The sequence below is a fragment of the Arachis hypogaea genome, chromosome 11 (genome assembly GCF_003086295.3).
Source record: "Arachis hypogaea cultivar Tifrunner chromosome 11, arahy.Tifrunner.gnm2.J5K5, whole genome shotgun sequence".
Lineage (NCBI taxonomy): Eukaryota > Viridiplantae > Streptophyta > Magnoliopsida > Fabales > Fabaceae > Arachis > Arachis hypogaea.
Window position 1 is genome coordinate 14,849,093 of NC_092046.1, and position 144,179 is coordinate 14,993,271.

Here is a 144,179-nt window from a genome sequence, read left to right on the forward strand (position 1 = left end):
TCCCTTTCCCTACTTGGTTACACAGCTAGGCCATCGAGCTGACGTGCCATGGGAGGATGCCGATGAGAGACCACCGGCTGCAGACTGCAGGAAGATCATTCCTCACAGTAGGAACTTCCTCGCTTTGGGCTCCAGACCACCACCCTTCACTGCTGCTGATGAGACAGCCCCGCCATCTGCTGGACCCTCTTCTTCTACAGCTGCCCCTGCTGCCACCACTGCACCTCCACCTGCCTCAGAGCCAGTTTATCGCCTGGTGCACCGCTTGTTCCGACAACTAGATCAGATGGAGCACCGCAACAGGCGCTGGTATGAGCACCTGAAGCTGATGATTCAACAGGGTGGTGACATCCCCTCCGAGCCTGACACACCATCAGAGCCATCAGAGGAGGAGGCGGATGAGCACGAGGAGGAGACCCACCATCCGCAGGCAGGCACAGAGCAGGCTGCACCCCAGGCAGAGGTTCCACATCAGATTGAGGCTGCAGATCCTGAGATCCCGATCCAGTCAGCACCTCCTCTACAGCAGCCAGACCCTCAGCCCACCACCACTGAGACTCCAGCTACCATTCCTACCAGTGATGACACCCCTTTACACCCGGCTTGACTGAGCATCAGGGACGATGCTTCATTTTAAGTGTGGGGAGGTCGCCATCTCTGGCTTTTTATTTTGGTGAACCCCTACATCTCTTTTTCTTTTATTTTGGATATTTTTCTGTATTTTTCTTTTTATTGTTATTTTCTGAGTACTTATACATTGCTACTTTTATGTATTTTTACTCTATTTCCGCATTTTGCATTTTAGTCATATTTTAGTTATTTAGTTTAGTTTGCAATTCTAACTTATTAGTGGATTAATTAGTATAGTTTACCCTTTTTAGCATGAGATAGCTTAGTTATAGCTTAGTTTAAATGGATAAATATAAAAAGGAAGCAAGCTAGGAACTTGAACATAACAGAATCAAATCCATAAACCTTGTATATGTAGCATTACATCATGTAGTTTAGTTAACAACATTTCATCAAGGAGAAACATGAAAACTTTAAAGCCATTCAATATAAGTTTTACATTGAGAATAATGGGAATTTTTAACTAAACCTGCATGACATACATAACTGATAAATGATTTTTGAGCTAGAGAACACACAGCCTGTGAGTTTTGAGCTTAATTGTATGGTTACATTTAAACCATAATTTTTATTCCTATGTGTTCCGCCCTTCTTTTATATTCTGATGTTCTTTACTTTGTTTTAATATATATGTCCGATTATAGAATATAGAATATAGAATATAGAATATAGATACATACCAAAAGAATGATTGAGGCCATTATTTGATTTTAGCTCACTTATCCCAAAATAACCTACCTTTCACATCACCCTTGTTAGCCCCCTTGAGCCTTTAAATCCCCTTTTTATTCTATTAGCCACACTACTAGCCTTAAGCAGAAACACAAAATAAAATCCCAAGTTGAATCCTTGGTTAGCTTAAGATAGACAATTATGAATAGTTTAAAATGTGGGAAACCTATTGGGAACATGGATGATAAAAACAAAAGGTAGAAAAATTGAAAAGAACATAAATAAATCAAAATGAGAATTTTTGGGAAGCATGCTCATCGAAATAATTGAATTACCATGTGTATAAAAAAAAGAGAGAGAGAGTTATTTATTTTTTCAAGCATGTGAATAAAGGGATACAAAAGAATCCCCCAAATGCAAAAATAAAAGCAATGCACATGAGATAAAAATAAAAATTGAAACATGAGCATGTAACATCAAAAGTGGGAAAATATGGGAAAATAGGTAAAAGAAGTTTTGTTTTTACTAAGTATATATGTTAGGTAAGATCTTAGTCTAATTGAGGATTCACTTATTAGCTCACTTAGCCTTATACATATATCCTTACCTTTACCTTGGCCCCATTACAACCTTGATTAAAGACCTCATGATTTTTGGTATGACTGTATTCTATAATTGTTGATTGGTTAGATGAGAAACAAAGTTATAGAAAGGAAGAATAAAAAGAAGAATAGAGTGATTAACTCAATAAACACTGAGCGACTAGAGAGTAAACACAAATCCAGTGAGGGTTCAATAGCTCATTAACATTTATCTCTGTTTAATTTATTAATTGTCTTGCAAGTTTTTTGTAAATGTTTTTTCTCCTATCTCAATTGTAAAGGCACTTTATCACTATCTAAGGTTTGGCTATGTATATATGTGATTCCTTGAGAATGTGAATTAATTTAACTACATGTAAGCTTTATATATGAGTGAATAAATTAGAATTGCATGACTCATTTAGGTAGTTGCATTTAGAATAGGTTGCATTGCATAACATTCCACCACTTTAACCTTACCTTATTCATTGCCTTGGATTTAGCATGAGGACATGCTATTGTTTAAGTGTGGGGAGGTTGATAAACCCATATTTTGTGATGTATTTTGTGCTTAGTTTGAGTGATTTATTCAATCCTTCATCCACTTATTCATATTAATTGCATGGTTTTACTTTCTCTTCCTTATTATGTGATGTATGTGAAAACATGTTTCCTATGCTTTAAAATTAATTATTTTAATTACTTTTATTTCCATTCGATGCCGTGATTAGTGTGTTGAGTAGTTTCAGATCTTCTAAGGTAGGAATGACTTAAAGGATGAAAAAGGAAACATACAAAATGGAAGAAAAGCGTAAAACGGAGTTTTGAAGAAACTGGCATCCACGCGATCGCATGGACGACGCGATCGCGTGCCAAGAGCAAAGAAGCAGTGACGCGGCCGCATGACTGACGCGATCACGCGACTTGAGCGAATCGCATACGACGCGGACGCGTGACAGAGGCCTCGTACCAGAATTTGCAGAATACGCCCCAGCGAATTCTGAAGCCCTTTTGGCCCAGATCCAAGTGCAGAAAACACAGATTAGAGGATATAAAGTGAGGGAATGCATCCATTCAGGGGGAGCTCGCAATTTTTATTACTTTCGATGATTTAGATTTAGTTTAGAGAGAGGTTCTCTCCTCTCTCTCTTAGGATTAGGATTTAGGACTTCTCTTAGTTTTTAAGAGTGACTCTCGATCCAGGTTTAATATTTACTTTAATTTATGTTTTTATGCCACTTTTACTTTAATGCTTTTATTCGTATCTATAAATGTTGCCCAATTGGCTTATGAACCTTTTCCATGTTATGATTTGAATTAATGATTATTTGAGGTATTTCAGTTATTTATTGTTCTCTTTAATTTATGTTACTATTGCTTCCCATCTAAGGACATTTTTATTCCAGCAATTTACTTTTTCACCTTTTGGTCTTGGTTAAGAAATCAGTAACTCAACAGATATCAAACTCAGCATAGTTGATAATCGTTATCTTACTAATTGAACTGAACTTCAATAATCCCAACTTTTTCTTAGGAAATAAATAGGATTCGAATGTCAAACTAATTAGTCCCTTGACTTTCCTTTGCTTTAGTAAAGGTTAACTGAGTGGAATTAAGATGCTACTTTCATTATTGTTGAGAGGGATAACTAAGTTGGACTTCTAATTTCTCTTACCTTGCCAAAAGTTGCTTTACAGTATTTATTTAGTTTACTTGCCATTTATATTACTTGTTCCTCATCTTCAAAACCCCGAATTACAACCTTTATAACCAATAATAAGAACATACTTCCCTGCAGTTCCTTGAGAAGACGACCCGATGTTTGAATACTCAGTTAACAATTTTTAAGGGGTTTGTTACTTGTGACAACCAAAACGTTTGCACGAAGGGATTTCTATTGGTTTAGGATCTATATCTACAACGCAACTATTTTTACAAAATCCTTTACTTACAAAAATCTTAACGTCGGTAACAAATACACATTTAACATGGCAAGTACATTTAGGCACACCCAATTAAAGCACAAGCGAGTAATTCAAGTAATATGCATATGATGCATGCCTGTCCTATGGCTGATGAGGCTCATCTGTCGGTTATCCAGCCAACCCGACAAGTCTGAATTGTCCTTAGACTGTCCCCCGACGTGCATCCCCAAGAGTCTATGCATAGCTTTATCTCAAATAATCAATATTGCTCAATGGGGGTAACATTCTCGGGAATTTATATAGTGCCCGGTCACACTTACGTCGTAGGGTCAACAGAGTATCGAGTTTTCAACCTGGTACACGTGGTGGCAAGCCACGACACTTAATCCAGGGAACCTCGTATCTCAGATCATTCAAATTCATAAGCCATATAAATAATTCAATTATAATTCATCAACATCCACATCATTTTATATCACATCTCATTCATCATCATACATCAATCATATTCAACACTTATCCTTCATTATCACACCTCCCATTCCGTCCATCAATAGTTCCAATTCAAAACATAATTCATTCTTTTCTAAATGAATCAAACTTAAAACATGCTCATTTTCTTAATAACTCAAAATCAAACCTTATAACCTTTAAATCTAAATCTTTTTAAATAATCATATAAACAAACTCTCTAATTTTTATAAAATTTCGGCAGCATCTCCTCTAAAACTCGGACTTTGCCACCCTTTTCGGGTCCAAACCTGCATTCTTTCCAATTCAACATACCCTTCCTCATCATCATAACAATCACCACAATAAATCTACCTCAGATCAACAATTATACTCATACAATATTCAAATCCAACGACCAAAATTCAACTAAAAATCATAGTTCACAAATCCTAGGCTTTTAACACAAAATACCTCATTTTTCATTCAAAATTTCCATTCCAATTATTTTCAAACCTATTACCACCAATCCAAATTGCCAACAATAATCCTCAACAAGCTCCATGTCTTTCCATCAATCATCATTCAACCAAACCAAAATATAGCCATATAATTAACAATTCAATCACATATCCTTTCAAAGATCCAACTAGCAACCAATATTATCTTACAAACAAATCGCCAAACCAAACCAAGCATATTCATCAACCCATTACTAAACATTAAATATACACCTGCATTCCAACTTATCCTATGGTCATCTAGCCTATGTTTACACAGAACATTATATATTAAATGCAAGAAACCTAAACCATACCTTGGCCGATTCCCACGTAACGATTAAGGCACTTTAATTATAATAAACACAGCCCTTCCAAAACAAACACAGCCCTTCCAGAATTCAATAAACACTAGGCTCAGCTTCCTCCAAGTTCCAATATCCACAATTCCAAGCTCCAATTATTCATTCATAACCTAATACATATTCATAACACATATATATCCAATTTAATACTCAAAGCTCAAATTCAATGAAAATAAAATAGAATTATCGTATCCTCACCTTATCCAAGCTTCACATAAGCAAGAGTGAACGTTTTCCTCAAGCTAATTGGATCCTAAAACATCAAAAATCAAAGAAATTCAATACCCCTTCTCAAAACTTGAAAATTGGGGAAAAAGAGTGGCTGAGAATATTTAAGGGCTTACCTATGAAATTGTTCCGGTAGAAATGTAAAGCTCGACGCGGTGGACGCGTGGCCGCAAACGGTGCGGCGATCGGAGCTCGGATTGGAAAGTTACGGCGCCTTGAATTTGGAAAGAGGGTTCGGACCCTTTTCTTCTTCTCCCTGGATGCAAGCTTTCAGCGTCACGTTGCTGAAATGAGGGAGATGCAATGCGTGGGTTCATTTAATAGGTTGGTCCGGTTGGACCGATGGTCCGGTTTGGATCCGATTCAACCGATTCGGCCCATTCGGTCCAATTTTGGACCGATTTTCTCAAAATTAGTGTCAAAATTCTCGTTTCGATGAGCTCTATTCTAATTTGATATAATATTCACATTTCTAATCCTCCTTATTAAAAACTAATTTATTGAATAAATATCTACTAATTTAACCGGGGTTTACATCCTACCCACCTAATAAAGAATTTTGCCCTCAAAATTCAGATGTAGTTAGTAGTTATCTGAAAAGAGATGTAGGTAATCCTTCCGTATATCTGATTCGAGTTCCAAAGTGTGTTCCTTAATACCAACTCGACTCTACATTACTCTTACCAATAATATTCTTTTCTTGTGTAATCGTTTAATGTTGGTGTCACAATTCCTTATCGAAATTACTGGAGGTATTTGATCTTCCCTCACTTGAATCGGTTCTGGTTCCAGAACATGACTTGCGTCAGGAGTATATCTCCGAAGCTGTGACACATGAAACTCGTCGTGCAAATTTGAAAGATACGGTGGTAAGGCAATCCTATAAGCTACTGGCCCAATTCATTTCAGGATCTCAAATGGTTCAATATAACGGGGATTCAGTTTCTTAGTCTTAATAGCCCTTCCTACTCCAGTAGTTGGTGTAACTTTCAGAAAAAAACATGCTCCCCTTCCTCAAATTCCAAAGGCTTTTGCCTCTGATCAGCATAACTCTTCTGGTGGCTCTAGGCTATAAGCATTCGACTACGAATCTTCTTTATTTGTTCAGTGGTTTCAGCTATCATCTCCGGTCCTAACAAACTTTTTTCTCCAGTTTCATACCAACACAATGGAGATTGACATTTCCTACCATACAGAGCCTCATATGGAGCCATTCTGATGCTCGCATGATAGCTATTATTATAAGCAAACTCTACTGATGGCATATACCAATCCCAGCTCACCGGCCAGTCCAAAACACAAGCCCTTAGCATATCCTCCAAGGTCTGAATAGTTCTTTCTGACTGACCATCTGTCTGAGGGTGATACGCAGTACTCAAGCTTAGCTGAGTCCCAAATGCATGCTGGAAAGCTTCCCATAATCTTGATGTAAAGCGAGGATCCCTGTCAGATATAATGGTAGAAGACACGCCATGCAACTTGACAATATATTTAATATACATTCGAGCTAATTCTTCCATTGTACAACTTATTCGGATAGGAAGAAAGTGAGCCGATTTTGTCAGTCAATCCACAACTACCCAAATAGCGTCACAACCAGATCAGGTTCTAGGCAAACCTATCACAAAATCCATTGCGATACTCTCCTATTTCCATTGTGGAATCTCCAAAGGCTGAAGGGTCCCTGATGGTCTCTGATGCTCAATCTTAACCTTCTGACACGTTAAACATTTAGATATGTGTAATGCCACCTCATTCTTCATCCCTAGCCACCAGAATATTGCTTTCAGATCCTGGCACATTTTAGTGCTCCCTGGATGAAGTGAAAACCCGCTCTTATGAGCTTCCTTCAAAATACTCTGTCGCATGTCTCCGATGTCTGGCACAATAATCCGGTTCTTGAACCTCCACAAACCATCCTGTCCTTCTGACACTCTCCACTGTTTCCCCTGTTCGACTGCTGGTAATACCTTACGTAACGCTTCACTGTCTCGATGAGCCTTCAGAAGTTCTGATTTAAAATCACTTGAAATCTGCAACTAGCTCAAACACAGAATTCCAGATTCTTCTGTAACTCCCAAATTCAAACCTTGAAATGCCTTTAGTAACTCTTCTTCCCGTAGCATCATCCAAGCTGCATATAAAGACTTCCGACTCAAGGCGTTTTCCACAACGTTCGCTTTTTCTGGATGATAATTCAATTCAAAATCATAATCTTTCAGAAGCTCGATCCACCTCCTCTGACTCATATTCAACTCTTTCTGCTAAAAAAGATACTTCAAATTCTTATGGTTTGAGGAAACATGAAACTTAACATCATAGAGATAGTGCCTCCAGATCTTTAAAGCAAACACAACAGCAACAAATTCTAAATCATGTGTCAGGTAGTTCAGTTCATGCGGCCTTAACTGCCGTGAGGCGTATGCTACAACATTCTGTTTCTGCATTAGAATGCACCCTAAACCCTTTAGTGATGCATCACAATATACTTCAAACGGTTCACTTGGCTCAGGCAATACCAATACGGGTGCAGTAGTCAATCTGTGCTTCAATTCTCGAAAACTCTTCTCACACTCTGGAGTCCAGATAAAATGCGTATCCTTCCTGGTCAACTTAGTTAAAGGTAAGGGGAGCTGTGAAAATCCTCTAATGAATCTGCGATAATACCCCACCAAACCTAGGAAACTTCTGATCTCTGTTACTGAAGTTGGTCGCTCCCAATTTATCACTGCTTCCACCTTAGCAGGATCTACAGCTATCCCCTGCTTACTCACCACGTGGCCGAGAAACTTTGCTTTACTCTTCCAAAACTCACATTTAGATAATTTAGCATATAACTTCCTGTCTCTCAGAATTTGTAGCACAGTTCGCAAGTGATCAGCATGTTCCTCTTCAGACTTAGAATAAACAAGAATATCATCAATGAAGACAATAACAAACTTGTCTAAATACGGTCGTAAAATCCTGTTTATATAATCCATAAATACTGCTGGGGCATTAGTTAACCCGAAAGACATCACTGTATACTCATAATGACCATAACGGGTTCTGAAAGCAGTTTTTGGAATATCCTCGTCTCTAACCCTTATCTGAAGATACCCAGATCGCAGATTAATCTTAAAAAATGCACCGACACCCTGTAACTGATCCATTAGATCGTCGATTCTAGGTAACAGATATTTGTTCTTCACAGTGATCTTATTCAATTGTCTATAGTCAACACACAAGCACATACTTCCATCCTTCTTCTTTACCAGTAATACTAACGCTCCCTACGGAGAAACACTTGGTCGGATAAAATGCTTACCCAACAGATCCTCTAGCTGAGCTTTCAATTCAGCCATTTCTAAAGGTGACATCCTGTAAGGAGTAATCGAAATCGGACCGGCTCCAGGCACCAACTCAATTGCAAATTCAACTTTCCGGTTTGGTGGAAATTCATTAATATCATCCGAAAACATATCTGGAAATTCACATACAATCATAATCTACTCTAAACTCTGATCATCACCTAATACTCCCGCAGTTAATAACATAATACCCTGACATTCAGTTCCAGAACAGTTTACTATCATAGAGTTCAAATAGTAACTATTCACCACAACTGGTGCTTCTGACCCTTCTGGCATAAACTGTACTAACTTTTTAGAACAATCAAGCAAAACATGATTCTTAGATAACCAACCTCCCGGTTATCCCAGCATCATTTGTCTGCAGGATACGTCGTATTCCCTACCACCAATGCTGAGCCTCGCTTTGCAGCTGATGAGTTCCAAACTCAACCCAATGCTCCTCAGAAACCTGCAACGCCCTTTCCATAGCCTAGATCCAATTATCTGCATCAGTGGGATTTGAGGTTCCACTAAAAGTCGGAGGGCAAACTTTCAAAAACGTAGTAAGTGTCATAGGACCATCCTCATCATTATTATTCCCGTGATTACCCTGATTTATCTGGTTACCCAGCACCTCAGCTATTGCCTGCATAGCTGCAGCCATATTTCCCAGGGCAGCCATAAAGTCTACTGGATCATTCCCTACTGGGCTAGGAGTAACGGTGCCTATCCTACCTCTATCTCACCCGCGATCGCGTCCACGAGTCGACATCTGGTTCTTATACACACTAAACAAGTGATATTAAGTTGATTAGTCTCAATATCGCAGGTTTAATGCTTTAAGTTCCAAATGCATGCTCACAAACGTTTATGCCATATATATCAATCAAATATCCTAATAGCACATAAACACATATATAGAGAATGCACAGAAGTACAATCAGTCCGTCTTTCAGGCTCTATAGGAACGAACTGCTCTGATACCATAATGTAACACCCTACCACACTAAGCTTTACGCTTAAGTCGTAAAACAGAGGTGGTATGGTATTACGATCTCTAAAATAAAATGAGTACATATAATAGCAGAAGAATTATAATATTCTAGGAGCCTTGAAGAATAGAGAAAACAAAAATCGCGAAATAAAAGCGCAACGCTCAAGCAATGAGTTAACTTGCGTGCTAAGGAAACCATAACTATTGAACATATGATAACAGAAGTAGGAATAGAGTGCCAAAGATACAAAATAACAAGCTCCTAACTCAGCCTGCGAAGTCAAGAATGGCCAGAGAATATTTACACATATAGACATACATATCCAAAACCCAAAAGTACATATACACAATCCTGCCTCTCCATGAACCTCTAAGAGGATCAAAAAGAACAAGTTATGCAGAGAGAAATCTAAGTACATATATATATAGAACACAGCATAACAAAATAACCCAGTAACCACTTCGCTTCAAGAGTCCAGACGTCTAACGAGAAGCCTCTCGACCTGCATCTGAAAAACAACAACATAGTATGGAATGAGAACCGGAGGTTCTCAGTATGGTAAAGGTGCCACACACATAATATATAAGGTCCTGGGAATGCCAGAGGCAATCCTAGAATGCGGACACTCAGATTATAGAGCTTAAAGTATTAAACAGAAGCCATAAAAGGTGGTTTACTAAGGATATTTAAACCTAACTTAACTTAACCTTAAATCTAAGTCCCATACTACCATTCCTCCATAGCTCCAGTTCCATCATGTATTTTCACAGACAAATAGACAGATAAAGGCAAACACAAGAAGGTTACAAATACTGCAGGTAACAAATACACATTTAACATGGCAAGTACATTTAGGCATACCCAATTAAAGCAAAAGCGAGAAATTCAAGTAATATGCATATGATGCATGCCTGTCCTATGGCTGATGAGGCTCATTTGTCGGTTATCCAGCCAACCCGACAAGTCTGAATTGTCCTTAGACTGTCCCTCGACGTGCATCCCCAAGAGTCTATGCATAGCTTTATCTCAAATAATCAATATTGCTCAATGGGGGTAACATTCCCGGGAATTTATATAGTGCCCGGTCACACTTACGTCGTAGGGTCAACAGAGTATCGAGTTTTCAACCTGGTACACGTGGTGGCAAGCCACAACACTTAATCCAGGGAAACCTCGTATCTCAGATCATTCAAATTCATAAGCCATATAAATAATTCAATTATAATTCATCAACATCCACATCATTTTCAATCACATCTCATTCATCATCATACATCAATCATATTCAATCCTTATCCTTCATTATCACACCTCCCATTCCGTCCATCAATAGTTCCAATTCAAAACATAATTCATTCTTTTCTAAATAAATCAAACTTAAAACATGCTCATTTTCTTAATAACTCAAAATCAAACCATATAACCTTTAAATCTAAATCTTTTTAAATAATCATATAAACAAAATCTCTAATTTTTATAAAATTTCGGCAGCATCTCCTCTAAAACTCAGACTTTGCCACCCTTTTCGGGTCCAAACCTGCATTCTTTCCAATTCAACATACCCTTCCTCATCATCATAACAATCACCACAATAAATCTACCTCAGATCAACAATTATACTCATACAATATTCAAATCCAACGACCAAAATTCAACTAAAAATCATAGTTCACAAATCCTAGGCTTTTAACACAAAATACCTCATTTTTCATTCAAAATTTCCATTCCAATTATTTTCAAACCTATTACCACCAATCCAAATTGCCAAAAATAATCCTCAACAAGCTCCATGTCTTTCCATCAATCATCATTCAACCAAACCAAAATATAGCCATATAATCAACAATTCCATATCCTTTCAAAGATCCAACTAGCAACCAATATTATCTTACAAACAAATCACCAAACCAGACCAAGCATATTCATCAACCCATTACTAAACATTAAATATACACCTGCATTTCAACTTATCCTATGGTCATCTACCCTAAGTTTTCACAGAACATTATATATTAAATGCAAGAAACTTAAACCATACCATGGCCGATTCCCACGTAACGATTAAGGCACTTTAATTATAATAAACACAGCCCTTCCAAAACAAACACAGCCCTTCCAGAATTCAATAAACACTAGGCTCAGCTTCCTCCAAGTTCCAATATCCACAATTCCAAGCTCCAATTATTTATTCATAACCTAATACATATTCATAACACATATATATCCAATTTAATACTCAAAGCTCAAATTCAATGAAAATAAAATAGAATTATCGTATCCTCACCTTATCCAAGCTTCACATAAGCAAGAGTGAACGTTTTCCTCAAGCTAATTGGATCCTAAAACATCAAAAATCAAAGAAATTCAATACCCCTTCTCAAAACTTGAAAATTGGGGAAAAAGAGTGGCTGAGAATATTTAAGGGCTTACCTATGAAATTGTTCCAGTAGAAATGTAAAGCTCGACGCGGTGGACGCGTGGCCGCAAACGGTGCGGCGATCGGAGCTCGGATTGGAAAGTTACGGCGCCTTGAATTTGGAAAGAGGGTTCGGACCCTTTTCTTCTTCTCCCTGGATGCAAGCTTTCAGCGTCACGTTGCTGAAATGAGGGAGATGCAATGCGTGGGTTCATTTAATAGGTTGGTCCGGTTGGACCGATGGTCCGGTTTGGATCCGATTCAACCGATTCGGCCCATTCGGTCCAATTTTGGACCGATTTTCTCAAAATTAGTGTCAAAATTCTCGTTTCGATGAGCTCTATTCTAATTTGATATAATATTCACATTTCTAATCCTCCTTATTAAAAACTAATTTATTGAATAAATATCTACTAATTTAACCGGGGTTTACATCCTACCCACCTAATAAAGAATTTTGCCCTCAAAATTCAGATGTAGTTAGTAGTTATCTGAAAAGAGATGTAGGTAATCCTTCCGTATATCTGATTCGAGTTCCAAAGTGTGTTCCTTAATACCAACTCGACTCTACATTACTCTTACCAATAATATTCTTTTCTTGTGTAATCGTTTAATGTTGGTGTCACAATTCCTTATCGAAATTACTGGAGGTATTTGATCTTCCCTCACTTGAATCGGTTCTGGTTCCAGAACATGACTTGCGTCAGGAGTATATCTCCGAAGCTGTGACACATGAAACTCGTCGTGCAAATTTGAAAGATACGGTGGTAAGGCAATCCTATAAGCTACTGGCCCAATTCATTTCAGGATCTCAAATGGTTCAATATAACGGGGATTCAGTTTCTTAGTCTTAATAGCCCTTCCTACTCCAGTAGTTGGTGTAACTTTCAGAAAAAAACATGCTCCCCTTCCTCAAATTTCAAAGGCTTTTGCCTCTGATCAGCATAACTCTTCTGGTGGCTCTAGGCTATAAGCATTCGACTACGAATCTTCTTTATTTGTTCAGTGGTTTCAGCTATCATCTCCGGTCCTAACAAACTTTTTTCTCCAGTTTCATACCAACACAATGGAGATTGACATTTCCTACCATACAGAGCCTCATATGGAGCCATTCTGATGCTCGCATGATAGCTATTATTATAAGCAAACTCTACTAATGGCATATACCAATCCCAGCTCACCGGCCAGTCCAAAACACAAGCCCTTAGCATATCCTCCAAGGTCTGAATAGTTCTTTCTGACTGACCATCTGTCTGAGGGTGATACGCAGTACTCAAGCTTAGCTGAGTCCCAAATGCATGCTGGAAAGCTTCCCATAATCTTGATGTAAAGCGAGGATCCCTGTCAGATATAATGGTAGAAGACACGCCATGCAACTTGACAATATATTTAATATACATTCGAGCTAATTCTTCCATTGTACAACTTATTCGGATAGGAAGAAAGTGAGCCGATTTTGTCAGTCAATCCACAACTACCCAAATAGCGTCACAACCAGATCAGGTTCTAGGCAAACCTATCACAAAATCCATTGCGATACTCTCCTATTTCCATTGTGGAATCTCCAAAGGCTGAAGGGTCCCTGATGGTCTCTGATGCTCAATCTTAACCTTCTGACACGTTAAACATTTAGATACGTGTAATGCCACATCATTCTTCATCCCTAGCCACCAGAATATTGCTTTCAGATCCTGGTACATTTTAGTGCTCCCTGGATGAAGTGAAAACCCGCTCTTATGAGCTTCCTTCAAAATACTCTGTCGCATGTCTCCGATGTCTGGCACAATAATCCGGTTCTTGAACCTCCACAAACCATCCTGTCCTTCTGACACTCTCCACTGTTTCCCCTGTTCGACTGCTGGTAATACCTTATGTAACGCTTCACTGTCTCGATGAGCCTTCAGAAGTTCTAATTTAAAATCACTTGAAATCTGCAACTGGCTCAAACACAGAATTCCAGATTCTTCTGTAACTCCCAAATTCAAACCTTGAAATGCCTTTAGTAACTCTTCTTCCCGTAGCATCATCCAAGCTGCATATAAAGACTTCCGACTCAAGGCGTTTTCCACAACGTTCGCTTTTTCTGGATGATAATTCAATTCAAAATCATAATCTTTCAGAAGCTCCATCCACCTCCTCTGACTCATATTCAACTCTTTCTACTAAAAAAGATACTTCAAATTCTTATGGTTTGAGGAAACATGAAACTTAACATCATAGAGATAGTGCCTCTAGATCTTTAAAGCAAACACAACAGCAGCAAATTCTAAATCATGTGTCAGGTAGTTCATTTCAAGCGGCCTTAACTGCCGTGAGGCGTATGCTACAACATTCTGTTGCTGCATTAGAACGCACCCTAAACCCTTTAGTGATGCATCACAATATACTTCAAACGGTTCACTTGGCTCAGGCAATACCAATACGGGTGCAGTAGTCAATCTGTGCTTCAATTCTCGAAAACTCTTCTCACACTCTGGAGTCCAGATAAAATGCGTATCCTTCCTGGTCAACTTAGTTAAAGGTAAGGCAAGCTGTGAAAATCCTTTAATGAATCTGCGATAATACCCCACCAAACCTAGGAAACTTCTGATCTCTGTTACGGAAGTTGGTCGCTCCCAATTTATCACTGCTTCCACCTTAGCAGGATCTACAGCTATCCCCTACTTACTCACCACGTGGCCGAGAAACTTTGCTTTACTCTTCCAAAACTCACATTTAGATAATTTAGCATATAACTTCCTGTCTCTCAGAATTTGCAGCACAGTTTGCAAGTGATCAGCATGTTCCTCTTCAGACTTAGAATAAACAAGAATATCATCAATGAAGACAATAACAAACTTGTCTAGATACGGTCGGAAAATCCTGTTTATATAATCCATAAATACTGCTGGGGCATTAGTTAACCCGAAAGATATCACTGTATACTCATAATGACCATAACGAGTTCTGAAAGCAGTTTTTGGAATATCCTCGTCTCTAACCCTTATCTGAAGATACCCGGATCACAGATCAATCTTAAAAAACGCACCGGCACCCTGTAACTGATCCATTAGATCGTCGATTCTAGGTAACAGATATTTGTTCTTCACAGCATAGTTGTAAAAACCGAACCGGACCGGCCAGTTAGACCAGAAAACCGGTGAACCGGACCCTAAATCGGTTTGGTTTACCTTTTGGACCGTTCAAGAAAAAAAATCGGTGTAAACCGATAAAAATCGAGGAAACCGATTGAAACCGGTACAAACCGGTCTAACCGAACCGATTTGTTGTGAAAATTGTCAAAATTACAAAGCAAAGGTTCGAACCTAGAACCTTGAGAATACAGCCTCTTTCCTTTGCCACTGAGCCACCATGCTCCTTACTATAACATATGTCAAATAATAATTATATAGTATATATTCATCTATATAATATTATAAACATCTAATTTAATTTAATTTTTTATTTTTTATTTTTTGAATTAATTATATTTTAATTATGTGTCATTATTAATATAAATATAAAGTTCACTAAAAATTTATTAATTTGCTTGATCTATTTAAATGCTAGTATTGTGATTAAGATTATTTGTTTTGATGCTAGTGTTAAAATCTACTGATATTATAATTAGATGACAAGCTTTATGAATGAATTGTTACTCTTATTGTGTCAAATTAAGATACTATTGTAGTAGTACTGATAAATTCTACGTTTTTCTATTAGTTATTTTTAGAATTTGAGACTTGATTTTTCATAAAATGTTAGTGTAGATATGTATTTCAAATTTTAATTTTAAGTTTTTGATTATTTTATATTTTTTATTTACATGAGACCGGTTTTATCGATTCAACCAGTAATTTATCGGTTGAACCAATAAACCAGGGAACCAGTAAGTTGACCGGTTTGATCACCGGTTCGGTTTTTACAACTATGCTTCACAGTGATCTTATTCAATTGCCGATAATCAACACACAAGCACATACTTCCATCCTTCTTCTTTACCAGTAATACTAACGCTCCCACGGAGAAACACTTGGTCGGATAAAATGCTTACCCAACAGATCCTCTAGCTGAGCTTTCAATTCAGCCATTTCTAAAGGTGACATCCTGTAAGGAGTAATCGAAATCGGACCGGCTCCAGGCACCAACTCAATTGCAAATTCAACTTTCCGGTTTGGTGGAAATTCATTAATATCATCCGGAAACATATCTGGAAATTCACATACAATCATAATCTGCTCTAAACTCTGATCATCACCTAATACTCCCGCAGTTAATAACATAATACCCTGACATTCAGTTCCAGAACAGTTTACTATCATAGAGTTCAAATAGTAACTATTCACCACAACTGGTGCTTCTGACCCTTCTGGCATAAACTGTACTAACTTTTTAGAACAATCAAGCAAAACATGATTCTTAGATAACCAACCTCCCGGTTATCCCAACATCATCTGTCTGCAGGATACGTCGTATTCCCTACCACCAATGCTGAGCCTCGCTTTGCAGCTGATGAGTTCTAAACTCAACCCAATGCTCCTCAGAAACCTGCAACGCCCTTTCCATAGCCTAGATCCAATTATCTGCATCAGTGGGATTTGAGGTTCCACTAAAAGTCGGAGGGCAAACTTTCAAAAACGTAGTAAGTGTCATAGGACCATCCTCATCATTATTATTCCCGTGATTACCCTGATTTATCTGGTTACCCAGCACCTCAACTATTGCCTGCATAGCTGCAGCCATAAAGTCTAATGGATCATTCCCTACCGGGCTAGGAGTAACGGTGCCTATCCTACCTCTATCTTACCCGCGATCGCGTCCACGAGTCGACATCTGGTTCTTATACACACTAAACAAGTGATATTAAGTTGATTAGTCTCAATATCGCAGGTTTAATGCTTTAAGTTCCAAATGCATGCTCACAAACGTTTATGCCATATATATCAATCAAATATCCTAATAGCACATAAACACATATACAGAGAATGCACAGAAGTACAATCAGTCCATCTTTCAGATTCTATAGGAACGAACTGCTCTGATACCATAATGTAACACCCTACCACACTAAGCGTTACGCTTAAGTCGTAAAACAGAGGTGGTGTGGTATTACGATCTCTAAAATAAAATGAGTACATATAATAGCAGAAGAATTATAATATTCTAGGAGCCTTGAAGAATAGAGAAAACAAAAATCGCGAAATAAAAGCGCAACGCTCAAGCAACGAGTTAACTTGCGTGCTAAGGAAACCATAACTATTGAACATATGATAACAGAAGTAGGAATAGAGTGCCAAAGATACAAAATAACAAGCTCCTAACTCAGCCTGCGAAGTCAAGATTGGCCAGAGAATATTTACACATATAGACATACATATCCAAAACCCAAAAGTACATATACACAATCCTGCCTCTCCATCAACCTCTAAGAGGATAAAAAAGAACAAGTTATGCGGAGAGAAAGCTAAGTACATATATATATACAACACAGCATAACAAAATAACCCAGTAACCACTTCACTTCAAGAGTCCAGACGTCTAACGAGAAGCCTCTCGACCTGCATCTGAAAAACAATAACATAGTATGGAATGAGAACTGGAGGTTCTCAGTATGGTAAATGTGCCACACACATAATATATAAGGTTATGGGAATGCCAGAGGCAAACCTAGAACGCCGACACTCAGATTATAGAGCTTAAAGTATTAAACAGAAGCCATAAAAGGTGGTTTACTAAGGATATTTAAACCTAACTTAACTTAACCTTAAATCTAAGTACCATACTGCCATTCCTCCATAACTCCAGTTCCATCATGTATTTTCACAGACAAATAGACAGATAAAGGCAAACACAAGAAGGTTACAAATACTGCAGGTAACAAATACACATTTAACATGGCAAGTACATTTAGGCACACCCAATTAAAGCACAAGCGAGTAATTCAAATAATATGCATATGATGCATGCCTATCCTATGGCTGATGAGGCTCATCTGTCGGTTATCCAGCCAACCCGACAAGTCTGAATTGTCCTTAGACTGTCCCTCGACGTGCATCCCCAAGAGTCTATGCATAGCTTTATCTCAAATAATCAATATTGCTCAATGGGGGTAACATTCCCGGGAATTTATATAGTGCCCGGTCACACTTACGTCGTAAGGTCAACAGAGTATCGAGTTTTCAACCTGGTACACGTGGTGGCAAGCCACAACACTTAATCCAGGGAAACCTCGTATCTCAGATCATTCAAATTCATAAGCCATATAAATAATTCAATTATAATTCATCAACATCCACATCATTTTCAATCACATCTCATTCATCATCATACATCAATCATATTCAATCCTTATCCTTCATTATCACACCTCCCATTCCGTCCATCAATAGTTCCAATTCAAAACATAATTCATTCTTTTCTAAATAAATCAAACTTAAAACATGCTCATTTTCTTAATAACTCAAAATCAAACCATATAACCTTTAAATCTAAATCTTTTTAAATAATCATATAAACAAAATCTCTAATTTTTATAAAATTTCGGCAGCATCTCCTCTAAAACTCGGACTTTGCCACCCTTTTCGGGTCCAAACCTGCATTCTTTCCAATTCAACATACCCTTCCTCATCATCATAACAATCACCACAATAAATCTACCTCAAATCAACAATTATACTCATACAATATTCAAATCCAATGACCAAAATTCAACTAAAAATCATAGTTCACAAATCCTAGGCTTTTAACACAAAATACCTCATTTTTCATTCAAATTATTTTCAAACCTATTACCACCAATCCAAATTGCCAACAATAATCCTCAACAAGCTCCATGTCTTTCCATCAATCATCATTCAACCAAACCAAAATATAGCCATATAATCAACAATTCAATCACATATCCTTTCAAAGATCCAACTAGCAACCAATATTATCTTACAAACAAATCACCAAACCAAACCAAGCATATTCATCAACCCATTACTAAACATTAAAATACACCTGCATTCTAACTTATCCTATGGTCATCTAGCCTAAGTTTTCACAGAACATTATATATTAAATGCAAGAAACCTAAACCATACCTTGGCCGATTCCCACATAACGATTAAGGCACTTTAATTATAATAAACACAGCCCTTCCAAAACAAACACAGCCCTTCCAGAATTCAATAAACACTAGGCTCAGCTTCCTCCAAGTTCCAATATCCACAATTCCAAGCTCCAATTATTTATTCATAACCTAATACATATTCATAACACATATATATCCAATTTAATACTCAAAGCTCAAATTCAATGAAAATAAAATAGAATTATCATATCCTCACCTTACCCAAGCTTCACATAAGCAAGAGTGAACGTTTTCCTCAAGCTAATTGGATCCTAAAACATCAAAAATCAAAGAAATTCAATACCCCTTCTCAAAACTCGAAAATTGGGGAAAAGAGTGGCTGAGAATATTTAAGGGCTTACTTATAAAATTGTTCCGTTAGAAATGTAAAGCTCGACGCGGTGGACGCGTGGCCGCAAACGGTGCGGCGATCGGAACTCGGATCGAAAAGTTACGGCGCCTTGAATTTGGAACGAGGGTTCGGACCCTTTTCTTCTTCTCCCTGGATGCAAGCTTTCAGTGTCACGTTGCTGAAATGAGGGAGATGCAATGCGTGTGTTCATTTAATAGGTCGGTCCGGTTGGACCGATGGTCCGGTTTGGATCCGGTTCAACCGGTTCGGTCCATTCGGTCCAATTTTAGACCGATTTTCTCAAAATTAGTGTCAAAATTCTCGTTTCGATGAGCTCTATCCTAATTTGATATAATATTCACATTTCTAATCCTTCTTATTAAAAACTAATTTATTGAATAATTATCTACTAATTTAACCGGGGTTTATAACATAATCCATTATACAAATTCAAATTCGAAACACCTCTGTCTACAATTTAGATATTATCAATTCAATTCAATTCAATTCATATTCAGAACACCTCCATCCATTCAATTCAATTCAAATAAAATTAGCAATTGCATTCCATTGTATTCGATTCAAAATTGAATAATCCAAACCTCATCAAATTGATTCATTTCGAAAGAATAATCCAAATTGCTCTCATTCAACTGATTTGAAGTTGATTCATTCATTGCTTCAATTCAGAAGTCCAGATCGAAGAAGAAAATGAAGAAGAAGAAGAATGATTAAGCTTATTACGTTGAAGTCAATCCAGATCCATAACGAAGAACGCGAGTAGAGAAGAAGAAGAACAAGAAAGAAAATGCAAGCAGATGAGAACGACGAAGCCTATACAACACGAGGAAAAGAAGAAGAAGAAGAAAACGTAAGCAGAGAAGAAGGTTTAGGTTGCAGCAGAAGGTTTACATTGAGTAAAGAACAGGGTTTAGGCTGCAGCAGATGGTTTACGTTGAGCAAAGGTCATAGAAGGTTTACGTTATATGTAATGCGTGAATCACAAACGATTTGGAGATTGGAGGAGGCGTCTATAGCAAAAAAGAATTGGATAACATCCATGTATTTTTTACATGGATGTGGAGCATTATTGATTTAATAATTATCTGCATGGATACATGTTCCTTAAGCATTGACATGTATTCATGGCTAGCCCTTGGTCATCAAACTCCATTCCTCTACCTATGTAACAAGTTAGCCAAAAGAGGCCACATAATCACATTATTTGCGCCCAAAACAGCACAATCCAAGTTAGTCCATTTCAATCTTTATCCAAATCTCATCAAATTCGTCGCCGTCGCGGTTCCCCACGTGGACAACCTTCCACCGAACGCAGAAACCACTTCAGACGTTCCTTACCCTCTGCACCCACTCATCATGACAGCAATGGACTTAACCCAAGGTGACATAGAAAGTGTATGTATAATACCCACACTTAATTGGCCCTAGGATCACTCACTCATATAAATGACGTTATCATATTTTTCATCTCTTAAACTCACTAACACTTATAATAATAAGGAGAGAATTTTTCGAAACAAACACTAAGTATTTTGGTTCATAGAGAGATCGATAACAACATACATATGAAGCTTTTATATAAGCAATGCTTCCTACTAATATAATAATTTATGAATTACAACTCAATTTTGTAATGATCACTATTTTATGAGTTGGCTTCATGAATCTTCTTTCAACTTGTATTCATGTAGTTTTCATAATCTTCTAATTTGCTTGACTTCCAATTTCAATTCAATTTGATTTTGAATTTTTTCAATATTGTAGAATGTTGTAGTTGTACTACTCTCTTGAATGTTCTTCAAAAATCTTCAAGCTTCCAACATCTTCTAGTAAATAGATGATTATTGTTTTCAACTCAAACTTTGTTTCTTCAATTCTTTAACCATGTTTCATGAAAGTTCTAATCCATGCAAGTTGATAGATAGCACAAGAAGTTTGTCAAATCTTGGTGATGAACCATGAACTTGTAACCACTTTGAATTCAAATTGAATTTTGCCTTTGACTTTTCTAAACTTTTGTTACTTGCATACCACTTGATTTAATTTTCTAACATTGCCTCCCTTAAATCAAGCTGTAGAGTTTATCATTCCAAGCATCCTCTTCAATTTGTAAAATGACTCGGTCTTCAGCGGTTTTGTAAAGATATCTGCAACTTGGTCTTCAGTGGGACAGTACACAATAAAAACTTCTTTCTCATTTACCAATTCTCTAATTTTATGAACCCGAATATCAATATGCTTTGTTCTTCCATGAAATACTGGATTTTTGCAAAGTGCAATAGCTGACTTGTTATCACAAAATATTGTTGTTGGAGTACTTTGTTTCTCATTCAATTCCTCAAGAATTCTTCTTAGCCAAATTGCTTGCGTTGCACAATTTGCTGCTGCTATATATTCTGCTTCTGCTGTAGAGAGTGCTACTACTGGTCGCTTCTTTGATGACCATGAAATTGCACCAGAATCAAGATAAAATACAAATCCTGAAGTACTTTTTCTTGTTTCTATATCTCCAGCCTAATCACTGTCAGTGTAACTGACAAGATTCACTTCATTAGTATTTTCATAATAAATACCATCATTTAAAGTACCTTTGATATATCGAAGAATCCTTTTTGCCGCTTGCAAATGGTTGGTACAAGGCTCCTCCATGAATCTGCTAAGCAAACTAACCCCAAACACAACATCTGGTCTAGTCGCAGTCAAGTACCTTAGACTTCCAATCAAGCTTTTGTAGTATGTGGGATTTACTGCTCTTCATTTATCTTCTCTTAGTAACTTGAACTTTTCTTTGACTGGAGTAGGAACTGGCTTTGAATGTTCTATTTGAAATTTCTTCAAAATATCATTTGCATATTTCTTCTGAGAAATGAAAATACCATTATCTCTTTGAACCACTTCAATGCCAAGAAAGTAAGACATCAAGCCCATATCTGTCATTTCAAAGTGCTTTATCATAGCCTCCCTGAATTTTGCAATTATCTTCAAATTGTTCCCAATAAAGATCAAATCATCAACATAAAGACACACGATCAAGATATCTCCAAGTTCAACGAACTTGGTATAAAAAGTATGCTCAAACGGACATTTTCTGAAACCATTCTCAATGAAATAAGAATCAATCTTCTTGTACTATGCTCTTGGTGCTTGCTTTAACCCGTACAAAGCTTTCTTCAATTTGTAAGCTTTATCTTCTTTTCCAAGAACTCCATATCCTACAGGTTGCTCAACATATACTTCTTCTTCTAAAGTGCCATTTAGAAATGCAGACTTAACATCCATTTGGTGTATCTTCCACTTATTTTGAGACGAGAGTGAAATAATCATACGAATAGTGTCTAATCTAGCAGCAGGAGAAAATACTTCAAAATAACCGATACCTGGCTTTTGTTTGTATCCCTTAGCAACTAATCTTGCTTTGAAACGATCAACTTCACCACTGGGTTTGTACTTAGTCTTGTAAACCCACTTTACTCCAATCGGCTTCTTATCTGCTGGTAAATCTGTCAAATCCCATGTGTCATTCTTCTCAATGGCATAAATCTCCTCATCCATTGCTTTCTTCCAATTGTTATCTTTAGAGGCTTCTTCAAAGTTCAACGGCTCACAATCTGAAAATAGAGCAAAATTTATGATTTCTTCATCGGACGGATCGTTGTCATTGCCTACTTCATAATCTGCTAATCTAGCAGGTAGTCTCTGCTCTCTTTGAGATCTTCTAGATGATTCTGGTTGTTCGGTTGTGTCAGGTTGCCTTTCTTCTACTTTATCACATGTATTTGGAATTATAGTCAGCTGCTTTTCTGTCTTTGTGTTCTAGTCCCACTTGTCTTTCTCGTCAAACGTCACATCTCTGCTGATGATCACTTTCTTTGATTCTGGATTATACAACTTGTATGCTTTTGAGTCTATGCAATAGCCGATAAAGATACACTTTTTGCCTTTGTCATCTAACTTCTTCCTTAATTGATCTGGTATGTGGGCATAAGCTATACACCCAAAGACTCTGAAATGATGGATGAAAGGCCACTTTTCACTCCAAGCTTCCTCTGGAGTTTTATCACGAACACTCTTTCTTAGACACCTATTTAAAATATGAACTGCTGTTGCGACTGCTTCTACCCAAAATTCTTTAGGCATTTGTTTTGATTTGAGTATGCATCTAACAATATCCATTATGGTTCTATTCTTTCTTTCAGCAACTCTATTTTGTTGAGGAGTATATCTAGTTGTTAGTTGGTGTTGAATTCCGTGTTGTTTAAAGTAGTCTGAACATGCAAGATATTTTGTTCCTCTGTCTGTTCTAAGAATTTTGATTTTATAGCCACTTTGTTTTTTGACAAACACCTTGAATGTCTTAAAGACATCACATGCTTCTGATTTTTGCTTTAGAAAGTATACCCATGTATATCTACTAAGAGCATCAATAAAAGTGATAAAGTACCTACTACCACCGTTGCTTGAAATTTCTACAGAATAGAGATCTGAATGTACAATTTCAAGTAATCTTTTAGCTCTCTATGACTTTTCTGTAGGGAATGGGTCTCTGTGCTTCTTTCCCAGTTGACAAATCTCACAAACACAATTGGGAATATGAATCCGTGGTAGACCAGAAATAAGTCCTTTTCTTGACAGGTAGTTTAGGCCAGAAAAATGAAAATGCCCAAACCGCATATGCCACAACCAGTTATCATCAAGTATCATAGAACTCATGCAAGAGGGATTAACATGTTGAATTTTTAATGGAAATATTCTGTTTGAAGTCATCTTTGCTTTATCTATGAATCTTCCATTGTTTTCAAACACAGTGCAACATCTACGATAAGTTATCATCTTATATCCCTTTTCAGATAATTGCCCCATACTCAGTAAATTGTATTCAAGCTCAGGAGCATAGAAAACATCAGAAATATAACTCAGAGAACCATCCTTCAATCTAATTGGTATGTGCCCTTTTCCTTCAATAGGGATCTTTGTACTATTACTGAACTTTAATAATAGTTTAACTGAATCATCTAATGAAGAAAATAACTCCTTTCTACCAGAAGCATTATCCAAGTACTATATATTTTCATCTCCAGCACATGAATTACTTGTAAAAAATAAAGTTTGAGTACCCGGATTATCATCAGTATTTTGATGCTGATTTTCTGCAACGTGTGCTTGATTGTTATTCACCATTTTAAATCTGCAATCTGCTGCTTTGTGTCCAAACTTTCCACAAATGAAAGCAATTGAAATTGGTTCTTTTTTGATAAAAATTGCCTTAACCTCTTCCTCGGTTGACAGGCCTGAAATTCGTTCCACCTCTTCCTTAATTAGGTGGTGTAAAATTATTGTAACTTCCTTGGTTGTAATTGCCACGACCTCTACCTCTGAAACTTCCTCTACTTCTACTTTGAAAATTAAAACCACGACCTCGTCCTTCTTGTGTATGACTTGATGCTGCAACATTGTTTAAATTCACTCAGCTTTTCAGGGCTTCCTCGGTTGATTTTTCTGATTTCTCCAGTATTCTACTGATGTGGCTTTTCATGGTTCCTTGCAACTCTGCAATCGTCATGGTATCCATATCGTGGGACTCTAGTATCGTAGTCACATGGTCATACTTTATCGGCATGGTGCGAAGAATTTTCTCCACCACTTTGCTATCGGGCATATCTTCTCCATAGACTCTCATTTTATTGACAAGATCTGTAACACGAATAAAATATTGCTCAACAGTTTCTGAGCTAGACATCTCGTACCTTCCATATTCTCTTCTCAAAGACTGTAACTTTGCTTTCTGAGCTTTATCTACGCCTTTGTATGACAGCTTCAACGTGTTCCATGCTTTCTTTGCACTTTTGGCATTTGCTATTTTGCCAAACATCGTATAATGTACTCCTTGATGAATTTGAGATAGCGCTAATTGATCTCTCCTTTGTTGGGCAGCATCTGCTCCTTCTTCCAAACCCGGTTCAATAAAATTTCGCAGGTTCTGGGCCTTCAAATGGGTAGACATCAAAGTCTCCCAATAACTATAATCAAGTTTCCCATCTAACTTGGGACCGGACCACACAATATTAAAAGTGTTTGCCATATCGACTCTTTGAATAAACAACTATATGAGAACTCTCTCACAACTCACAAACTCCCAAACACCAAGCGTTGGATTAACCAGCTCTGATACCAAAATGTAAGTATAATACCCACACTTAATTGGCCCTAGGATCACTCACTCATATAAATGACGCTATCATATTTTTCATCTCTCAAACTCACTAACACTCATAATAATAAGGAGAGAATTTTTTGAAACAAACACTAAGTATTTTGGTTCATCGAGAGATCGATAACAACATACATATGAAACTTTTATATAGACAATGCTTCCTACTAAAATAATAATTTACGAATCACAACTCAATTTTGTAATGACCACTATTTTATGAGTTGGCTTCATGAATCTTCTTTCAACTTGTATTCATGTAGTTTCCATAATCTTCTAATTTGCTTGACTTCCAATTTCAATTCAATTTGATTTTGAATTTCTTCAATGTTGTAGAATGTTGTAGCTGTACTACTCTCTTGAATGTTCTTCAAAAATCTTCAAGCTTCCAACATCTTTTAGTAAATAGATGATTATTGTTTTCAACTCAAACTTTATTTCTTCAATTCTTTAACCGTGTTTCATGAAAATTCTAATCCATGCAAGTTGATAAATAGCACAAGAAGTTTGTAGAATCTTGGTGATGAACCATAAACTTGTAACCACTTTGAATTCAAATTGAATTTTGTCTTTGACTTTTTTAAACTTTTGTTACTTGCATACCACTTGATTTAATTTTCTAACAGAAACTTATCTTTGCCAGCTTAAAGCTGATCTTGTTTTCTATGATTTCACTCATTGGATGCCATCATTGGCAACGCGTTTAGGACTCAAGGCCATTGACTTTTGTATTGTCAATTCTGCCATGATAGGGTACAGTGTTGTACCTTCAAGATTCTAAAAAGGGGACGACCAAACAATGAATGATCTCATGAAACCTCCTCTAAGGTACCCTAATTTATCTATCACATTTCACGTCCATGAGGCACGAGCGTACGCTAATAAGCGGAAACATGTGTTTGGGAGCAATGTTCTTTTCTATGATCGTATGTTCATTTAATTTCCATGAGTGAAGCCGATGCAATAGCATTCAGAACTTGCAGGGGAATTGAAGGGCCTCACCTTGATTTCGTAGAGGAACAGTTCAAGATGCTTGTGCTTCCTACAGGACCAGTGATACTAGAGAAACCAAACTCTGCATTGGATGAGAAATAGGCTTCTTGGCTTGGAGAATTCAAACAAGGCTCAGTGGTTTATTGTTGTCTTGGAAGTGAGTGCAGGTTGAGGCCAAACCTGTTTCAAGAATTGTTGTTGGGTCTTGAACTAGTTGGCATGCCTTTTCTTGTAGCTTTGAAACCCCCAATTGGGTTTGATTCAGTTGGAGACGCGCTACCAGAAGGGTTCGAAGAGAGGGTTAAAGGAAGAGGGATTGTGTATGGAGGGTGGATCCAGCATCAATTGATATTGGAACACCCTTCTGTTGGATGCTTCATTACACATTGCGGGTCAGGTTCTTTTCAGAGGCATTGCTCAATGAGTGCCAGTTGGTGTTGCTTCCAAATGTTGGTGACCAGTTTCTGAATGCAAGACTAATGAGTAAGAATTTGCAAGTTGGTGTGGAAGTGGAGAAAGGGGAAGACGATGGATTGTACACTAAGGAAAGTGTGTGCAAAGCAGTTAGTATTGTAATGGATGATGAGAATGAGACAAGCAGAATAGTCAAAAGTAACCATGATAAGATTAAGGAGGTGTTGCTTAATAAAGATTAAGTCTACTTATATTGATGCTTTCTGTAAGAAGCTTCAAGAGATACTTTGAAGGTTTTTTCATCTTTCTTATTTTAATATGTATTTTGAGGTTCTAATGTGTTGTATTGTGAATGTGTGCTATAATGTAGGTGTAATATTGAGAATTTGATGTACACCAGATTAGTATCTGATTATCGTTTTATCTTAAATTTCTTCTAGCTTCTATTACTTTCTCTAATGATAATTACTTGAGTTAAATTACACACTTTTCTTCTTAACTTTTTATCATTACTGATACTCATTTAAGGAAAAATCATAATTAACAGTGAAGCTACTACAAAAGTTGATTCCGGTAGTATGTGCTCATTTTTTTCTTTAGCAAGTCTTGGGTTCAAAATTATACTCTTGAACAAAATTGACTTTTGTAAATGATATCCATATTTTGCAGTGAATCCAATATTTATCCAATATTTTATAGTAAAGTTGAAGCTAGTAAAATATACACCAATTAATTTACAGCTAATACTTAAATCAATATAAAGAACAACGAGAATGGAGGAAATCACAAACAGACTAAGAAGGTGAATGAATTTAATTTTCAACTTGTTGTATGATCCAAGTAATGTTAGAAGCAAGTGAACTCATAGTTTTTATCTTGATTCAGAAAGCTGGTACAGAATCGTAGTTTGTAAAATTCTGAGATAGAACATAAACAATACTCATAAATTATAAAGAAATATAAAAAACAATTATAGCTTCATTTGATGCCATTCCACAATCACTCAAACTTATTAAACCACTCTTCTACCTTAGCCCATGACAACAATAAAGACGTCTCACGGCCCACAAATTCAGCCCAACAAAATACATAAATTCAATTGTAATTTTAGTCTTTATCTTTATCTTATCTTTATTGTTGTCATGGGTTAAGGTGGAAGAGTGGTTTAATAAAAAATTTGAAGAATTCAAGGAGATTAGAACAGAGCATAACATAGTAAATTAGAAAAATAACATAGTTGAATGCCTGAATCATATGTTAATATTATGTGCTATAGCAGAGTAGATTCAAAACTTAACAAAGCAGATTAAAAGATAAGAAAGCAAATTCAAAGCAGATTTAAGCATGACAAACAAAGCAGTGAAAGCACAAGCACAAGAGAACAGATAGTAGAGGGAGAAGAGAGGAGACTTAATTATCTTTGTTTAAATGCATGGGGTTAATATGTTTTGTTTTTAACCCTTCATCACTTTGTTTAAATCATCTGAGGATGGAACAGCAGCACTTAATTATCTTTCCAATCTTGTGTTTGTGAATCCGTGAGACTCATTAGTCATAGTCACTTGTGCAAATTAATTAGATTTCAAAGCAAGGAAATAACAAAGATCAATTAGTGAGTGAGTGACGATAAGAATGAAACCATCAATTAATTTGCCCATGCATTATAATATAACATGATCAGTACAATTTTTTTCCTCAACTATACATAACAATATATTAAGAAGAACAATATCACTATAACAATGAGGCATATCTGTATTCTAACTTCATATTAATTTATAAATTTCGCTAAAGATAATACAGTATGCTTTGTCTTTATAGTACTTGTTTAGATGGTCATTAAGTTGATAAATTTTTTTTTTTAGCGTATTTGGTAAATTTTCTAGTAATAAAAATAAAAACACTAAAAAAATAAAAAACATCTTTTTAAAAAGCTATAATTTATATTTTTTTAAAAGATCTTTTTTTCTTAAAAAAGATATTTTTCACATAATAAATAAGCAAAAAGTACTTTTATATTGTTATGCCCAAACATACTGTTATGCAGATTTTTAGTAAATCATGGTTGGTTCGATATCTAATATCTGGGTACGAAATCTACTCTTTTTTTTGTGAGTACCGGTTTTTAAACATGCACCAAAGATTTTGTTCTTGGATGAAAAGATAAAGAAAAACTTGAAAAGTAAAAAGAATTTAAACAACTTGAAATAAAAAACACAAGAAGTAAAGTAAATGACCTTTAAAATTAAAGAAAAGCAATAAAATATCTTCAACAGGGTCGAAGGACTTTGAATTCAAATACAATGCAGAAATGTTAAAAGAAGAAAAGAAAAGGTTTGCCAAAGGAAAGTAAATTGCAGAAAAGGTAATAAATTGCAAGAAACTTAAAAGAAATGTAAAGACATAGAAGGAATCTTACAGAAAATAAAACTCTTTGCAAACTCAGAAAGTCTCTAGGAATGTGAGTGTGCGAGAGTGTTTTCTGAAACCGAATTCTAACATTTGTTCCTTCCAAACTTTATCTATTTGTAGATTTTTTTTCAACCAATCAAATTTCATTATATGCTCCATATGTGAGAAATCTGAGCGTAACCATTCCCGCCACTTAATGATGGATAATCGTCTTCAACTAACTTGATTATTAACCCTATTATTACTTCAATTGCTTAATCTGTTTCGACAAGCTTCATCGATCAAACCTATTTTCCTTATCGATAACCCTCCTTCGATGAACCCTAAACCCACTGACAGGATCCAAACAAGTAACAAGTAACACCTTCGATTTTGACTAACTAAATTAATGACTTTATCTTTTCGACTAACTCAAGTACATCACGTCCTTTGAGGTCGATTCTCTTTCTTTCGATCTATACACTTTACCGATCTACCAAATTATTCAACCAACAATTTGCCCCCTTAAATCGACAACTTCTAACTAATCAAAAATAAAAAGTTAGTCGATTCGAAAAAGTTTAAATCTAAAAAATGTTTGAAGCCCATAACTGACACCAACTTGGGAAATCGCTACACTCATCATATCCATTACATGCACGTCCCATGATGCACACTTCCCATTGATTCCGGACGTTCAACTTCCTACTAGCTTTATCTTTTCAGCCTCCCTCTATAAATATCTCATTTCATTAATCTTTTAAACTTTTTCTAGAAACTTTTTCATAACGCTTTCCTTTCTGTCACAACACCATTATACCCCCCTTTATAAACCTCATAGATTTCCTATATTGCTCTTGCAAGCAAAAAACCTCTGTCTTTTCTCAAAATTTTTGCACTGCTCTGAGGATTCAACTTCGTTAACTCTTCTTCTCCAAGGTATTTTCATTCATTATATATGTTTATGTATATATATTTTTTATCAGAAAGTACTCTTCTCTTTTGCTTCACTCATATTATTACTGTGATTTTCTAGAATCGCCATGGCCACAAGTAGCAACTCTTCTCCTTTCAATAAAAGAAAAGAAACACTGGAAGAAACTCCGTATGCGAACCTTCAAATTTTAGCTCAAGACCACGATGTTATCATTGAAGACCTAGTTGATGCTGCTAATGCACAAAAAATTCTCTTTCCGTTTGCCGTTAACAACCAAATGTATTGTTTCTTGAGCCCTCTACTTTCTCCATCTAAAATTAATAAAGTTCTTTTTTCCCTTTTTCTTCTTGATCAAGAACTATTGATAAAAAGAGACATGTATATGGCTCCCTTTGATGACCATACCAAGGGATTTCAAAATAACCCAAAAACTTCATCCAAAAGTATTAACTACCTGGCCTGGTTCAAAAGAATCGAACAAAAGAAAAAGGATTTCTGGGCTTGGCGTGGTATATATGATCGGCTTCAATTGTCTCAATACCAACTCACCACCCACCATTGAATGATTGGAGCCATTCTGTACTTTTAGAGTCAATCGACTAACAATCTGTATTTACCATGTGGGATGGTTGGTCCGATTCTATTCGATGTGGCAACTATCACAAGACTACCTCCTTCAGGGATCAATATTTCCCCCGACATGTAACTCATCTTATAAAGAATTCATAAAAAAAACAACATGGGACAAGGTGACAATCCCATTTCTGATGATAAACATGTAGCTTTTTATGCTTTTGCCTGAATGTCGTTGTCTTTTGCTCATGTAGTGTCACTATGCAAAGACTTTATCAACCTCTTACTACTTTGATCCATGAAAGTTCATTAGTTTTGTGCCTTTTCAAATTACTCTTAGGCAATTTATACGATGAGCTCGGCTACATGGTCACAAAGTCTCCGCAATCGAACTCCTCTTAGTGTAGGAGGACCACTTTGGCTCCTCCAATTGTGGTTGAATTCAATTTTTGAAAAATTTATGGAAGTTGATGGCATCTGACTCTTAGCTTTGAAACCAACCTTTCCTGGTCCCAAAGTTGGAGATCTTTTCTGGGCAGTTTTCACCAAATTCTACCACGCAACTTCTTTTCAGAATGAAGATCTCAACTTTGCACCTTTTGTTGATTGCAAATGTGGTCCAACATGGTTTCGAGCATCGAGGATCTCCAAGACTAATGAAAAAGTATGACGCATAGCTGGAAAAAACTGGAGTAATTACACAACCATCCAAGTCTTTACTACTGGCATCCCCATGTACAAAGAAGATCAATATCAAGTTCCTCTACTTGCTCCTCATTTTGTGGCTCGACAAATGGGATTCTCTTAAGCTTTACCAGCTTCTTTTGGTTCAAAATTGTAAAGCCAACTTGGCCAGAAAATTTACAATTTCATGTCACTTATAACTCAAGAACTAAAGCATAACAAGGGTCCTCGATCTAAATATGAAGCAGTTGATTTTATTCCTAGTCATTATGTGACAAAATCCTTCCTTGCTTCGTGGCAAAAAATACTATTCACAGTACAACCGCAGTCTTGAAGAAACCCTCCAAGGTATGCTAAGAGTTTGCCTGACCATGGGTGAAAAACCTACCAGTATAGCCATCTCAAAACGAAAAGTAGAGTCTTCGAAAGCTCCAAGAAAGAAATTGAAAGCTTCAAATGCTTCTTCTACAGCCTCAAGTTTAGCAGAGGTATCACAACAAATCTAAATACTTCCACACACTTTATACATATTAAATACTAATGTTATTTAAATAAATACTTCTCTTTTTAGGCCAAACAACAACACACAAAAAATTCTGTCAATTCTCCATCGAAAGATTCAGGTACCAGGAATTCTCCACCATACACTAAAGATTTCGAAACTGATCCTGAAGGCATCTCCTCTAGCTTTTACAATATAGCAGATTCTGAAGCTACCAAGGTATTTACGCTTCCTTTTTGTGTTTTAAAAGTAATTACTAAAATAGTTTCACCCTTATTAAAAGAATTTATAGGTAGGAGGCAATACCTTCTCCAAAAAAAAAAAAAAAAACTGAAACTGGACCTACCATCCATCAACTATCCTTTACATCTTCGAGTACCAATTCAACTTCAACACCAATGCTGAAAAAGAAAGGACAACAAATGATGATCTCAATTTTCTGTAAACTGAGAACATCGTTAATCCACCACCAACTAAATATGACATCATTATGATTACTTCAGCCAACAAAGCCGAGCTCACACTCTTTGCACAAGATCCAATTTCTCATTTGCTTCAAACTGGGATTGCAGAAATCAATAACCAAAGAGAAGAACCAATCGATCTCAATCAAGATGATGATATCCTAAGTGAACTTCTTAGGGCCATCTTGAAAATCTTCAAAAGCAAAGAGGCTGGGTTATCAAGTTTTGAAAAGAAATCGATTCATCTGGATCAAAGCCCACAAATTTCTAATCCCCTTGAAAACACAAAGAATCAAGGTTTGACAAAAACTTCCGTCAATCCTGATATATTTGGGCTTCTTCAAAAACTAAAAATACTGCTTTCTAATCCCGTCGAAGCATGGTTCTCGGAAGATGGTCTAGATGCTGCACTTAACCAAATTTTAAGCTCTAATATTTTTACCCAGAATCCCTTTGATCATGCAAACCACTTGTGTCTTTCATCGATCATACCAAAAAGCTTTTTTCATGTCAGGATAAACTTGAATTCCATAAAAAAAAAAAAGAATAAAAGAAATCAAAGATCAAAGCATCAAAGTTGAAGTCCCCTTAGTTGACAAGAAAAGGTATCAACTTATGAAGCCACTTGACTATGGCTTCTGTTGAATTGGATCAGCTAATTAAGAGAGAAGACGAACTCAAAAAAGAACTTACTAAAATTAGACACAACAAATCTCTTCTTCAAAATCCTCTTGAAAAGCTCCGAAGTAGGAAAATATTGCTCGACAAAGAAGTCCTTTCTTTATCAAAAGAAAAGAGCGATATGGACAATCAAACTTCGCAACATCATGCTATAGAAAATGAGCAACTTTAAGAGCTTCAATTACTTGCACAAGATCGTACAAAGATAACAGAGCAACCGGACCAACTCTTACAACTCTATGAAGATTGAAGGCTTGGCATGCCAATTTTTTTGTAACTAAACAATTTCTTTTGAATTCATAATACTTTGAATTTGCCTTTAGACTTTTAGCTTCGATCTTAATTACTATCTTCAAAACATCGATACTATTTAATTTTCCATTTATCAATTTGATTTCAATTCCAGTATCAATATGCCTAATTCAATATGCATTTCTTGAATACAAGTTGATTACTTGAAAAGGCCCTACCAATTAGGGGACCACTTTCCATAAACTCTTGATTTCTTATCAATTAGCAAAATAATTTTTAACACTAATTCACCGATGCCAAAAACTTTTTCTTGTACTCGTCGATTCTAGATACGAGCTATATTCTCTTTTTGATGAATAAGATTATCGAGTGCTAAAATGTTCTCATTATCTAAGTTATTTAATTCATCAAACATTGCATTCTAGTAATCTTTAACTAGCAATTCATCTTGTCTCATAACTTTTATGGTATTAAGATTGATTTCTAAAGGTAAAATTACAACATGGCCATAAACTAATTTATAAGGAAATGTATTTATTGAATCTCTTGGTGAATTTCGATAAGCCTATAACACTTGACTTAATGTTTCATGCCAAGTACGAGGTCTTTGACCAATTTGCTTCTTAATCAAATTAATTAAAATTTTATTTGCAGTCTCAACTTGACCATTTACTTGCACATAATATGGGTCGAAGTTACCATAATTATACTCCTCGATGCTGCAAAATTCTTAATACATTGTCCAGTAAACATAATACCTTGATCAGTACTTAAAGTATGAGAAAATCCAAATCGATGGATTATATGTTCCTCTATGAAATCGATAATTTCATTTTGGCCAACATCTATTAAAGAAAAAGCCTCAACCCATTTTATAAAATAATCAATCACCACTAAGATAAACTTGTGATTTTTAGACGATGGAGGATGAATCAATCCAATTAAATCCAAAGTCCAACCTCTAAATGACCAAGGTTTTATAATTGAATGTAATTCAGAAGCAAGAATTTGTTGTATTATACCATGCTTCTGACATCCTTGACATGCTTTAGCATACTTAATGCAATCTTTGACCATCGACGGCCAATACACTCGATCACGTCGAAGTACCCATTTCATTCTCTCATCAGCTTGATGAGCACCGTATACACTTATGGACTAGAGCAATTATTTTTTCAGACTAACTCAAACACCTCATAAGACTTCCTTCAATGAGTTTTTTATACAATTCATCACCTATCACCACAAAATTCATTGATTTTAATTTGATCTTTCAATAAACTTGAATATTAGGACCCTTTGAATATTCTGCAATTGGTTTTCTCCAATCATCATCATCCCACTCGTCGATGACCAAGATTTTCCTTTCTTCGATAGGCACAAGAATTTGTTGGATTTCTACCAACTTTCCTAAAGTTTCAGGAAGGACCTTATACTTCAACGCAATTTAAGCCAGCTCATTAGCAATTCATTTCAAATTCTTGGAATATGAACCAATGATACTTTTTGAAAAGATACTAATAACTCCCATGCTGTCGACAAATATTTTTGTAATTTTTCATTATTACACTTGAATTCTTTCGACAACTGTTTTAAAACCAATTGAGAGTCTCCTAAAATTTGGACATCCGATGTCCCCTTGTCGATTAAAATTTCCAATCCTAATATCAAAGCCTCATATTTAGCTATATTATTCAAACATGGATACTTTAATTCAAACAAAAATTCCGATGGAATCCCCTTTGGGGATATGATTAAAATGCCGACACCAGCACCATCTTTGTGTTTTGACCCATCAAAATATAACTTCCAGGGTTTGACTACGATATGAACGATATTTGCCCCCTGGTCATTGAGATTATTCGGTCGATCAACCAGAAAATCTGCAATGACTTGACCTTTAACAGCCTTGGCTGGGACATATTGTAAATCAAACTCCGTCAAGGCAAGCATCCATTTTTCTAATCGACCTCTTAATATTGGATAAGATAATATATATTTTACCAAATCAGTTTGTGCAATTACTTTTATGATTTTCGCAACCATGTAACACTTTAACTTTGTACACGCATAATAAAGAGAAAGGCATAACTTCTCAATAGGAGATTATCTTGTCTTAATATCAGACAACACTCGACTTAGATAATAAATTGCTCTTTCTCATCCCTCTTTATCATCTTGAGCCAACATACACCCAATTGTATTTGTCAAAGCTGCAACGTACAATTTCAAAGGCTTGAAAGGACGGACTATTGCCATTACTGGTACTTTCGACAAGTAATTCTTGACCAAATGAAATGGTTTTTGATGTTCATTCATCCACACATATTAGGACTCATCTTTAAGATTGACTAAAGGTGAGAAAACATGGGTTCGACCAGACAATTTAGAAATAAATCATTGTAAACAAGGATGGCAAAACTCCCTAGAGCATGGGGATCCCTGTGGGACTTCCCCTAAATGGGGACCCGAAGACGGGGAATTTTCTCCGCATGGATGGGAATGGGGCCAACATTTCTCCGAGGCAGATGTGGGGACCCAAGCGGGGATTCCCGTCCCGTCTCCGCTAATCCTTCGAATTATTAAATTTACTTAAATACCCTTAATAATTTATTTCTAATATAAATTTTTTAGTCATTTTACATACCATATATATATTGAAAAATCTAACCCTAATTTCAAAAGTGTCTTCCCTTCTCTCCATAACACTAACACTGCGTCGTCCCACTCCCCAATCACCCCAGAAGGCCAAAACTCGCAAATCCCAATCTCCCATAGCGTCAGAACCTTATACCTAGCCACTCCTACTCAGTGCTCATCGTGTCGTCACCCCCTCGTCGCCTTATTGTCTCTGATCGCGGCGTTGTTTCCCCTTTTCAACACTGCATGACTGTGTCTTTGTATGTTGTAATAATATTTTTTTATTTTTCATTAGAACTTTCATATAAATGATCAATACAGGAAGATTGGGAATAGGACCCCACAGAAAATGGGGATGGGGGACAATATTTCCCTACAGTGGGGATTGGGGCAAGGACAAAGAGCAAATCTAGGGGGCGAGAACGGGGAGCGAGAAGGTTTCCCCCACCCCCGCCCTGCCCCATTGCCATCCCTAGTCATAAGAAGTTAGCTTTTCCTAGAAACGATTGAACTTCTTTTTTCGACATAGGGCATGGCAACTCTAAAATTACTTTAGCTTTATTCTAATCAATAGCAATTCTTTTCTTTTGTACCACGAATCCTAAAATATTTTCTGCCGAAACCCCAAATGCACATTTCAAAGGATTCATCTTTAAACCTTTCTGTCGCATCGTTTTAATTGCTTGGCTTAAATAATCGAGATGTTGGTCCATCAAATTCGACTTTACCATCACATCGTCGATATATGTTTCCAAAATTTTATATGCTTTTTGACATCATTTTTATATAGTTTTTAGTATGTTTTATTTAGTTTTTATTAAGTTTTTATAGGTTTTAGTGTTAAATTCACATTTTTAGATCCTACTATGAGTTTTTGTATTTTGTACAATTTCAGGTTTTTTTCTGGCTGAAATTGAGGAGTTGAAGCAGAAGTCTGATTCAGAGACAGAGAAAGCACTGCAGATGCTGTCCGGATCTGACCTCCTTGTATTCGGAAGAGCTTTTCTGGAGCAACAGAAGTCCAAATGGAGCGCTCTTAACGGCTATGGAAATTTGACTTCCAAAGCTTTCCAGCAATATATAATAGTCTGTATTTTGCTTCGGATTAGAAGGCCCAAAACTGGCGTCCAACGCTAGCTACGCCCAAAGAGCAGAGCCCAGCGTCCAAACACCCAGAGACCTTATAGCACGTGGATCTTTTAATCTCTTTAATTTTGAGATTGATTTCAAGAGCAAAACGTCGAGGTGCTTGTTTTACTAGTCACGAGAATGGCTTCAATGCCAATCGATGTTCCACTAAAGAACAAAAGAGACCAGGCATTTCATCATAATCCTAAGCAAAACAATCTTTGTACTCAATCAAGAGACTAATCAAATTTGCTCGAAATTGATCGTTAATGTGTTTGCAAATATAAGTAGGTCTGAAATCTCAATCAGATCCTAAATTAATTTCTTCAAGTGGATCTTGAGATTCAAAACCCTTTTTGATATGATCATCATTAACTGTAGTTTTTTCAAAACCCAAAGATTTCAGATCATAAATACAATCGAAAGAAAGATTAACTGAATCATATGAAGAAAAACAAACTTTATTATCAACTGAATCAGGAATCGAGTTACTTACAAAGCAAGCTTGGGATACATCGACGCAAGATTGGTCAACAACATTAGTCCTAGGAATGGAAATACATGAAGAATCTGAACTACAACCAAATTTGATTTTAGAAATCGAAACTATACTAGGAATTGAAAATGTTGAATTGAAATCAATATCTCATTCAACTTCATTATCTTATCTTTCGAAATTTTTAATTAAAAATTCAGATTTCAATTTTAAATTTTTATCTTATCATATCTTAGTTTCAAAATTCAAAAATCAAATCTTTTCAAAATTAAAAATCTCATCTTTTTCAAAAATCTTATCTTTTTCTTATCTTTTTCAAAATTTAAAAATCTTATCTTATCTTTTTCAAATTTCAAATTTTAAAAATCAAATCTTTTTCAAAATCAAATTTCAAAATCTTATCTTTTTAAAATCTTTTTCAAATCTTTATAATTTCTTATCTTATCTTTTCTAACTACAAATTTTAAAATTCAATCTTTTTCAAATCTTTTTAGTTTCTTATCTTATCTTTTTTCTAATTTCAAATTTTAATTTCAAATCTTTTCTGATCTTATTTCTTTTTTATTTTAAATTCAAATCTTTTCTTAATTAATATCTTATCTTCTCTCTCTTCTTTTTCAAAACTTCCTAACTAACTCTATTCTCTCTTAATTTTTGAAAACTTCTTCTTCTTCTCTCTCTTTTATTTTTGAAAATATAACATTTAAATTTTAAATCTTTTTAAATTAATTAACTTAATTTTAAAAAATAATTAATAAATAAAATAAAAACAAAAATATAGCAGAACCAAATGCAACAAACACAATTATTACAAACAGAAAAATCATAAATAGGATTCAAATATAGCAGATAATCAAGTAGCATTTAGTTATGCAATCACTTAGGCAATCCAAACAAGACATATAGATGCATATGATACATGCCTGTCCTAGTGGCTGATGAGTCTCATCTGTCAGTTATAAAGCCAACCCGACAAGTCCTGGTAGCTAACCATTGGGCCGTCCCTCTGTCGTGCATCCCTAACTCAAGTAATTCTCAATCATAAACATAATCATAATCATACAACACTCACACTGGTGTTTATCCACGGGGGCGAGCTCATCTAGAACTTTCACAGTATTCGGCCATACTTACTACATAGGGTCAATAGAGTATCGAGTCTCAACCTGGAGCACGTGGTGGCTAGCCACTGCTTTCACACAGGAAAACTCGTATCTCAGATAGTCATTTAATATTCATTCATAACATTCCATAATCATTCATTATGACCATATCATCACCTATACATCACATAATTGCACATTTTATACATCACTCATCATAACTCAGGACAAGTGGGGCGAAACCACAACCCTTGCGTCCACCCGGGGAGCCTCATTGAAAACTCTGAGATTTATTGTATCCTTCTCTTTTTTTTATTGCCTGGGGACAAGCAATATTTTAAGTTTGGTGTTATGATGAGCGAATATTTTATATGCTTTTTGGCATCATTTTCATATAGTTTTCATTATGTTTTGTTTAAGTTTTATTATATTTTCATAGGTTTTAGTGCAAAATTCACATTTTTGGATTCTACTTTGAGCTTGTGCATTTTATGATGATTTCAAGTAAATGTTGGCTGAAATTGGAGAGGTTTGGAAAAGTCAGAGTCAGAGACAGAGAAAGGACTGCAGATGCTGTCAAGATCTGACCTCCGTGCACTCGAAGAAAAATTTTGGAGCTACAGATATCCAAATAGCGCGCTCTCAACGGCATTAGAAAGCTAACATCCAAGGCTTTCCTGCAATATATAATAGTCCATACTTTGCTCTGGAAATGAAGGCTCAAAGCTGGTATTCAACGCCAGCTCTTCACCCCATTCCTGGCATTGGATGCCCAAAAGGAAGCAGCTGGCGTCCAACGCCCAAAAGGGAGTCCAAACCTGGCGTTCAACGCCCAAGAAGGACCCTAGGACGTGGAGACACCCTTAGCTTAGCCCAAACACTCACCAAGTGGGCCCCAGAAGTGAATTTTTGCACTACAAAACCATTCCATCATATTTTTGTACTTCCTAGTTATTAGATTAGTATATATAGGAGAAGATCAACCATGTTTAGGATCTTCTACCTTATGCCATATTTTCATTTACATTACTTTTTGTAAGCTATGAGTCACTAACCTCCTAAGTTAAGGTTAGGAGCTCTGCTAACTTTTATGGATTAATAATATCATTGTTCTATTTCAATCATGTCTTGATTCTATTCTAATATGTATCTTCGTTCTTCAACCTTATGAATGGGATGACTGGTGACAATCATCCTTATTCTACATGGGTTCTTGCAAGTCCATGACGGGATAGTATTGAACCACAAGCTTGATTATACATCTCTTAGACGAATAAACCACGGCTTTGTTGGGTACTTGGAGACATCTATGCAGCCGAGGTGCGGGGCGATTAGGACCTGTGTGGTATAGGCTAGAACCAAGAAGCAGCATTCCCTGATCCAGAAAATTCGACCTTGTCTGTGGTGTTTTGAGTAGGATCACCAAGGAAATGGACTGCAGGAGCTTCACCCCCGTTCAGATTGGATGACCGCTGACGCGGCATTTGATCTGAAGCAGAGGAGGCTAATGACCACTGACCTGGCGTTAGTCATCTACAGCCTGCCATAGAATGAATCATCAAAAGTTGGAGTAGACAGTGAGAAAAGTTGATCCAGAAGGAAGAAGCATCTTCGAAGCCTCAACCATTCTCTCATCACTGCTTTCGCATCTATCTAGTAACGTTTTATTTATTTAATTCTATTTTATGTGTTTTCTACAACAACAATCATCTTTTCTATCCGTCTGACTAAGATCTACAAGCTAGCCACAGCTTGTTCAAACCAACAATCTCCGTGGGATCAACCATCACTCACCTGAGGTATTACTTGGACGACGCGGTGCACTTGCCGGTCTATCTGTGCGAATATTGCGGAGTCAATTTCGTGTACCACCTAATCACCGTCTTCTAAACTTATAACAGAAATTCATCAATTTAATTTACTAACTCACCTCTAATAGTCTTAGGATCTAATTACTAGATAGAAATCTTAAACATTAATTAAATAAATTTAGAAAGCTAGAGAATCCTTGAAAAAGTGAAGAAAACCATTTTTCAGCAAAACAAGGGTTTCAGGTTTGAAAAATTTCTGCACCAAGAAAGCACGCTATCCTGTTCTTAGAAAATTCACCAAAAATCATATTTTCACTTGATGAATCTGAAATTTTCCAGAAATAAATTGGACTTATAGAGTTTTAAATCACATCAAGTCCCATAAAAAAATCATTTTTCTGGAAAGAGTTATACTAATTACAAGTTTGCTTTCAAAAACTAATTTTGCTGTCAACACAACTAAGAGCTCTATTTTTAAAACAAGCACAACTTCTACAAAATTTATTAAAATCTGAAATTTTTATATAAACAAGAAAATAGGTTCAGTTTCAATTTCATTTTGGTTCCACTCAAAAATGTACTCAGGATTGGGAGATATAAGCTTGGAAAGTTGCTGGTTTGATTATGCAGTAGCAGAAAATCAGCATTGAAGAAACAAACTTCAAAAACTCATATCTCCTAATCTAACCGTTAAAAGTTAACCAAATTTTGTAAGATTGATTACACATCACAAAGAGTCAATAAAAACGAATCCCATTGAATTGTGATGGTTAGATCATTCTCAAAAAGCTTTCAAAGTTGCTGCAAGAAAATCTGTTTATGTAGAATTTTGCAAAACTCAATTTTTTTTTGGACTAAACCAAACCTCAATATAACAATTCTCACTTTTAAACAATTCCACTCACATACCAAAACTATCTTATGCATTTAATTTCATAATTCCCATCATAAAGTCCCATTCACCACATCAATTCACATACACATAACAACAACTAACATTTTACAACTACAACTCTCACTCACCACATCAATTCACATGCACAAAACAACATTCAACATTTCACAACCACATGAGCCATGCTCAATCAATCCTTTACCTCAATCATCAATTTATCATCATAAATTCTCTAATTTCTCATCATCTATCAATAGCAACATCATCAATCATCAACATATCAATAATTACCCATTATTAACATCATAATTTGTCCAATTATCACAATCATCATAATAATCAATATTCATACTCCACCGTATACAACTTCTTTAACCTTCATCAAAATCATCATCAACCATAACATTTACATGCAATTAATCATACAACCACATCATTCAATCTTATCTTAAAGCCACTATCCTAAGTGTCACGAAATATTACATATTACATAAAGAAAACTGAAACTATACTTTGGCCCATTCCCAATATGTACAAAAATTACCAATTGATTACAACCAAGCTCAATCAGGCCACCAACTAAATTCCACTTGCTCCCAATATCACAATTATCAAGCTATACACAATTAATTCATAAAGATCAATACCTAGAATTTCCAAATACACAAATGACAAAGGTATAAAGCTTTCTTACCTTACCCATTGTGAATTGGGATAAAATTCAACAATAACCCGCAACTAGATCACACATAAACAACCAAAATCATAAAATTTTCTCAAAATCAAAACCCAAAATCACAGAATTACATAGGGCAAAAAATTGGAGTGTGAGATTTGAGTTCTTATCAACTTTGTTTAGCTAGAAATGAAGAGTCTAATGAGAAATTCGTGTGGTCGCAAATGGCTCATCAATCGGAGTTCCGGATCAAAAGTTATGGAGTTTTGAAGGAGAAAATGAATAGTGACATGGAGCTCTCTCCTCCCCCCCCCCTTCCTTCTAATTTCAGTGTGCCCTCACCCTCTTTGGTGAGTGAATGAGCTGAAATGCTCATTTAATGTGTGTTTATAAGTTGGGTTTGGCCCAACTTAGGCCCGATTCAACTCGTTAGTGTTTTTTGTCCGTTTGGCCTAACTTTAGACAGAACTTTTAGAATTAGTGCCCGATTTGCAACTCTAATCTATTTTTATCTTTCAAATTAATAATTGAATTTCCTAAATTTATTTACTCATAATTAAATTTGTTTTCTTACTCACAGTGCCAGTCCAATTAAATCGATACGCGTTTTTACGTATCTTTCAGCTGAAAAGTATTTTCTCCCGCTCGAAAAATTCACTGAATCCAAATTTTATCTTTATATTTTCTAATTAATATCTCTAAATTTCGAACCTAATCCAGGCACCTAAATCATATTTTTATTTTATTTTAATTAAATGATTAATTAATTCTTGGTTCTTACAGGGGGCTTCTAATTCATAGTTCCTCTCATCCTCCTTATTCTCATATATGCTATGATGCCTATAAAATTTCTCACAATACTCCCTATCAGTCACAGGAACACAAGAAAGAACAGTGATGTCTACTTAAACTCGAAGACTAAGGGAGACTTTGGTTGACATACTCGTAAGAATAGTACAAGTCTACGAGACATAAAGGCTACACCTACAAATGGAAAAGAAAAGAAAATCGTTACTATAAGAGGTCGAACCTCGTACACAGCAGGTCGAGTAAATCAACCAAACCAAAAGAAAGCTGCTCTTTCCAAAATTTTTTTCTACAGTGCAGCCAAATAGTGCCTCTCTTATGCACCATCACTGCATTAAAGCAACATCATTAGGGGCAGTACAATACATAAACAAAAAGGTAACAGCCACAATAATAAAGAGAAGTCTTGTAGGATCTTTCATCATTAAACTTTCTTAAACGTTTCAAGCATCAAACTCGCAAGAAAGTCAAAAAGAAAACCTTTTTCAACAAAACGGAAAAAGGACAATGATAGTGGAGGTAAAACCTCAATAAAGACAACCAGCAGTCCCAGGTAAACAGAAACGAGAGTTCACGAAAAAGAGAAAACGAAAACCAACCTCGAAGAAAATTGTGAAAAAAGGGAGAGCACGTCTAAACAGCAAAAACGCGGACGATCCTTTTCACGCTGGCAAAAGCAAAATTCTTCGAAAGACCAAGATAAAAAAATCTTAGAAGAAACAACCAGCAGTCCCAGGCAAACAAAAATGAGAAATCACAAAAAAGAGAAAACGAAAACCAACCTCTAAGAAGATAAAGAAAATTCGTAACATTAAGAAAATACTATCACCGAATTATAATCATCGACCAAGAGTCCAAAATTTGTTATGTTATTTTATGAGTTAATAGTCAAAATCGTCCCTGAAAGATACCCCGATCTCCATATTCATCCCTGAAAGATAAAGTTAATCAAAATCGTCCTCGAAAGATGACGGACATGACCACGTTTGTCCTTCCGTCATCTCCTTCACTGATGTGGCTAACATTGGGTGACGTGTTTCGTTAACTACCCACGTGGACGACGCCTACGTGTACGCTATTGTTGCTGACAAGGTAAGTATGTGAAAACAATTCAAATTAATCCCTTGGATGATGAACCCTAATCCTAAAATTGATGATAAATAAGTCACGGTCAACAATCATATGGCCATATAGTTGGGTAGAACTTGGAATTGTTGTGTCGCCGGGAGGATGGAGACGGGAAATGGAGGTCGTAGTGGTGGTGTGTTGTTTCCGTCGCACGACAGCAATGGTTCCAGCGCTTCAATGCGAATGAGGAGGAAGACTCATGAGGAATCATGTTTCTGCGGGTTGAAGGCTGTGATAAAAAAATCTGGGATAGCAGAGAACCCAGATAGATTATTCCATGCATGTCCAAGGTACCGGGTGAGTGGTGTTGAAAAAGTTCAAAGTTTTCCATCTTGTTATGTGTTATTGGGTGTTTTTTCATTGTTTTCTTCTCTGATTTATCAATTTGCAAAAGGACAGTCACTGTAATTACTTTAAGTGGATTGATGATGATGACTATCAAGCAGTGGTTGAAGGTGATGCAAAGAAAGATTCTAGAACTGATTTGCAAGTTGAAAGTGACTATGATGAATGGAGGGTGAAGGTGGCATGGAGATTGGGTAGTTTAAAAGATGAAGTTAGATCTTTGAAACTGTTAATAATTTTCATGTTTGTGATAGTTATAATTAATGTGATCCTTTGTTGTTTGATATGTATTTCCAAGTAAACACAATTCTGTTGAAATGTAATGGTGTATTGAGTGTGATGGATTGAATGAGAATAGATGTTTGATTAGTGTTGTTTAAGATTAACTCCAAACTCTCAATTACTGGCATTGTGGAATATTGCAAATTAATTACTATCACTGTTGCTATAAGATTAAACCATAAACAGAGTAAGTAATCAAAGTAAGTAGTTATAACATTGTGCTGCCATTGAAGGCTAATTGTCACATTGTCTTAAAGATAAGTACCATGGTGCATGCTTTTTGCCAATGATATTGTCCTTATGGGAGAGTCAAGAGAAGACCTAAATAAGAAGTTGGAGTTGTGGAGAGAAGCTCTAGAAGTGTATGGTCTGCATATAAGCCGTAGCAAGACGGAATATATGAAATGTAAGTTCAATCCGAGAAGGGAAAACCCTAATATAGAGGTGAAGATTGGAGAAAACATCCTACCAAAAGTTAAAAGTTTTAAGTATCTTGGGTGCATCATACAGGATAATAGAGAGATTAAACAGGATGTAAATCATAGGATCCAAGCAGGTTGGTCAAAATGACGGAGTACATCTGGTTTTATATGCGACAAAAAAGTGTCTTTAAAACTTAAAGATAAATTTTATCGCACCGCTATAAGATCGGCTATGCTTTATGGTGCGGAGTGTTAGGCGGCTAAAGGGGAGCACGAACATAAGTTGAGTGTGGCAGAGATGAAGATGTTGAGATGGATGAATGGTCATACGCGATTGGATAAAATAAAGAACGAAGATATAAGGGAGAGAGTTGGAGTAGCACTCATTGTGGAAAAGATGGTTGAATCGCGTCTCAGGTGGTTTGGACATGTGAGAAAAAGACCGATAGAACATCCAGTCAGGAGGGTGGATGAGATGGAAGATGAACAAGGGGCGAAAGGCAGAGGAAGACCTAAGAAGACCATCCATGAGGTGGTCAAATGAGATCTACATGTAAACGGTCTTTCTGTAGACATGATACATGACAGAACACAATGGCGTCGTTTGATTCATGTAGCCGACCCCACTTAGTGGGACAAGACTTTGTTGTTGTTGTTGTTGTTTGTCTTAAAGATAAGTACCACAGCAAATTTATAAAGTATCCAATCTTAAAAATGAAGGCTACACCAAAAAAGAATGGTATATACAACTTTCAAATTACACATAACCACAATAACCACAATATTTAATATGGTACTTCATTTGTCCTGTACAAAAAAAAAAAAAAAAAAAAAAAACAAAGCAGCCCCATACATTACTTTCTAATCAAAGTAGTTTATCATTCTTTCTTGGGTTCTTAAAGCTTGGAATAGGCACAAAAATCATAAAGTTGGCCAACTTCTTAGCAGTTATAGAACTTGTCTCTTTGATGGTCTCAGCTGAGATAGCCACTGGTGTAGCTGCAGTAAGTTTAGGGGAGAATCTAGCTCTTACTTTCGCTTTAATCACCTGTAATTTAGGTGGCGTAGCTACAACTTCATCCTGCAAAATTAACCATTAGCCAAATTATATATCAACTTGATAGCTTGCCATAATGCCATAAACACTAACTTTTTTCCTATTCCCAAACCATACCGCATAATGATCATCAGACAGACAATGCAGAAATTATAATCTTTAGTTAAATGCTAAATGATCCTCAAGCAACATGTCTAGTTGTTTATCCCGTTTCATAGTTGTTTGATTCCATTATAAATATTATATTACACAAGTAAAAAAAATTAAATAAATCATGACTAAATTTGCACTGAACTTAAGGATACATATCATGGCCTAATAAAAATATATATAGACACTGTTTTGGCAGGTAATGTTGCTTACCACAATTTTTTTATAGAAAACTGTACAAGACTGAATCCAAGAGATTATCTAAAAGATATTAGAATTTATTATATTGAATAAGCTGTCCATCGTAGATCATGACTCATCTAAATTGACCATTTCATTTCTCTCACCAATTTCATTAGTACTAAGGTCAAATAGAATCTTTCAGTTCTTATAACCGAAATATTCCATAATCTTTGTAAAAGTTCCTGGTAATCTTCAATTCAAGAGTTAAATGTCCTATAGTCCATAGATTTTACAGGGACTCTAAACTACAAATAAATAGTAAATATAAACACACAAAAGAGACCATGATTCAGTTTGAATCTAATACAAACTTCCACAGCAGGATTTAAGACAACAAACTGAAGGAATTGTAATTGTTATTGACGTTATAAAATAAAATTCACAATCACAATAGGGTAACAGAGCACCTGTATCTTGCGACGCCAATCTTCGATACCCTCTTTGACCATGGTCACCCCAACGATGACCCAGAGAGGAACGATTGCGCTGACAGCAGTGTATGGAGCAAGCTTTGTCATTGCCAAGACACCAATGACCAAGAAATAGAAATTAGCAACCCTCCTAAACTGCTCAGAGTGACTTTGTCATGTTCATATATCATGTTTTCATCAACAGAGTTTTTAAACATTCCACCATGATGAAACACAAAAATCATGGGAGGACCCTCCATCTACAATAACATTGACGAAAATTTCATTAACAAACATAGGAAAACATACCAAAACATACCCTAAACCCAAAACAAACACGCAACAAACGAATAAAACTATCACTAAAATGAAACACCCCTACCTAAAAAATCATCACAAAGCCAATAAAAGCAAAACATTCTGACCCACTCATATTATATAAGAACAGTCATACAAACCGTTAGTCACCCCAAACCCTACCCATACTCAGAGGAACACATGAGTCACGCCACTAGGAAGACATCAAGCCACATAATAACTCAAAAAACAAGAAAAAGGTTTCATCTTTACCTCTAATCGTCGCGATGGCTTCCTCCACTATCGATGTTGCTCCAGGAGATGATCAGCTCTGTATTCAGTATCGATACCTCTTCTGTTTTAATTGTCTTCCAACACTGACGAAGGTTGATGGCATGGTTTAAATGTTGGGTCAAAGGCTTAGGGCATAACTTGAGGGAGACGATATGTTTTGGAGCGAAACAGAGAGAGATGGTTGTTAACAGAGGGGGTAATGCTTTGCAACGTTTTGAATCAGTCCTAAATGGCGTCATTTTGATAGCGTGTCATGCAGACAGTTAACGAAATATGTCCCAACATTAGCCACCTCGGCAAAGGAAAAGACGAAATATTATGACCGGATTAACCGGTTGAACCTGTGACCCATCGGTTGAACCAGTGACCCAGTGACCTGGCCGGGTCGATTGCCGGGTCGGTTCTGATAACTGTTTTTCCCCCACTTGACCCGCCCTTCTTTAAGAAGTATAAAACCCCACCCTGATAACTATTCGAATCTAACAAACAAGATTAATTTTTAAAATTTATACAACTATGATCACGTCTGAACATAAACTAAAAACACAAGAAACATACAATGTCAAACAAGATAAAAAAGAAAGAAATAAAAACCAATGTCTAGTCACTAAACAAATTTAACACAATTAATCTTGGTCGCTTTCTAACTCCCCATCATCATTGATAGTTTGGAGGTCAAGATTGAAACCTGAAAATCAAGAGTACAATAGCAATTAACAAATTAATTTGCATTCCTTCCTTCTTCAGAGGCATGAGTGCCACCAACAAGAAGCACCCTCAAACATAATGGAATATTGGAACCAAGTGCAAAAATATACAGATCAGTAAAACCAATAAGCGAAGATGAGCAGACCTATCATTAAATTTAAGCACATTTTCAATAAAATTGGATAGCATTAATTTTGTTGAATATACATTTATTTGTTGCTAGATTCTGACAATTTTATGGTGAGTATATTCATTAGTTAAAATATTAAAAAATAATGGCCATTCAAGGTGTAATTTTTCTTTCAGGATTTGGGAGTTTTCAATTTTAGGATACTGTGCAAATATTCTTCTTTAATTTCAACGTCTTAAACAAAGAATTTCTTACAATTATTGGTCTTCATCTCCAACAGCAAACCTGTCCAGTGTCCACAGAGATAAAGAAGTAATATCAAAGCTCAATGAACACGGTCAAGAAGTTTAAAGAGAGAAAGAGGGGCATACTCACATATAAAGATTTACATAATCACCAAGGTTAAGATTACCCTTGGATTCAATCTTGGCAGAAAAAGTTTTGAGTTGGAGCTTGACTCTGGCATAAGAAACAACCCCAGAACCAGAGTTAGTAGATGGCTCTCCCTCGAAAACATTTCCAGGTTCCATGAACATATAAATTAAACTTTCATCGCTAGTGTTGTGGCAACAAAAAATATACGTTACTTCTGCGGTCTTGTCCAAACCATCCACCCCCACCGTTGCCACAACATTCATCTTAGATAAATCATAAATACGCCACATTGGAGCGAAGTCAACAATCAGAAGATAATGACTGCATCCCAAACGAACAAGTTTCCTTGGACAAGATTCAGGAACTGGCGGAAAATTCCAATCAAGGTATTCCCAATTGTTAGCCTTGACGTCATATGACATGAGCCCTTGATGTTTATCACCACAAGAATACAATACAATGTGGGTCTTCTTGTGAGGCTTGGTGCTGTCCTCCCACAGAAAGTAAGAGTCAGGGTCCATGCAATATGACAAGAGAGCACTTTCGGGCACTTCCCTTGTTTCCCATAGACCTGATTTTAGGCTGTAAATATCAACCCAGCAATTTGCACTTCCAGTACCCCCAAAGATGTACAATTTGCCATCATAGGGGACTACTAAGGGTCTATATCGGCAGCAGAACATGCTTCCACAAAACTTCCAACTCCAATTAGAACCCTCATACTTGAGGCACCACATCCTTGAGGGGTAATGATCATCCCAATTCAAACACAATTCTGGGTCAATAATATTCAGGTCACCACCACCACCAGCAAAGAAGAAGCTGTGACCGACAGAACAAACTCCTTGCATATATGGTAATGGACAATCGACCAATAGACCATCTCTAAGAGGCCATTTGGCAGTTACATGACCTCCATCTTCAAGATCAACAGTGCCATTCTTAATAAAGTTGGCCTCAGTTATAGTTAACATCCTGCGCGTGATGGCTGATTTCCCAACATGATCTCTTTCAAGATTTATATTTTCCACAAACAGGTATAAGCGCTGCGTCATGGATAGCTTTGGATCAGAAGAACCAACATCCTGGAATTAGGGAAACAATCATATTATCTACGACAGAATCAAATCACCATAAGTTTACAGCAATTAACTATTAAATAGAAAGCTTTGCAGTGTGTTGATGATAAATTGAAACGTCATACTTATCCAGTTAAGTTTATAAGGATAAGAGGACCTCAGGATCATATTCCCCGCACATGGCATCAGCAGCACCTCCCGAAACAGCACCTTGCAAAACCCCAACAACACTTCCCCACCAGCTGGCAAAATCCGCGTTCAATTCAGCAGTGTCCCCCAAATCCCTAATATGATTGGCAGCCTTAGCCATCAAATTCGTGTCATCTCCAGAAGCCCCTTTGCCGGCGACAAACGCACTGAAACCGTAAGCATTCACAACTAACGATCCAAACTTATAGCCCTCCGCGTAATTGACGATCCGACCGGCGAACATCTGTGCTCCGAGAGAACGGTTGTCAGTGGGGATGAAATCTTGTCCGAGAAATTGGTTCCAAACTTCCGAAGTTGAAGCAACGAGGACGACAAGGTTCTCCTTGGGTAGGGCTTCGGGCACGTAATCCCTGGCATCTACGAGCTCCGTAACGACGCCGAACGACTCGAACAAATGGCAGAGGCACGAAGCTAGGGCTTTTGAGGTTCCGATTTGGGAAACAAATAGAATCTTGCCAGTTGGATTGCTTTTAGGTTTTTCATGATGGAGTCTTATGAGGTTCTTTTTGTGGGAGTAGAGGCGCATGAGGCGAGGCTTGCAGATTAATAACAAGGTTGTGGCAGTGGCCGAGACCACGGTCACGGTGGACAAGAGCAAGGGTACAGAAATATCTGCTTCTGACGACGACAACAACGAAAGTATTGCCATATTTCTTTTCTGTTTCAGAGGGTTTCCACCACCCCTCTTCTTTTTTTCCAGCTGCTGAAGAGAGTCGGTGTGTGAAGCATGACACCAGTAATACGCCTTATATCTATATCCAAGGCGGTGTTCGTTAATATGCCTTTATATATATATATATCCGAAGCCGATTATCTAAATCTAAACATTATAAAAAAATATTTATTTTGTAATATATAAATGGTTGAGAATTGATCTTAATATTATTGAGAATAAATTAAAAATATGTTTTATCATTATGCATATTCTTGGAATAAGTTCTTAATTTTTAAAATAATATTTGCTCATTGTTATAGTGTTTAAAAGTTATTATTTAATTATTAAAAAAAAATTACTTTTAAATTTAAAGATTACTATAAAAAATAAATTAAACACCAAATGAAAGATATTATAAAATTGACTTTTCAAAATATTTTTAATATTAATAAAGAAAAGAATTTTTTGATAATCAATATAATAATTAAATGATAATTTAAAAATTTTGGATAATTTTGTGAACGAAAATCTATTATTTATGACTATAAAGTTAGTTTTCCTTAATAAATTTATCAATATTTTAAATATTTTTAATAAAAATGGTAATTTAATCTAAAAATGTTATAATGAAGATTTAAATTTGTATCTTTTATGATATTTAAATATTTTTTTGACTAAACTACTTTTTTTAATTACATATATCTTTTTTATTTTTTAACATCTTTAATTTTATTTGTTTATTTTTTTAAAATATCAGACCATTTAACAATTTATGTTCGATCAAATGAGTTAATAGTTAAATTCGTCTTTGAAAAATCACACATTCTTCAAATTAGTCCTCAAAACGTAAGTCAAATTGGTCTTTTCATTAGTTAGATGATAACGGCTGATGACATGTTATATTAAGTGCCACGTGGCATGATGACGTGGTAGGTTAATATCACGTGTCACAATATCATTGGTTGATGTGTCAGGTCAGTGACACCTAACATGCCACGTGTCACTTGACGTGTAAAAAAATTATTTATAATCAAAATAGTTTTTGAAAATTTAAACGTAAGTCATTTTCATTTTTAAAATTTTAAAAATTAATCAAATTAGTCCTCATATAATTTTTTTTATTTTTTCATAATATTAAATTTAAAGTATTTTTAATAGTACTAACTTTAATATTATTCCTTAATAAATAAACTTTTATTTACATAAAATAATAAAAATAATTTAAATTATTATAAAGTTATTTTGTCATTTTTATTTTAAATTTTATATTTTTAAATTATAATTTTTATAGCAAATTTTTTTATTTAAACAAATTTATCAAATTATTGTTGATTCTATATTTAAAAATTTAATATTTTAAATCTTATTATATAATATAATATTTATTTTAAAATTATAATTTTTATTATTATTTAACATATATGATAGAACTCAATAATTAAAAAACCGAATTGTGGGATCATTTGTTGAATCTTAATATTTTAATATATTTTTTTAAAATAACTACTATATTTATAGAGTGAGATATAAAAGATTAAAATATTTAAAATAACTACTATATTTATTTAGTGAAATCTAAAATATAGTTTTAATATTTTGAATTTCACTAAATAAATATAGTTGTTATTTTAAATGTTCTAATCTTTTATATTTCACTAAATAAATATAGTAGTTATTTTAAAATATTAAAAAACTAGAATTTTAATATTTTAAATTTCAGTAAATAAATATAATAGTTATTTTAAATATTTTAATCTTTTATATGTCACTAAATAAATATAGTAGTTATTTAAAAAAATTGTAAACTTAAAATATTAAATTTTTAAATATATAATCAATAATAATTTGATAAACTCGTTTAAATAAAAAAAAGTCACTATAAAAAATTACAATTTAAAAATATAAAATTTAAAATACAAATGACAAAATAACTTTATAATAATTTAATTATTTTTATTATTTTATATAAAAAAATTTATTTATTAAGGTCTAAAAAATAATATTAAAATTATTACTATAAAATAATACTTCAAATTTAATATTATGAAGAAAAAATAAAAAAAAATTATATAAAGACTAATTTGATTAATTTTTAAAATTTTAAGAATAAAAATAATTTACGTCTAAACTTTTAGTGATTATTTTGATTATAAATAAATTTTTTATACGTCAAGTGACACATGCCATACTAGGTGTATTGACTTCCCAATTACCACAATTTGGTCTTCCAAATTTAAGAAAGTGCACCTTTAAAACCGGAGGAGAACCATCGAACCGGCCGGTTTCCGGTCAGTTGAATCGGACAGAGAACCGACCGGTTTAAAAGAAACGGCGTCGTTTTTGCTAAATTTGCTTACTTTCCCTGTTGGTTCGGAAGCTCCTCCGTTTCTTTCTCCCTTTCTCCCTCCGTTTCTTTCATTCACATTTCACAGAAACTCAGCCAAAAAACCCTAGCACTATAAGCCTACACCACCGCCGCCGCAAGGAGTGGCATACTGCCGCCGTCCGTCCGTCTATCTAGCTTCCCTCGTGCTCCGAGTCTTCAACCCCCGTTCGTTGTCACCGATCGCAGCTGCTTCCTCGAGCTCGGCGTCCGTCGTCTTTGTATGCTCAGCCGCGCTCAAGTTTGCGCTCAAGTTTGAGCTCGGCATACTTCCTTCGTTCGCGTTCTTCGCCGTTCAAGTTTGCTCGGCGTTCACCGTTCGCGTTCACTCGCTGTTCACCGTTCGGGTTCGCGTTCGTCTGGAAGCCACGTTGCCCTGCTTCAAACTCTGCGACCAACCCGCGCGCTCCACCTAGCCGTCGAACTGCTCTCTTTTGTCGCCGCAGTGAGTTCCCTAAACCCACCACCAGACAATACACTCACACAACACCAATACTCTGCTTGAAACTCTGCAACTTCTTATTTCTATTACAATAAGTAACTATTTGATTTGGCAGTGGTTTGGATTTTTTTCATAGACTGAATTAAAGTATACAATAGTTATGTTCTCTTCTCTATCAGATTGATACTAAGCTTTGAATTCTCTTATTTCGTTTCAAGTTTACCGCACTCAACATGTTTGATGAAATGCCTTAACCATGTTTCGGGTTGGTTTTATCATTTCTAGCTTTTAGAAACTTAGTTGATTGCATGTGAAATTAGAATAATTGGATCTTAGTAATTAGGAAATTTTAGCTGCACAAATAGCATCTTTGTATAAAACATATTAGCATGATGATTCCACTTGTATTAGTGTTCTTCTGGTAAATGTTAACGGTTAGTGTGAACTTGTTAATTTGCTAATTGTTCTTGTGTTGTTGTTCTGTTGTTCTTCTGTTATTTTTATTTTATTTTTTGTTGTTGTGATTTTCTGTTCTTGAACCTGTTAAGTTGATAATTTGCTAAATTGTTGGGCTGCTGTTGCTTTAATTTGCTAAATTGTTAGGTTTCTGTGATTTAATTTGTTGGATTTTCTATTTAGGTCTTGTTCTTGTTTATTTGCTAAATTGTTGTTGTGTATTTATTCTTGTCTTTGAGATTCTTGCTGGATATTGGTGATTATTGATTTATTATATTCTTCATGTTTTCATTGTTTTCTTCTTCTGAAGGAAAAAAAATTCTGTTTTCATTGTTTTGTTGATTGTTTGTTTTGTTTCAGAAATTAATTTTTTGTGATCAATGCTCAAACTCTAAATGCTGTTCTGTTGGTTTTGCAGTGTTTGTTTTGTTTCAGAAATCAATTTTTTGTTATCAATGCTCAAACTCTGAATGTTGTTCTTCTGTTTTTGTTTTGTTTCATAAATCAATATTTTGTGATCAATGCTCAAACTCTGAATGTTGTTCTGCTGTTTTTGTTGTTTCAGAAATCAATTTTTTGTGATTAATGCTCATACTCTGAATGTTGTTCTGTTTTGTTTTAAGGCTGAGTTTAGAAGAGGTGATTGATTTCTTAGTGTTGTTTTGTTTTTGTTTTAAAGTTGTGTTGTGTTCAATTTTCATTTTGTAGGAAATTCTTTGAGGTATATAAGAATTAAGAAGGAATACTATTTTAACGGTATTATTATGTTGATTCTGGTATGCTACAAGTTTGAACATAGAATTGAAGAGAGAAACCCTTTATTATTTTATCATTGGCCTATTTTTGGCATTGAATATCATTGTAGTTTGTTTATTCATAGAACTAGTTGTTTATGATCCCCTTTTGAAGTAAAAAAATGCAGTAGAAGAGTGTTTAGAACCCGTTGCTTTATTCATTGAATTTTTATAGAATCAGGTGTTTATTATAAAACAGTTTTTCTGGTTGAATCACGGTTGAACCAATGAATTAATGAACCACTAACTAGAGTGGTTTGATGACCGGTCCGGTTTTCTGAACCTTGATTATAACACTCTTTCACTATGGCGGTTGACGCAAACCCTATTTAATTGTTTCAAATTTTAATTGATGATGGTTACTTGGTTAGGGATAGAAGCGTATTTTACCGTTTAATCTTTAGTTCTTTACAATGGCCCTTTGTGAACCCTAAACTCAGTAAACTCGGTGAACTCAACTACACTACGTACGCTCTCCTTCAGTCAGTCTCGCTCGCTTCGCCGCACTCTCGCCGGACGGAGCAGGCGAGTACCCCCTCGCCGGAAAGGTCCAAACCTTTTGAGTTCAATGCGGCACCAAACTTACTTCTCCGTTTATTATTCTCCCGTTTAACCGTTTTTCGCATGTATATCAATTAAGAACACTAAAACCCTAAGCTCCTTCTATCTTTCAGTGCAAACTCTAATTATCCAAGTCCAATAGAATAAGAAGCGATGTCTACGGTAGAAATTGAAGCTCGAGAGTAAGTTCCCTTATTTCTCGTTTATTCCTTAAATTTAAAAAAAAAATTAAAGTTTAAATTTTTTAATCTGTACATATGTACTGTCTAGTTGTAATATACTTTATCCTTTGATGATTGATTTTTGTTGTCATTTTCAGTGTCATCAAAATTGTGCTTCAGTTTTGCAAAGAAAATTCCTTGCATCAGACATTTCAGACACTTCAGAACGAGTGCCAGGTTTCGTTGAACACTGTGGATAGCATTGAAACCTTTGTTGCTGATATTAATAGTGGAAGATGGGATGCAATATTGCCTCAAGTTTCTCAATTGAAGCTTCCAAGGAATAAATTGGAGGATCTGTATGAGCAGGTATTTCTCTTTAATCACTTCCATTCATGGTATGCATTCTATATAGAAATATTTTTTTTAATATTAAAATTTTGCCTTCTACTCTACATTTTTGTGATGCTCAAAACATCAACACTCTAAAAATGTTATTTATGTTAGTCATGTTACTAGTATGTTGAATTCATTTGAAGCTTCATTCAAATGGTTGCAGATTGTATTAGAAATGATTGAACTTCGAGAATTGGATACTGCCCGTGCAATTTTAAGGCAAACACAGGTGATGGGTGTCATGAAACAGGAGCAACCTGAAAGATATTTGCGTCTTGAACATCTCTTGGTCAGAACTTATTTTGACCCGAATGAGGTACTGATCGCTATTTACATTTTTGCAATTGCCTGCTCTCCAAATCAATCAATGTTTTGCTAATTTCTTTTTCTACTTTTTTTAATTTTCTGCTTAGACTGTGTCATGGTCAATTGTGAGTTTGTGACTTTTTATGCATGATAAGTTCCTAGATTTTTTTGTTTGTTTTAGGTTGGTAGTATATAGTGTTCCTATGTCGGGGAAAGTGGATTGCTCTTAAATGAGGCATGTGTGCATTCGAAGTTTGGATAGACAAACCTGAAAAATAATTGACACTTAGTGATGTTTGATGATGTTAAGGTATAGAACTATTCACATGTTTCTACGCAACTCTAGCATTTGGAGGTACTAGTTTTTTTTTGGTTTCCCACGGTATCCCCCAACCCGACAGGTCAAGGACTAATTCGTCGCGGTACTGAGCTCCATTTAAGGGTTTGCCGCTGGCCAATGGGTTGCTGCATGCACAAGGTGGGATTCGAATCCCCGACACTTGCTTAAGCGGACTAGTGAGCTAACCACTAGACCAACCCAACTTGGTTACTATGATCAAGATTGGATCCCTATTTGACCCCATTCGTCTAACTAGAAGCTAAAATTTAGCCCAACGTAGGGTGGTTTTTTGTAGTCTAACCGTCAAATCTATAGAGACTCTTATGTGCGGGGGAGTGTGTTCAATGTCATTGGGATTTGGCAAACATTTATGTTGGTTATTGAGGGCCTAACATAAACCACTTCTTTTGTCTACACTTGAGATTGGCTATGTAAAAAGTTTTCAACAAGCTTCACATAATTAAGCTATAGTTAAGCTTATTTATGACTATTACATTATGTAGAGATAAGAGAGGAAGAGGTTTTGAATATTTTGATAATAATTTGCTAGAGGAGTGCAGCTTTTTTTATTTTTTATTTTTTAAGAAAAAAATAGAATATATTTCTCATAGACATTATTATGTCTTCTTTATTGTAATTACTATGTAAATAAAAAAGCTATTAAAAAATATTATTAAAATTATAATAAATATATTGTTCGATTCGATATATTATAAATTCTATGAAAAATATTAATAATTAAAAAAAAACGAGGCTCAGTAGTGACTATTAAGCAACTAGTGAAGTGCTAATATGGCTAGCATACTAAATACAACGATTTGATTTCTTTCTCATGTTTTATTGTAAAATAAATACCACAATCTTCATGTATTATTGTCATGTTTTCTTGAAAAATGAATAGGTCTGAATTGTGATCTATCTGACAGGCTTATCAAGACTCAACAAAAGAGAAGCGGCGTGCGCTAATTGCCCAAGGTTTTTTCCTTCTACTTTACTGGTAGTTGCTGTATCTGATTGTAATGAATATTTCTGTCTTGGTTGGAATTTTAAAATGAACCCTCCTCTGATTGATAGAGAACCAGTTTGTTGCTAGAGTTTTGTTTTCTGTTTTCGTTTTGTTTTGTTAAAAGTGATGATGTGAAAAATTTGTGGTCTGTTAGGTTTGAGGAAACCAATTCCATTTTTATACCCTGTTATCAATTTTGTTTAGTTGGAATTCTTTCATTTGTAAGATCCCTTATAGGATAATTCTAGGATTGTTTCTTTTAAGGATGTAATGGTTTGGAGAATTCCTTATCATTTGAACTGGTGGACTCCTTTCCTTTTTCTCTTTTGGTGACGGGCTGTCCAGCTTCCCTTTTCATTTTTTCTTGTTGAATGAATTGTGTTTTTTCTAGCATTTTGATATGGGTTCCTGTGAGGATTGAGAAACTTTGCAAAAGATAATAGAAGAGATAAAATACCGTTTGTTGTATAATATGTTTACACTCAAATATGTGCCCCGGAGATAATTTTCTTATGGTATTGTGTATACAAACGTTGCTTATACTCCTACCTTTTCCACAGCTATATAATACTGTAGTAGAATACTAGCATTCTAATTATGCTATACACTATAATAATCATTAATTAAATAAAATTCAATATTCTTGCTATAAGTGTGTTGTAAGATTGTGGGCATGGCAGCATTCAGTGAACGTTCAACTGTTCAAGTTCCTAACTCAAACTCGAGTCTCAAATTTAGTTTACTAATTCTGTAAAAAAATGTAGAAGGTATTGAGATTTTAGTCTAAACATGACTGAAATCAGGATTGTTTTAATTACTCTAATATTAATCTGCCCCAGGTAAATTGTATACAAGCATCGAACCATACACAAAAGAAAAGTTCATTCTAATATAATTCAATGGCTCAAGTTCATAACCACCAAGGTGGTTCTTATTATTGTGGGTTTATTTTTTCCATTTATGATTGTATAAGTACATTGTGCCATTTTATATTGCTTGAAAACTGGAACTAACTTGCATTTTGCATTTTCAGCTCTTGCTGCTGAAGTTACTGTAGTCCCTCCGTCTCGACTAATGGCTCTAATTGGTCAGGCTTTGAAGTGGCAGCAGCATCAAGGTAATCACCCAGTAATATGTTGATGTCACTTTGAAGTGTGCATTTGTATCCGATTCACTATTTGCAATTTTGTTTTTGTTTCAGTTCAGTGCAGGACATCAACTATTCTACTTTTCTTCAACTCATTGATGCGGTGTTTTCCTTTGGGATCTTTCAGGGTTACTACCTCCTGGAACACAATTTGATTTGTTCCGTGGAACAGCTGCTATGAAACAAGATGTAGATGACATGTACCCGACAAATCTCTCACACACAATAAAGGCATGATTAATATATGTTTTAATCAATTGTTTTAGTTATATTCTTAAATGGATGTGAACATCATTAGAGATATAAAGAAACAAATCTGCAAGGCTACATGATTTCCTGCAAATTTGTGCCAAGGAAGTTTTCATGTAATGCTGCAAAGATAGGACTGATGGCACAAACAAGGGTTATGTTTTTTTTTTTTTTTGGGTTTGTTTAAAGTATTATCTATATAACATTTTTTCTTCCTTTTAGTTTCAAGAATGAATATTCTGTTATAAACATGAGTAACACACTAACCCTGTTTGAGGTTAGGTATTTTTATTTATTATACAGGAACTGTAGAAACATACATTAACCTCTATTGAGCTATAGGTTATATGACACTTGGTAGGAGATTAGTTTTAGGAAGGTGAGGTGATGGGGAAGAAGGAGGAGCTGTTTTGTTTTCTGGTGTTCAAGCTTTAACCATCACTTGTTTATGCACTTGTTGCTGTGGTCGCTAAGGGGTATTGTCCAAAGATGTACATGGGTCCTGATAATCTGGCACTGATTATCTAATTTGGCAGGTTTCTAGTAGATGTTGGTTTTGTAGTTATTAGGGTAGTTATGCCATCCTTAAAGCCTTTGAACTACAATCTGTTTTAGTATTGCTAATTGGTATACGATGGTCATTCCTACTTCATCATTATTTATCTCTTGAAAAGTCACGGTTGTTTGACCTTGTATTTATGTCGCATTTTAGAGGTTGCCTTGTGCTTCTAGTTTGTTTCTCTATTTGTCATCCATACTTCCATAGTAAAAGTCGTTATTCCTTACTAGCTCCTTTTTGTATAATGATGGTGGACGGTGCAGAATCTGACCCTTATAGCTTGTGTTTTTCCTGTATGCTTGTTTAGTTTGGGACAAAAAGTCATGCAGAATGCGCTTGCTTTTCACCAGATGGGCAGTTTCTTGTATCTTGCTCGGTTGATGGGTTTATCGAGGTATGCAAGATTAGAATATTTAATGTTTTTGGGATAGGAAAACAAATATTGAAATATTTTAATTTCTTTAGAATTTTTATGAGCTTCTTTCTTAATTTGCGGACAAATTTCCAGGTCTGGGATTACTTAAGTGGAAAACTAAAGAAAGATCTTCAGTACCAGGCAGATGTAAGTGAGTTTGTATTTGAAATTTTTTGAGACTAAGTATAATGTATTTTGATGAATTTTGAAATAGCAATTTGGCTAATACGTTTCCTTAGGTTGTGTTTGGATGAAGTATTCTAAAATTTCAGGGAATACATGGAAATTCAAAGGGTTCGATTAAATTCCCTTCAATTGCACAATTTCTTATTTGGATGAAATAAATATATTACTTGCATTTAATATGACTGACTTTCCTCTTTGTTACTTTTAGGTACTTCAATTTCCTTCTTAAAATCCCTTGAAATTTGTATATCCCTTCATATATATCTGCAAGTACAATATTTTACCATGAGATTTCAAATTCTCTCTAAAATTACTTAGCCCTCTTTAATTACTCCATCCAAAAGAAAAAGTGGAATTTTCTGAGCCTCAAATATCTCTCAAACCTTTAGTGTCCCTTGCACCTTTGCATTTATTGATTCACTGGAAGCTGTGGAAAAAATAATGATTAGTCTTGGTTGCCAATTTGGAACTACTGCCATAAATGCAGAAATGATTTATTTATTTATTTTTGCCATTTCCTTGTAACTTTAGTATGCATGGGGGTTGTTTTGTGATGTAGTACACGGATTAGACCTTCATCAGAGCTTTCCTGTTGAGTTGTTTTGCATGAAAACATCGTGATTCACGTAGCCGAGTTTTAAAACTATCAATACTAACAAGACATGCTTACCTTCTGGAACAAAGTAGTTGCACATTGAAATAATATGTTTGTGCTTTATGGAAGGGAATTTCGTATAGTATTGTGTACAGTAAGTCTAGTCATTTTTTGCATTGCACCTTGTCTGATTCTATGAACTTACAGGAAGTGTTCATGATGCATGAGGATGCCGTGCTTTGTGTAGACTTTAGCAGAGATTCAGAGATGCTTGCATCTGGATCACAAGATGGAAAGATCAAAGTGAGTGTAAATTGTCTGCCTTTTATGGTTGTTTGAACTATCCCTTTGATGAAATTCTAAAATGAAAATAAGAGGAATTAAATAGCAACTGATCATAATACTATTGCAAATTTTTACTATCTTTGTCTTTATGCTTTGTTTCTAAATGAAGCTTTTTGTTCATTACCATATCTAGTCCTCCTAGTTAATTGTATGCCACTCTATATGGTTTATGGTTATTCCAATATGTTTCATCATCTTTTATCTGTGCCGCAATTGCTGTAAATTCATAGTGTGATAACATTGTTCACCTGATCTGTTAATAAGTGGAACTTTAATCTGTATAATTGGTCGTTCATTTCAGGTCTGGCGTATAAGGACTGGTCAATGCTTGCGGCGTCTTGAACGTGCACATTCCCAAGGTGTGACAAGCCTTTCCTTCTCTCGTGATGGAAGCCAATTATTGAGTACATCATTTGACAGCACAGCAAGGTTTTTTCTCGATTAACTTGTTTGATGTCCATATTTCAATAACCATTTATGAGCCTAGAGCCTTCATGGAATATGTTAGGGACTTGGTAAGGAAGGGAAATGCTTATTAGGGAGTAAGAGCTTTAGATGGTACTATTATTTACACTGCAGGGATTGCTAGTAAAATTTGCTAAATTGGGTGCAACTATTTATATTTTACACAACTTATTATAATCTTTGACTCTAGAGCTATTTGATATTTTATTATAATTTCTTTAATAAAATGTTAGTAATTGCTAATGCAATTGTTTCTCGTGATGTAATATAGAATCCATGGTCTCAAATCTGGAAAGATGTTGAAAGAATTCCGTGGGCATACATCTTATGTGAACGATGCAATTTTCACAACTGATGGTAGTCGTATCATTACTGCATCTAGTGATTGTACAGTGAAGGTCAGTTATTCAGCAACATATATGTGTCGCATAATAATTCTTGGATATTCATAATAATTCTTTTCCCTCTACTAATTGTAGGTCTGGGATGTGAAGACAACAGACTGCATACAAACTTTTAAGCCGCCACCTCCTTTAAGAGTGTGTATTTAATAACTTTCCATTATTACTGCATAGAAACTTCAATCTACTATCGCATCTCTCTAAATTTGTTGTTCTGCCTAATTTTTGCTTCTTTTGAATTTTTAGGGAGGTGATGCTTCTGTCAACTCTGTTCATATTTTCCCCAAGACTACTGACCACATTATTGTTTGTAATAAAACATCATCAATATACATCATGACACTACAAGGACAGGTAAATATTATATAGTGGATGACTTGTCATTTTTTATACTTGATTTAGGGGGATATTGCTATGAAGATTAATGTGGCTGCAAAAGTATTTTCCTTAATGTTCATGGTTTCTGTTGAAAATATCTATTTCTGCATATACATGGGGTGAAATTGGGGAATTTACTGAGATACACAAATTCTCTATAGTCTTGTTGTATTTGTTTCTCTGCCTTTTAATTATTTTGAAATTTTTCATATTTAAGAATTAATAGTCATTACATTACTATATTGGAGTCAGAAGGTACTTGCTTCATATGATGTCTTACCTCTCCACTTTTTATTAGTTCTAATAACAACTAAGCATTGTCATATCATATGGGGTCATGGATAGTGCTCTATAATATCCATGTTTAAGCTATTAATATTTGACAATGTACTGAGTGTTCCAATACATTTCTTGGCAATAACCTAAAATCACCATCCTGTCCATGATCCATGTCATAAAGATTTGACAAATTTTTAATGTTAGCTGTTGATGACCAACCACAATCCTCTTTATCGGGGCTTGGGATTGACCAACCAGCTTTAGTTTAGGATTGGTTCTAAATGTCATAGTATGAAACTCATAGGTTTGGAGTGATAAAGGTTTCTTATACTTTCTAGTATAAATATATCAATCTACTACATTTATGTAGTTTTCCTTGTAACAGTTTGATGGTGCAATTGTGCAACCATTTTATTCATCATCTTGTTGATAGATTATCACCATATTTCTTTTCTCCCTCTCCTTTTCTATACTAATGAAATTCAGTTTTCATGTAATTTAAATATAATAATGCTGCAAGTTTTGGAAATTGTAACTTAATTTTTTTTACCAAGGTAATTGAATTTTGAAGCTTTGTTTTGTTTTATTTTCTAAATGATATGTATTTTTAAGATTCAGTTATTATTGTATGTTGTTGAAGATAACACTATATTACATGTTTACAATATTTAAAGATTGAGACTAAAATGCATGTAATGGATGTTGCAGGCATTGTGATTGTGGTTTTATTCAATTCTCAATGGGATATAAAAGCATATAGTCATAAATTGTGATGTTGTGATGGGATCAGAAAATCTAACTGTACAATTGAATGGTTGAAGTGGATTTTGATTTTTGTTGAAAATCAACAATAATACATATGTACTTGTAGTAGGTGCTATTAAGATAAAAAATGAGATTCCCATACTGCATGAGTTATGAAATTGAATCATTATTCTTCAAACTATGATAAGAGAGAGCGTGTTAACTACTGGATTTTAGGCAAGTTGGTGCCCAAGTATGTTAGAACATTTCTGTGAATGCTATCTGATATAAGTGGTCCTATTCTGTGAACATTTCTGGTCCTATATTCTAAGCGTGTTTTTCTGTGTCAAACATGTTAGGTTGTTAAGAGCTTCTCATCTGGTAAAAGAGAGGGTGGCGACTTCATTGCTGCTTGTGTTTCACCTAAAGGAGAATGGATTTATTGCGTCGGTGAAGACAGGTATATAGATTTATACTTCTTATTTTGTTCTATAATATTGTCTCTTCATGCAAGATGGAAGACAAAGATGTTATACCATGCCTTAGCCTTATTACTCAGACTTTTGTGCTTGCTATATTTTCGGTTTTTGAAAATAAAGAGCTTAGCTTAATCCTTAATAAACTTCAGAAAATGATTTTCACGAGATTTTCCAATTTGTAATTAAATTTTTATTTGAATTAATCCTCCTTAGTTTTACTTCCAAATTGTTATGTTAATTCTTTGGGAGATTTGAAAATTAAATGCAGGAATATGTACTGCTTCAGTCACCAATCTGGCAAATTAGAGCATCTGATGAAGGTATGTTGCTTGAGATAGCCTGACATTAGATTTATAAATTTCTCTCAAATTAATTTCATTTTCCAGAAACAATATAACATTGTGATATTGTTTATATAAGGTACCATTGTGTTAGTTGATCTATAAGCTAGCATATTTTTTATACTTGTATCTTCCAGCTGTATCTTGGAGTCGAGCCAATCCAAGCACTCGATAAAATAAAAACTTTTTTTTTTTAAATTGTATACAAATATCTTTATTCTTTAGAATTTTATAGAATACTTTTTTTTTTTTTTAATAATAATATGGTACTTTTTCCATTAAAATAACCAATCCAAATGATATTCAAGCTACTTATTCTATATGTTGTGTTTTCTCCACCACTAACACAACTTATGTTTATCTCTTGATATACAACATATTCACGGTTAATGATATTCTCTCTGGTTAATGATAGGTCCATGAGAAGGAAGTTATAGGCGTCACCCATCATCCCCATAGGAATCTTGTTGCAACTTATAGTGAAGACTGCACAATGAAGTTATGGAAGCCTTGATCTTCGTCTTCCCTCTATTGTGACCTCCATAAGCACAAACGAAAATCATATGAATACATGTTTCTCGTTTGTAGCTGTACAATGTTTTTTCTTTCTCTTATTTCCATTTTGTAGCTTCTTAATTCGTACGCTGCCAGTGGGAATTGTAGGTGAGATTGTACTTTTATTTATGATTTATGGTTTATCGTCTTGTTAAAATTAAAGGAAAAAAAAATTGAAATTAAAATCCCTGGAACTTTTTATTTAGAGATTACACATCAAACAAAAAACTCAACTCATTACAAATATATGTTTCCAATTATCCAAAACATTGGCCATGATAGAGTGGCGAAAAGGACGGGGCAGGAGGTTATTGACAAGGTTCAAGGGAGGTTTGTTAGCTGAAAAGGTAGGATGCTTAACAATGCAAGGTTATGTTTGGTTAAGTCGGTGTTGACTTCCATTTCATTGTATAATATGCAAGTAGCCTTCTTCCTGTCCTATGTTTGTGAAAAAATTGATTTGATGACGTGGGAACTAACCCTTGTGAATTGGACTAAGTTGTGGCTCCGAGAAAACACGGAGGCCTAAGGGTGAGAGACTCTAGGTGTGTTAACATTGTTTTTTGGGAGAAGTTTGTTTGGCAATTTCTTCACTGCAAAGAGAAATTATAAGTATAATTCTTAACTAAAGTATTTGTTCGTTGGGAAAGGTTTTGTTGATGTTGGTAAAGGTTTTGTAGATGTTGGGCTTTTTATGTTTGGAAAAATGTGATCAAAGTGTTCAATAGCTTGAAAGAGGGTTTTTTTTGTGTGTGTGGTGCTGTGGTACTTTGGATTAATCCTTGTGTTTATGATCAATGGTCTCTTTTAGATAAGTTTGTGGACTTAATTGTTTCTGATTTGAAGAAACGCTAACGGTGTTGCTGATTGGTTGACTAAATCTGGAGCAAGAAGTGATTCAGCTCATATTTTTTGGATCAAGCTTGGTGTACACTTGGAGTAAATCCTAGTGTAGGATGCTATCGGTTCTAGCTAGTTTAGCTTGACTTGTGTTTTATTTTTTTGTCTTTTGATCTTTTCCGTCACCAAAAAAAAAAAAGTGGTGAAACTTATAATGTAAGATCAACTCGAGTGGGTAATTTATTCCAATTTCTATTTATGATTTATTTGTCATAAAAAATAATTTTACATTAGTTTTTATTACAAATAATAAATAAAAATTTAAAGTATTTATCTCTTTTCCATTAGAAAGAATTAAGTTTAATTTTTATTGTGGTCTCAATTAAATAAAATTACTAAAATTAATATAGTTATAATTTTTTTATAATAATATTATTAAAATTTGTAAATTAAAAAAATCACTATTATAAAAAATTAATATTCAAAAAAATTTTATAATTTCATAAATAATAATAATACATAATATATAATTCGAGTTTAAACTAATTTACAACATTATTTAATAAAAAACGGTTTATAGTTAATGACACGTATCGTGAAGTTACCATATATATATTCAAAAAAAAAATTCATTTCTCCATTTTATCTTTGCCTTTTTGTTTTTGTAAAATTGGTATATGTGTTTAATAAAAAAAAAAAAAAATCATTTCTCCACTTAATCTTTGTCCTTTTTTTTTCTTTACCTTTTGAATGCATTAACCAAAAATGTCCAATATGGTGCAAGATAAGGGGATACATGGTCAATAAACCTTAACTCACATAGTATATCTTTCTCTCCCCATTTCAAAGGTCACGAGTTTAAATTCTAAAAATTGCAATCAAGAAAAATATCTAATAAGTTCTTTTATCTTTCTTTTTATCCTTTGAATTACTCATCTATATGTTACATATGATTTTCATTTTTCAATTCGCATCGGAAACTATTTAGAAGTTCGAATCCGGGTCTCAACGTTAGGTTTCAACTTATTCTGGAGTTTTTTTTTTTTTTAATTCAACTTATTCTGGAGTTATTAATGCCTGAAAGGGAAGACTCTTCCAGCTTGTTAATTCTAAATACTTTCAAATTTTCTTGTCCAAAAAAAAAATGCCTTAGTATGGTGCGAAATTTAGGATGTTTTAGTGTATGTTTTTATTTTTTATTTTTTTATTAGATTATTTATTTTTTAAATTTTATAAAAAAATAAAAACAAGAAGTAAAAATAAAAAATAAAAAATAAATTTTATCATTTTTATTTAAAAAAATATATATTAAAAATAAAAACGTAAATCAAACACACTTATATCTCTGTTTTATTATGTCTTTTTTGTAGATGTAGAATATCTGTTTGTATTTAAACTATATGTATTTATATTTTAAGTGATTTATTATGTCTTTCTCTAGCTAGATGTAGAATATTTGTTTGTTTTTAAAATATAGTATTTGTATTTTAAGTGAAAATATCTAGTAGAATAAAAAATGTGACTATAAAAAAGTATTGAATAAATTTTTGAAATAAATTACGAGATGTTAGGGGAATAGATTCTTTAATTGTTTTTCTTTCAATTATGTTGTCAAATTTTTATCATATATTTTTTTAAATAAACTAAAAATAAATATATAAAAATATTAAATGACAAAAATAAATAAAATAATTAAAAAATTTTTGAAAAATTTTAAAAATTCAAATGCAATCAATTTCATATAAAATTGATAATTAAAAATTATTAATTAAAAATTTAGTCAAATTATTTAAATTATTTAACTACTTTTAACTATCAACTATCATCTATCAAATGCATGTAAAGTTGATTGTAGTTGAGTTTTCACCCTAATTTTGACTAGCTTGAGGCTTCTTGTAATTTATGATTTGTCTTTATTCTTTTTTCTTCTCCGTCGAAACAGTACCTTAAACACACAAAATGAGAAGGGGAAATGATGCTAGTCTTTGGAGTCTCTGGCTCGGAGTCCGCCACAACACTCAAACAGATACCCACCACAAACATGCAAACGTCGTCGTTCATTTTATTCTATCTATTTTCTTCAAACTCCTTAAAGCTCTCGATTTTTCTCGAACCTCTGTGTACTGCTCCGTTTAAATGGCTTCTTCTATATCCCTTCTTTCCCCTTCTCTCCGATTACACCTCACTAACACTACTCTCCTTGCTCCGTTCCCTTACTATCACCGTGAGTCTCAATCTCTTTAATGCCTGCGTTCTTATTATTTTGTAGCAAAATTAGTTGCTGATTTTGTGGGATGCATGTTTTCTTTTTTTATATTTGAAGGAAGCAAATGTGAAATGAGCAGGAGGAGTTTTGCGCTGAAAGGGATTGTGGCTTCCGGTGTTTCATCCATGGCTTCCACTTTGACTGCAGAAGCACAGCCATCTCAAGGTTAGTACTTAGTAGCCAGTACTTCCAGAAAACAATTTGAGGATTAGGGATAGAAAAGAGAAAATCAAAGAGAAATAAATGTCTTAAGACATTTCACAATTTTCATATTCACTCTCCTATTACAATTTCTGATACACTTGTTTATATTACTTCTAGTTGTATTTAATATTCAAACCTATTTCTATTGGCCCAATTGTACTCAACATAGCCTGATTGTATTCATTACATAATTCAGCAAAGAAAGGGCAAGTAGTTCCTTGACCATTCGCAAAGAGAGACATGTTTTCAATTGTGAAAGAGCTATATGCAATTTTGGGTCCTTGCCAGAAAAATGATCGGTGGCCTATTTGTCCTTTATTTGTACTTGGGCTAAGATAGTTAATTCTTGGTTGTGCTAGTTTCTCTTGAATGTATTTTTGAGACACGAATTTTGAGTCAGGTGTTGGAAGATTGCCGTACAAACCTGAAGGCTACAATTATTGGACTTGGAGGGGTCATAAGATACACTACGTAGTGCAAGGGGAAGGCTCTCCTATTGTCCTAATCCATGGTTTTGGGGCTTCTGCATTTCATTGGAGGTTTTTATTTTATTTATATCCCTTTATTTACAGGGTTTTCTTAAAATAATAATAATAAAAGCTAATCAAGTAGGCCCTTGCAAATGGCTTAATGCATTGTGTGAGAGCTGTTATCTAGTGAAGATAAGAAGTCCTTAAAACCATAGCAGAAATTGAGGCGGGAGTAGTCTATGAAGCATGTATACATTAGCTAAGTGAGGTGTTTGTGTATCTAAAAAGACACTCGTACAACACAAGCTAAATGCAAACGTCTTGTTAATATTGATAGTAGTAAATACTGATAGTTTGATAATGATCTTCTATGGTATGGAAATTGAAAGTACACACAAGTATATTCTGTCATGTCTTGTCATTTTAAAAATTTGATGTGTCCATGTCGTATCAAGTGACACGTTGGTATCATGTTTTCCCTTCCCTCGGGTGTTTGGTATTTTTTCTGAAATAAAAAACAAAACAGTGATAGTACCAAGCTTTTCGAGAGGGTTGATTCTCTCCCAAGTCCCAAGTCTAATTCCCAACAAGTCTGAAGTAGTCCCCTCGCAGCGTCTCCCACCTCCCTAAATACCCTTTCTCCTCTCCATGTAACACATTCCTCTTCATTCCAGTACTCTGCTTTGTCGGCAGAGTTAGTTACAAACCTCCTAACCTAGTGGTGCAGTAACTTTCATTTCAGTCCCTAGTTTCTAATTGGTTGGGATGTTTCTTTCTTTGGTGGTTCACCCATCAATTTTACTACTTTCTTGCTTCCTTGTTCTTTGCTTAAATTGTACTTGCCAAAAGTCAGTCTCCTTGTGTTGGTAAAGTATTCACATATATGATTTCTGATACTGCCAACTTATTGATGCTGTCACTTCAATGCTTTGTTTTTAGGTTTAATTACTTTGTTAGTCTCTATAGTTTTACCAAATTTTTAATTAGGTCCTTATACTTTTTTTATTCTCAATTGGATCCCTACAATACTTTTAATTTTATAAGTAAGTTCTTTTCATATAAAAAACATTAAAATTACTAGAATATTTTTCCCAAAATACATGCAGTCAAAGATCTAGTTAGGTTTTTAATTATAAATACCTTCAATTTGCAAAGAAATATTTAGTTAATTCTAACATTTTTTACACTAAGAAGGACCTAATTATAAAAATTAAAAACAGTGTAGGGATCCAACTGAAAGGAAAAAAAAGTATAGGGATCTAATTGAAAATTTGGTAAAATTATAGGGACTAACAGAATAATTAAACCTTATTTTTATATAGAAGCCTCAGTGATCTTTTTTGTCCTTGTGAGTATGCATTGTAGGTTAGGTTACAGTTTTTGTTGCAATGGCTCCAAGTCAAATGAAAACAAAATTCTCCTTATTTGCACATCGGTTATTTAGGCACCAACTTTTTCATCGATAGATTAAATTGTGAACTTTACTCATATTATTTGTGCACTTTCTCAACCATTGGATTTAAGAAGTGTCTAAAATATACATTTGATTGCGTGTGTAAATAATAATTTTGTTTCTTATGTAGATAATCATATATTTGCTTTCAACATTTCTTTAGGTACAACATACCAGAATTGGCGAAAAGACACAAGGTTTATGCCTTAGACTTGCTTGGATTTGGCTGGAGTGACAAAGCACTTATCGAGTATGATGCTATGGTATGGAGGGATCAAGTGGTAGACTTCGTGAAGGAAATAGTTAAAGAACCATCCGTTTTAGTTGGAAATAGGTAAATGACTATAATACCTATATCTATTTTCTTTTGGTGGATTACGTCTAAATTTTAAGAAGACATTTTGTTAATCATGTACTAGGTACCTCACTTTCGAGAGATGCCCTCGAAAATTGAGTTTTTTCCCCCTCTTCAACACGGATAGTGCATGTCATTAATGAAAAACAAATTTGCATGATTATCATTAAAAACTTAGTTGTCAAGTACTATGTTATCAAATTAAGCTGCTCCTACATTTAACATTCTTTTCCTTCTGAATTGTCAAATTATTTGATGAGCTGTCCAGCATCTTAATTTACATGTTAATATGTTATGTTGTAGCTCATTATAAATTTTGTTTTTCGAGGCAATGTAATTTTTCTTCGTACTTACTAAAAATAGAATGTACTGTAATTCTTATTTCAACTTTGATAAAATTTTCAGCCTTGGAGGATTCACTGCTTTGGTTTCAGCAGCTGCGTTACAGGAGCTTGTCAGTGGAGTTGTTCTACTAAACTCTGCCGGACAATTCGGGGACGGAAATAAGCAAAGTGAAAGTTCTAAAGAAACACCTCTAGCAAAGTTCGTCTTAAAACCCTTGAAGGAGGCTTTCCAGCGAGTAGTTCTTGGATTTCTTTTCTGGCAGGCAAAGCAACCTGCTCGAATTGTGTCAGTCTTGAAAAGTGTACGTTTATGAACTGGAGTTCTCTAACCCAATAAATAACCACTAACTGAAAACATTGAAACAATTGATGAAACTATTAAAAGAGATTAAGATTTTAATAGTCTGAATGCAGACATAATTCATATTAGGAGGTTACTATGTCGATTGATCCATGCAAATGACATCATCTAGTCTGAACGGCTTAGGTGTTGTAAATATTGTTTTTGAGAGAATGGTTTGTCAATGCAGGTTTATGTAAATTCTTCGAATGTTGACGACTATCTAGTGGAATCTATTACAAGACCAGCTGCAGATCCCAATGCAGGAGAAGTTTATTATAGGTACATGATATTTGCAATTTATTCAAGCTTTCTTTGTTATGAAATTTTAAATTTAATTTACATCTTGGTATATATGGTAACTAACAAGCTCTCTCTGAGGTGTAACATGTATATTAGTATTGGTTTAACATCTTAATAGTGCTTATTAAGTAGTTATTTATATCTTAATTATTAATATATAAAATAAATATACTTTTGTAATGTTTTTCTTATTGGTGAATGCTGTCGTACTTAAAGTTATAGTGGCTATGGTAGCTATACAACTTTAGCAACGCTTAAAAAATGTTATTAAAATTAAAACAACACTTCTAAGCAATGCTAAAGTTGTATAGCCATGATAGCCACTATAACCATAGACACCAGGCTCTACCTTTTTGGTTTGCATAATGGTTATAGAATAGAAAAATACTGAGATAACTGAAAACAGTTTTTTTTTTAAGGGTAAAGCTGAAGAGAAAAAAAAGTCCGCATAGATAGTTTGTTAGTGGGAAAGTTAAGAGGGTAAAATTGAAGAGAAAAAAAAAATTAGACATCAAGTACCTTCAATGTAGATTTTGTACAAAAGCTATACAACATTGCAGAAGAAAGGAATTTTTGGTGACTAAACCAAATAAATCAGCCTCTATAAACCAAATAAATCAGTCTCTAGATGGAGTTATGATAGTTTATTTTCCTAGTTATTCCTCTTTATTTGTCTCTTCCCATAATGTGTTGATCAAAAGAGATCTAAGCATGAATGTGCCAAGGTAAAGCATGATTAACAACAAGGCGCAATGGTGTTGTTTAATCCATTTAGCTGATCTCACTTAGTGGGACGATACTTTGTTATTGTATTCGTATTTACTGCACCATCCGATTCGGTCATCCACGTACTAATTCAAATCAATTGTTATCTACAGGTTAATGACACGCTTCATGACGAATCAGAGCAAGTATACGCTAGATGCTGTCTTGAGCGAACTCTCTTGCCCCTTACTTCTGATCTGGGGTGACCTTGATCCATGGGTTGGTCCTGCCAAAGCTAACCGAATCAAAGAGTTCTATCCAAAAACAACTCTCGTAAACTTGCAGGCTGGGCACTGCCCACATGACGAGATTCCGGAGCTCGTGAACAAGGCCTTACTAGATTGGTTGTCGACTCTCTATCCTGAAGAAGCATCCCTCCAAACAGTTTGAACATGTGAAAAGAAATTCACGAAGTTAATCAATCTTGACCAAGCTGAGGTTCAAGGTTCTCAGTTTCATTACATTTGTTGTATATAGTAAAAGCTGGTCAGGGGATAGGAGGGATAAAAATGAGAGAAAGAATTGAAATTTTTATCACCGGTTTTGCATATAGTTAGTAATAGTCACACATTTTTAAACATGTATGCAGTCATTTCTCTCAACTGCATTTTTCATTTCTTAATCAATATTGTTATACGTTTGTATTATGTTGCCCCCTTCAATCACTAGCCAACAGATTTTTATGCTGGTTATTATTTCCTTCAATCCCCTTCTCATTGGATAATACAACTCATTTCTCCTTCAATTAGTTTGTTTTGTTTTGTATTTTGTTTTTTTGAAAGTAATTTTAAATCACTTATTTTGTTGAATGTCTTAGAAATATAGGAGCATTTGAGAGGATGAGTAGAACACTCTTAAAATTGGCATATTACACAAAATTAAAAAATAAAAATATAATTGGCATATACTTAAAGTTGATATATTTTAAAGAATAAAAATCAAAATTGGTCTCCACTAAATTATATATCAAACGTTTGATCTCTAATAAATTTTTACCGTTTTATAAGTCTTTAAACAATACTCACATTGAACACATTAGTTTTTACGTCATTTTAAAAAGGGGTTAATTTGTCTTAAATTATTATTTTTTAGAATTTAATTGTCTTATAATAAACTTGTTAGGAATTTGTTTTTCCAACATGCATGTTAAAAACTTGTTTGAAAGCTACAAAGGATTCAAGGTGTCTAACCAAAATAATTCTCAAAAATTTTTAGTGAATAAAATTTTGTTTGAAACTAAAGTATCTTGTATGAAATTTTTTGAGACCTCTTTAAGGTTTATTGTATTTTAAGAAAAAGGATACAGTAAAAGAAATTAAGAATTTATCTTGAATATTTCTAGTATCTTTACCTAAAATAAGAATGTAATTTTTTTGATAAATTATAATCTGGCTCCTTAGTTTGTAAAAACTAATTTTGATATTCACATATGTTTATTTTTACGGTACTTAAGATTAATTATAATTAATTACTTATTACTTGTGTGTTTATTATAAGAAATTTTTAAGTTATTCCCATGAAGAATTTATTCCTACAAATTAAATATGAAATTTATATTCCCGCCATCTCAAAGAATGGATATTTAATGTTCCTATGTCAAGGAAATAAAAATTAAAATATAAAACTATTACATATAATATATCTCTCAATCATTATATTTCTGAACTTAAAGCTTTTTCTTTTATTGATATTGGAAATATTTTTAAAATTGAGAATTCCCACAAATATGAATACAAACTACATAATTCAAAATAGTAAATAAACAAATTTTTTTACTTGAGAATTTACCTTTTATCTTTGAAATAAATGCTCCTTTGTTCTATCATATTACTTTCCTTTTTTATTCGAAAAGATCACTAATATGGCAGATAATTTTGAGCAAAAACAAAAAAAGAATTTCAAATACATACATGTCATCATTCTCTAGCTAGCTCTAAATTTCACTGTAACTTTGCAAAAGCGTGAGAATTTCTCTCCACAAATACTAAAGGGTCTTGCATGCATCACCATATTTGCGTAGGATGGCTAGCTATCCCATACATGAATCAACATTGGTCTTCAACTCTTCATGCACGTGATTCGCTATATTTCATGTCTATCCAAACACATGGCCAAACCTTGAAGCCTTATCTTCCTTAAAACACTCTATATTCACAAAACACCATCCATTTATAGTCACCATGTTTTCTCCCGGAACTAATTAATGTGTGCATATATATATATATATACCTCTAAGACGAATTATTTTCATTTCAAACAAAACAGCAAGGAATATATATAAATAGTAAAGAGAAGTTAAAGATGGCGGCCGCAACCACAAAGCTTTTCGTGTTGGTGTTGTTCCTAGCAATGTGTGTGGGCATGTGTAGACCATGGGGTGAGAAAGTGGCTGAAGGTACCAAAGAAACGGCCGTGGAAGCCAAGGATAGTGCTGCCGCCGCCGCCGAAAAGGCCAAGGAAAAGACTGAATCGGCTGCTACTTGGGCTTATGACAAAATCAAAAGGTACAACTACATTTGTTTCAAGAGCACTTCCAAGCATACATTTTTATTTATAAGAGTTAAAAACTATATTGAAAAATAAGATTTAGTGGATATTATTTTTCTAAAAACATGCATACAAGTCTTTCTATTAGATTTTTTTCATTGAAAACGTTATAAGCTAGCACATGCCAAAGAAATAATCTCAGTTCACAATGCCAATGGATGATTTTAATTTTGATGTACTGGTAGTAGTGTAAAACTTTTGTTTTGTTCTTTTAAATGACTATTAGCACCATTAATATAAAAGTTAATTATTTTTACTAATAGATTTTACGTAATTAAATAATATACGTGTAAAATTATTATTATATTAAAATTAAATTCTTTTAAAAATATTAATATTCTAATGATTTTAGTCATTGATCTCAATTATAATCAACTACTAAAATCACTATTTCTGGAATACCTGGAAATTTTCTAATGTTTTATACGTTGTATCATATTGTTCAATTATTTAAAACTTTTGGGGCAGTGGTTTGAGAATGAACAGTAATGAGGCGCAAAAACAGCAGAACATACATGATGACCAAGTGCAGAAAAGGTTAAGCAGTGAAAAAGCCAAAATAGCACAGAACGTAAAGATTGAAGCTAAAGAAGCAGCCTCCAATGCCACGGAAAAAGTTAAATCTGCAGCATCGGGTGAGTGTCTTTAAGATCAAACAAGAAATTATGCCAAGAATTGATTATTATATATAAAACATTAAAGCCCTAATTAGAAGTTTGAGTATTATTTTTCGAAAAATTGATGATTGTGTGTTGTGTAGATGCATCCCAGTACGCTTCAGAAACGGCTTCAAGTGCGTCAAAGAAAGTAAAAGGCGCAGCGGCATATGGAAAAGATAAAGCCGCAGGCGCAGTGGCATATGGAAAAGACAAAACCGCAGGCGCAGTGGAATACGGAAAAGATAAAGCCTCTGGTGCGTACGAAGGAACTAAGAAGCAAGCAAACAAAGCCTCCAATGCTATCGGAGAAACCGTTATGACCGCTAAAGATAAAACATCAGCCACTTATGACCAAGCTAAACACAAAGTCGCTGAAGCATATGCTTCTGCTAAGAAACCATGACTTCATACCTAAGCTTTGCAATGCATAACAAATTTTGGAACTAAAATTAGGGAAACAAACAAAATAAAGATAGCCTTAGTAATTAGGGCATCGCTGTAGTGTTGGATATTTTAGGACCCTATTATGTATTAAGTGTACCGTGAAAATTCATGTACAATTAATTTAAATAATTTGAATAATTTAATTAACTTTTATTTAATGGCTCTCAACTATTAATTTTACATTAAGTTGGCTGCACCTGAATTTTTACCAAAATTATATGCGAAAAAATAAAAATCAATAACATTAAAAAAATTATGGCAATTAGCACTGGTTGTAGTTTCAAAACAAGTACTTTAAATTTATAAATTTTTTACATAATTGACTGGTATGGTCAATATTATTTGTACTTTTTTTTGTAAGAGTAATGATGAATTATAAAATACTCAACCAATTGAAATTATAAATATGATTGTTTTTTATGAACTTGAGACAAGTAAAAGAGCAAATTAAATGGACATTTTGTAAAGAGTTGCATATATTAGATGGAGCTATTATTTTAATAACTCTAATTGCAGCTTGATAAAAATGTTTTTTTGTTGTAAGTACTATTCTTAAAATATTATTGAAGATGGAGAAACTTATTTCTAAAAAAGACAATGTTTATGGTGTTAGTAAGGTATTATTCTGATTTGAATATGTTTTGATGTTACACCTGAACAAAATTAATTTGTTAATGTTGTAAGTGTGAGGAGTATATGAAGTTAGTCCTATATCAAAAAAAGTAAAAAAGAGTGAGGAGTTTATAAAATGAGAGACCCAATAACTTACTATCTTAATATTTTGAGTTGAATGTGGTGTCTTCTCATCTTATATTATCTTGTTTGATTTTTTCTTAAAGACTCTCCGATAGTTGAGAGCTTTCTACGATTGGCCTAACATGCTAATATTCTTTCTTAAGCATCACATACAACCATTTTAAGATGTTTACCTTTTTGGCAGTTAAAAGATAATTGATGGTATAATTTGATTTGTTATGTTAAACAATTTCAATAAAATGTTATCACTTTTAGCCTCTTAATTATGCGCTTAAAGACACTAACGCACGTCCACATGTTACCTTTTCATTCGTTGGTCAACGTAACAATAGTTACAGCTAGCCATTAAAATTGTAGCCACCAAAGATACAACCAACTTAGTTATTAATATTAAGAAGAAAAACAATTGCTGCTATTTTTAGTAAGATTTTATAATAAATTATCTTAAATCATCAAAGAAGTGCCGATCACAATTTTAGGATCTTGAATCATTAAAGAAGTGCCGATCACAATTTCAGCAAAATTAATTGTAAGTTATAATTTTTAAAAATCATTTAAATTTTGTCTTGAATCCTTATAATTTTTTCTTTTCTTGAACATGAATTACTTCTTTTGAAGTTCTAACTACAAGATTATGAGATTGATGTGCCAAATTTTGTCAAAGATGTTGTAACATTTTTGAGTTATAGATGATATTAAAAGAAACATGAAAATAAAAATCTTATCACTTAGTTGACCGATAGATATACATTATTTTGATAATAAATTTTATGGTGTTTATAATTTGATGTCTAATTTTTATTTAACTTATTTTTTATGATAAATTTTGAATATTTAATAATTATTTATTTTTATACTTTAAAAATTAAATATTAATTTTTAATTTTTTTTATAAATTAGACAAACACTTTTAACCATCGTAACAATTACCTATTTTAATTCTTTTAGTATCAACATCAACAAAAACAAGAAGAGCTTTCTCATAATAAAAATGATCAAAACAAAACAATAAAATAAAGTGAGTTCCTTGCAGATAACTTAGTTATTTATACTGAGAAAGAGTTTGCTGCTATTTTTAGTCAGATTCTATAATTAATGACCTTGAGTTACTAAAAACGTGTGGATCACATTTTCGACAAAACCAATTGTAAGTTATAGTCTTTAAAAATCATTCAAGTTTTGCCATGAGTCCTTATAATTTTTTCTCTTTTACTTTCATAGGTTATGATATGTCTTAATGCAAATTATTTATTTTGCCAAAAAAAAAAATTTAATGCTATATTACAAACTACAATGTTAATATTTGAAGCTAGTTGTCATAAAATTTTTACAAAATTAAATACATTTATTGCTTAGTTAGATGTTTTGATAGGGAATAAAGACGTTTAAAACGTCTTTTTATAAAGATGTTTTTAAATAATTAAAATTCAATACATATAATTAATTAAACTATGTTATTTTTATTAAAATTAGATCAGATAAATTGATTTAGCCAAAAAATCGATAAACTATACCTTGATCCGGTCTAAATTAATATTTTTTTATAAAAAATAATTACAATATTTTTATTATAAAAAATGATTAAAATATTCTTTTATATATATTTTAAAAATCCTAAATTCTAACACTTTTTTTTCTTTGTGTGGTTATAGAGTTAGAATTTAAGATTTTTAAAATTAAAAAAAATATAATAAAAATATTTTACTCATTTTTTATAATAAGGTTATTATAGTTATTTTCTATAAAAAAAATAATATTAATTTAAATAGGTTCAAGGTTTGGTTTACCGATTTTTTGACTAAATTAATTTGTCTTATTTAATTTTAACAAAAATAATATAATCTAATTAATTATATGTATTAAATTTTAGTTAATAACAAACATCTTTAAAAAAAGACGTTTTAAGCATCTTTATCGGAGTGTCTCTCATTTTGATAACTAAATATTTATTTTATTTTTATGAACTTAATTTTAATATATTTACAGCATAAAATATTTTATACCGTCATTCACTTATATTCGTTTTTTTAGATGATTATATAAATAATAAATATAAAAAATAACTATTTTATTGATATAATACCATTTAATTGAATATATGTGTAAAATTATTTTATACTGATATTATATTAAAATTAAATCTATTTTTATATATTGTTAATTTTGTTTTAGTAACCGTACATTATTGTTTATATTATATTAATAGTAATTATTATCCCTACGGAGTCTAGCTCCGCCCCCTGATTACTAGTTCTTAATACCGAAATATGTTAATCCTATATTTACGTGTGAGAATATAAAATTCATGACCGAAACTCAAGAGTGTTATAATAATTAAAAATAATTGAGAAATAAGTGAAAATAATGGAAATGTAAGTTGGAAGGAATATAACTGGCGGACAATGGTCCATAATTGGACATGACATCCACCAGTTAATTAATCACGTAACCTAATCTATTAATGCATTATTATTACATTATTTCCCTTGATGCGTGCGAATAGCAGAACAGGTGCCATATCCCTCGTGAGGCTTTCAGGTTTGATTACCAAATGTAGCATCAAACACGCGACAATTATTGAAGCTTCAGAATTGAGATTCAGACCCCCACACATAATAACTAACAACAATAATAATAATCCACCACTTGAGAGTGAGATAAGCATGATTGAATGAGTAGTGCACGCACTTCACTCCCTCACCACACCAACAACGCAAAATCTAAACCAATCCGAATATTTTATATTTTCCCAACAAATTCCTAGCTTCGATTCCCAAAGCAGACAAAATTCACTTGAAACATCTTGTCCTCTTGTTCAAATCTGACGAACAACAACAACAATTTCTAACGTGTCAATTAATCACAGCTCAGCAGTGAGCTGCTACCAGTCAAGACTGAAATCTCTTTTTCTGTGTGACATTTTCACGAACACGTAGAACGCAAGAGGGAGGGGAGGGGGTTCTGTTCTGAATCATCAGCGAAAAGATGAGTTTCAGGGACGAGGAAGCGGTAGGGAGGGACCTTCAGAAACCGTTCCTCCACACAGGGAGCTGGTACAAGATGGGTTCAAGGACGTCCAGCACCATGGGCTCATCTGCACAGGTCATGCGCGACGGTGCCGTTTCGGTCCTTTTCTGCGTTCTCGTCGCCGCCTTGGGTCCCATCCAATTCGGTTTCACGGTTTGCCTCCGTTCTCCTTGTTTCGATCTTTACCCAACGCTCGTTTATTATCTTGATTATCGTTATTTTGATGAATTGGGTCTGTTTCTTTATTGGGCATAGTGTGGGTATTCTTCGCCAACGCAGGAAGCCATAATCAAAGATCTAAAGCTCTCACTTTCCGAGGTTTAGTTTTTTATTTTTTATTTATTTATGGTTGGATTTGGTTGAGTTACTCTTTTTCTTGGAGTTTACGTTGAATCTTTTGGGTGCAGTTCTCAGTGTTTGGATCTCTGTCCAACGTGGGTGCCATGGTTGGAGCTATTGCAAGTGGTCAGATAGCAGAGTATATTGGTCGCAAAGGGGTAATTACTTTTAGAATTAAATTTTGATTCTCTCTCAATTTAAAAATAATTTTATACATGCATACGTAACGCCACTTGAACAAAAATCACTATTTTTTACATAGATTCTGAAAATGATCATTCAAAAAAACAAATGTGGCTATACGATTGGGTAAAATTTAAACCACCATTTTGATGCCCACAAGATTTTAGTTTCAACAAAATATCCTCAGAATGAAATGAAGGTACCCATGACCCCTTAAAAGTCATAAAACTTTGATAAGCTTTACCAATGGGGCCACAGGCAGGATTACCTTTGCCTCATTTATCTAGCTATTTTGTGGGAATTAGAATCTTTTGGATGCCAAATATTAGTTTGCCCTTTTTTGCCCTTTCCTTGTCGGTCTAATCTGAGCTGCTTTGAAGGAATAACTATGAATGTGATCGGAGTGGTGATGGTTTTTGCATGTTTTGAATGATGTTTCAGTCATTGATGATTGCTGCAATACCGAATATAATAGGGTGGCTCGCCATATCTTTTGCCAAAGTAGGTGCTATCAAGTACTAGTATGTTGCCTTTTGAGTACTAATATTCACACTATCCTCATCTGTTATTTGTAACCCTTTTGTCGCCTGACGCATTGTATTTCTATTTTGTTGCTTCCAATAGGATTCCTCGTTTTTATTTATGGGGAGATTATTGGAAGGTTTTGGCGTTGGGATTATATCTTATGTGGTAAAATTAGTTTCTCCCTTATGTCTCTCATTTGTTGGGTTGGACTTACAGAGTTAACCTAGTCTATCTGATACTATTTAGGTGCCTGTTTATATAGCTGAGATAGCACCTCAAAACATGCGAGGCAGCCTTGGATCAGTTAACCAGGTAGTAAGCCTACACTCACTTTTGGTTTCTGCTTTAATTTCCTAATTTTAGTTTTAATTATAATAGTGCCACAATTTTTTCTAATCTCCAATTTCTTCTCAAGAATTGGTAAAAAGTAGTAGTGATTAGGAAATCAAAACAAAGCTACATACATACTTTGTTTCCTTTTCATTGTATTTGAAATTAAGATTTGTCATTCATGTAATATATTTTTTGGCTTAGCTATCTGTTACGATTGGAATAATGCTGGCATATCTGCTTGGCCTTTTTGTCAACTGGAGAGTGCTTGCAATTTTAGGTAAAATCCTAATTATTTATTGATTCAATGTTTGTCAATGGACATATCACATATGGAACTCTTAATATCCTTAGTTAACTACGTATTACATTTAAGTTTTACTGAAAGGAACACAAGGAACATGTTTGGTGTTTGTGCGTACATAGGTCAAATTTGTATGACAATAGAATATTATGTCTATCTGTACACAAAAAATGTGTGTATTTTACCTATAGCTGCTCTTAAAAAGTGGAAAGTTATTTCATATTAAAGTTAAGCAAGAGGTTCTGAACATTTGAAAGAGCATCCATGCGATGGCCTAATCATACACATCAAACTTAAGGCTCATAAAACAGAATGCTCTAATGACAATATTATAATCATGATTTTGAGTAACTTTCCTGCTTAACATCAAACAATTGACAGAACAATACATACTTAGGACTTGGTTTGAAATATTAGTCTGCAGATCAAACCATTACAGAATTTCTGCAACTGATATAATAACAATATACCTTGTTCTATCCTATTTCAGGAATTTTGCCTTGTACAGTACTAATTCCCGGATTATTTTTCATACCAGAATCTCCCCGATGGTTGGTATGATCATATGTTTACAAGATATCTTGAACCTTCAACTTTGTTAATATGCTCATATCTTAAGTAAAATGTTTGTAAGACATTCTGCTATTTGCTGATTTTCTCTCTTCGTTTTCTCCCTTTCTTTCAATTTTCCTTCCTTTGTTGGTTGGACTTGGGGAAGTATAGGCCAAGATGGGGATGACAGATGAGTTTGAAACTTCTTTGCAAGTACTTCGAGGATTTGATACTGATATATCTCTTGAAGTACAAGAAATTAAGGTATTTCACTCATGTTGTTTTGTGACTTTTGCTAACCAAGTCACTTGCATGAGAATAAGCATCAAAGTTCTGTTACAGAATAGTTTAATAACATGTGTTAACAACCATAAACTGATTATCAATCTGCTTTCTATAGAGATCTGTGGCATCATCAGGAAAAAGAGTAACAATACGGTTTGCAGATCTCAAGAGGAAAAGATATTGGTTCCCTTTAACGGTACACTGTTATCTTTTTCTAGTTTCAAGCTTATACACTGTAACATAACTAGCATTTCCTTTGTTATTTATATGAAAACTCACCTGCAAACTTTTGCTAATTCGGCAACTCCAGATTGGAATTGGATTACTTGCACTTCAGCAATTGAGCGGTATCAATGGAGTTTTGTTCTATGCAACGATCATCTTTCAGAATGCAGGTAACTTATCAATTGTTAAGTTAAATTTCATCATCATCATTATTATTATTATTTGGGGGCAGGGTGATGCTGGTCGGAGTTTAGGAAAGAGAGAATAACGAAGATTTGAATAAGTTTTATCACGAATATTTCAAATAAGTTTTAATCTTCATCCATGTGGAGATGTTAACGTGACAATACTAGGATCAAAATTGAAATATATTTGAAATGTTATGAATGAAATTGAGACAAATAAAACATAAAAAACATACTTATCACTACAAATTATTTTATTATAAATCAGAGTTTTCCTAAGGATATACTACAAATAAAATTTTTTGATGGAATAAAAATGTAAATTTTTCTCTTTCGTACTCTTGATCAATGTCTTTAGCACACTCTTTAGCTAAATCCTATAAATAGATATTTGTAAAATGATTTTTTAAGAAAGAATATTTAATTATTAATAATTATAGTGTTGCATTTAATTACTAAAGTAGACATTATTGTTAAGTTCAAACACCAAGTACGATAAGGCGAGAGACATAAGTGTTGGAATTGGTAATTCTTATGTTGTCTTTAAGAATTGAGGAAACTCATCGTTTGCATAAAATTGGTATGTGGACTATGGAATCATAATTACAACCCTATACGAAACTGGAAACATGAAAGTTGGAATTGAAGAGCCCAATGCCAATTGTAAACTCTAATCCAATGCTTAATTTGAGATGAAAACAAGAAGTTATTGTGGGGGTCACCAATTGCGATTCCAATTCTAAACTTTAATCCCATTCTAAACTCTGAGCTATGATTTGAATGGATTGAGATTTGAGATAGTAGATATGGGATGGAAATGGCACCCCTACGAGGCAGTAATCTCCAGTTATTTGTATTATATTTCATAATCATGTGAGCTTTTTGATTGTGATAATAGTCATTAAATGAAAAGGAATATGAAGGTAGTTGTGCTGTTCTATAATTTACAGTAATTATATATTTTTCATTAGTTTGCATTTCCGCACATGGTAATAGTAATTATTTTGAGGTCCTAAACAAGCTTTGGATTTATCAAGGTAGCACTTGTGTTGGTATTTGACCTCAGTATTGTAACAGGAATTCAATCCAGCAGTGCTGCTACAGTTGGACTTGGAGCTATTCAGGTTTGGACAATAAAGCATCGAGTACATATCGGATTTCATGCTAATATAATATAGAATTCCGTTCTCATAATCATCCTTTCTTTTCCAGGTCATAGCAACTGGAATCACTACATGGCTGGTGGACAAAAGTGGAAGAAGACTACTTCTAATTGTGAGTATTAAGCAAAATTGATTTTCTGCACGACTTATCTTACTAAATAATGTATATGGAGTTCTATAATATTGAGATTGGTTTTCTCTTCTGCAGATATCGTCATCTCTAATGACAGTTAGTCTTCTCGTTGTTTCTGTAGCGTTCTATCTGGAGGTAGGTAATGGTAATTAACAGCTTGATTCAATTTCCATGCCTTAGCTATGCTTCTAACTGGTATATTTCAATGATACCAGGGAGTTGTATCTGCAGATTCTCATCTGCAAAACATTTTGGCAACTGTTTCTGTTGTTGGACTTGTGGTACGATATTGGATCTAGTTGGCTGAACAAGTTATTTATTTATTTATTTCTGTGATCTATGAATTTTAGCATTCAACACTTTGAGCAACTGCTTCTTTGTAGGTTATGGTAATTGGGTTCTCCCTGGGGCTGGGACCAATCCCATGGCTTATAATGTCAGAGGTATTTACTTTAATTACTCAAAACAAAAAGTACTCTACAAGGTCACGGGTTTGATACCACATAAATCCCTCACACTCTATCCTGGGGTGCATGTGTGTGATATAGACCAAAAAATTAAGGCCAATACATAGGATACTGAGAGTAGGCATATTTGGTGGTGAGACCATACTTTATTTAAACAAAAAGTGGTGGGACTTGCATAACTTGTCATTCATTCTTATCCTCTCTGTATTCTCTACACATTTTTTTTTTCTGGATGAGTAGGCACCAAAAATGAAAAATACTTGAAAGTATTCCTACTTCTTGACATGGAATTAATGATCGCTGACCTGCAGCATAATCTGTTTCTTGTTTTTCAGATACTTCCAGTGAATATAAAGAGCCTTGCTGGTAGTGTAGCCACCATGACAAACTGGTTGACTGCATGGGGGATCACAATGACGGCGAACTTGCTTTTGAGTTGGAGTAGCGGAGGTGTGTTACGCTCACACGTGTTCATGTTTCCATGTTTAATGTCTACTCTCCCATGTCTTGCTTGCTGACTGTTGACTTTTTACAGGGACATTCACAATTTACATGGTGGTAACTGCCTTCACCGTTTTCTTTACGGCATTGTGGGTACCCGAAACCAAGGGAAGAACATTAGAAGAAATTCAGTCTTCCTTTAGATAGATGTGTGCTGTGGAGAGAACATGGGGCGGTAGTGTGTATTCTTTGAAAATTATATTTTGTTGAGCATAATGTATTTCTGTAGCCCTGTGGAATCATCATCATGTATTATGTAAGTTGTTTCAAAGGGAAAGATTTGCTCATCCATTTGTCTCTTTTGTGAAATAAGTGTACTAGCTGCTTTTACACAGATACACTATAACTTGAAGTCCTTCCACATAACGATGGTCGTCAAGGTGCTTGTCCGAAAGCAAACAATCATATCTAATGAAGGTGCCACGAGTGAGTAGGTTCTTATTGGCCTTCCTAAGGGATGTCATGTTTGTAATGAGAGGCCAGTTTGGGTGCCAAGTGTTGGGGACTTAGGGTTATGTAGGGTAGTTAGGTCCACATGATATGTTGTGTTTTTTTTTTTTTTTAGTTCGGATAGATTTGACAGCTCTCAATCCCAGGCATTATATGCTCACTCACACCACACTCACCCATACAATATTAATAATTCTATCCTTTACTTAATATCAGCCAAATTTTGAATTCGGATGCATTCATTGTAATGCACAGAAGATGACTACTAGAATAAGACCTTGCGAGCGATATGTAGTGTTCTTTCTCTTGTGATCCCATTATGTTACTAGTTTTGATGGATTTTAGTATTGGTAGGGGAAAAAAAGTGCTGATGGTACGGATTAGAGAAAAGAAAACGAGCAAAGAGAAAAAAAAAAGTTGAAATGCAATGAAATTTATGAGGTTTTTCCTTTTAGTAAATTTATGAGTTTGTTTGGATGCAAGAGCTAAATAAAATAATAGTAGCAGTATAATTTATCAAATATATTATATATAACTGTTTTACAAATTTGTTATACAATCAGTTTCAACTTGCCATCATAACTGAATGCATTTTCATCTTTATCATTCTCCTTCAAGTTGGAAGCACTTAAAACTTGTCCATATTTTCATCTCCATCATCCTACCTCAAGTTGGAAGCACTTGAAATCTATCCTCTGTTCAGATCTTCCCTCAAGTGGGGTATGCAAATCCAACATGCCTAGCTTAGAAGTGAGTGCTTGAAAAGGTTCGGGTGCCAAAGCTTTGGTGAGAAGATCAACTGTTTGATTAGCTGAGTTAATGGGCAGCAACTTCAATATGCCAACTTGCATCTTTTCTCTTACAAGGTGACAATCCACTTCAATATGTTTGGTGCGCTCATAAAACACTAGATTGGCAACAATGTACATGGTTGATTGATTATCACAATAGAAATTAATAGACTACGGATGAGGAAGTTGGTAATCATGCAGCAAATACAATAACTATTGACCCTCTTTTGTTGCTTGAGTCATGGCTAGATACTTTGCTTCCGAAGAAGAACAAGCCACAGTCGTCTACTTCTTACTCTTCCAAGAAATGAGAAGATTCCAAGAAAAACCAATAATCTGACACTGATTTCCTAGAATCAGCACAAGTTGTCCAATTTGAATCAACAAAACCAAAGAGGCGAATAACATTTTGGCATGAGAAAAACAACCCTTTCGCAAGAGCTTGTTTGATGTAACGAAGGATATGTACAGCAGCCTTGTAGTGTTCATCGGTAGCACAATAAAAAAGTTGACTAAGCTTTCCCACAGCAAATACAATATCTCGTCGTGTATTAGTCAAATATAATAACCTTTCAAGTAACCTTTGAAAACATGTCAGGTCCTCAAGTCTCGTGCCATTATCTTTAGAAATTTTATCATTATAAAGCATAGGAACGCTACACTGGCTGGTTTTGCCTCTAACATCCCACACTCCTCAAGTAAGTCAAGTGTGTACTTACGTTGATATAAGGCAATACCTTGAAAACTACGTGCCACTTCTATACAAAGAAAAAATTTTAGCTTTTCCAAATCTTTGACGCTAAATTCAGCATCCAATGCTTTCTTGATAGTCTCAATTTCAACCAAATTGTCTCCAGATAAGACTAAATCATCCACATATACAAGAATTACAGCTAAGCCATTATTTGTTTGGTGAAGAAAGAATGATCATGGCTTGATTTGATGAAGCCATGCTGCTGAAGAAAACCAGTGAGACGTAAATTCCATTGCCGACTAGCCTGTTTGAGACCATACAAGGACTTATCAAGCCGATAAACTGCACTATTGGGGACAACAAGGCCTTGTGGAGGAAGCATGTATACTTCTTGTAACTTGCAAAAAAACGGTATTCACATCCTGCTGGTATAATTTCCACCCTTTTGCTGCTGCCAAAGTGAGTAAAAGTCTCAATGTAGTAAGTTTTAAACTGGACTAAATGTATCAAAATAATTATAGTTAGCTTGCTGACTAAAACCTCGAGCCACAAGCCAAGCTTTATGCCTTTCAACACTCTCATCGGAATTGAATTTAATCTTAAAGACCCACTTGCAACTAATGGCACGCTTTCTTGGAAGCAAAGAAGTAATTGTCCAAGTTTTGTTCTTTTCAAGAGCGAGTAACTCCGCACTAATTGCTTTTCTCCAACACTCATGCACAACAGCTTGTTCATAAGTCATCGACTCAACTGTAGTAGTTATAACAAGGGAAAAAGCTCTATGGATGGGGATAGCGACCCATAATTCACCATTTGAAGTAGTCTATATTTTCTTGAACATGATTGAATATTAGAGCAACCTGTGTTAACCAACATGCAATGATAGTCTTGTAGGTAATTAGGTGGCTTTCTAATGCAGTGAATTTTCTAGGACCCTGAACATGATGGGATGAACTAGGTTGAGATGCATGAAGATGAGAAGTTAGTGTACGTGAAACTGATGTACTATGAGATGTATTTGTGGGCTCATGATGTGTATGTTAAGATATTAAGTCATGTAATTGTGGCGGATGTGATGTATAGGAAGGTAATCGGGACGAATGATATTGCAAATTCAATGAATTATCAACAAAAGGATCAATGTCATCAAAATGATAAGTAACGCTATGCATGGGAGCAAACTTAGATTGACTTTCTTTAAGAAATGTCTGAGTGGATTTATATGAAAAACAATGATCCTAAAATTCTACATTTATGGACAAATATGTTTTTCTAGTGTGAATCTCAAATAGAACATACCCTTTAGTGCCAATTTGATAATCAAGAAATACACTTTTTAGTGTCCTTAAGTCAAATTTTTTTCTTCTTTATGAAACCAAAAATTTTAAGATGATTTATGTCAGTATTCTTATTAAATAAAACTGCAAAGAGAGTTTGGTTTTTTAAAATTAGACTTGGTAATCTATTTATTAAACGTACAGTTTGATCAATGGCATAATTTTAAAAACACTTTGGTAAACCAAATTGAAAAAATAATCCCTTGCAATATTTAATATGTGTTGATATTTTCTCTCAATAATACCATTTTTTTGGGACATTTTAAGACAAGAAGTTTGATTAATGATGTCATGTGAATTGTAAAAAGTGATTTTAAACTCAGGATCATTATCCGAGTGAATGGTCTTAACTTGAGTTTGAAATTGAGTTTTAAGCTAGGTTATAAAATTCTATTCCTCCTTTCCACAACACCATTTTGTTGTGGTGTTCTAGAACATGAGAAGTTGTGTATATGTCATATTTATTACAAAAAGATTCAAAATGTTACTTTTCAAATTCTTTATGATGATCAGTTCGAATTGAGACAATTTTTAAATTCTTTTCATTTTGAATCTTCTTGTTGAATTTTTCAGAAACAGAAAATGCTTCATGCTTATGAGCTAATAAGAACACTCAACCAATCTAGTGTAGTCATCCACAATAATCATTCCATAACTTTTTTCTCCAAGACTTTGAGTTCTAGTTGGTCCAAACAGGTCAAGATACAACAATTCCAATAGTTTTTTAATAGAAACATCTTCCATGGGTTTGAAAGGAATTTTTTTTATTACTCATTTGACAAGCATCACAAGTGATGTCTTTATCAAACTTAATGTTAGAAAGACCTCTTACTAAGCCTCTTTTAACAAGCTTAGAGATTTGGAACATGCTAACATATCCTAATCTCTTATGCCACATCTATTTTTCAGATTTCATTGAAAAAAAAGTTATATTTTGAACCTTAAGATCATCTAGAATGAGATAATAGATATTATCACATCTTTTTGCAATAAACAAAATAGCTCCTATTTTTTCATTTATGACTCTACAATCTAATTTTCTAAAGATTACTGCATATCCAATGTCACATAATTGACTTATGCTCAATAGATCATACTTTAACCTATCTACTAGAAAGCAAGGTTCTAAAAACCGGATTAACCGGAAACCAGTCCTCTAGCCGGTCCGGTCATCCTCAAAAACCGACCTGCAAAAAATCGGTAGATCAAAAACCGGTCAAACCGATAGGTAACCGGTGAACCGGATAAACCGGACTGTTTTTTCAAGACCCAGTTCACTGTTTAACATAAAACGTCAGCATTTTACGAAGAAGAAAAAAAAAACGGAAAGCCCAAAACGACGCAACACCCTCCTCACCACTTTCTTTATAAACGAATTTTTTTGGTGACTGAATTGAAACAAACTCTAGCAGCCACCTTCTCCAGTCACCATTCACCTCACCTCACTACCAGAATCGACGCCGAATCAGAGCTTCTGTCAGCGGATCGAAGTAGCTTCCACCGTCGTGGATCGAAGCAGCTGCCAGCGGCGTCGTCGTCTTGAACTCTGAACTCTGAAGCTTCTGGCATCACAAACGTCTACTCAGCCCTGTTCTTCTCGCCGTCGTTCTAGTGCCTCCAGAAGCTTCCTTCCTCCAACAACAAGTTCACCTACAACTGCAACAACCACACCTTCAACTTCCTCATCCATAATGGCTTCATTCGGTTCCTCTTTTTTTCTCTCTAGATTTGTTTTCTCTGATTCAATTTTGTGTATATTTGTATGCATTTTTGCTCAGATGGTTTTTAGGTGAAATTCTTATTGTGTTTGAGTGATTTGAAATGCTGCATTGTCGTTTCCTCTTCTGAGTTCATTGTCACCGTCGTTCCTCCCTCGCCATGTCTCTAGTAAGCCGCTGCTTCTTTAGTTTCGATTTCTAAGATTCTGGCTTCTGAGTTGATTTTTTGTATTAGATTCTGAATTGGGATTGTGTTCTGAGTTGGGTTGTTGCTTAATGTGATTCTGAATTTAATTTATATTGTTTCACTTAGTTTTTTTGTTTCTGGATTTGGAGGTTGAGTTGTCTGTATTCTGAGTTTTTGTTGTTGAAAAGCATTGAATTTGTTGAACCTAGTTAGGGTTTGGTTAGTTATAAGAGGCTTGTTGCACAATAAGAGATTTCATCAATGTGTTATTCAATTGAATTGTATAAGAGAATTGACGTTGAATAATTAGCCTTGGCTTGATAATGTAGCCTGCAAGATCTTTAATTTTTTGCAATTTGAGTGAAAATTCTGCTTCGGTTAGTTGTTTTAAAGTCATCAATAAATTTAACTCTGACTATTATCAATGAACTTTTCATCTTCAATTTTTATTATATCTTAAATTTTATTAAAATTTTTTTATTTAAAAATTAATGAATTTAAATATTTAAAATTATATATTAATTTTTTAATAATTTTATTTAATATTTAATTAAACCGGTTGAACTCCGGTTGAACTCCGGTCGAACTATTGAACCAGTGAACCAGTCGCCTTACCGGTTCATTGACCGGTCCGGTTCTCGCAACCTTACTAGAAAGACACTACCTATATAAGTAGAAAAGTCTTTGCCAACTTTACCAATGACAATTATTTTACCATCACCATCATCTTTGAAAGTGACAAACCTCCATCATACTTGTTGAATTTGATGAAGAAGGTAGCATTTCCAGTCAATGACTTGAACATTCACTTTTAAGATATCACATGTCCTTTTTCTTCTTGGATGTAAGACAAACCTACATGTTCTTCAACTAATCTTAGGTATCAAAATCCATTTGGATCCTCTTATGTGAAATCCTTTTGGTTGTCCCATAGCATTATAATTATGAATAATTTTATACAATTTATTATCATCACCAAAAGATTTTAGAAAAATGAATCATTATTGAGGAACATGACCATTTCTATTGCATTTATAGTAATGGTTCTTATTTGTTGAATTTTGAGGCTTGCAGAAAATTTTGGTTTAGCATTCTTGAAAGAGGAAGCCTCAAATTTTTTAAAAGTTTGTTTGTAAACATAATTACTTTCTTCTTTGAATTTAAGTCCAGATTTTTTAAAACAGGATCTTTGACAAACAAATAATTTGTCAAGATTTTGTGAATCTCGAAGAAATTTTGCTAAGTTTCCAATAAGATTCTTAATTTTCTCATTTAGCCTTTCATTTTTAGCAATTAAATTAGTAAAGGCTGAGATCTAATGCTTAAGTTTGAATTTGTTTAATTTAGCTCTTAAAGCATTATTTTCTTCTTTCAAAGATTTCTCATCACAAATTTCGGTTACCTTTACCTTTTCTAATAAAAATTTATTTCCAACTTTCGATACCTCATTTTCTTTGCGCTTAACATATTTATCAGAAAGATTTTTTGAGTTCATAGTGAAATTTTTTATAATAATATAATGCAATTCATCAATGAAAAAATCAGAAAGATCTATCTTATTCATGTCCGTGTGATCAGCCATCAAGCACATTTGAGTCTCTTGATCAAAATCTTTTTCATCTTCAGAATCAATGTCATTTTTCAAGTCTTTTCATATTGCCATCAGCACCTTCTTTTTGTCCTTCTTTAATTTTTCGTCTTTCTTCAATTGAGGACAGTTGGACTTAAAGTGATCTATTTCCTTGCAGTGGTGACAAGTAAACTTGGATTGATCTTTCTTGAAATTTTTGGATGAAGTAGTTCCTTTGCCTTTAATTTTGAATTTCATTAATCTTCTCATTTTTTTGCAAAGAGCACCATTTCTTCATCTGAGATACTGTCATCAGATTCCTCTTCTTTGGCTATCATTCTTGATTTTAATGCTGCATTTTCTTTTTGTCATCTCTGTCTTGAGACATGTGAGTAGTTTCATAGGTCAACAACTTGTCTCTTAACTCATCATAGGTGATTTTTATCAACATTATTTCTTTCAAAGATGGCTATGCTTTTTACTTTCCACTTCTTAGTAAGACCCCTCAAGATTTTCCTCTATCCACTCATTGTCTTTCTTTGACACCACATCTCCATCAGCATTTTGCTTTGTTGGAATGTCAGGTCCATTGAAAATACTCTTTCAGATATTGTAGTCGATTGACTGCACGAAAATTCTCATTCTCTCTTTCCAGTATGAGTAGTTGATGTCGTTGAAGTAGGGAGGTCGATTGTTAGACTCGGTGAGTGTGTAAGCCATGATGTTAGCACCCATATTATTGGTGGTGGATCTTTATTCCTAGTTGTAAAGCTTGATTTCTTGAGACCTTGCTCTTGATACTAATTGATGGAACTGCTAGAACTTGAGAAGGGAGTTGAATCAAGTTAAATTCAGAAGTAAACTTCTTTTGCTTTATTTTTTGTGGAAGCTGATTATGCATGAGATTTTTTCTTTTTGTCTCTAAAACCAGAAACAAACAAAGAAGGGAAGAAGAGAATGATGCCAACATGTATCCTGGTTCGGTTTTCTAGTGCCATGAAACTTACATCCAGTCTCCACCACAACCATAGTAAAATTTTCACTATAATCAACCAAATTACATACACCAATACTAATGGATTACAATCCTAATTCATCTAGTATCAAATTCTAAGCTTATACTCTAGCTACCACCAAGTGCTATCCCAACTTGACAAAAGAAAATTTATTGGTTCAATCAGCCACCAAGTGTTATCCCAACTTGGCAAGGGGAACTAAACCTTAGTTCAACAAAACCAAAATTACACAGAAACTATATTGGCTTTTTCATGCATCTCTCTTACCTCTTCTCTCATGGTTTTTTCATATTTTTTTACTCACAATAACAAGCATTTTTTTCAATTACAGAAAGATAACATTAGATAGGCATATCACTAAAATTTCGAATGAAGCTCAAGGTTGAAGGAAGATGATTTTTGCTCATGTGGGAGAAATGATTCTCAAATGCCACACCCTATTCCTTACTTCAAATGATGTTGTGAGCCCAGCATTATAGAATGCAGCTTACTTTTCAAATTTTTTTCACTGCCTCTTTCAATTCCTGGTACATTCTTTCCGTTGTAGTTGTCTTCTTTGACATGCAATACTTTTTCACTCTACTCCACTATCTCTATTGTTTCAGGAGCTGCTCCACCACTTTTTCTCTCTTGCATGTTGTGTTTTACTTTTTTACTTTTTTGAATATTATTTTACTAATGTCCTTCGAGTAATATTACTTCTTTGTGTTCTTGTGCTCCTGCTATCCCATAATACTACCAAATATTTCACTTTTTTTTTTCTTCATAAATTTTTTAAACCTTTTTTTTTGTTTCAAGTTTCTCATTGTTTTTTCTGAAGTGTAATGGGCTGAAGCATTGAAGTTGTGACATTTGAAGTTGTTGAAGCAGCTTGAGTGTTGGGCTGAAATATAAAGTAATGGACCTGCATCACTGATACACATAATAAATTAAATTAGATTTTAACCAACTTGGGTTGGTTGAATGGTCAGCTCACTCGTCTACTTAAGCAAGTGTTGGGAGTTTGAACCCCGTCTACTGCATGCAGCAACTTATTAGCTGGTGTCAGACGCTTCCGTGATGGATTAATTCTTAACCTATCGAGTTGGAAATACCGTTTGGGTAAACAAAAAAAATTAAATTAAATTTTTAATCTCATCCACAAGAATATGCATCCAGGTTCATTTGTACCGTAATAAACAATTATAGTGTGAAGATATAAATTTATGCAGAAAAAATATTCATTTTAAGTCAAAAAAATTATTATCTAACAGTACTAACGATTCTGTTGACACTACACATGTATCTATTTTGAATCACAAAAACAAATACATGTATCACATTTTTCGCATACCCAATTGAACCGGACAAGCTAAGAAGCAATACGGATCTTGTATGTTGTTAGCTTCTCATATTCTTAACCTTCTTGACATGCATTTCTCAAACTAACAAAACAGATTAGAGTAACCTTCAACATAATGGCTCATGCGGAGGATTCCGAGGATGCTAGAAACCTTAGGCAGCCACTCGTCAACGCCAATCATGGCTCCTCCATGTTTGTTATATTGTGTGTCTTGGTCGTTTGTTTGGGTCCTATTCAATTTGGTTTCACGGTGATACTTTCACTCTCTACAATTATATCACACAACCACTATTTTAAATTGCCCTTCTAGTAGTCACAATATCAGATCAACTCTTCTAAATCCAAACAAATTGGTAAAGTAAAAAAATAAGAGTATAATCATTCTTAAATTAAAATTGTGATACTTACCCATGATAGAAGTTATAATTTTAATGGTAATTTTATTTACTTTATTACTTTACAAATCTTTACTCTTTCTAGGGATTTTTTCCCCCAATATGCATCGTGCTCCTTGTCGTGTAATTTTTTTTAAGAGTATATATTTAAATAGATTCTTCAAAAATTTTGTATTGGACGTTTTTGTTCAAAAAAAAAATTATTACGTTGAGATTCTTGAACTTTATAAAAAAAGGATATATAAGTTTTTTTGTCACACTTTTGATGATTTATTTGTTCAAGTAAAAATAACAGTTTTGATTAAAGTAGAAATTTATATATCTTACTTTTATAAAATTTAAAAACTTTAATGTATTAATAAAATTTTTAGAAACGAAAACATTTGACCTAAAATTTTTTAAGTACATATTTGAATATATACTATTTTTTAAAATATTAAAGTTTAGTTCAAATTAAGTGATTTAGAAAAGTACCAAATTAATGTTGTGGCCAAATCATGTGAAGCGTGACCTGGCCCGCCCGAAATTTGAATCCTTGCACAGACCATTTTTTTTCACGTTCCTTTTCATCTTGCACATGAATTTTTCTTTTTATTTATTTTATAATGATTAAAATTGTACTTCTTTTCTATTACATTGTTCACAGATAGGGTATTCCTCTCCTACACAATCTGATATGATTCGAGATCTTGACCTCTCAATTTCAAAGGTACTTTGGGCGAGTGAGTTCTAATATTGTTTTCAATAATTATTTGAAATACTTAAATCCAAAATGGGTAAGCAAGTACACATGCCATTTATTTTCTGATTTGTTGGAACAGTTTTCACTTTTTGGATCTTTATGCAACATTGGTGCAATGATAGGAGCAACGGCTAGTGGTCACATAGCAGAATACCTTGGCCGTAAAGGGGTATTATTTTTCATTATACTCCAACTTAATTTATTTTTCATTTTCTCTTTAGTTTATTATAAATATAAAGCATTCATTTTAATCTTCTATTTTATTAACTTACCTATTTTCTAACAATGAAATATTTGAATGCAAATGTTGAAAACTCTTTCTTCTTTCACTATCACTAGGTTCCTCAAAGTGGATTGAAAGTCAAATACTTTTGGTTGATAGAATCTTTTTTTCCTCTAACCATTTTAATAACTTGTTGAACATACTTATTAATATTATAGCCAAAATATTACCAATTTGATTCTTAAAGGATTATTATGTTGATAATTACTACATAAAAATTATTTTGAACAAAAAATAGTCTCAAAAAACTATTGTGATACCAAAAAGGTCACTAAAACTAAGTAGTAAAAACAGATTCTATCATTTAAGAACAATTAACTTTTAAGAACTACTCATTTGTCAATACTAATATTGGAGGTTTTAAATTAGTAGTTTCACCCAATTATATATTTTTAACTTTTACATCTTTTCTTTACTACATATTTTGTAAATGTTTCAAAAAAAAAACTGGAATAAAGTTCTATTCGAAACAACAAACACAATATCTTTAAGATTACTAACATCCAATATTACTTTTTAATTAGAAGAATGCTTGAAAATTATTAAAATTTATTATTTTTGACCATCAGTTAATGATCTGTTTAAAAGTATAAGCTAAAGTGCTTGTTTGGACATCATTAAATTGATAAAAAAAATTTAATTTTTTAGTATATTTGACAAATTTCTAATAATAAAAATAAAAGCACTAGAAAAATAAAAAAATTTTTTGAGAAGCTACAATTTACGTCTTTTTTTTAAAAGATTTATTTTTCTTAAAAAAAATATTTTTCACATAATAAATAAATAAAAAATACTTTTATCTTATTTTATCCAAATAATTAATAGATAAAAAGATCTTTTTATATGAAATATGCAAACATAAAATCACTTTTACTTTTGTAAAAGATCTTTTAAAAAAATATTATTTAAAAAAATATCTTTTTCGAAAATAGTATCCAAACAAACCCAAAATATATTATTGAATTATTAAACTAAATAAATTGAGTTGATGACTAAAAGTAATAATAAAAAATAATAAATTTTGATGGTCTTTTAGTATTTCTCTTTAAATTAATTAATTTCAACGTTTTTTTGGTGACTAATTAATTTCAACGTTTAAAATGAGATTAACTACTTGTTTTGAAACTTTAATTGCAATTTATTGTTGGTGAATTTTAAAATTGCAGGCTCTAATAGTGGCAGCGGTCCCAAATATAATTGGATGGCTCACCATTTCAGTAGCCAATGTATGTAGTAATTACTTATAATTATGTCTGGTTTGTTGTCATGAATACTACTACAAAATCTTACATCTAACATTAACGTTTATGTTATTACTCCATATATTATATGTAGGACTCATCTCTTCTATTTATAGGAAGATTGTTGACAGGGTTTGGTGTCGGAATAATATCTTATGTGGTAATTTCACTTTCTAGTACTTCATTTATACATATCAACAATATCTAACTAGTTTAAGTGACGGAAAAACTTATTTTTCTTAAAGTTATTCCACACAATTTTAAAAAATAGTTGGAATGGCAAAATAACCTATTTCTTAGCTAACAAGTTTTAGGTTCAAGTGTTGAAAATAACACAAAAGTATTTCTTATGCCTTATATACAATGAAGAATATTTTAGGGGGGGAAAAAATAAACACCAGTCCTTTTTATTATATTTCCGTTATATATATTATAGAAGTATAGAAGTATAGATTATGTTTAAAGATCATTATAGAAAAACGACCTTACTCTATTTAATTTTCGCCTTCTAGTTTTTCTTTTCTTTGCGCTTTAAACCCTTTCAATATATATAGAAAAAACAATAACGTTAAATATACCTTCCAAATTTATAATGAGAGTTATTTGAATTTTGAACTCATTCTCATTGCTTATAACTGTTATTAAGAATTGAATAAAGTATTGTTTTTGTTCCTAATGTTTGGAGTAAGTTCTATTTGTGTTCTTAACGTTTAAATCGTTCTATTTGTATTTTTAACGTTTATAAAAGTGATTCAATGTTATCCTGCCGTCAATTAACTTCATGAGCTTTAGTTGAAGTTCTGAAAATCTCTTCTTGAAATTAGAATAATACAAATGTCTGAGACAGAACTGATGATCCACTCCGGATAATAGTTCGTCAAAAATTAAAATTAATCCCTACAATATTTACATAATTCACCTTTTTAGCGACATAATTGAACCTGAACACAAATAGTAGATACAATATTAAAATAGAACACATCCAACTGAAACTTAATTGAGAATGAATACATTCAAGTGAGAATAATTGAAAAATACAATCTCATCTATTAATATAATTGACGGCAGAATAACATTAAATTACTTTTATAAACGTTAAAGATACAAATAAAACGATTTAAATGTTAAGGACACAAATAAAACTTACCCAAATAATTAGAAACAAAAATAATATTTTACACTTAAGAATTTTTTTATAAACACTCCAAACTATAATCAACCTCGCTCAAACTACCAACTGAATGAATGAAAATTGTATTATATATAGCTATGAAATATTGTAATTATCTATTATTCCTAAAATGACACCAATGTAAGCTTAAAATAATTTGGGAAATAGTATATGAAAATTCAATATAGTTGTGATTTTTCTAGAACTTTGAAGTCAGGGAAATAAAAATTCATGTTCAATATTATTGTGAAGTAAGTTCTATATGCATGAATAATAATTTGATTTATTCAATTAGCTTAGGTGGCAAATTAATTAGCTTTCCTTTCAAGTGTCTTTTTTTGTGGCCATACAATAATACGATAAGATATACCTTTTGCTATTCTCTCATAATGCTCTTTAATTCATTTTTTCATCATAATAATTTTCTTAATATACATATAGGTGCCCGTTTACATAGCAGAAGTATCACCTCGAGATATGAGAGGTAGTCTTGGATCAGTGAACCAAGTTAGTGTTGTTATTACTTAACATCTTTAATTTACATGTGTTATTTGTTTTTTCAATTTTCTATATATACACATCAACTAACATGTAAAGTTATTTCACTATTTTTTTTAGCTCACAATCACCATTGGAATCATGTTGGCTTATTTGGCTGCACTTTTTGTTAAATGGAGAATGCTAGCAATTTTAGGTAAAGTCTTAACTACATCTATCTCATAGTTTTTCTCTTAACAATTCAAAACTTTTGCCTCAATATATACATACATAACTGCCATTTAAAAGATAATTATAGTTTAGAAGCCTGATGAATTAAAATAAATTTATAATTAGATACTAAAATATGTTTTGGTTTCTTTATAGGAGTTATTCCTTGTGCAATGTTAATACCAGGACTATTTTTCATTCCAGAATCCCCAAGATGGTTGGTATGTATCATAATATCAATAACGTGCTTTTTAAATGTGCTATTTTATATGATTCATTTTATTTTTTATTTTGTTTAGGCTGAAATGGGGATGATAGCAAAATTCGAAACTTCCTTACAAGCTTTACGAGGACCCAACACCGATATAACATTGGAAGCCCAAGAAATACAAGTATTTCATTTTATCGATATATATATGTTATATAATCATAACAAGTTCTAGCTAGGTTTGGATTTCCACCTTTGCATAACAAAAAAAAAAAAAAAAAAGAAGAAGAAGAAGAAGAAGAAGAAACATTGATCAACATGTAGATTATTATGTAGCTAATAGTAGTTTATGTTCTCTATTTTAAATTTAAAGATATCAAACATTGATTTACATGCTGAAATTTTAAATTTAGTAAATAAGAATTTTTCACTTACCTAATTCTATTTGAATAATGGTACACGACTGAATTTTTTGTTAACCAAATCTAATCAAGTTGGTTTAACATAATAAAAATTAGTTATAATTAATATTATTTGAAGTCCTATTATTTAATTTGATTGGAGTTGCTTCATAAAAAAATTTAGATGTATAGCATTACTCAATATATTTATCATTGCATTTGGTAGTTCATGAAATTTTACCATCTACATAAACTTTTAATTAGGGGTGAGCACGGGTAGCGGGTACTCGATTACCCGTCCGAATCCGAACCGAACCAATTAAATTGGTTCTGAAACCAACGGGTAATCGGGTCCAACCCAAACCAAACCGATGACTTTTGTTAGTAATTGGTTCGGGTATCAGTTTTGGGGGTGCGTAACCTGAACCAACCCGCAAACCCGATCATATATTAATTAAATAAAAAATAAAAAATATATGACTTTTCCACTAGACAATGATTATTCATTATTAATATGTTTGGATTTTAATGAGTTTAGTTTTTAATGTATTTGGTGTTTAACATATTTGAATTATTTCTATTGATGTTACATGTTTATTGTACTTGTTGAATTTTTAAGATAAAAATTTGGTTTTTTTTTATGAATTTCAAAGTCATCGGGTACCCAATTACCCGAACCGAACCAATCCATTCTTAATCGGTTTGGTTTGGTTCGGATACATGTACAAAAAAATACAAATTCGAACCAAACCGAACCAATTACATTTTGATCGGTTCGATTCTAATTTTACCATAAACCCAAACCAAACCGACCCGTGCTCACTCCTACTTTTAATGTCCAAAAGCATTCAATTTCTCTATCTCTTTGTTATAGATATAAACATTCTCTATAGCTAGCTACTATTTGATTATATGGTTTAACAAATGTGATATATTCATAATGTAGGGTTCTTTGATGTCAAACAACAAATCAGATACTATACAATTTGCAGATTTGAAGAGGAGAAGATATTGGTTCCCTTTAGGGGTATGTTTCTCCTTTAATTAATACAATAAATTCATCTAATCATTATTTTCTCTTCTTTTTCATTATTTATTCAACTTTCATTTATTTAATTGGACACTAGTTTGAGTTAAATTCTAATTATTTCTATTAAATAATCTTGTGTATGCATCATGAAGATAGGAATTGGATTACTCGTCCTTCAACAACTTTCTGGTATCAATGGAGTTCTTTTCTATTCTAGTGAGATCTTTAATAAGGCAGGTAGGTGATCAAATAATTTTACATTAGTTTTCTTTCCGTAAGTAATAACAAATAAACCTTCAAACTAGAGAAATAAAATCTGCGAAGTTACGGACTCTTTGATGAGTTATCGTATTTGTATATTGGATACATTTTAGACATGACACTCATCGACATTCGTCTGACACGTGTGTCTTCTCTAACTGTGTTTTAATAAAAAAAAATTCTTCTCCGAATATGTTTAAATATACTTAAATACTACATGCCAGTGTGTCCAATGTTATTATTCTTAATATGTATTTTTAAAATAAATTTAGAAATAATATATAATATTATTTGTTAAAATACAATATATTTTAAATTATATAATAAAAAAGGCATTAAAAATAGTTTAAAAATTAATTTATATTTTTAATATTAATAAATTATCAAAATATCATTATAATTTATCTAAAAAATACATTTTATATATATATATATATATATATATAAATTTAAATTTATGTGTCTGAATGTTTAATATCGTATCGTGTTCTTTATTTATGCCAGTATTAGAATAAAATTATATCAAAGATCCAAATCCAATCTTAAACTATACTAAAGATTGAGACCTTTTTTAGATAATCTTCTCAGCTTTTCAAACTAAAGAAAAAACAGGAAAAAATAATAGAAACCATGCAAACTTGCTATACCTCTAGATTTTAAAGCTCAAAAATCTTCATTATTTTGCATTAATTAACTATTAATTTTTGAGTCGCTATGTTCATATAAACTATTTGTTACTTATTATCATCAACCTTGTTTAAGTTACAAAGTTATATAATTTTGTATCTAAATTTAATAGGAATATCTTCCAGTAATGCAGCTACATTTGGTCTTGGAGCTATCCAGGTTAGAAAACTATCTTGTTCTAAAGTGTTATATATAAATAAAGAAATTCTTTTACATTAAGTATAAATTATTATAAACTAGTTATTTCAAAAGTTTAAGTTATAACAAATTACATAAATAATTATATATTTAATTAGAGTAAATAATTAAATTCGTTCATAAAAAATTACTCACTCTCCAATTATTTTTTTTAAAAAAATTAATTAAATGTGTCTTTAAAAAAATTTAAGTTAATTTTAATTTATTAGTCTTTTCGCTATTTCTCTTGCTAACAATATTAAAATTTGTTAGCATGACATGTTAAATTTGCTAATATTAAATTATTGATATTAAAATTTACTAACGTGACATATTAAATAATCTTATTGCTAATCTTATTTGCAAATTATTGTAATCTTATTGATGTTTAGCTTTTACAAAATTTGGTATAAATAATCTTTACGATAGATCATTATAATTTGCCATGTAGAGATATGAGTATTTGGTATATATATGTACACTCTTTTGTCGGACCCAAATGCGGTGTACATTTTTTACAAATTATTGTGGTAACTTATAAAATTGAGAAGGATATTGTGATAAAAAAAAAAAAAAAAGTGGGTTGGTGGGGGAGAGAGAAGAAAGTGGGAAGAAAAATTGAAAAGAGAGAAAATATAAATGGATGTAAAGTGTACTTGTAAAATTAGCTGTGTACAAATAATAGTTCTGAATATATTCATTTTTTGTAAACATAAAAAATATTAAATTTCATCTCACTGATAACTGTGTTACTTTAAAGGTTTCAATGACTGGAATCACAGTGTGGTTGTTGGATAGAAGTGGCCGCAAATTACTTTTGATAGTAAGCACCAATTGAATATGATTTTTTTCCAATATCCCTAATGTAATCCTTTTAGAAATATATAACATTTGAGGTTGAATTTTCCTTGATTTTATTTCTCTAGGTCTCAACCTCTATAATGACAATTAGCCTACTCCTTGTTGCAACAACATTTTATTTAGAGGTTAGTCAGATAACTTTATTTATTATAACAACTAAGTTTGTTATTAGTACCCAATTTTTGCTTTATTTTTGAGTAAAAGAAAGAAAACTCCAATTAATTTAAGAGTATATATTCAAATAGATTCTTAAAAAATTTTGCGTCAAATATTTTTGTCCCTAAATTAAAAAAAATTATTACGTTAATTGAGGTTCCTAAATTTTATAAAAATAAGACATATATGTCATTTTGTCACACTTTTAAATACCTATTTGTTAGAGTGAAAACAAGAGAGATCTCTGACTAAAATAGAGACTTATATGTCTTACTTTTGTAAAATTTAAGAACCTTAATATAATAAAATTTTTTGAGGACAAAAATACTCAACGTGAATTTCTTAAAAGACATATTCACTTAATTCAAAGTAGTAACATTACCAGAATATTATTCTTTACTTATTTAATTTATTAATTCTTTATTTATAAAGTAATTACTCAAATTAATTCCTGAAATTTTTAAAATTAGACATTTTAATCTCAATATTTTATTTATATCATTATATGCATAACTAATATATATGGAAATTTTTTGTTGGTTTGAATCCACGTAGGAAGTAGTATCATTTGATTCAAATCTTCATACAACCTTGGAACTGCTATCAGTTGCTAGTATTGTGGTATCATTTTATTTACTTTTCATTTTTCTTCATGCTTGTTTATGCCTTAATTTATTTATTTAGTTGGTACATATATTAGCTTAGTTATCAACTTTTTTGTTTAGGCTATGATCATCGGTTTCTCACTAGGCACTGGACCAATTCCTTGGATCATAATGTCTGAGGTATGCAGAAAAAATGATTGAGTACATTTCATCTTAAGTCATAGCGCGTATTTTTGAAGTAAATATAGTTTACTCTTAACAAAAAAGCCAAAAACTTAAAACCCCGAAAAATGCACAAATAAGCCCAATAAAAATAATAAAAAGATGCAAAAATATAGTATTAATTTGGGAAAAACAACCAAAAAAACCATCAGTTTTTTTCACAAATGAAAACCACTTATGCATATGATCTAACATTTTGTGAAACAACCATTCAAAATAATTAATAATGCGAGGTAACTATGAAGTTAATCAAGTCAATAATTCTGTTAGTCACATAAGCATTTTTTGTTAACAGGGATCGGACGTGATCAATTAGTGTTTGAATGTTTTTGTCAAATTTTTAAATTTTTTAGGAGCTAATTTATTTTTTTACGTCTTTCGGGAGTATGTTTATCAGTTTCATAAAATTTCGTATACAAATTTGATGATTTACTCTTTTGAAAAGAAATATTAATAAAATTTCAGTTTTTGTTTTCAAAAATTTTAATTTTTGTGTCCCCACTTTCTAAAAATATTAAAGAGATTAAAATTTTGTGTTCTAATATTGAAATTTCAGTTTCAACATTTGGTCACTAGATACATTTCTGAGTTTTAATTTTTTAGTCCCAATACCTCAAAACATATACAGCCTAATTGTTTTAAATAATGATATTTCAGATAATGTTCATTTTGACAAATATGTATCGTATGATAATTTGAGAGTTTTTAGACACTAAACATTTGTTCATGTTTCAAAAGATATATGATAGAATAGGTAGTATATTTTTATGGAGTATACCTACCCATGTTAAGTTTGACTATAGGTTTTTTTATCTAACTATAAAGAAGCTTGTAAGAAGTTATGATGTGAAATTATTTAAAAACTTGACCGTTCAAAACATGATAAATCAAACTTGAGAAGAGTCAATTACAAGAGCATAAAATCAAGTTTAGGGTTATATGTAACAAAATAAGCATTTAGTTCTTGACGACCACACGATGGAGAACAGTTTGATGCTCCATTTGATGATGACATTGATGCTCTTGAATTACTTAAAGATCTATTGGGTTTTCATTCTGGGAGATTTATTAAAGACGGATGACTTTCAACTAAGTATCCTCGATCTTAATGAGTATGTGACTATAACTGATGAGGGATAATTAGAGTGTTATGTAGATTTAGAAAATAATTAAAACAAAAAAAAATAATTTGATGCAATACAAGATAAAATGCAATCCTTGTATAATGATAACCAAACAATTAAGCTTGGGATGTTACCAAAAGAGAACAATATAATAATACTTTGTAGAATAAGTGGGTATAGAGGTTAAAACCTGAAATATTTTTATCTCCAAGATAAAAGACTAGGTTGGTGATCAAGGGCTATATATGCAAGAAAAGGGATATTAACTATAATGAAATTTTTTCACCAATAATAAAAAAATAGGACTATTTTGAATCTAATCACAAGTTTTATTTTAGAGATAAAGCATATGAAAATAAAAATTACATTTTTTAATAATAATCTTAAAGATAAAATTTATATGAAAAAACCTAAAAGTTTCATGAAAAATGCAAAAAGATCATACGTGCTAATTGAAGAAGAGTATATAGGGCTTGACGCAAGCTCTGAGAGAAAGATACAAGAAGTTTGAGTTTGCTACGGAGTAATATTAAATTTTTTAGAGACAATCTATAAAATATATCAAATGGCTTAAAAATGCTTGAGAAACGAAGTTGAAAGGTAAATAGGTATGTTTTATGAAATTACAAACTTTTCCAAATATAAGATTCTTGTTCCAAGCTGTATATAGGTATATAGCACTACTTAAATTGTGTTTGCTAATCTAATATATAAAACAAAGATTTAACTTAGTTTACAGATAAATTATAATAACTCTTCTTATTAGGAGTTTTCATTGGGTAGCGACAGACTCTTAAATTGAGCTTAAATTCGCGACAGATTAGACTTTAACCTATTTGGTTGGAAGATGCCGTAGATAAAAAAAAAAATTGGCCTCAAAATCGTCATATTTCATCGAGCTAAATACAAATCTATAAAATAAATTGATCAAAATCTAGGGTCAAATCTGGGCTAAAACAAACTCAGTCCTAGTCACCAACATGCATCATTAGTTTCTATTGTAAAAAAGAAGTAATATAAGAAATAAAGTACTTTTCAGATACTACCAAGTAATATTAAAGGGCTTGCTGGAAGTGTAGCTACGTTTATGAATTGGTTCACTGCCTCACTAGTAACCTTGACTGCTAACATGCTTCTAGAATGGAGTAATCCAGGTATTTTCTCTCTTTCCTCCCTTCCCCACTTTAACATTTCTTCTTTCTTTATTTGCAACTCACTTTTTAATCATGTACGTTTTAATAATCGATGGCCATTTCTTTTTAAGTTGCCTTCGTATAATAAAGAAGGAAAGTTTAATTTCTTTTTTTATGAAGAGGCTACAACTTTTTAATAGAATCTTGTTTGAACCAGGAACATTCACAATTTATGCAACCTTTTCTGCCATCACCCTTGCTTTTGCAATACTATGGGTTCCTGAGACCAAGGGCAAAACATTGGAAGAAATTCAGGCATCATTTAATATATAATTATGTTGATGACTACAAAATACATATACATGGTATTTTAATTGTTTATTGTATAGTAAGCTTCAATTTTATATGCACCGGAGATTCTAGACAGAATAGTAAAATTTCTATGCTTTATGACATAAAAAAAAAAACGTTATACTTGCTAGTGGTAAGCCTTTCTATTTTGTTTCCAAAAAAACACATGAGGTTTTAACTTTTAACATAACATGTGGATTTTATTTGAGATGCTAGTTTAATTTAACTTAGCTTTATCACAATATGGTAACAATGCAAAAATAAATACTTAACATATTAAGCAAAAGGAAAATGCTACTTGTACTTGTTTGGTTAGTCTTTAATATTATTTAATTAATTTTTAATTAAAACATATTTCTATTTTTTAGATACACATTTATAATTAAGATTAATTTAAATTTTAAAAACTAAAATTTCTCTAACTTTTTACCCATTTCATAGTTAGTTATTCTTTTTTTTACGTTTATTTTCTCTCTGTAACACGATTTTCTTCTTTCTTCTATTTTTCTATTTTTTTTCCGCTTCTTTCTTATAGTGGCCGTAATTTTTTTTTCAATTGTAACACATAAAATTATTAACTTATACAGAAAATATTTTTGAAACATATCCAAAATCATAAATTTAAAATTTAAATTTAAACATTAAAAAATAATTGTAACACATCTAACATTAAAAAACAATTGTAATACATATAATCAATTAAAAATTATGAAGTGATACACAAAATATTTCTAAAACACATTCAAAATCAAAAATAAAAAATTTAAACTCTTGCAATGGTGTAGTTTGGAAAAGCATGGAACTGCCAACACAGGTACTGAAACCATTGCTTGTTTAAGCTGTTGAAATGCACCTTCCGCCTCATCAGTCAAGTGGAAACAATCTTTCTTTAGTAGCTGGGTCAGTGGCCACGCAATGCCACCATATCCTTTGACGAATCTTCAATAATATCCCGTCAGGCCAAGAAAACCACGTAAGCCTTTAAAGTCCTTAGGTCGCGGCCAATCTAACATAACCTGGAGTTTTTTGGGATCGGCTGCCACACCTTTTGATGATATGATGTGGCCCAAATATTCAATGCAAGATCTTTCAAAGCAACATTTCTTTTTGTTGACCAACAATTGATTTTGTCGTAACAGTTCCAACACTTGTAGCAGATGTCTGCGATGGCTGTCCACATCCTAGCTGTAAATTAGGATGTCATAAAAAAAAACCAATGTAAACTTGCGCAGAAAGGGTTTGAGGATATTGTTCATTAGCACCTGAAAAGTAGATGGTGCGTTGGAAAGCCCAAATGGCATTACTAGGAATTCGTAATGCCCCTCGTGCGTGCGGAAAGTGGTCTTGTGGATATCTTCCTCTTTCATTCGGATCTGATGGTATCCTGATTTCAAATCGAGTTTGGAGAAAACCGCAACCCCCTCCAATTCGTCCAACAACTCTTCGATTATAGGAATCGAAAATTTGTCCGAAACGATGATTTTATTGAGCGCCCGATAATCAACACAAAATCGCCATCCGCCATCCTTTTTCTTCACAAGAATTACTGGACTAGAGAATGGACTAGTACTAGGTCTGATAATTCCTATTTGAAGCATTTCCTCAATTATCTTCTCAATTTCCTCCTTCTGATAGTGAGGATACTGATAAGGGCGTATGTTGGGAATATCTGAATTCTCTTTTAATACTATGGCATGGTCATGTGATCTCTGAGGAGGAAGACCAGATGGGGACTGGAATAGATAATCGAATTGGCTCAAGAGTTTAGTGGTCTCGAAAGAGATGGTGACAGAATCTTCATCGGCATCAGGGCGAAATAACAAAGTAACCAAAAATCCCTCTTTAGCATTTCGCAGGGCTTGTAGAGTCACCTTACTACTGGCATGAGTCCTTTCCAAGATTGGATCACCCTGTAATGTAACCTTCGAACCATCTTGTACCCAGCTAAGCGATAAAGTGTTGTAGTCGCCTTCAAATTTTTCAAGACTGGCAACCCAATCAGCACCCAAAACTACTTCGGATCATCCTAAGTCCATAACCAAGAAGTTTGCAATGATGGAAATTCCTTGAACCAGAATTTTGACGTTCTCGCATCCACCTAACCCCTGCTCAATCGCGCCATTTCCCACCTCGATGTGGAACGGAGGTAGCCGTATCAGTGGTAAACCCAAAGTGGAGACTAGAGTAGAGGAAATGAAATTAGCCTCAGCACCTGGGTCGACCAAAATAACCACCTTTCTACCATTGATGACCCCACGAACTTTCAGAGTTTGATGGGATGTGAGACCCTAGTAGCTAAGGGACGAGAGGTGTAGAGACAGTGTGCGAAGAACTATATCAGGTTCTGCCATGGTAGGAGCTGCCTCAAGGTCTTGTGGTTCGTTGTCATCCTCACCCAAAAGGATCAGCTGTTGGTGGCGGAATTTGCATGTGTGACTAGGATTCCACTTGTCACCACATCGAAAACATAGTCCTCGCCGTTGTTGCTCACTCCATTCTTCATGAAAAATCCAACGGGAAGTAGGCTTGGATCCACTAGAATTTGAAGCAATAGAGGGGCCAGTGTCATTCTTTGAGTCTGATTTGGAAGTAGTAACAATGGTGGGTTTACTCTGGTCTACCGGAGGAGAGTGAGTATTAGGCCTGACCCAATTAGAGTGTTTAGAAACCCCCCACCCTGAACGTAATGTTGTATCTTGCTTTCTACCCCCTGGTTGCATTCCTTCTGCTTCCCATGCTAAATTCCTGGCTTCAATAACCATTGCTCGATCTATTAACTCCTGGAGGTTCTCAAAATCCTCCACTTTCAACTCCGATTTGATGGTCGATTTGAGACCTTCATGAAACATGCACAATAAGGTGTCACCTCCTACGGTGAGAGCGCGCCGCTAGTTCGAAATCGCGGCGGTATGCCATTGCTGAACCTGTTTGCTTCACCCGCAGTAATGGAGCGAGTGGGTTGGCCGCCGCGCCAGGTTCAAAGCGCTTAAGCAAGTCTTGTTTGAAGCGGATCCACGTGTGAAAAGTGGATTGAGATTCCCACCATTCGAACCACGTCAAAGTTTCTCCATGAAGTGCTAGCACCGCGTATTCAAGCTTGTCCCCCACCGGAATTTCCGAGATGCGAAAATAGCGATCCATTTGCACTAGCCATCCGCTCGGGTCCAACCCATCAAAGGAAGGGATGTCCACAGAGCAATTGCCGTCGCCCCTGTTCGGAATGGGATGTCGTCGACGTCTGCCTCCAGGATCGTCGTTGCGTGATTGTCCACCTTCGGCTTCGGGTGTTGGTTGCTGTGAACGTAGCACCAGTTCTTCCATTCGTTTTATCATTGTTTCCAATAATTGGGTTTGTTCAGCGACCTATTTTTCCAAACCATCCACGCATTCTTCCATGGCAGCGGTGGTGCGAGTAGAGACCATCTACGGGTACTAATCCCAGATTGGTGATTGACAATTTGAGGATTGTGATTCTTTAAGTTGTTCTTCTACTTAAACCATTCTCCAATGCAAATTAGGATGTTGTACATAGCATGCAAAATCAATGTGATTGAATAACTAAACAGATACATACGGTTAACTATGAATCACTTTCTCTTAAACACATCCAAAATACCTAAGGTCCATTTCCGACAAAGAAAGATTAGCGATGCTGATTAAGACTAACGCGACGAAGAGAAGGACGAAGTGAAGCTGCGAACTGAGCGGCGAGGAAGAAGGCGATGCCAAGGACGAGCATGGCGGACGACGGCGTTGCAGAGGAATGGCAAAGCGGAAGAACGGTGCTGGGGATGACGCGGCGGCACCGAAGAGGACGGCGGTGCGGACGAAAAATTACACGAACGAATTAAAATATTTAATTTTACTGAATTTATATTTTTGAAAGTATATTTAAATGATAATCTGTTAATAATTAAAAATAATAAAACTGGAACATACATTTTAAATTTCAAATTTTTTGAATTTTAAATTTTAGTTTTATTTAGTTTATATTTTAGATATGTATTCAATTTAAAAAAGACACTAAATTTATTTAAATGTGTTTGTTTACTTTTTTTTTGTTATTGTAATAAAAAGTTGAATAATATATAATTTTTAAAAGATACCTAATTAAATTGTAAGCAAAAATGATACACCCGTTATTAAATGTGTAATGTGAGGAGATTCCTACTATCTAATCATATGATTCATCAATCTTTTACTAGTATTCAAAAAAGGACTTCGTTAAAATTTATAAATTTTTAGCTTGATCAATTTTTATTTTTTGGTATACTTGAAAAAAATATAATAACATATTTTTCAATATGTTTTAGTAATTTATAATTTTTTAATCAAAAATTATTTTTTTATATTAATTTTGATGCAAAATATAATTTTAGTAGAGTGATTGTTATGTTTTAGAAATTTATAATTTTTTTTTAATAAAAAGAAATTATATTGATTTTGGTGCAAAATGTAATTTTAGTCTAGTAAAGGGCCGGCATTAGAATTTTTTTAGATTTTTGCTTTACTAAACAAATATTTTTATATGAATTTTTGTTGGAAAAATTAATTTCAAGAAAGTTATGGATATATTTTAAAAATTTATAATATTTTGTTTTTATCAAATGGTAGAGAGATTCGAACTTGTGATCTTTTAGGTGAGTATAGAGAGACTATGTCATTTGAGTTATAACTCATTAGGGATATTCTTTACAAATATTTAAATTTTTTTTTAATAAAAAATATTTTTTATATTAATTTTGTTGTAAAATATAATTTTTAGAAGAGTGATGGGTATACTTTATAAATTTTTACTTGACCAATTATTTTTTTATATATTTGTATCAAATTATAATTTTCATAGATTCATTGGTATGTTTTAGAAATTTTTAAATTTTTCTTAATAAAAACTTATTTTTATATTAATTTTGGAGCAAAATATAATTTCAGGAGTGTGACGTATATGTTTTAAAATTTTTTTAACTTTTTCATTTAATAAAAAATTATTTATTATATTGATTTTAAAACAAAATGAAATTTTAATTTAGTGAGAGGTGTGTATTAGAAATATTTAAATTTTTTTAATAAAAAATATTTTTAATAAAAAATATTTTTAATAAGAACTTTGGTGCAGAATATAATTTGAAGAGAGTGATCGGGTATATTTTATAAAACTTTAGCTTGATCAATTTTGTTTTGGATATATATATATTTGTAGTAAAATGTAATATCGATAGATTGAATTGATGGATATATTTTAGTAATTTAAAAAATTTTTCTTTCATAAAAAGCTCTTTTATATAAGGCGGCCACTCCCATACACACGACATAAACGTCTTTTTTTACGGACGATGAGGTGGATAGACTAGTTAATTGGCATGTGTCTATTGTTCATTAATTAATTAATACAGCAGCTAAGTTATTTTAGGAAAATCGGTTAATAAAAAATATACGGTTTTAAGTGAACCAAAGATTTTTTTTCTATTTAACCAAAAAATGAACCGCAATTTAATAAACCGGTTAATTTTTGTAGACTTCTTTATTTTTTTATTTACTTTTAAATTTTGGACTTTATAATATCCAAACAATAAATTTAAATTGAAAATGGACTGGACCAATACATTACACTCTTATAATTTGAGTTCTTATATGTTACTTTAGTATTTTTAATTTATTTTTAAATGTAATTAGAAGTTTTAAAATAGTAAATTAACTAATTAAATATCACAGATTAATAGATAAAATGAAAGTAACAAATAAATTAATTCAACCAAAAGAAAAAAATATGCTAAATTTATTATGTTCTAGTCTATTATCCATTCAACTTCTAATAAAATAAATAAATTTATTGTTATTTGGGGAAAAAAATTTAAAATACAATGTAATTTATTTAAAAAAATAGAAAGATAAAAATCTTAATCAAAATCAAGTCTAAATTTAAAATATATAATTGTGGACGAAGTTAGTTTGATAGTGTTTATATTTATAAAATATTGGACTGTTTTTGTAATTAATTATTGTTTTATATATATATATATATATGCATACCTTTATAATATTCTTTTTTTATAAAAACATGTAATTTTTTTTAATTTGGTATGCATGAGATGAGATGTAAATTTGGATGACCTTAAATAAGAAATAAAATAAGAATTAAGCTGAATTTTTAATCTTTAATATGTTAACAATATTTATGTTTTAGTCTATTCTATCTTATATTTAGATACAATTATATATTTATTTATTTTTTTAGGAAATAGTGGTGTAGGAGGTGGTGGTGGCGAGATCACAGTAATAATGGGTGAGAAGAAAGGGGATGAGAATGGGTTATTACAGTGAAAATTGGATGGCCTTGTATTTTTTATGGTGTTGATATTATTATATGAATTAAAAATTAGGGATAAATTTTTTATAAAGAATTATAATTTTTTACTATATGTTGACGGTCATGATATTAATTGTTGGGATAAAATTAAAATTATCTTAAATTTTAAGGATAAAATTAAATTAAATAAAATATTAAGAGTAATTTAAAAAAATTTTAAAAACGTTAAGAATAATAAATATATTTTATCTTAAATTATAACATTATTAAATTATAATATTTTAAATTTAAAAATTTAGAGGAGATATATTTTAGTTTAATAATTTAAAACAAACAAAAAAAATTGAACAAAAGAATTTATTCTTTTTTAATGTAGGAATAATTTTTTAAAGTAATATTCCTTGTCAAAGCATCAATCTTAAAACAGCAGTAGAAGAAAATACACATAATTAAAGCAATCAAGTAGAAGAAAAATTGAAACAGACACAAGTAAGAATAGGTCTGAGAAGAGGTGAACGACAACAGTAATGGTCATTGGGTAAGAAAAAGAGGAGAAGATTGCGTGTGGCGTAATCACGATAGACGCTCTCTCGTGCACCGTTAATCGTGGAGGATGCGTTACTTCTGCTGGCGGACGACTAGTGTGTCGTCGCTCTTATTTTGTATATAGGGGTGTGTTGTAGTGATTCCTCCCTAATCCGTCAATCATTGCTAATTGTTTTACACATGAAGGGAGCTTGCTTATTTTGGATTAGGAGTGTGGAATGAAGTCAATAACTTAAAAAAAATGGTTCTAGGCTGTCCATAAAGGTCTGGAAACTAATATTAGAGAAAAGACAAATTTGACTCTTAATTAAGTTCTATAAACTATTGTGCATAAATTAGATGTTCAATTCAATCTGATGCTTCAAAAAACTAATTCTATAATTGATTTGCTTAATAGTATTTGATTCTTAATATATTTTCTAGACAAAAAATACACTTGTGTGATTATCTTTTTAATCAACTAAAAAATTAAATAAATATATAATTGTATCTAAATATAAAATAAAATAGACTAAAACATAAATATTGTTAACATATTAAAGATTAAAAATTCAGCTTAATTCTTATTTCATTTCTTATTCAAGATCATCCAAATTTACATCTCATCATGCATACCAAATTAAAAAAAAAATATTTCTATAAAAAAAAGAATATTATAAAGGTATATATATATATATATATATATATATATATATATATATATAACAATAATTAATTACAAAAACAATCAAATATTTTATAAATATGAACACTATCGAACCTAACTTCGTCCACATTTATATGCTTTTAATTTAGACTTGGTTCTGATTAAGATTTTTATCTCTCTAATTTTTTTAAATAAATTGCATTATATTTAAAATTTTTTTCCCAAATAACAATAACCTTATTTATTTTATTAGAAGTTAAATGGATAATAGACTAGAACATAATAAATTTAGCATATTTTTTTTGTTGAATTAATTTATTTTTTACTTTCATTTTATCTATTAATCTATGATACTTAATTAGTTAATTTACTATTTTAAAACTTTTAATTACATTTAAAAATAAATTAAAAATACTAAAGCAATAGAAGAACTCAAATTATAAGAGTCTAACTCTAATATATTGGTCCAGTCCATTTTCAATTTAAATTTATTGTTTGGATATTATAAAGTCCAAAATTCAAAAGTAAATAAAAAAACAAAGAAGCCCACAAAAATTAACTGGTTTACTAAATTGCTGTTCATTTTTTGGTTAAACAGAAAAAAATATTTGGTTCATTTAAAATCGTATATTTTTTATTAACCGATTTTCCAAAAATAACTTAGCTGCTGTATTAATTAATTAATGAACAATGGACACATGTCGGTCAACTAGTTTATCCACCTCATCGTCCGTAAAAAAAGACGTTTATAGCGTAGGTATGTGAGTGGCCGCCTTTATATAAATTTTGGTGAAAAATATAATTTTAAGAGAATGATGAACATTAGAACATTTAGAGAATTATAATACAATAATTTAATATCAGTTACAAATTTCTTTATGTTATCATGCATCTCCTCAATCTTAGGCTAAATCAAACCAAGAATCTGAATTTAGAAGAGTAGACATAAGTGGAGTATTTAATTTCTGGGTTGACTTGGTGAAAAGATGGAATCAATGAACTTCTTGAGGCATCTATTGTAGACACATGGGCGCTCTAGATGAACTAAGTGACCAGCTTTCTTTATTCCTTCTAATGTGCTTCTCTCTCCCAATTGCCTGTATGTCATTAACAATTAATCTTTTTATATCATTCTGTACAAATTCAGTTGTAATCTTAGTAATTAATAAGGGATATACAAAAAAGTTATGTTAATGTATCACTCTTTAGTAAGTGCCAAAGTTTTATTGGGACAATGTGAGATCATGATCTCCTGAATATTTTATAAAAAAAATTATTACGACTTATAATATACGTATTAAAGAAGTTGAATTTGTGTTCATTTCTCTTGTAGATTTTTTACAATGCTATGATTTTTTATTCAAATCTTCTTGCAACCACATTTTTCTTTTGTTTTCCATTATATCTCTCTCTCTTTCTTTTTCTTTCAATATCAAATCTCTCCATTTTTTATTTTTATTTATATCTTAATTTCATAAATTATAATTATAAATAATATTTCTTAAGTTCATAATTAAAATAATAAAGTAATTATTTAAAATTATAATGATTTTATTAAATGAAATCCAACTATAAAATAATAAATTGTATAAACAAATAATTTCATCCTATTTTAGTAATTTTAATATTTTATGTATTTATTAACTAAATTATAAAATAGATAAAATAATTTCACATATTTATTAGGCCACATAGTATATTTAAGACAAATATAATCTGTTTTTAAAAATTGTATTTGCATAAATTTAAATTTTAAATAATTTCTTTATATAACTTATTCTATTTATTAGATAAGCAAAGTAATATTATATATATATATATATATATATATATATATATATATATATATATATATATATATATATATTAAAATGAGTAGTGGTTTATTAAAATAAGTCCAATCTTTTAACTTTTTATGTCATGTCAAAATGTATTATTGTACAATAGAATAAGTAGGATTATAAGATTATATAAAAAACTTTGTTAGATTTTAAGTTTATCATTTCATATTTTCCTTATTGATCTTCAATATTTTTTTTAAAAAAATAATTTCGACAAACAAAAATTATGTTTATTATAATTTCTTTATATTTTTCGGATTTATTATAACTCTATAATTATGAATTTATAATGATTGAAAAATGAAAAATTAATACATTTAATTCAAATATAAATATTTTAATATATAAGTTATATACTTAATTACATATTTAGCTCCCCTGAATTTTTTTTTTTTTAAATCTGCCGCTGTCTTATTAGTAGACTATTACATTAAGGCAACTACTCCTATGAAGATGCCAAAAACATCTTTTTATGATGATCTTTGTTTAAAAAGTGTAACTTATTTGTTTAGCAACACTTTAAATAAAGATAACACTTTTACTTTAAATAAAATCAAACCCTACAATCTATCATCTAATGGTCAAAATGAAATATCTTCATATGATGACAATCATAAAATCTTCATTGGAGTAGCCACCTTACATTAAACCTTTATTTATAACGAAAAACAAATTTTATATTATTTTTTATCCGTTACTTCTAATACTAAAAATAAAAAATATACATAGAAAATATTTAAAAAATAATGTATATAACCTCTCAGTAAATTAAAAATTATTTTATTATAAAATTTAATTTGTGCATTAATATAAAGAAGTTATGTATTAAATATTTAATTATGAATTAATTAACATATTATTAAATTAAAATGTTGATTTCATTACTAATGATATATATTTTTAAAGAGAAATACTAGGGGAATCAGAATTTATTATTTTTTGCCATCATTTAGTCATTAACTCAATTTTTTTAGTTTAGTTTTTATCCCATACTTTTAAATATTGATAGCTAACTGATTACCAAAGACAATAAAATCTAATAGCCTTCTAGCATTCTTCATTTTAAAATTTAGAAATCATAAATATTTAATCAAATGACACTACCTTCGTCTAATTATTGAAATACAATAACACATAGTAAAAATCTATGGTTTATGCAGTACTATTTAAAAAAAAAAAGAAAAAAAGAAATTGAGACATGAATAAATACATAATTGAGCATACAACTCTCATTTATGAATATTTGAACAAAGAGAGAAGTAGTCTTACTCTTTCATATTCTGCGCGAGTTCTAATTTGAAAATTTGATCATTTTCGCCCCATAGAAGATGTATTCTCTGAACAATTATTATTATAAGTTAGTAACAGGAATTGAATGATGAGTTGCAGTTATGAGGATGGTGAAAATTAAAGTACCTGTGGAAAGTTTGGGATGGTGATGTCTCTGTTGCTAATTACTAAGCCCTCTAGTAACTCACCTCGCTCCTTCCTATTCGAGAACATCACCTGTACTCATTCATTCATCAAACTCATCTTCACAAATTAAACACTTAAACTTACTCTACATCATATAATCACTCAAATTCATCTCCTCATATAGTCATATAACATTTCAATTCAATCAAATCAATTTATTAAATTAACTAATGTGCATTAGTATATATATTTTTTTTTTGTCTCTAACGTTTGTGTTTTTTTTTTTAAATATTTTTAACATTTAATTTCATTTAATTTTATTTCTAATGTGTTCAATTCATTTAATTTTATTCCTAACATTTTTAATTTATGTCAAAACTAACTCTAAAGTTTTCAATTTTGTCCTTCAAATTTTACATAAAATTAACATTTGGAGATAATTTTGACTTAAAGATAAAATTGAATGAAACTAAACTTGAAGATAGAAAATATACTTTACCCAATAATTTAAGAGACCAATTTAGCTCATGCATAAAATTTGATGGATTAAATTGAGCATTTGTATTAAAAGATAAAAAAAAAACAAAGAAAAGAGTATTTCGGTAAATGCTGATTCCGCATTTTAGATAAAATTTAAACGTTTTATATATGATGTGAGAGTCAAAATTCAATTAGGTTAACAAATTGTTGACTTTAACAAAAAAAAAAAAATCGTCTAGGGAACAAAATTTTGTTTTGAGGTTAGAAAAGAATAAGAACTCGTAATATATATATTAAAATAAAAAATATGTTTTAAAACTAAACTAAACAACATGTATAAATACATAAAAGCTTATTTTTAATTTGTTGTATAAATGTTGAATAGTATAATCTACGATAAATAATAAATTTTCTTCGGCTAGTATATATATATTATTTGAGAGTTGGAAATAAGGAATATTGCTATTTGGGGAACCAAATATGAAAATAGATTAGTTTATCAACCACCAAATTAAAATCCCTATATACATATACAACCACTTTCCTATGCTGTCAGGTAATGTTAGTTGAACTATAAGTAACACTCCTGCCATTTTTAATTTCTAGCCGGCATTATGGTCCACTAGCTAGTTGTAGCGTATTTTCTTAAAATATCATTTATTTACCTATATCTTATTCAATTCTTGTGTTGCACCTTTCAATAACATTAACTATATATATAAAATATATAGAATATTAAAAATATTATTGATATATTAAAATCAACTATTATATATTTATATATAAATATATATTATTTAATTTATTTTTAATATATATTTAAAATAGTTGATATATATAATATAAACAATTTGAGTTGCCGTGCTATTTAGGCACCGCTAAAAAGGCCAAAACTATGTAAATCTTAAATTTGTTACTATTAAATTAAATTGAGAACCCCACCTTTTTTTTTATGTATAAATTTTCTTTTACTCTTAAAATTTAAAATGCATGTGTCTAAAATGGGTACTAGTTTACGTCTGTTTCAACTTTGTTTTCATCATATTTTCCATATTCAATTCCTTCACACAATCATCTATTCATCTTTTACCAATCCCAGATGGAATTACATGATACTGCGCCAGGTGCAAGACCTACCTAATCGCTAATATCAATAAGCATGATATATATATATATATATATATATATATATATATATATTCAATGTTTCACTCATTTAAGTCGAAGACACGTACCCAGAAAATTAAAGATATATATTTATTAGAAGAACGTAGTAACAAGATTAGTAATTCTAAATATTTATTAATAAATTTTGAAACTGGATCAGAAACGATAATCATTCATCGTGTAAAGAAGCTAATAAGTTATTATAGGTCAGGCTTGAAAGTGCACTTTTAAAGTATTTTTGAAGGACAAAAAAAAATAAGAGTTGAACAATAATGAGTAACCAATATGCGCTCACATGATAAATGATCACAAACTGCAAATTAATTTTGTTTTCAGGAGTCTTATGATCTTTGAAACAATAAATTAAACAATGTCCGAATTCGCATTTACTCTTTTATTTTATGAACAATATATATGTTATTATTTTTTTAGTATTAGTTTTAATAATTCAACCAATTAAAAAATGAAAAATATTATACACTAATATTTTTATTAATATTGTTAATATTAATTCAACACTACATTTTTTATATTATTAGGATTTAGAATTTAATGTGTTAGTCAAATATTAATAAAAATAATAAATTTTATTGATTATGTAATGTTTTGTTTTTAAAAAATATTTAATTTATATAGGTATATTTTCAGTGTAAAAGACAATTAAATATATACTAAAGATAAAATCAAAAATTACCATCACATATTTAATGTCTTCAATTCAATTATATTATTCGTCATCAACTCCTAAGAGGATCTGATCATAAAAAACTAAATAAAGTCTATATTAACAAGAAGTTGTACATGTGTCAAACATATTATTCAAAAAATTATTCTAATTAAACGGTTTTGTTTACTTTTTAGCTGATTACGTTTTGGTTCCATATACTTTTCCTTTCAGAAATTGTGATCACCAAAAAAATATTTTATTAAAGAGAAAAAAAAATAAAAGCAAAGTTGCAAAGGCATACATACCTCAAGAAAATCTCTGTGCAAACGATCCGGGAACCACAGCTTCTTGTGGGCAGCAACAGAGAGAAGGGCCTTAAGGCCCTTCACAGATGTAGGCAGCAAGAGCTCGGACGACGAAGAAAATCCAAGCTCTTGCAGCGTGGTAACACTGATGGAATCCGTCATGGCCAAGATGGACCCTGAGATGATCAGTCCTTGGACCATCTCAGGATACATCTCGGCCATCTTAAAAGCCACCATTCCACCATAACTAAACCCAACCACAACACACTTCTCCACCCCAAGCTTCCTCAGCGCCGCCGCCAGACACTGCGCTTGGAACGTCGGTGACCTCTCCGTCTTGTTGGTTTTGGAGCCTCCGAAGAAAAGAAGGTCAGGAACGTAGACAGAGTATTTCTTTGTTAGAGCTCCAATCTGGAACTGCCACGTCACTATCCCTTCGGCGGCGAACCCGTGCACCAGCACCACAGTTGGCTTCTTGGGTTGGGATATGATTTGGGGTTTTTGGTCTTTTTTCTTTGGTTTCTTTACGGTCTCTGAAGGGACCCAGAAACTCATCACTGTCCCTGGCTCTATCTCAACTGTATAGGGAGTTATCCCTGCCATCTTCATTAGAGCATGCATTAAGGGCTTCTGTGCTGCCACAAGATTCACCATGATGATGATGGTGTTCTTCAACTTGTTTCACAATGATATATTTGAAGGGCGCGAATATAAAGAAAAGAGGGTAATCTTTGAAAAGTGGGGTTTGGTGGTGGGTTGTTATCGCTTGTCTTATACTGGAAACTAGAAAGCTATATTTATGTTTTAGAATTTGAAAGAGCATCTCGTGCTAATGGGTGTGTGGCAGCTCATAGTCGCTCACTCATTTTCCTATTTAATTTTTGTAATAAATTGAAGCGTCTTTTATTGTTTTACTAACTTGGGGTCAGGAGTTTGACTTAGTGGAATAAGTTATTTTTCCTTATACAAGTTATTGAATATTTAGATATCTTGGTCGACGTTGAATGTTTGATGACTATAATGATCATCATGGATTGACCATCAAATCAAAATTTGACAAGTGTCTTAATATTTGTTGTTAATTATAAGAATTTTTTTTTTTGTATTGAAAGAGGTTTACTTGTTTGCTTTTAATACTTTTCATTTTTTAGTTTGGTAATGTTTTGGAATTATTATATAAATTCTAATTTAAGTTTGTTTTAATAGGAAATTAGATAAAAATATATACCATAACTAAAATTTGGATGATTTGTAGTTATCCGATCCTGTACGAAGAAATTAAATAAGAAGAACAATTTTGATAGTAAAATGCTTCTTTTTTCTTAATTAATAAAGAATGTAGTCAATTTCAATCAACTCCTATTTAAACGGTATTTTAAGGTTAATGAAAAAAATATCCATAATATACTAAAAATATATCGAAAAAAATTTAAATTATATTAAATTTATTCTCAAATACTTGTGGATATATTTTTTTTATAATAATTAAATTTTTTTTTGTAAAAAAAACCATTTGCATCCTAAACTCTAAATCTAATATATTTTGTATTAAGAAATGAAAAAACATCCACAGTATATCAAAATAACATTCATTTATATTGAAAAAAACATCCAAATTACATCGAAAAAATCTAAATCACATTGAAAGGAGAATAAGAAGAAAAGAAGAAGACCAAGTCGGTGGCAAAGGGCGGGCCGCGATGGAGACTACGACGACGCGAGGTAGGATGCGCCACTATAGTGCGATGGAGGAGTGCGACGTGAGGGGACGAGATCGCGTCACTCACGCAAAACTCCATGCAAAGACGACGTAAAGGAACGCAGGCGCAACTCATGCGAGAACTCTCTCCAGCAACGATGGGCATGACGCACTGCAAAGACGGAGATGCGGCAACGACAAAGGATCTACGCGATGGGAGGTTGACGCAATGAGAAAGAAGATTCACACGATGAGAGAAATCCTATATTTAAAGGATGTTATAGTATCTAATCTTAATGATTTAAAATCTGATTTTTAAGATATTTTAAAATTAATTTTTAAAAAAATTATTTAAATTAATTGATAGGTGTGTTGACCCCTATAATTTTTCTTATTTTTATTTCTATTCTGTTCTTAATTTATTCTTTTTTTATTTTTTAATTTTAGAAGAACTTTCTATTCTTTAATTTATAACCTATTTTTGTTCACTCATTTTATTAATGAAACTCTTTAGTTACACTTAATAACCGAATATAAGTATTTTAAGTCGATTTTAATATATATTGCATGTACACTTTTCCTTTGACTTTTCACCTCCTTTATTCTCTACTCATTTACTATTCATTTATTTGTCTTGAGTTCAGTAACAAAAATTTATTTTAACAAATTTAAATATATTAATTAAAAATAATTTTAAAATAAATTTATTTATCTTGTCTTCTAAAGACTCATATTAAATTTACAAACTAAAAAAAATTTATTAAAAATATAAAAAATTTAAATTTTTAATGTATTTATTTTATATTTATTAAATAAAAATATTTAAAATTTTTTATCATTAATAAATTTATTATATACTCTTAAGACACATGTTAATTAGCTAAACTCTTTTAAAATTTATCCGAAGTCTACTAAAAATTCAAAAGACATCTTCATACTTTCTATCTTAAAATAGGCTTTAAAGAACTTAAAACTAGCTTGTTGTCTAAACACACTAACTATTATTTCTGCTGCGCATAGGTCAACGAGTTGATAAGCATTCTAATTTACTTTCAATTTAAAAGAAATCAAGCACGATTCAATTCTTTTCTCATGCAATAATCTTTACAACTTCAGGTTCTAAACTTCTAATGCTAGTTCAGGGATATATTATGTAAGAAATTCAGCTTAGCATTCACTCGTTGTCTTTGGTGTTTAGTTGGAATTGGAGTTGAACTAGGTATTACAAAGTCCTCAGTATTCATCATTAGCAGATTGCGAAACTTGGTGATGGGTTGTTATCTCTTGTCTTAGATTGGAAAGCTATATTTATGTTTTAGAATTTCAAAGAGCATTGGTGTTGCGTGCTAATGGGTCTGTGGCAGCTCATATACAGTCGCTCACTCATTTTCCTATTTAATTTTTGTAGTAAAGAGTATCAACACTATCAAGTATTCAAGCGTGTTTTATTTTTTACCAACTTTGGCGATTAAGTGGAATAGGTTATTTTTTCTTTTACACACTCCTCTTTTTACTTACCACTCTTTATATATCGCTTTTCTCTCTCCTTAATTGATGGATTTTTTTTTCCCAAAAGAATCTGAATGCTTTCTTATTGTTGTTGTAGTTGAAATTGGAAGAATTTGATGTCGTCTAATTTAAAAAAAAAAGAAAAGAAAATTATTTATGAGGTGGTGGTCCAAACTAATTATAGAGAGCAAAACAGTATACTAGTTAATAGGTGTATTTTTATAATTTAAAAAATTAACTTATTTAAAAAAATAATTTTAATATTAAATTGAACGGTGGAGATTATTCCAAACAAAAAAAATGTTAAAAATTATTTTAATTTTCAGATTAAATCATAAAGATCAAAATCGTACTTAATTCAAAAAATAATGAAGAAGTAAAATAATCTCTAACAACTACATTGCACTGGACATAAATAAACCTCTGTCTCAAGAAGAAATGATATTTTTATGAGATTATTTGTTCTAATTGAAAATTCTGTTGACGGAGTTATATATTTTTCCCAATCTAATGATTTAAACAACACATCAACATCTAACATATCACATAAATTTTGCTATTAAGAGATAATGATAAATTTAACAGAAAAACATAATTGCCTAACAGAAATAATAGTTAAACGTCAAATTATTGTTTTCTAGTCATAAAAAAACAGGTCGTCTTTTTGTAAAATTAACAGAATCTTGAATAAGATTTTAGTTTTTTTTATTCTACTAAAAGAATATAATAAAAACTCATACTTTACAATATCAATTAAAAAAATTTGCAAAAATCAGTTCTCGTTACTATTTATTAGCTATAAGTTGACAATTATATACATATAGTATAATATAACACTAACAAAAAACAACATGATAATGTAAGATTAAGAACATAACCCTATAATTGTCTAAGTAAATAAAATCTAACAAAAAGATCTCTCAGTTTTCTTCCACGCAATCTTGATTGAATATATTATAATAACAGGTCTCTCAAATAAGAGTGGTTGCGTTTTCGGTTATAATTGTAAGCACATGTTAGCTCAAATAGCCATCGCTCAAATTAAAAATGACATATAAATATAATAGCAGTAATAAATATTGTCTTGTTGTTGAGTTTTGATCAACCACATCATCTAATATCCTTCTGTTTCTTCATGCAGTGGACCCGTTGTCCATTTAGAGAGAAAATTTAAATAATTAAAATGGTGTTCTATTTCAAATTGACGTTGACACTTTGGCCGTATTTGTTTTTGAAAATAGGATAGGATATGATACTAAGATAGAAATAATAAAATAGAATAGAGACATTAAAAATTATTTTTTGTGTATTGTGTTTGAATAAGATACTAATATAATGTCCTGTATTATATTTGGATAGATATAGATAAAATTAAGATATTATGCGAAATGACTAAAATAGTTGTTTAATTCTAAATTTTTTATATCATGTACAAATTAATTTAATAAAAAATAAGAGTATGTAGGAGTACAGAAAATTACAAGAAAAATTGGTCTATGAACCAATAAGATAAAAATAGTATTAAAATAACAAAATTAAAAATAAATAAAGTAACATAAAGTAAAAAAGTGAATTAAGTCTCCATTAATACAGTATGCCATAGAGAAGAGAACGAACGATAAAAAAAAATTAATTATCAGTCAAGTAAAAAATTCTACAAAAAAAAAAAGAAAATATCTGAAAAAAGAACGCAGAGAAAGAAGAACTACAATGTAAAAAAGAAGCTAAAATTAGAGAAAATAAAAAAAATAATAGTAGAATAATAAAAAACATCTATAGATAGAAAAGAAAAAAATTTTGATAAAAAAATCTGTGTCCACCTTTTTTAATTTTGTGTTCATTATTATCCTTCGTAAGAGAATAAACACAAAAATATAAAATAGTGTTTTAGAGACAATGTATTTCGTTATTCATATTTCTATGTTCTTTCTTCGAAAACAAACCTACTTTGGTTATTGGAATACAATAATATACAGTTGGGAGTAAGCATGCTTACAAGCGTGTCTTATAAATGCACATGGGCATGATAGTTCCTTAATTATTATTTTTATTTCCTTTTCATAATTGAAACAAATGGTTAAGAAACTCTTTCCTTTGCCCTATGGAGAAGAAATGTAAACCTCAATACAATTTATTAAACTAGTGAATGACCTGCGCTATGGATGGGTGAGTCAAATTGATGCGTTCCTAGATCGAGCAATTCACAGAATATATGTTTGAATGGAATTTTTCCCTTTTTCATCATAATTTACTATGGATCTATTAATATGTATGTACATCACATGTAAATCATGAATACTGTAACATAATATTTCAAGAACTTTTGGTTAGACATTTTATTGCCGTGAATATTTTAGTTACTATATTATTCAATTTTGTTAAAATTTTGTAAAATTTCATGTCTTTTAACAAATAAGAATGCGGATGAATTTGTCTAAAGTAATAGATACATTATTGTAGTAAAATGCTACTAATTTAGAAAATGATTGAAGGTTTTCAAATGATATGAGAAGAGAAGGTGAATCAAATAATCACTTTTTTGATAGTTTATAAAACTGATGGTGCAGACCTTGCAAAGGAAAATATTGTTTTGATTTTTGTCTCATTTCGATAGGGCAGACAAAGAAAAGGAAAAAAAAAAAAAAAAAGTGACACAGCAATATATTTTAGTTCTATTTCTATTACTAAAGTCTAAAAGTATGAGACCTACGTCCAATTTTTACTATAAACTATAGCATAATTTTTATTATAATCAAAGTTTGATTACAAAAACAAATTCAAAGAATTTTACCACTCTTTTACTTATCTAAATTATAGTAAAAAAAGACGGTCGTCACACTTTTTTCTTACTATGCATGCAACGGCCGGATGGCAATTGATTAATAATTTGCCTATACTTTTTCTTACTACGCTTCAAAAGTATAACTATATTAAACAACAGGCACGCTTTTAAAATATGACAAAATATTTTTATTATCGTCACGTTTTTGAAATGTGTCCGTTTCTCCTAACTTTTTTGGCACCTCAAAAAAACATGGCCAAAAGATTCCGAAAAAAAAAAAAGGCTTCCCACCTCCTCTTTCTTCAAAATATTACTGAGAGATCGCACAACAATACCTAACATGTTAAGATAAGCATGATGATGTGGATGCCCATTTAATGGACGGTTCACTCTTTCCACATATGAGAATTCACTTTCTCAATATTGAATGAAATTAATTGACATTACTCTTGTACGTCTATAAATAGGCATGAACTGATGCAAATATATACATAGCAATAACAATAATTACTCTCTCTCATATACTGTTCTCTTCTTTCTCTCTTACAATAAGTTGCTATATATATATATATTAGTAGATATATATAAATTAGTTTTATTGAATTAATTATATTGGCTAATATTAATATTAGAGTCTTCTATTTACACATCTTTATTTTATATTTAGTACACCTTTTATTTGTTTTACAACACGTTATCAGCACGAGACTCTGATCAAATTTTTAGGAAGACTTAGGTAACAAATTTTATTATGTCGAAGCTCTCTCATCTTGAATTCAATGCTTTTGATATATCTGGAAATAATTATTTATTATGGATATTAGATGTTGAAATCCATCTTGATTCAATGGATCTTGGAGATACCATTAAGGCTGAAAATAATGCATCTCAAAAGGATAAAGCCAAAGCCATGATTTTTCTTCGTCGTCATCTTGACAAAGGATTGAAAAATGAATATCTCACATTAAAAGATCCTACAGATCTTTGAAAAGACCTTGAAGAAAGGTACAATCATAAAAAAACGGTGATACTTCCTCAAGCACGATATGAATGGACGCACTTGCGTTTAATGGATTTTAAATCCATAAATGAATATAATTCGGCAATGTTTTGAATCACCTCACGAATAAAATTATGTGGGGAAAAGATATCTGATAATGATATGTTAGAGAAAACTTTCTCGACCTTCCATGCCTCAAATGTGTTCCTACAGCAGCAGTATCGAGAAAAAGGGTTTAAAAAATATTTTGAGTTAATTTCTTGCCTTCTTGTTGCTGAACGCAATAATGAGTTACTTTTAAAGAATCATGAAGTGCGCCCAGCTGGCGCCGCCCCATTTCCTGAAGTAAATGCGGCAAATTACCCCAGAAGAGGTAAATGGCAAGCTTTTAATAACAAGAAAAATTATGGAAGGAAAATGAATTATGTTCAAAAGAGAGGATCTCACCAGAAGTGGGATAAAGAAAGAAATATTGGGCAAAATAAATCAACAGAGGATAAGTGTTTTCGTTGTGGTGGAAAGGGCCATTGGTCGCGTACCTGTCGTACCCCAAGGCACCTAGTCGATCTTTATCATGCATCTTTGAAAAAGGACGACAAGAGAAAAGAGTCGAATTTTGTTTCAAATGATGTTGAAAATTCCACCACTCATTATGATGTATCTGATTTCTTTGAAGATCCTAAAGGAAATATTGGTCATTTGATCAATGATGGAATAGTTTAATATGTGAGATTGTTAAGTATTCATGTAAATAAATAATGTAAAGAACTTATTGTTAAGTTTTATTTTCTATGTATTTAAGTTTCAAATATGATGGATATAAATAATGAAATATTAATGTTTATGAATTTTGAAATCATTAAATGTGTCAAGTTTTAAAATAAAATTTTAGTATATGATATTATTTTTATGTACAGTATTTCTTAGAAAAATAATTTTGATCAAGTATTCAATTTAACTGTGCATAATACTCATTTTATTATTATTTGTCTTTGAAGAAAATGGCAAGGATATATAATGAAGAAGATGTATGCCTTGCGGATAGTGCAAGTTCGCACACCATTCTCAAAAGTGATATATATTTTACCCATCTTGTGCCAAAAGAAGAATATGTTAATACTATTATTGGCTCAGGTAATATGATTGAAGACTTCGGAAGAGCTATAATTTTGTTTACCGGAGGAACAAAATTCATAATAAATAATGCACTATTGTCTACTAAGTCTCTGAGGAACTTATTGAGTTTCAAAGAGATTCACCTAAATGGATATCATGTTGAGACAATGAATGAGGAAAATCATGAGTATTTATGTATCACAACTCATGATCCAAATAAGAAAGTTATATTAAAAATTGCCCTCATTTTCATCTGGGTTATATTATACGAAGATTAGCGCAATTGAATCACATGCCATTGTAAACCAGAAGTTTACTAGCCCAAATGAATTCATAACTTGGCACAACCGATTGGGTCATCCGTGAACAACCATGATGCGAAGAATTATTGAAAACTCCCATGGACATTCACTAAAGAACCAGAAGATTCTTAAATCTAGTGAATTTTGTTGTGCTGCATGTTCTTAAGGGAAGTTAATTTTAAAGTCATCACCAGTAAAGACTGGATTTGAGTCCCCTGAATTCCTATAAAGGATTCAAGGTGATATATGTGGACCTATTCATCTACCATGTGGATCTTTTAGATATTTTATGGTCCTAATAGACGCATCTTCGAGATGGCCACATGTGTGCTTATTGTCTTCTCGCAACCTAGCGTTTGCGAGATTACTAAGTCAAATTATTCGATTAAAAGCACAATTTCCAGAAAATCCAATCAAAGCAATTCGTCTTGATAATGCTGGTGAATTTACTTCCCATGCCTTTGATGCTTATTGTATGGCTAATGGAATAAGTGTTGAACATCCAGTAGCTCATGTTCACACACAAAATGGGTTAGCAGAATCACTTATTAAGCGCCTCTAATTAATTGCTAGACCCTTACTTATGAGAACTAATCTCCCAACTTCGGTTTGGGGGCATGCTATTTTACATGCCGCAACACTTATTCATTTGAGGCCAACGAATTACCATCAGTTCTCTCCTATGCAATTAGCTTTTGGCCAGCAGCCAAATATTTCCCATTTAAGAATATTCGGATGTGCGATATATGTTCCCATTGCACCACCTAATTGCACCAAAATGGGACTCCAAAGAAAATTAGGGATATATGTTGGATATGATTCTCCCTCTATAGTGAAGTATCTTGAGATACAAACTGGAGATGTATTTAAAGCCCGGTTTGCGGATTGTCATTTTGATGAATCAAAATTTCCAACATTAGGGGAGAGAATAAGCTTCCTAAAAAAGAACTTAATTGGAATGCATTATCGTTGATGCATTTAGATCCTCGATCAGGGCAATGTGAACTAGAAGTTCAAAAGATTATACATTTGCAAAGAATAGCAAATGAATTGCCTGATGCATTTTTCGATACAAAGAGGATAACTAAGTCTTATATACCAGCGGAAAATGCCCCACTTCGAATTGATGTCCCAGTTGGACAAATTGCCACCGAAGCAAATACACGCCAGAAGCGTGGCAGGCCTGTCGGTTCCAAAGACAAAAATTTTCGGAAAAGAAAAGAGGTAAATACTATTCTTGTTGAAAAAGACATAGTGAAGACACTTGCAGTTGTCCAAAATTCTGATATAGTTTTAACGCCAGAAGACGTTCAGGTACCTGAAAATTGTGAAAATGACAAGATATCGATAAATTATGTCTTTACAGAAGAGAAATGGGACCAAAATAAGACAATTGTCAATGAAATATTTGCATATAATGTGGCATTAAATATCATGCATGAAAGTAAGGATCTTGAGCCAAGATTAGTCGAAGAATATCGACAGAGGAATGATTGGCCAAAATGGGAAGAAGCCATGAAGGCTGAATTAGAATCACTAAATTTTATCTCGGCCTGCAGATCGAGCATACAAAAAATGGGATCTTTATTCATCAAACGACATACACAGAAAAGATCTTGAAGAGATTTTATATGGATAAGTCACACCCATTGAGTACCCCAATGATCGTAAGGTCTTTGGATGTGGAGAAAGATCAATTCCGTCCTAAAGAAGAAAATGAAGATATCCTTGGTCTTGAAGTACCATATCTTAATGCCATTGGAGCATTAATGTATCTTGCTAATAATACACGACCTGATATATCATTTGCTGTGAATTTACTAGCAAGATATAGTTCCTCTCCAACCAAAAGACATTGGAGTGGAATCAAACAAATCTTTCGATATCTTCATGGAACAGTTGATATGGGATTGTTTTATCCATATGGATCCAAGTCACAATTAGTTGGCTATGCAGATGCTGGATACTTGTCTGATCCACACAAAGGGAGATCTCAAACAGGATACCTGTTCACATATGGTGGTACAGCTATATCATGGAGGTCCATGAAACAGACGATAGCAGCAACATCCTCTAATCATGCTGAAATACTAGCGATACATGAAGCAAGTCGCGAGTGTTTTTGGTTCAGGAGTTTGATCCAATATATTCTGTCATCATGTGGACTGATTGATCATAAGATAGCTCCAACTATCCTGTTTGAAGATAATACAGCATGCATTGCTCAACTTAAAGGCGGATACATCAAAGGTGATAGAACAAAGCATATTTCTCCCAAATTCTTCTTCACTCATGATCTTCAAAATCAAGGGACAATTGATATCCAACAGATCCGCTCAAGTGACAATATGACAGATTTATTCACAAAGTCACTCCCAAAATTCTCCTTTGAAAAATTGGTACATCAGATTGGGATGCGTCGATTTTGAGATATTAAATGATGTCGACAAGAGGAGGAGACTGTACTCTTTTTTCCTTGGTCAGGTTTTTTTCTGTTGGATTTTTCTTGACAAGGTTTTTAATGAGGCAGTCCCCATCACAAAGGATATTGTACTCTTTTTCCTTCACTAAAGTTTTTCCCATTGAGTTTTCTTTAGTAAGATTTTAATGAGGTATATTCCTAAATGGTCATTCAAGGGGAAGTGTTAAGATAAGCATGATGATGTGGATGCCTATTTAATGGGCGGTTCACTCTTTCCACAGATGAGAATCACTTTCTCAATACTGAATGAAATTAATTGACATTACTCTTGTACGCCTATAAATAGGCATAAACTAATGCAAATATATACATAACAATAACAATAATTACTCTCTCTCTCATATATTGTTCTCTTCTTTCTCTCTTACAATAAGTTGCTATATATATTAGTAGATATATATAAATTAGCTTTATTGAATTAATTATATCGGCTAATATTAATATTAGAGTCTTCTATTTACATATCTTTATTTTATATTTAGTACACCTTTTATTTATTTTACAACATAATACTCTTTCTTTTCTTCGAAACACACCGAATCGAAAATCTATGAAGAACACAGAGCTCATCGTCGGCGCTCGCACTCTCTCCTTCTTCTAGCGCTCCCACCGTCGCTGCTCCTTCCGTCTCTCCTTTACGCTGTAAACCCCTAACCCTCCTTCGGCATTGACTCTCTCTAGCAAGGCCTCCCTCGGCGTTCACTGTCTCTCACAAACCCTCCGTCGACGCTCGCTCCGCCGGTGCTCCCTCTATCTATGCTCGAACGCTATAAACCCTAACTCTCCTTTGGCGGTGATTTTCTCTAGCAATGTCTCCCTCCTCATCACTCACTTGCAAACCTCCCCTGTAGCTCACTCTCTTGTCAAATATTGAGAACTACTACCCTGTGGAGCAGTTTCGCAATGCATTGGAAAAGGTTTGTTGTTCTAGTTATTTTTTTGTTATTTTTTGAGTTGTCGCAAAATTAAATAATTTTTTATTGATTGGTGTTGTAATTTAAAGTACTAGTTTGGAAATTTGTCACTCTGTGATATTTGTAGCTTCTATTCTTACTGAGATATCAAAATGGAGGAAAATAGGTATTGGTGAGTTGAGCACATTATATAGAAATTTGAGCACATTATACTTTAGCTTTTTTTTTTTTGGCCATGTTACATGAGATGAGTTATTTAAATAATTCGTTATTGATTGTTATAATTCAAAATACTGTTCTATTGGTTTATTTCCATTTACTTGTGGATATATAAGGCTTGTTATATATGTAGTATATATGGTCTGGTCTTACAATATGCATTTTTAATAATCTTTTGTTCTGGTCTAGTCTAGGAGTATGCAATATGCATAATGTTGTAAACGGCTCTGTTGGTCTAGTCTTGTATTTAACAATTAGAAATTTGTTTGAACTCTGCTGTTATGCTCTATTTGTTTTTTAATAAAGTTACTTACTATTTATTAGTATTTACTTTAAGTCTAAGTTTATTTTATTTCAGATTTCGGTAATTCTCTATTCATTGTCGCTGCCACCTTTCTTATTCTGCAGCTCCTATGATATCGCTTTGCTACTTTGTTACTGCTATGGTACTAATTATCTACTAGCGCTACTACCTCTATTATTATTCTGCTTCTGTTTTGCTGTTGTGTAGTACTTAATTAATCTGCTGCTGGATTGTTAAATCAAATAATATGAGAGTTTTGTAAGGATATGTTATGTGTTCAATTAAAATGTTTGAAATAAAAATTAAAGTAGAGGCTAAACATAGATATATAATTTTTCATAAGTGTTTGACTTTATTCTTTAATTATATGTATATTGTTCTCCTTCTCTACTGGGGCTTCTTTGTATTAAATTGTCTCTTGTAAGGATAGCATGATGCTTTTTTTGTGTATTTTATATTTGTGCTTTATAAACTTGGTCTTGAAATTGTGAATTTGTAAGCGTTTACATATTGATACAAGTATTAATAAAATGAGTTAATTGATGGTCATCGATCTTTTCACACATATATTAAAGATTTTTTAGAATTATTTTTTTGTCACATTTTAAAAGCGTAACAAAATTGTAATTTTTTTTAGTGACTAACTCAACTTAGAAAAAGGGAAACCGATCAGTGCACTTTCATTTAGTAGATTTTTGAATTAATTACTGAAACAAAAACAAATCATAGCTTTTGTGTGATTTAACTCTTTTTATCTTTTGTATCTCTTAAAATAAGTTTAATTTAGACAATAAAAAACTAGAACACAAGGTATTTTGTGTGATCTTAACGAGGTATTTTCTTTGAAAAGGCTGTATATGCAAGCTGTCCCTTCCTTGGTCGAATGCATCATATATATATGCAGCATAATTGATCTTCAATGAGAGAATAACTTCCTCTTATGATTAAATTAATCGTTGCAAAAAAAATATTAAAAAAAATTTATTGAGTTCCTGATAAAAAAAGAAAATCAAATCGGAACCAAGAATCATAAAAAATACTTTTATAAGATATATTCAAAATTGGTTGGTTATTGTTTTTTAGTTTTATTGATTATGATTTTTGTTGTTGTTGAGATTTTTTGAAAATTGATTCCTATTTAGTAGATTTAGGTTGATTTAGAATGTTGCGAGTTATTATTTCTAGTTTCATTGGTTATGATTCTTGTTGTTACTGAAATTTTCTGAAAATTGATTCTTGTTTAGTGGATTTAGGTTGATTTGGAATGCTGTTGGTTATTGTTTTCTACTTATATTAATTATGATTCCTGTTGTTGTTGAGATTTCTTGAAAATTGATTCCTGTTAAGTGGATTTAGGTTGATTCTTGTTTGTGAGTTGTTATTAGGTTTTTGCTGAACTCGAACGTGTGTACTCAACAGATGAGGAATATCATCAAGCTAATGTACGACAAGCTCTGGCCCAGCTACATGAAGATTCTCGCTGAGACCAGGCAGTGCTGGTTTGAGAAATGGGCGGTAACTACTTTTATTGTTTCTGTTTTAATTCTTTTTAGCTAGTTTATATCCTCTATCTAGTCTAACTGAATTTAAAGCTTCTTTGTTGCAGTTGCACTTCATTCGGGATGCTGAGCATGACTTGGCCATCCAGAAGATATTCGACTATAGGATGGGTCGGCGGCTCCAGCAGATGCTGGATGATGTTCGCCACGTGTAACATCCCGAATTTTTGAAAATTAAATAATGAGTTATTTGTGAATTATTAAACTTAATTATGATTTTATTTTCATAAAATTATTTTACCAAAAGAAATTAAATCAAAGTTATGGGATTTTGAGTTTAAATTAATTAAAACTCATATAATTTTAAGGACAAATTACGTATACAAAATATTTAAAAATCAAATTTATCAGATTACAACTTTTCAATACTACAGACATTTTTACAACTTTTTCATATCTATAGAAACTACTACAGGGTGTAGTGATTTCAAAATTGAACCTGTAGCGGTTTACGTGAATTTGCGTACTGGGTAGAAACTGCAACCTAAGGAAGCCGCAATTGGCTATAGCAGTTTCTGAAGATTTGTGGCATTGCACTCTTGCAGCGTGATGGTGAATTCCATTTGAGGCTCTACCCAATTGAGGATTTTTTCTCTGTGCAGAAATTTGAGAATTACTTCAACTCAACTAGAATGGTCATGGTTTCTGGGGAAGTTCTCACTCGAAAGCTCTTCTATGATTTTTTCTCTCATAAAGATAGCAGTTGTTCTAACAAATTAGGCTATCATTGAGGTGATGGAAGGCGAAAAAATGATTCATATAATTGATCTTAATGGTGCTGAACCTGCTCAGTGAATTACATTCCTCCAAGCTCTGAGTGCATGTGCTAAAGGTCCACCTCATTTGAGAATCATTGGTGTTCATTAGAAGAAAGATATTATAGACCAAATAGCTCATAGATTGATTGAAGAAGTAGAGAAGTTTGAAATTTCATTCCAGTTTAACACTGTATTCAGCAAATTAGAGAGCCTAGATTTTGAAAAACTTCGTGTGAAAACAGGAGAGGTACTAGCTATAACTTCCATGCTCCAAACTCCAATTGCATTCGCTTTTGACATGAGACAACGAAGCTGCGTAGAGAATAAATTCTCATTTGCTAGAGTCTTGATGAGCGGATAATTTATACGCTTTTTGGCATTGTTTTTAGTATGTTTTTAGTAGGATCTAGTTACTTTTAGGGATGTTTTTATTAGTTTTTATGTTAAATTCACATTTCTGGACTTTACTATGAGTTTGTATGTTTTTCTGTGATTTCAGGTATTTTCTGGCTGAAATTGAGGGACTTGAGCAAAAATCAGATTCAGAGGTTGAAGAAGGACTGCTGATGCTGTTGGATTCTGACCTCCTTGCACTCAAAGTGGATTTTCTGGAACTACAGAACTCAAAATGGCGCGCTTCGAATTGCGTTGGAAAGTAGACATCCAGGGCTTTCCAGCAATATATAATAGTCCATACTTTGAATAAGGATTGCGATGCAAAAGGGCGTTGAACGCCAGTTCTACGCTGTAGTCTGGAGTTAAACGCCAGAAACACGTCACAAACCAGAGTTGAACGCCAAAAACACGTTACAACTTGGCGTTCAACTCCAGAAGAAGCCTTTCCACATGTAAACTTCAAGCTCAGCCCAAGCACACACCAAGTGGGCCCCAGAAGTGGATTTATGCATCAATTACTTACTTCTGTAAACCCTAGTAACTAGTTTAGTATATATAGGACTTTTTACTATTGTATTTGACATCTTTTGGAAGATTCTGGATTATATTTTTGATCCTGTGATTATGTTTTGGGGGCTGGCCTCTCGGCCATGCCTGAACCCTTCACTTATGTATTTTCAATGGTAGAGTTTCTACACTCCATAGATTAAGGTGTGGAGCTCTACTGTTCCTCATGAATTAATGCAAAGTACTACTGTTTTCTATTCAATTCAACTTATTCCGCTTCTAAGATATCCATTCGCACCCAAGAATATGATGAATGTGATGATTATGTGACGCTCATCATCATTCTCACTTATGAACGCGTGCCTGACAAACACTTCCGTTCTACATGCAACCAAGCTAGAATGAGTATCTCTTAGATATCTAATACAGGGGACCGAGTCCGAGTTAATGGTATCTTCGTGGTATAAGTTAGAACCCATGGATGGCCATTCCTGAGATCCAGAAAGTCTAAACCTTGTCTGTGGTATTCCGAGTAGGAGCTGGGAAGGGATGGCTGTGACGAACTTCAAACTCGCGAGTGCTGGGCGTAGTGACAGACGCAAAAGGAGGGTGAATCCTATTCCAGTATGATCGAGAACCTCAGATGATTAGCCGTGCCGTGACAGAGCATTTGGACCTTTTTCACAAGAGGATGGGATGTAGCCATTGACAACGATGATGCCCTTACAGAAAGCTTGCCATGGAAAGGAGTAAGACTGATTGGATGAAGACAGTAGGAAAGCAGAGGTTCAGAGAAACGAAAGCATCTCTATACGCTTATCTGAAATTATAACCAATGAATTACATAAGTATTTCTATCTTTATTTTTTATTTATTTATTATTATTATTCGAAAACTCCATAACCATTTGATATCCGCCTGACTGAGATTTACAAGGTGACCATAGCTTGCTTCAAGCCGACAATCTCCGTGGGATCGACCCTTACTCACGTAAGGTTTTATTACTTGGACGACCCAGTGCACTTGCTGGTTAGTTATGCGAAGTTGTGAAGTTATGTTTGGACCATGGTTCTGTGCATCCGTTTTTGGTGCCATTGCCAGGGAAAGAACGAACAAATAATTTTACAACCTAATCTGAGTAACAATTTTGCATACCAAGTTTTTTGGCGCCGTTGCCGGGGATTGTTCGAGTTTGGACAACTGACGGTTCATCTTGTTGCTCAGATTGGGTAATTTTCTTCTTATTTTATTTTCAAAAAGTTTTCAAAAAAAAAATTTCAAAAATCTTTCAAAAATTTTCCCTTTGTTTTCGAAAATTATTTCAGAATTTTTAAGAATGAATTCTAGTGTTTCATGAAGCATGTTGAAGCCTGACTGGCTGTAAAGCCATGTCTAAATTCATTTAGACTGGGGCTTCCAACCCAACATTATCAAGAGCAAGCTAGTTGTTGCTAATCCACCTGCTGTTGTTCCTGATCCACCTGATTTACATGCTAAAGCTTGACTGGCTATTAAGCCATGTTCTACCCTCAGATTGGAGCTTTAGACTAAAGAGAAAGATTCCTGGAATTCATATTAAAAATTTTGAAATCTTTATTTTTCTTTTTCAAATGATTTTCGAAAAATATAAAATAAAAATCCAAAAAAAAAAAAATAGAAAATCATAAAAATAAAAAATATTTTGTGTTTCTTGTTTGAGTCTTGAGTCAATTTTTAAGTTTGGTGTCAATTGCATACTCATCTTGCATTTTTCGAAAATTGCATTCATGCATTGCATTCATCATGATCTTCAAGTTGTTCTTGATAAACCTTCTCGATCGATCTTCATATTTTCTTATTTGTGTCTTTTCTTGTTTTTCATATACATTTTTGCATTCATAGTGTCTGAACATGAAAGATTTCTAAGTTTGGTATCTTGCATGTTTTCTTTGCATATAAAAATTTTCAAAAATAAGTCCTGGGTGTTCATCTTGACATTCATAGTGTTCTTGGTGTTCATCTTGACATTCATAGTGTTCTTGCATGCATTCATTGTTTTGATCTAAAATTTTCATGCATTGCATTATTTTCATGTTTTTCTCTCTCATCATTAAAAATTCAAAAATAAAAAAAAATATCTTTCCTTTTTTCTCTCATAAATTTCGAAAATTTGAGTTGACTTTTTCAAAAATTTTTAAAATCTAGTTGTTCTTATGAGTCAAATCAAATTTTCAATTTAAAAATCTTATCTTTTTCAAAATATTTTTCAAAAATCAAATCTTTTTCATTTTTCTTATTTATTTTCGAAAATTTTAAAATATTTTTCAAAAATCTTTTTCTTAATTTTACATCATATTTTCGAAAATATCATCAACAATTAATGTTTTGATTCAAAAATTTCAAGTTTGTTACTTACTTGTTAAGAAAGATTCAAACTTTAAGTTCTAGAATTATATCTTGTAATTTCTTGTGAATCAAGTCATTAATTGTGCTTTTAAAAATCAAATCTTTTTCAAAACTAATTTCAATCATATCTTTTCAAAAATATCTTTTTATCCTATCTTTTTCAAAATCATATCTTTTTAAAACATATCTTTTTCAAAAATTTGATTTTTAAAATATCTTTTCTAACTTCTTATCTTCTTATCTTTTCAAAATTGATTTTCAAATTTGTTTCAACTAACTAACTAACTTTTTGTTTATTTCTTATCTTTTTCAAAACTACCTAACTAACTTTCTCTCTCTAATTTTCGAAAATATCTTCCCTCTTTTTCAAAAATTCTTTTTAATTAACTAATTGTTTCAATTTTTAATTTTAATTTGATTTCATTCCTAATTTTCGAAATTCACTAACCCCTTTTCAAAATTTTATTTTCGAAAATCCTCCCTCTCTCTCATCTCTTTCTATTTATTTATTCATTTATTAACATCTCTTCCTCACTCACCAAAAATTCGAACCCCCTCTCTCTCTCTCTGAGTTCAGATTTTCTCTTCTTCTTTTCTTCTACTCTTCTTTTCTTCCACTCACCTAAGGGAACCTCTATACCTGGGCAAAAAGGATCCCTATTATTATTTTTTCTGTTCTCTCCTTTTTCATATGAGCAGGAGCAAGGACAAGAACATTCTTGTTGAAGCAGATCCAGAACCTGAAAGGACTCTGAAGAGGAAACTAAGAGAAGCTAAAATACAACAATCCAGAGATAACCTTACAGAAATTTTCGAACAGGAAGAGGAGATGGCAGCCGAAAATAATAATAATGCAAGGAGGATGCTTGGTGACTTCACTGCACCTAATTCCAATTTACATGGAAGAAGCATCTCCATCCCTGCCATTGGAGCAAAAAATTTTGAGCTTAAACCTCAATTAGTTTCTCTGATGCAACAAAACTGCAAGTTTCATGGACTTCCATCTGAAGATCCTTTTCAGTTCTTAACTGAATTCTTGCAGATATGTGATACTATTAAGACTAATAGAGTAGATCCTGAAGTCTACAGGCTCATGCTTTTCCCTTTTGCTGTGAGAGACAGAGCTAGAATATGGTTGGACTCTCAACCTAAGGATAGCCTGAACTCTTGGGATAAGCTGGTCAAGGCTTTCTTAGCCAAGTTCTTTCCTCCTCAAAAGCTGAGTAAGCTTAGAGTGGATGTTTAAACTTTTAGACAGAAAGAAGGTGAATGCCTCTATGAAGCTTGGGAGAGATACAAGGAACTGACCAAAAAGTGTCCTTCTGACATGCTTTCAAAATGGACCATCCTGGATATATTCTATGATGGTCTGTCTGAATCAGCTAAGATGTCATTGCATACTTCTGCAGGTGGATCCATTCACCTAAAGAAAACACCTGCAGAAGCTCAAGAACTCATTGACATGGTTGCTAATAACCAGTTCATGTACACTTCTGAGAGGAATCCTGTGAGTAATGGGACGCCTCAGAAGAAGGGAGTTCTTGAAACTGATACTCTGAATGCTATATTGGCTCAGAACAAAATATTGACTCAGTAAGTCAATATGATTTCTCAGAGTCTGAATGAAATGCAAGCTGCATCCAACAGTACTCAAGAGGCATCTTCTGAAGAAGAAGCTCATGATCCTGAGAACCCTGCAATAGCAGAGGTAAATTATATGGGTGAACCATATGGAAACACCTATAATCCTTCATGGAGAAATCACCCAAATTTCTCATGGAAAGATCAACAAAAGCCTCAACAAGGCTTTAATAATGGTGGAAGAAACAGGTTTAGTAATAGCAAGCCTTTTCTATCATCCACTCAACAACAAGACAGAGAACTCTGAACAAAATACCTCTAATTTAGCAAACTTAGTCTCTGATCTGTCCAAGGCCATTGTAAGTTTCATGAATGAAACAAGGTCCTCAATTAGAAATTTGGAGGCACAAGTGGGCCAGCTGAGTAAGAAGATCACTGAAACCCCTCCTAGTGCTCTCCCAAGCAATACAGAAGAGAATCCAAAAGGAGAGTGTAAGGCCATTGATATGACCATCATGGCCGAATCCAAGGAGGAAGGGGAGGACGTGAATCCCAAGGAGGAAGACCTCCTAGGACGTCCAATGATCAATAAGGAGTTCCCCTCTGAGGAACCAAAGGAATCTGAGACTCATCTAGAGACCATAGAGATTCCAATGAACCTTCTTATGCCCTTCATGAGCTCTGATGAGTATTCCTCTTCAGAAGAAAATGAGGATATTACTGAAGAGCAAGTTGCCAAGTTCCTTAGTGTAATCATGAAGCTGAATGCCAATTTATTTGGTAATGAGACTTGGGGAGATGAACCTCCCCTGTTCACCAATGAACTAAATGTATTGGATCAACTGAGATTACCTCAGAAGAAACAGGATCCTGGAAAGTTCCTAATACCTTGTACCATAGGCACCATGACCTTTGAGAAGGCTCTATGTGACCTTGGGTCAGGAATAAACCTCATGCCACTCTCTGTAATGGAGAAACTGGGAATCTTTGAGGTACAAGCTGCTAAAATCTCATTAGAGATGGCAGACAATTCCAGAAAACAGGCTTATGGACAAGTAGAGGACATATTAGTAAAGGTTGAAGGCCTTTACATCCCTGCTGATTTCATAATCCTAGATACTGGGAAGGATGAGGATGAATCCATCATCCTTGGAAGACCCTTCCTAGCCACAGCAAGAGCTGTGATTGATGTTAACAGAGGTGAACTAGTCCTTCAATTGAATGAGGACTCCCTTGAGTTTAAAACTCAAGGACATCCTTCTGTAAACATGGAAAAGAGGCACAGTAAGCTTCTCTCAAAACAGAGTCAACCAGAGCCCCCACAGTCAAACTCTAAGTTTGGTGTTGGGAGGCCACAACCAAACTCTAAGTTTGGTGTTGGGGAGTCTCAACAATGCTCTGAACATCTGTGAGGCTCCATGAGAGCCCACTGTCAAGCTATTGACATTAAAGAAGCGCTTGTTGGGAGGCAACCCAATTTTTATTTATCTAATTTTATTTTTATTGTTCTTTCATGTTTTATTAGGTTCATGATCATGTGGAGTCACAAAATAAATATAAAAATTGAAAACAGAATCAAAAATAGCAGAAGAAAAATCACACCCTGGAGGAAGATCTTACTGGCGTTTAAACGCCAGTAAGGAGCATCTGTCTGGCGTTCAACGCCAGAACCGAGCATGTTTCTGGCGTTGAACGCCAGAAACAAGCAGCATCCTGGCGTTCAGACGCTAGAAATGCACAGTGAGGAAGAGCTGGCGCTGAACGCCAGAAACAAGCATCTGGCTGGCGTTCAATGCCAGAAATATGCTGTATCTGGGCGCTGAACGCCCAGAACAAGCATCAATTCGGCGTTTAAACGCCAGAATTGCATGCAAAGGCATTTTACATGCCTAATTGGTGCAGGGATGCAAATCCTTGACACCTCAGGATTTGTGGACCCCACAGGATCCCCACATACCTCCACTCACCTTACCTCCTCATAATCCTATATCACCCTCTCTCTCCATTCATAATCATCCCTTCTGTTTTCCAGTCACCATTCACATCCATACACCCTACCTACCTTCAAAATTCAAAATCTCTTTCCCACCCAAGCCCACCCATATAGCCAAATACACACATCCCTCCATCTCCTCCATATCTTCTTCTTCTTCTACTATTCTTTCTTCTCTTGCTCGAGGGCGAGCAATATTCTAAGTTTGGTGTGGTAAAAGCATAGCTGTTTTTGTTTTTCCATAACCATTGATGACACCTAAGGCCAGAGAAACCTCAAAAAAAAAAAAAAAGAGAGAGAAGAGAAAAGGGAAGACAAAAGCTTCCACCTCCAAGTCATTGGAGATGGAGAGATTCATATAAAGGATCTATAGCTCAGTGGTAGAACATTTGACTGCAAATCAAGAGATCCCTGAGATACCTCAAGGGATACATTTTCCCCCACACAATTATTGGGAGCAACTAAGGATAGGAGCACCAAGAGCACTCCATCACCCTCCATGAAATTAGAGAAGATCAGAGAGCAATGAGGGAGGAGCAACAAAGACAAGGAAGAGACATAAAAGAGCTCAAGGACATCATTGGTTCCTCAAGAAGGAAACGCCACCATCACTAAGATGGACTCATTCCTTGTTCTTAAATTCTCTGTTTTTCGTTTTCTTTATGTTAAGTGCTTATCCATGTTTGTGTCTTATTACATGATCATTAGTATTTAGTAACTTTGTCTTAAAGTTATGAATGTCCTATGAATCCATCACCTCTCTTAAATGAAAAATGTTTTAATTCAAAAGAACAAGAAGTACATGAGTTTCGAATTTATCCTTGAACTTAGTTTAATTATATTGATGTGGTGACAATGCTTCTTATTTTCTGAATGAATGCTTGAACAGTGCATATGTCTTTTGAAGTTGTTGTTTAAGAATGTTAAATATGTTGGCTCTTGAAAGAATGATGACAAGGAGACATGTTATTTGATAATCTGAAAAATCATAAAAATAATTCTTGAAGCAAGAAAAAGCAGCAAAGAACAAAGCTTGCAGAAAAAAATAGCGAAAAAAATATAGAAAAAGAAAAAGCGAGCAGAAAAAGCCAAAAGCTCTTAAAACCAAAAGGCAAGAGCAAAAAGCCAATAGCCCTTAAAACCAAAAGGCAAGGGTAATAAAAAGGATCCCAAGGCTTTGAGCATCAGTGGATAGGAGGGCCTAAAGAAATAAAATCCTGGCCTAAGCGGCTAAACCAAGCTGTCCCTAACCATGTGCTTGTGGCGTGAAGGTGTCAAGTGAAAACTTGAGACTGAGCGGTTAAAGTCAAGGTCCAAAGAAAAAGAAGAGTGTGCTTAAGAACCCTGGACACCTCTAATTGGGGACTTTAGCAAAGCTGAGTCACAATCTGAAAAGGTTCACCCAATTATGTGTCTGTGGCATTTATGTATCTGGTGGTAATATTGGAAAACAAAGTGCTTAGGGCCACGGCTAAGACTCATAAAGTAGTTGTGTTCAAGAATCAACATACTGAACTAGGAGAATCAATAACACTATCTAAACTCTGAGTTCCTATAGATGCCAATCATTCTGAACCTCAATGGATAAAGTGAGATGCCAAAACTATTCAAGAGGCAAAAAGCTACAAATCCCGCTCATGTGATTGGAGCTATGTTTCATTGATAGTTTGGAATTTATAGTATATTCTCTTCTTTTTATCCTATTTGATTTTCAGTTGCTTGGGGACAAGCAACAATTTAAGTTTGGTGTTGTGATGAGCGGATAATTTATACGCTTTTTGGCATTGTTTTTAGTAGGATCTAGTTACTTTTAAGGATATTTTTATTAGTTTTTATGTTAAATTCACATTTCTGGACTTTACTATGAGTTTGTGTGTTTTTCTGTGATTTCAGGTATTTTCTGACTGAAATTGAGGGACTTGAGCAAAAATCAGATTCAGAGGTTGAAGAAGGACTGCTGATGCTGTTGGATTCTGACCTCCCTGCACTCAAAGTGGATTTTCTGGAGCTACAGAACTCAAAATGGCGCGCTTCAATTGCATTGGAAAGTAGACATCCAGGGCTTTCCAGCAATATATAATAGTCCATACTTTAAATAAGGATTGACCACGCAAAAGGGCGTTGAACGCCAGTTCTACGCTGCAGTCTAGAGTTAAACGCCAGAAACACGTCACGAACCAGAGTTGAACGCCAAAAACACGTTACAACTTGGCGTTCAACTCCAGAAGAAGCCTCTCCACGTGTAAACTTTAAGCTCAGCCCAAGCATACACCAAGTGGGCCCCGGAAGTGGATTTATGCATCAATTACTTACTTCTGTAAACCCTAGTAACTAGTTTAGTATATATAGGACTTTTTACTATTGTATTTGTAATCTTTTGGAAGATCCTGGATTGTATTTTTGATCCTGTGATCACGTTTTGGGGGCTGGCCTCTCGGCCATGCCTGAACCTTTCACTTATGGATTTTCAACGGTAGAGTTTCTACACTCCATAGATTAAGGTGTGGAGCTCTACTGTTCCTCATGAATTAATGCAAAGTACTACTGTTTTCTATTCAATTCAACTTATTCCGCTTCTAAGATATCCATTCGCACCCAAGAACATGATGAATGTGATGATTATGTGACGCTCATCATCATTCTCACTTATGAATGCGTGCCTGACAAACACTTCCGTTCTACATGCAACCAAGCTAGAATGAGTATCTCTTAGATATCTAATACAGGGGACCGAGTCCGAGTTATTAGTATCTTCGTGGTATAAGTTAGAACCCATGGATGGCCATTCCTGAGATCCGGAAAGTCTAAACATTGTCTGTGGTATTCCGAGTAGGATCTGGGAAGGGATGGCTGTGACGAACTTCAAACTCGCGAGTGCTGGGCGTAGTGACAGACGCAAAAGGAGGGTGAATCCTATTCCAGTATGATCGAGAACCTCAGATGATTAGCCGTGCCGTGACAGAGCATTTGGACCTTTTTCACAAGAGGATGGGATGTAGCCATTGACAACGGTGATGCCCTTACAGAAAGCTTGCCATGGAAAGGAGTAAGACTGATTGGATGAAGACAGCAGGAAAGCAGAGGTTCAGAGGAACGAAAGCATCTCTATACGCTTATCTGAAATTCTAACCAATGAATTACATAAGTATTTCTATCTTTATTTTCTATTTATTTATTATTATTATTCGAAAACTCCATAACCATTTGATATCTGCCTGACTGAGATTTACAAGGTGACCATAGCTTGCTTCAAGCCGACAATCTCCGTGAGATCGACCCTTACTCACGTAAGGTTTTATTACTTGGACGACCCAGTGCACTTGCTGGTTAGTTATGCGAAGTTATGAAGTTATGTTTGGACCATGGTTCTGTGCATCCGTTTTTGGTGCCATTGCCAGGGAAAGAACGAACAAATAATTTTACAACCTAATCTGAGTAACAATTTCGCATACCAAGTCTCAAATGCAATTCACTATCATGCTGCAAGGG

The 144,179-nt window shown here is 33.0% G+C and overlaps 8 protein-coding genes, 1 non-coding gene and 1 pseudogene across 15 annotated transcripts; 6 read left to right on the forward strand and 4 right to left on the reverse strand.

The window, feature by feature from the left end:
• Positions 1-20,649: 20,649 nt before the first annotated feature.
• On the forward strand, positions 20,650-27,605 carry LOC112721038 (UDP-glycosyltransferase 79B30-like; annotated as a pseudogene).
• Positions 27,606-46,114: 18,509 nt separating this feature from the next.
• Positions 46,115-47,492, reverse strand: LOC112720360 (uncharacterized). The gene is made up of 2 exons (XM_025771275.3): positions 47,250-47,492; positions 46,115-46,473 (listed from the first exon to the last, which is right to left on the reverse strand). The coding sequence occupies exons 1-2, from the start codon at positions 47,358-47,360 to the stop codon at positions 46,258-46,260; spliced, it is 327 nt and encodes a 108-aa protein (XP_025627060.1). The 5' UTR covers positions 47,361-47,492; the 3' UTR covers positions 46,115-46,257.
• Positions 47,493-48,323: 831 nt separating this feature from the next.
• On the reverse strand, positions 48,324-51,171 carry LOC112720359 (uncharacterized). 2 transcript variants are annotated; one of them, XM_025771273.2, is made up of 4 exons: positions 50,293-51,171; positions 49,057-50,141; positions 48,937-48,966; positions 48,324-48,531 (listed from the first exon to the last, which is right to left on the reverse strand). In XM_025771273.2, exons 1-3 carry the CDS (start codon positions 50,992-50,994, stop codon positions 48,939-48,941), a joined length of 1,815 nt encoding a protein of 604 aa, XP_025627058.1. In that variant the 5' UTR covers positions 50,995-51,171; the 3' UTR covers positions 48,324-48,531; positions 48,937-48,938. The 2 variants fall into 2 exon arrangements, with proteins under 2 accessions (XP_025627058.1, XP_072062604.1); XM_072206503.1 differs by lacking the exon at positions 48,937-48,966.
• Positions 51,172-53,351: 2,180 nt separating this feature from the next.
• LOC112720361 (suppressor of mec-8 and unc-52 protein homolog 1) lies at positions 53,352-65,168 on the forward strand. 4 transcript variants are annotated; one of them, XM_072206504.1, is made up of 18 exons: positions 53,376-53,828; positions 55,516-55,623; positions 55,750-55,818; positions 55,956-56,166; positions 56,357-56,509; positions 57,766-57,814; positions 58,879-58,962; positions 59,120-59,223; positions 60,108-60,194; positions 60,309-60,362; positions 61,204-61,299; positions 61,643-61,770; positions 62,078-62,204; positions 62,286-62,345; positions 62,454-62,561; positions 63,968-64,068; positions 64,356-64,407; positions 64,844-65,168. In XM_072206504.1, the coding sequence occupies exons 3-18, from the start codon at positions 55,790-55,792 to the stop codon at positions 64,940-64,942; spliced, it is 1,542 nt and encodes a 513-aa protein (XP_072062605.1). In that variant the 5' UTR covers positions 53,376-53,828; positions 55,516-55,623; positions 55,750-55,789; the 3' UTR covers positions 64,943-65,168. The 4 variants fall into 4 exon arrangements, with proteins under 4 accessions (XP_025627061.1, XP_072062607.1, XP_072062605.1 ...); XM_072206505.1 differs by having other exon boundaries at positions 53,386-53,828; positions 55,516-55,600; XM_025771276.3 differs by lacking the exon at positions 55,516-55,623 and having other exon boundaries at positions 53,352-53,828.
• Positions 65,169-66,857: 1,689 nt separating this feature from the next.
• Positions 66,858-73,068, forward strand: LOC112720362 (uncharacterized). Its single transcript, XM_025771279.2, has 7 exons — positions 66,858-68,047; positions 68,147-68,254; positions 68,694-68,832; positions 70,380-70,550; positions 70,977-71,217; positions 71,446-71,537; positions 72,437-73,068. The coding sequence occupies exons 1-7, from the start codon at positions 67,960-67,962 to the stop codon at positions 72,711-72,713; spliced, it is 1,116 nt and encodes a 371-aa protein (XP_025627064.1). The 5' UTR covers positions 66,858-67,959; the 3' UTR covers positions 72,714-73,068.
• Positions 73,069-74,365: 1,297 nt separating this feature from the next.
• LOC112720363 (uncharacterized) lies at positions 74,366-76,131 on the forward strand. Its single transcript, XM_025771280.3, has 3 exons — positions 74,366-74,827; positions 75,339-75,505; positions 75,631-76,131. The coding sequence occupies exons 1-3, from the start codon at positions 74,625-74,627 to the stop codon at positions 75,930-75,932; spliced, it is 672 nt and encodes a 223-aa protein (XP_025627065.1). The 5' UTR covers positions 74,366-74,624; the 3' UTR covers positions 75,933-76,131.
• Positions 76,132-79,217: 3,086 nt separating this feature from the next.
• On the forward strand, positions 79,218-85,237 carry LOC112720364 (sugar transporter ERD6-like 6). Of its 3 annotated transcripts, XM_025771281.3 has the most exons (18): positions 79,218-79,909; positions 80,012-80,074; positions 80,164-80,253; positions 80,720-80,779; positions 80,903-80,968; positions 81,050-81,115; positions 81,338-81,413; positions 81,928-81,992; positions 82,161-82,253; positions 82,390-82,470; positions 82,585-82,669; positions 83,762-83,808; positions 83,897-83,959; positions 84,056-84,115; positions 84,196-84,261; positions 84,364-84,423; positions 84,783-84,897; positions 84,983-85,237. In XM_025771281.3, exons 1-18 carry the CDS (start codon positions 79,715-79,717, stop codon positions 85,093-85,095), a joined length of 1,464 nt encoding a protein of 487 aa, XP_025627066.1. In that variant the 5' UTR covers positions 79,218-79,714; the 3' UTR covers positions 85,096-85,237. The 3 variants fall into 3 exon arrangements, with proteins under 3 accessions (XP_025627066.1, XP_025627067.1, XP_072062608.1); XM_025771282.3 differs by lacking the exon at positions 80,903-80,968; XM_072206507.1 differs by lacking the exons at positions 80,720-80,779; positions 80,903-80,968.
• Positions 85,238-94,168: 8,931 nt separating this feature from the next.
• LOC112721039 (sugar transporter ERD6-like 6) lies at positions 94,169-105,863 on the forward strand. The gene is made up of 18 exons (XM_025772123.3): positions 94,169-94,303; positions 95,095-95,157; positions 95,270-95,359; positions 96,640-96,699; positions 96,809-96,874; positions 98,327-98,392; positions 98,504-98,579; positions 98,750-98,814; positions 98,893-98,985; positions 100,149-100,229; positions 100,385-100,469; positions 101,293-101,339; positions 102,118-102,180; positions 102,284-102,343; positions 102,930-102,995; positions 103,100-103,159; positions 105,365-105,479; positions 105,676-105,863. Exons 1-18 carry the CDS (start codon positions 94,169-94,171, stop codon positions 105,789-105,791), a joined length of 1,407 nt encoding a protein of 468 aa, XP_025627908.1. The 3' UTR covers positions 105,792-105,863.
• An 8,244-nt stretch (positions 105,864-114,107) lies between these two features.
• Positions 114,108-120,005, reverse strand: LOC112720366 (uncharacterized). The gene is made up of 4 exons (XM_025771283.3): positions 119,185-120,005; positions 116,566-116,655; positions 116,419-116,486; positions 114,108-114,405 (listed from the first exon to the last, which is right to left on the reverse strand). The coding sequence occupies exons 1-4, from the start codon at positions 119,836-119,838 to the stop codon at positions 114,267-114,269; spliced, it is 951 nt and encodes a 316-aa protein (XP_025627068.1). The 5' UTR covers positions 119,839-120,005; the 3' UTR covers positions 114,108-114,266.
• Positions 120,006-138,341: 18,336 nt separating this feature from the next.
• On the reverse strand, positions 138,342-138,449 carry LOC112725248 (small nucleolar RNA R71). The gene has a single exon (XR_003164368.1). It is a non-coding gene; the product is annotated as a small nucleolar RNA R71 (small nucleolar RNA).
• Between the last annotated feature and the right edge of the window lie 5,730 nt (positions 138,450-144,179).

Excerpts from the sequence above, each read along its gene's own strand:
- LOC112720361 (XM_025771276.3), top strand. The coding sequence starts at position 55,790 with ATGTCTACGGTAGAAATTGAAGCTCGAGA. Across the intron at positions 60,363-61,203 it reads ATCTTCAGTACCAGGCAGAT|GAAGTGTTCATGATGCATGA; the intron begins GTAAGTGAGTTT and ends ATGAACTTACAG. Across the intron at positions 61,771-62,077 it reads TCATTTGACAGCACAGCAAG|AATCCATGGTCTCAAATCTG; the intron begins GTTTTTTCTCGA and ends GATGTAATATAG.
- LOC112720360 (XM_025771275.3), bottom strand. The coding sequence starts at position 47,360 with ATGACAAAGCTTGCTCCATACACTGCTGTCAGCGCAATCGTTCCTCTC. Across the intron at positions 46,474-47,249 it reads ATTGGCGTCGCAAGATACAG|GATGAAGTTGTAGCTACGCC; the intron begins GTGCTCTGTTAC and ends TTAATTTTGCAG.
- LOC112720363 (XM_025771280.3), top strand. The coding sequence starts at position 74,625 with ATGGCGGCCGCAACCACAAAGCTTTTCGTGTTGGTGTTGTTCCTAGCA. Across the intron at positions 74,828-75,338 it reads GCTTATGACAAAATCAAAAG|TGGTTTGAGAATGAACAGTA; the intron begins GTACAACTACAT and ends CTTTTGGGGCAG. Across the intron at positions 75,506-75,630 it reads AGTTAAATCTGCAGCATCGG|ATGCATCCCAGTACGCTTCA; the intron begins GTGAGTGTCTTT and ends TGTGTTGTGTAG.
- LOC112721039 (XM_025772123.3), top strand. The coding sequence starts at position 94,169 with ATGGCTCATGCGGAGGATTCCGAGGATGCTAGAAACCTTAGGCAGCCA. Across the intron at positions 95,360-96,639 it reads AATACCTTGGCCGTAAAGGG|GCTCTAATAGTGGCAGCGGT; the intron begins GTATTATTTTTC and ends TTAAAATTGCAG. Across the intron at positions 100,230-100,384 it reads GATATTGGTTCCCTTTAGGG|ATAGGAATTGGATTACTCGT; the intron begins GTATGTTTCTCC and ends TGCATCATGAAG.
- LOC112720366 (XM_025771283.3), bottom strand. The coding sequence starts at position 119,838 with ATGGTGAATCTTGTGGCAGCACAGAAGCCCTTAATGCATGCTCTAATG. Across the intron at positions 116,487-116,565 it reads CCATCCCAAACTTTCCACAG|AGAATACATCTTCTATGGGG; the intron begins GTACTTTAATTT and ends ATAATTGTTCAG. Across the intron at positions 114,406-116,418 it reads CTCGCGCAGAATATGAAAGA|GCAATTGGGAGAGAGAAGCA; the intron begins GTAAGACTACTT and ends AATGACATACAG.
- LOC112720362 (XM_025771279.2), top strand. The coding sequence starts at position 67,960 with ATGGCTTCTTCTATATCCCTTCTTTCCCCTTCTCTCCGATTACACCTC. Across the intron at positions 68,048-68,146 it reads TCCGTTCCCTTACTATCACC|GAAGCAAATGTGAAATGAGC; the intron begins GTGAGTCTCAAT and ends TTATATTTGAAG. Across the intron at positions 71,538-72,436 it reads GCAGGAGAAGTTTATTATAG|GTTAATGACACGCTTCATGA; the intron begins GTACATGATATT and ends TGTTATCTACAG.
- LOC112720359 (XM_025771273.2), bottom strand. The coding sequence starts at position 50,994 with ATGGCAATACTTTCGTTGTTGTCGTCGTCAGAAGCAGATATTTCTGTA. Across the intron at positions 50,142-50,292 it reads GCGGGGAATATGATCCTGAG|GATGTTGGTTCTTCTGATCC; the intron begins GTCCTCTTATCC and ends CCCTAATTCCAG. Across the intron at positions 48,967-49,056 it reads GATTATGTAAATCTTTATAT|GTTTGCTGTTGGAGATGAAG; the intron begins GTGAGTATGCCC and ends GACACTGGACAG.
- LOC112720364 (XM_025771281.3), top strand. The coding sequence starts at position 79,715 with ATGAGTTTCAGGGACGAGGAAGCGGTAGGGAGGGACCTTCAGAAACCG. Across the intron at positions 80,075-80,163 it reads TAAAGCTCTCACTTTCCGAG|TTCTCAGTGTTTGGATCTCT; the intron begins GTTTAGTTTTTT and ends TTTTGGGTGCAG. Across the intron at positions 81,116-81,337 it reads GCCTTGGATCAGTTAACCAG|CTATCTGTTACGATTGGAAT; the intron begins GTAGTAAGCCTA and ends TTTTTGGCTTAG.